At 43.1% G+C, this 144,179-nt stretch overlaps 1 protein-coding gene and 1 pseudogene across 1 annotated transcript; one reads left to right on the forward strand and one right to left on the reverse strand.

The window, feature by feature from the left end:
• Positions 1-14,705: 14,705 nt before the first annotated feature.
• LOC139839202 (uncharacterized) lies at positions 14,706-66,427 on the forward strand. Its single transcript, XM_071829251.1, has 4 exons — positions 14,706-14,748; positions 16,617-16,762; positions 65,348-65,609; positions 65,687-66,427. Exons 1-4 carry the CDS (start codon positions 14,706-14,708, stop codon positions 66,130-66,132), a joined length of 897 nt encoding a protein of 298 aa, XP_071685352.1. The 3' UTR covers positions 66,133-66,427.
• Positions 66,428-84,911: 18,484 nt separating this feature from the next.
• LOC139838779 (uncharacterized) lies at positions 84,912-89,988 on the reverse strand (annotated as a pseudogene).
• Positions 89,989-144,179: the final 54,191 nt, after the last annotated feature.

Consider the following 144,179-nt stretch of genomic DNA (forward strand, 5'->3'; position numbering starts at 1 on the left):
CAATGCTACAAGCACTAATTATGCAGATCTCTCATTCATATAGATAGCAGTTGAATCTATGTTGAGATACATATGGTGTATGAAATGTGCAATTAAATACAAATGAGTTTTGCTAATGTATTTGCATGCATTGTTGAGTCATGGGCTACTGTGTACATCTAGGTATTGCTTGTTGCACATACAAAACGTTTGCGATATGCTTGCTGAAATCATACGGCCGGCCGAAGCAAACGTGTGTCATCTAGGTACAACACATACGCCTAGAAAAACAGTTCTCGTTTGTGGTCTTGTAATCCGCTAACGGACAGAAATGTACAGAAAATCATTTTGTGAGGATCATTTCTATGGAAAACTATTTCTTGACAAGAAGTGTGCGGATGGAGACCCATCGCACAAGGTTAAATAAAACATGTGCGTTCTCGAGGCGCATCACCCGCCTTTGCATAGTGACGGCAAGGTTTATCGTGTGTGACGGACCATTTCAGCCGTGTGTGAAGACATGTTCTTGAATAGTAGATATTAGGTGTATATTTCTTGCCATGTTAGTTCCCTTAGGACAGTACAATTATACAAGCATATATATATCCGAGTTGAACAACTAGATCGATGAAAGTTTGAATTTGTATATCGATCGAGTGTGGAAGTCTCTTTGACAAGGGTTTTTGACACGGATCCATCAACACGAATACAGTCAAAAATATTTATATTTTTTTACGTGTTTGTGATCTCTTTTACTCATATCCTTGAATTTTAGATTCAACCGTCAGTGCATGGATTAACCTGGTGCCTTGAAACCATAAATTTTATTATCTCTGTTTGAAAATAAAGCCTTTCTAGAAAGCTAAATGATTTTTCTTCAAAAAAATTGCATTTTAGAATGGAGGTAGTAAATCGAAACCATTATTTTGCCCTACCATAAACAATAAGGCTTTAGCTTTCTTAAAAAAATTGCATTTCAGAACAGAGATAGTAAATCAAAACAATTATTGGTGCCCTACCATAAGAGCATCTCCAGCCACACCCCCGAGAAGACCCCCAGGACCGAATTTTTACATCCGGATGGCGTAAAACGATCCAGTCGTGCACCCAGAGTCTCAATTTCGTCCGGATTTAGACTTATTTCCGTCCGGACTCCCCACGCCAACCCCGATCCCTCAGGGAGCCATCGGGGGCTCCGGATGAAAGATTTTCGTCCGTGTGGCCCACTGTCACGGACTAGTCTCCTCTCTCTTCTGATTTTTCTCCCCACCTACCGCCCTTCTCTCTCCTCGATCTTTTCCCCACCTTGCCGAGCTAGAGCACGATGGGCAGGACGAAGCTCGTGGGCGGCCATGCCGAGACCTCGCCGAGCTAGAAAACGACGGGCGGGGCTGAGCTTGCGGACGGCCAGGTCGGTCCAAGGCCAGGCGGAATTAGCGGAGGGCGCGCGACCGTGGAGGAACTGGCGGGCGGCCGCAGGATGGACGCGTCGGGGCGCGGGCTGGCGGGCACGTGGGGGAGAGCGGGCCGGAGCGCATGAGGCCGGAGCGGCACGGCGCGGCACGGCATAGCCGGAGCGGCGTGATACGCGTACAGCACGCGTCCGTTGGGAACCCCAAGAGGAAGGTGTGATGCGTACAGCGGCAAGTTTTCCCTCAGTATGAAACCAAGGTTTAATCGAACCAGTAGGAGCCAAGAAGCACGTTGAAGGTTGATGGCGGCGAGATGTAGTGCGGCGCAACACCAGGGATTCCGGCGCCAACGTGGAACCTGCACAACACAAACCAAGTACTTTGCCCCAACGAAACAGCGAGGTTGTCAATCTCACCGGCTTGCTGTAACAAAGGATTAGATGTATAGTGTGGATGATGATTGTTTGCAGAAAATAGTAGAATAGTATTGCAGTAGATTGTATTTCAGTTTAGAGAATTGGACCGGGGTCCACAGTTCACTAGAGGTGTCTCTCCCATAAGATAAACAGCATGTTGGGTGAACAAATTACAGTTGGGCAATTGACAAATAAAGAGGGCATGACCATGCACATACATATTATGATGAGTACTGTGAGATTTAATTGGGCATTACGACAAAGTACATAGACCGCTATCCAGCATGCATCTATGCCTAAAAAGTCCACCTTCAGGTTATCATCCGAACCCCCTCCAGTATTAAGTTGCTAACAACAGACAATTGCATTAAGTATTGCGCGTAATGTAATCAGTAACTACATCCTCGAACATAGCACCAATGTTTTATCCCTAGTGGCAACAAAGACATCCATAATCTTAGAGATTTCTGTCACTTCCCTGCATTCACGGAGACATGAACCCACTATCGAGCATAAATACTCCCTCTTGGAGTTACAAGCATCTACTTGGCCAGAGCATCTACTAGTAACGGAGAGCATGCAAGATCATAAACAACACATAGACATAAATTGATAATCAACATAACATAGTATTCTCTATTCATCGGATCCCAACAAACGCAACATATAGAATTACAGATAGATGATCTTGATCATGTTAGGCAGCTCACAAGATCCGACAATTAAGCACAATGGGGAGAAGACAACCATCTAGCTACTGCTATGGACCCATAGTCCAGGGGTAGACTACTCACACATCACTCCGGAGGCGACCATGGCGGCGTAGAGTCCTCCGAGAGATGATTCCCCTCTCCGGCAGGGTGCCGGAGGCGATCTCCTGAATCCCCCGAGATGGGATTGGCGGCGGCGACGTCTCTGGAAGGTTTTCCGTATCGTGGCTCTCGGTACTGGGGGTTTCGCGACGAAGGCTATTTGTAGGCGGAAGGGCAGGTCAGGGGGCCACACGAGGGCCCCACACTACAGGTCGGCGCGGCCAGGGCTTGGGCCGCGCCGCCCTATGGTGTGGCCACCTCGTGGCCCCACTTCGTCTCCTCTTCGGTCTTCTGGAAGCTTCGTGGCAAAATAGGACCCTGGGCGTTGATTTCGTCCAATTCCGAGAATATTTCTTTACTAGGATTTTTGAAACCAAAAATAGCAGAAAACAAAGAATCGGCACTTCGGCATCTTGTTAATAGGTTAGTTCCAGAAAATGCACGAATATGACATAAAGTGTGCATAAAACATGTAGATAACATCAATAATGTGGCATGGAACATAAGAAATTATCGATACGTCGGAGACGTATCAGCATCCCCAAGCTTAGTTCCTGCTTGTCCCGAGCAGGTAAACGATAAACAAAGATAATTTCTGGAGTGACATGCCATCATAACCTTGATCATACTATTTGTAAAGCATATGAGCTGAGATCAAATCATTCAAAGCAAGTATCTATATTGACATAAGAGATGATAATGCAAGAGTTAGACAAGCTAGAAGTTTTCATGAACTATTGCTTTAAAGACATGCAACCGTACAAAGTTCATTAAAGATGTATTAAGCATTCAGCATAGAAGTTCTATCCTTCATTCCAAGCATCAAGTAAATTTTCACAACATAAGAAGGATTCAGTCAAGTAAACATAAACATGAACGTCATGAATCAAGTGTTTCGAAGTCTACTCAACCGGTGAGCGCAAGCATTTGGTATTAGCACCAGGATGTTATGGCATAAAAAACGTTAATGGGGGTTTGGAAGGCCAAATAGAAGAAAGGCTTGCAAAGCTGTAAATGACCATTAGACAAGAGGAAGCCTTATGATCGAAGCTATGCAAGGAGTAGTGATTGCCATGCAACGGATGCACATAGAGCTATATGTGTATGAAAGCTCTCCAATGGAACTAGTGGGGGTGCATCCAACTTGGTTGCTCACGAAGACCTAGAGCACTTTTGAGGAGGCTCATCATTGGAATATACAACCGAAGTTCTATAGTGTAAATTCCCCACATAGTTATACTAGTAAAACATGAAAACTCTCTCATATGAATGTAGGTGCTGAACATGAGCACAAATGATGACTATGAATAATGCTGGTGCTAAAACATGAGCACAAGTGTGGATAAAAGATAGTAATGCTGCCCCCTTTTTTCTTTATTCTCTTTTTTCTTTTTCTTTTTTTTCTTTCTTCTCTTTTTATTTTCTTTTTGGTGGCCTCCACGGCTCTTTTCATTTTTAGGGGCAACATCCTAATATGACAACACACTTTTTGGTACAAATAACTCATAATGAATGAAACATGATGTATGAAACTGTATGCCTCTGCCAGTGTAGCAGGATGTGCAATGATCTAGCGTAACATGGGTAAACCACACATCAGCTGTATATGATCATGCAAAGCAATATATAAATGACAACATGGCATGTAATGTAAAATGGATGTTGCATGGCAATATATCTCGGAACAGCTATGAAAATGCTGTGGTAGGTAGGTATGGTGGCTGTTTTGAGGAGATGTATGGGCTTATGTGTAGGAGAACAAGAGAAAGTTCTCCCACGGGTTTGGATGTACCGGCGAAGTATGCATAATTCTCAATGTGAGCAAAAGGCAATGCACAGTACCGAAGAGGCTAGCAAATTTGGATGGTGGAAGTGCCAAAAACCGTAGCTTAACATTAGTCAAAAAGAACTCACAAGCTTATTGCAAACAACTAGCAGGTTCATCATTAAGAGCATGATTAAAATTTACTCCAAGGAGGGCCGTTCACGGTGGCACAAGTACCCCGCTAGCTCCCTCGACCTTCAGCACAACTTAGTTATTACGATGAACTCTCAGACATGGAAAGCTATCAAGTCCAACTACGCCTTCAACTATTTAAATAGAGTTTGTAGTACGGCACAAGCTTAAAGACAACAATCCACTACTAATTTTAACTCATTTATCCAGCAAGCCTTACCATCTAAATATCTCAAAACATTTGCAAAGAATCAAGTTATCAAAGCTCAATGTTCTACAAGTATTTTATTATTCACTACCACATACAACATTTCCCGTTTCCAACCATACAACAATTTAACGAAGAAGAAACTTCGCCATGAATATTATGAGTAAAGCCTAAGGACATACTTGTCCATATGCTACAGCGGAGCGTGTCTCTCTCCCATAAAGTGAATGCTAGGATCCATTTTATTCAAACAAAACAAAAACAAAAACAAACCGACGCTCCAAGAAAAGCACATAAGATGTGATGGAATAAAAATATAGTTTCAGGGGAGGAACCTGATAATGTTGTCGATGAAGAAGGGGATGCCTTGGGCATCCCCAAGCTTAGACGCTTGAGTCTTCTTGATATATGAAGGGGTGAACCACCGGGGCATCCCCAAGCTTAGAGCTTTCACTCTCCTTGATTATGTTGTATCATCTCCCTCTCTTGATCCTTGAAAACTTCCTCCACACCAAACTTAGAACAACTCATTAGAGGGTTAGTGCACAATCAAAATATACATGTTCAGAGGTGACATAATCATTCTTAACACTTCTGGTCATTGCACAAAACTACTGAAAGTCAATGGAATCGAAATATCCATCGAACATAACAAAACAGGCAATGCGAAATAAAACGCAGAATCTGTCAAAACAGAACAGTTCGTATTGACAAATTTTATCGAGGCACCATACTTGCTCAAATGAAAATGCTCAAATTGAATGAAAGTTGCGTACATATCTGAGGATCACTCACGTAAATTGGCATAATTTTCTGAGTTACTTACAGAGAATTTTTCCCAGATTCGTGACAGCAAAGAAATCTGTTTCTGTGCAGTAATCCAAATCTAGTATGAACTTTACTATCAACGACTTTACTTGGCACAATAAAACACTAAACTAAGATAAGGAGAGGTTGCTACAGTAGTAAACAACTTCCAAGACACAAAATAAAAACAAAGTACTGTAGCAAAATAACATGGGTTGTCTCCCATAAGCGCTTTTCTTTAACGCCTTTCAGCTAGGCGCAGAAAGTGTGTATCAAGTATTATCAAGAGACGAAGTGTCAACATCATCATTTGTTCTAATAATAGAATCAAAAGGTAACTTCATTCTCTTTCTAGGGAAGTGTTCCATACCTTTCTTGAGAGGAAATTGATATTTTATATTACCTTCCTTCATATCAATGATAGCACCAACAGTTCGAAGAAAAGATCTTCCCAATATAATGGGACAAGATGCATTGCATTCAATATCCAAGACAACAAAATCAACGGGGACAAGGTTATTGTTAACGGTAATGCGAACATTATCAACTTTCCCCAAAGGTTTCTTTGTAGAATGATCAGCAAGATTAACATCCAAATAACAATTTTTCAGCGGTGGCAAGTCAAGCATATTATAAATTTTCTTAGGCATAACGGAAATACTTGCACCAAGATCACATAAAGCATTACAATCAAAATCTTTAATCTTCATCTTAATGATGGGCTTCCAACCATCCTCTAGCTTTCTAGGAATAGAGGCTTCGCGCTCTAGTTTCTCTTCTCTAGCTTTTATGAGAGCATTTGTAATATGTTTTGTGAAAGCCAAATTTATAGCAGTAGCATTAGGACTTTTAGCAAGTTTTTGCAAGAACTTTATAACTTCAGAGATGTGGCAATCATCAAAATTCAAACCATTATAATCTAAAGAAATGGGATCATCATCCCCAATGTTGAAAAAAATTTCAGCAGTTTTATCACAGGCAGTTTAATAGCTTTAGCAGCTTTAGCGGTTTCCGCGCTTCGCATTAGAAGTGGAAACATTGCTAACACCAATTCTTTTATTATTAGTAGTAGGAGGTGCAGCAACTTGTGTAGCATTAGCATTACTAGTGGTGGTAATAGTCCAAACTTTAGCTATATTATCTTTTTTTTCATTTTCTTCTCTTTCCCACCTAGCACGCAATTCGGCCATCAATCTTATATTCTCATTAATTCTAACTTGGATGGCATTTGCTGTAGTAACAATTTTATTATTAAGATTTTCATTAGGCATAACTTTCGATTTCAAAAGATCAACATCAGCAGCAAGACTATCGACTTTAGAAGCAAGTATATCAATTTTCCCAAGCTTTTCTTCAACAGATTTGTTAAAAGCAGTTTGTGTACTAATAAATTCTTTAAGCATGGCTTCAAGTTCAGGGGGTGAATTCCTATTATTATTGTAAGAATTTCCATAAGAATTACCATAGCCGTTGCCATTATTATAAGGATATGGCCTATAGTTGTTACTAGAATTGTTCCGGTAAGCATTGTTGTTGAAATTATTATTTTTAATGAAGTTTACATCAACATGTTCTTCTTGTGCAACCAGTGAAGCTAACGGAACATTATTAGGATCAACATTTGTCCTATCATTCACAAGCATAGACATAATAGCATCAATCTTATCACTCAAGGAAGAGGTTTCTTCGACAGAATTTACCTTCTTACCTTGTGGAGCTCTTTCCGTGTGCCATTCAGAGTAATTGATCATCATATTATCAAGAAACTTTGTTGCTTCACCAAGAGTGATGGACATAAAGGTACCTCCAGCAGCTGAATCCAATAGGTTCCGCGAAGAAAAATTCAGTCCTGCATAAAAGGTTTGGATGATCATCCAAGTAGTCAGTCCATGGGTTGGGCAATTTTTAACCAAAGATTTCATTCTTTCCCATGCTTGTGCAACATGCTCAGTATCCAATTGTTTAATGTTCATTATGCTACTCCTCAAAGATATAATTTTAGCAGGGGGATAATATCTACCAATAAAAGCATCCTTGCATTTAGTCCATGAATCAATACTATTCTTAGGCAGAGATAGCAACCAATCTTTAGCTCTTCCTCTTAATGAGAAAGGGAACAATTTTAATTTTATAATGTCACCATCTACATCTTTATATTTTTTCATTTCACATAGTTCAACAAAATTATTAAGATGGGCAGCAGCATCATCAGAACTAACACCAGAAAATTGCTCTCGCATAACAAGATTTAGTAAAGCAGGTTTAATTTCAAAGAATTCTGCTGTAGTAGCAGGTGGAGCAATATGTGTGCATAAGAAATCATTATTATTTGTGGTTGTGAAGTCACACAACTTAGTATTTTCAGGAGTACCCATTTTAGCAACAGTAAATAAAGCAAACTAGATAAAGTAAATGCAAGTAACTAATTTTTTTGTGTTTTTGATATAGCAAACAAGATAGCAAGTAAAGTAAAACTAGCAACTAATTTTTTTGTATTTTGATTTAGTGCAGCAAACAAAGTAGTAAATAAAACTAAGCAAGACAAAAACAAAGTAAAAGAGATTGCGATGTGGAGACTCCCCTTGCAGCGTGTCTTGATCTCCCCGGCAACGGCGCCAGAAAAAGTGCTTGATACGCGTACAGCACGCGTCCGTTGGGAACCCCAAGAGGAAGGTGTGATGCGTACAGCGGCAAGTTTTCCCTCAGTATGAAACCAAGGTTTAATCGAACCAGTAGGAGCCAAGAAGCACGTTGAAGGTTGATGGCGGCGAGATGTAGTGCGGCGCAACACCAGGGATTCCGGCGCCAACGTGGAACCTGCACAACACAAACCAAGTACTTTGCCCCAACAAAACAGCGAGGTTGTCAATCTCACCGGCTTGCTGTAACAAAGGATTAGATGTATAGTGTGGATGATGATTGTTTGCAGAAAATAGTAGAACAGTATTGCAGTAGATTGTATTTCAATTTAGAGAATTGGACCGGGGTCCACAGTTCACTAGAGGTGTCTCTCCCATAAGATAAACAGCATGTTGGGTGAACAAATTACAGTTGAGCAATTGACAAATAAAGAGGGCATGACCATGCACATACATATTATGATGAGTATTGTGAGATTTAATTGGGCATTACGACAAAGTACATAGACCGCTATCCAGCATGCATCTATGGCTAAAAAGTCCACCTTCAGGTTATCATCCGAACCCCCTCCAGTATTAAGTTGCTAACAACAGACAATTGCATTAAGTATTGCGCGTAATGTAATCAGTAACTACATCCTCGAACATAGCACCAATGTTTTATCCCTAGTGGCAACAGCACATCCATAATCTTAGAGATTTCATCACTTCCCTGCATTCACGGAGACATGAACCCACTATCGAGCATAAATACTCCCTCTTGGAGTTACAAGCATCTACTTGGCCAGAGCATCTACTAGTAACGGAGAGCATGCAAGATCATAAACAACACATAGACATAAATTGATAATCAACATAACATAGTATTCTCTATTCATCGGATCCCAACAAACGCAACATATAGAATTACAGATAGATGATCTTGATCATGTTAGGCAGCTCACAAGATCCGACAATTAAGCACAATGGGGAGAAGACAACCATCTAGCTACTGCTATGGACCCATAGTCCAGGGGTAGACTACTCACACATCACTCCGGAGGCGACCATGGCGGCGTAGAGTCCTCCGAGAGATGATTCCCCTCTCCGGCAGGGTGCCGGAGGCGATCTCCTGAATCCCCCGAGATGGGATTGGCGGCGACGGCGTCTCTGGAAGGTTTTCCGTATCGTGGCTCTCGGTACTGGGGGTTTCGCGACGAAGGCTATTTGTAGGCGGAAGGGCAGGTCAGGGGGCCACACGAGGGCCCCACACTACAGGTCGGCGCGGCCAGGGCTTGGGCCGCGCCGCCCTATGGTGTGGCCACCTCGTGGCCCCACTTCGTCTCCTCTTCGGTCTTTTGGAAGCTTCGTGGCAAAATAGGACCCTGGACGTTGATTTCGTCCAATTCCGAGAATATTTCTTTACTAGGATTTCTGAAACCAAAAACAGCAGAAAACAGCAACTGGCACTTCGGCATCTTGTTAATAGGTTAGTTCCAGAAAATGCACGAATATGACATAAAATGTGCATAAAACATGTAGATAACATCAATAATGTGGCATGGAACATAAGAAATTATCGATACGTCGGAGACGTATCACGGCGTGGCACGGCCGGAGCACACGAAGCTAGAGCGGCGCTGCATGGCATGGACGGAGCGGCGCGAGCGTGGCCGGGGCGTCGAGGCGCGAGCATGGCCAGGGCGTCGCGGTGGAAGCATGGCGCCTCCATGCCGGCACACATCATGGGCTTCTTCGCCACCACCTTTTGCACCGCCCGCCGACGCTGCACCACCGTCGGGTGCGTGGCCGGCATGGTCGATGTCGGTCGAACACCTCCCGGGCATCCTCACGAGCGCCGTGTGTGGGGAGACGGCTGGAAAAATGTAGCTCCCCATGCCAAAAATAGGTCCAGTCCGGAGCAATTTTCACCCGGATTGTGCCTCGGGGGCCTCCAACGGCTGGAGGTGCTCTAAAGAATAGGGCTCCGTGAGATGTCCCATGGTTAGTACAGTGTTTGGCGAATTGCACCAAGCTGAACTTGCCATCGCGAGGACATTCTCGAGTTCAACGCAGTCTTGGAACCACAAGATGACCATGGGTACAGCCTGTCACTTTTGAGAATGTAACTCACGTGGTTGATGATCGAGTAAGAGGACCCTATAGTGTTTTGTTCCATGCATTGCATATCACTAGCCTGATCGGACAGCAGAGATGGCCAGGAAGGGTCTAATCAAGCGATCGTATTGGCAGGGTAGTTCAGTATTTGTCTTGAGCAGCTTTGTACTGTAGTGTAAAAAAAATAGTGCGGTGCACAATCGAGATAAAGAGGGAGACACACAGTAAATCTGAAGAACAGTAGCATTTAGTAGCGTCTCATACAAAACTGTTCCTATCTCCATCATACGTCTGAATGGTGAACATAAGTTGCTGAAACGACATCAATATCCCAAGTAGTATCAGATATGAGTTATGACTTGAGGAAACCCGCGACAATATTTTGTAGGCTTCCCTTGAGTAAGTTGTTCGATAGTGAGACGAGAAAGAATATACGCACAAAGTGGACGATGGAAGACAATATCATCAGTTTGAACTAGGAATTGAGATTATTCGACAGTAGCAGCAAGATCGTTACGAATACAGTAATGTCGCAACAGTACAGAAATAAAGTTCGCTAATTGCTACTCCTACAACTTTGCCGCGGGAAGAGCCGGCGGCGCGACTCCTCGGTGGTGGTCATAGAACATCCCGGCTCCCCAAATCGTCCGCACTCCGCTGCAGTCTCGTCGTGCTGTGGGCTTCCCTTGAGTAAGCTGTTCGACTGAGGGGTGCTGATAACCCAAATCCGTCACTTGTGCTCAGCCATGATGAACTCAAAGTCGCCCGCGTCGCACGAGGTGGCATCGACGGAAGTGTGGCTGGACGAAGACGCAGAGGTGACATCTCCGTAAGCATACCTCCTCGAGGCTGAAGAAGAAGCTGTGGCGGCCGAGCGCAGGCCATGGCGGCTGCTGTGGGAGTCCCTCTGCCCGTGAGTCAGTTTAGGCTCTTTGTCGAATGTGTCTCCTTCGATGCGTACTGTGTGGAAGTCGCGGACTTCCTTGAACCAGACCCGGCCGAACCCATTCTCCGAGAAGCCTTCGCCCGAACTGTTGAGGAAGACCAAATATGGTCTGCGATGGCGCATTCCATATCCAATGAAAATCACCATGTGCGCGATAGTAGTGTGCCACTTTGATGGCCTAAACGTGTATATCTGGCCCCTTGGCAGACTGAACAGCTCTTCATTGCAGGTAAATCCTCCTATAACAGGTTTTCCCTGCTTGATGAACTTCATGATCTTGCGGAACTTGAGAAATCCATGGGCCTGAACATTGTCTAATCGAACAGAGCGATCCTGCTGGCCTTCATGGGCCATAACTCCATGGTGAAGAATCAGATGAGCAGCGCTCCAGACCCTCCCAGGTGCATAGTCGAAGGCCCCGCCTTCACCTAGTCTTCTCCCTGCAGTTTTGACGCACAAAATTCAGTCATGCCTAGTCCAGATCGTGAGCTCTAAGAAAGACAAACCATCCATCCATCAAGAGTTGTGGACATACCGATGAGCCGCTCGTAGTCGCCGATGTAGGTAGGCGTATCAACCGACAGATTACTCAAGGCAGGGACCTTGAGTAGCGCTTGTACTCGTCTTGTTTCCATGTCGGTAGCGGCGGAGAATGACTGGAAGACGCAGCTGGGCCTGCGCCCTTGGTTGCGCACAGGCGGTGTGATGATAAAGCCATTGAGAGGCCTGAGAATCCAGGACCACTCGTGATCACTACGCAGATAGTCAGACATCCCTGCAAGAAAGTATACATAGACAAAGTGAGACGAGGGAAACCAATATCATGAGCAGATCGAAGTAAGAGTTGAGATTACTCAACGGTGATAGCAATATCGTTACAAATACAGTGAGATTGCAACAACTCCAGACATAAAGTTCACAAATTTCTGTTCCTACAGCTCGGTGACGGCGACACGTCGGTGGTCGCAGAACATCGTACTGCATGCACAGCACGGTACGGCTTACAATCTCGAAGCGGTTCCCCAAATCGTTGACGAACGACGCCGTCGTTCCGGATCTCATGGCGCTCATGGCGAACGACGCCGTCGTTCCGGATTCGCACCCCTTGCGGCTAGCGCTGGACGCTCTACGACCCCAATAAGCTTGAACGCGGGTCGCCGTCAACGTTAGCGCGCAGCCTAAAACTAGGGCCGTCGTGAGGCAGGGACGGGCCTGGGTCGCTCATGGCGAACGACGCCGTCGTTCCTGATTCACAAACCAGAAACCCCTACAGCCGATCGTTCCACACCGTCTCTCACCCGTACGTGCGCGGAAGAAATTGAGGCCAGCCACCGATGGATTAGGCACCCACAACATCCCCAAGACCAAGACGCACTCGATGTTCCAACTTGCCCGAATCTGCAAGGCCTCTCCAACCATCTTACTTTGCAAAACCAACCAACCCGTTTGAAATCAAAAAAGCTGCTCCTTTTCTTTCCCAAACCCAGTAAGAATTCGACGAGGGGAAGAAGATAGGGAAGGCACGCTATACCTGGCCGGGGCTGGGGGAGGCCGGACACGTTCTCTGGCTTGTACAGGAGAGAAGAACCAGGGGCGGCGGCGGTGGCCTGTGGGGGAAGGGGAGGAAGGGGAGCGACGCTAGCTAGGGCTCTCTAGCTTTTGCAGTACAGGAACGCCTTGCTGGGACTTGAGAGAGCTAATGAATAAATATAGCCTCCGTCCATGTCCATGGGTGGTGTGGTGATCCCGCAGCTTAACGGCGTGACCAAACCAGTGGTGGAGGCCAGCCAGCCATCAGATGCGCTACATATTTAATCTGGACCGTTCAAGGGTCACCCACAAAAGTTACAACGCAACGGAAAGAATGCTCACCAAGTGACGCCCGCTGTGCACGCCAGGCCCGTAAGCTGGGCTTGATTGGGCCGACGAGAAACCACCAGCGGAGCAACTCCGCCCTCACATATACTCTCTCTATTCACAAATATAACACGTTTTGGACATTTTAAAGTCATAAGTAAATCTACACACTAAAAGAAGTACATATCAAAAAAGATGAATCTACAAATAGCAAAAACATCTTTACATTACTTAAAAGAGAAACTATATGTGAGAAACCCAGAAAAAGGATGTCGATTTTCATGTCTCGTCCACACATGGACATTCACATGCATGGCTCTAACCTAGTCGTATGTATCTTAGAGGCGCCGTTGGTAGCTCGCATGGTAGCCAACCAGACCCTGGGGAGCAGAAAATGGCTTGATTGGATAACTGGGTTGCGGCTACACGCACATCAAAGCACCTCCGGGCTAGGCCCAAGAGGAACGACTGAATCGGCCGTCTCCCCCAGAGCCAACCTCGTCGCTGGCTCCCGAGAGACAGCCAAAAGGCGTCAACGTCCGCACACGCTGGTGCGACCATGGAGATGGCGCGGGAGCTCGCGCGCAAGCGAAAAAGGGGGTGGTAGTATTTCTTCACCTCCTGCCAAGACCGCCCCTTTATTTCTATCCCCTCCTCTCACCGTCGCGATTTCGAAACCACCATTTCCCCCCCTACCAGCTCTCTTCTTCGATCGGCAAGCAAGGTAAGTATGCGGTGTCGACCGTGACGATGACGGTGGCAATGGCGATAGGGCGACTCCGACCACTTCATCAGGCTCTCCACTCCTTCGTCCTCCTCGAGGGTTGACTGTGAGTGACATCACCATGACTTATCCTCCACCTCCATGTGGTTAGGGTTAGATCTTTGACACAAAAGTGATGTTGTCATCCCGTGAGGCTCTCATGGCGGCTCTAAGCCACCTTGTCGACCACAAGGCCCAGGGCACCAAATTTGTTGGCATGGGGCACATCCACAGGTCCATGTGACTCAGGACCTACATGTCCAAGCACTACTATAATCTGTAGCGGTGCCCTAGGGCACTGGGCGAGAGGATGCATGTTTGCTTACTTGTGATGGATTATGATGATGAGGAGATCTTGTGATGTATATTTTGGTGGTAGCTAGATCTTAAAGACTTCATATGGCCTGTAAGTATGATGAGGTGGTACATACTAACCCCTGATGTGATGAAGACTTTGTGGTGGTAGGACAACACCCACTTTTGTTATGGGGTTGGGTTAACACCTTAGTGCTAGGATGAACTTGTGATCCACTTTTGGTAATGATCATGCATGCTACACTTAACTTCTAGAATTGTTGACTTGCTTGGATGATCTTATTGAGCTTGTCATTTACTTATGATCATGTACTTAGCTATGTTGTTTATGTTCAATGTTAGTGGTATGTGGTGTTTAGAGGGAGGCAGCTAGGAGTGTACAGTTCCTTGGAGGATCTGCCAAGCTCAGGTCAATGGTTTCTCCCACAGCAACTACAAAGGGTATGAGACTAGAGAGGAGGCAAAGGAGGAGTTCAACCATCTTGGATGATGAGGCAATGCCTTTTCAAGGTGTGGTTGTTGAAGCACTCCCTTCTCAAGGTATGATTTTTAAGCTATGCATGTTCAAGGTATGCCTGTGAAAGCTATGCTTGATCAAGCTATGGATGTTGAAGCCATGCCTCATCAGGGCGGGCACACTAGGTTTAGAGATTTCATCATAGGTGTATTATTGGTGGTGATCGCCAAGCTGGTGTTCTTCTAATAGCTACATCAGTGTATAATAACATGTCTTGGTAACCTCACCAAAGTTCGAAAAGGATAACCATAAGCACACTCAACTAGTTAACCAATCGCATTGTCTTTGCATCTCCCGTGCACTAAAACGAGTTTGTAGGAAACTAAACAAATGGGGCAAAGTTGCCTTAGAAATGCAGCCTTGATGGCAACCAAACGAAATGAAGAAGTTGTCTTTTAGCCCGTCTCCACCCATCATGCCCCCCCCCCCCCCCCCAAGTGTTTGCCCCCGGGAGCCCCCAAAAGGGTTGCGACCTACCAATTGCGCCTTAGAATTTGCCATATTTATAATGTATAATGAACTTTGTGGGTGGTTTTGGTATATAATTATTTTCCTTATATTTTTTGGTTATAGATTATTTTGAGGGATTTATGTACTTTACAAGTTTTATGGTGGTTGGCATTTTTAGCAGTCATCCATCCATCTCGATCCGGCGGTGGTAAAATAGGTGATTAAAGCTACGGGGCCACTACCAAAATCATATGAAACAGGTACCATGAGAAAATTGCACTTCTTATTTTGAGGGACACAATAGGACTTTGTTGTGGGATTTTATTAATTTCAAACAATAGTTACATCGTGTATATATATATGTTTGCTAACAATAAAACTAGGGGTTCATCGACTCAATTACAATAAACTTTGTGAAAAATAAGTCCTCACTAGTTTATGAGCCACTTCATTTGCTTCCCTTCGACAATGCTTGAAACTAGTAGTACAAATAAGTGTCACCAAGTTGATACAATCAACAAAAAGCGTCGATGGCTGTCCTCACCAATATTCTTCTCCTTCCTCATAATCCGCCCAGACATTGTTGCACCACAAACAATCAGCCTGGGCTAGCTAGTCCTTCTCTCATAGCTATAGCTTCTGTTGTAGTAGCCAAAGATATGTTGGGGAAGAAGAGGGTTGATGCCGCAATGAATCGTCCCTCACAATTTCTAAGAACCGCTCCAACCTGAACCGGCATGGGAATCAGAATGGAAGGAACCATCAACATTAACCTTTACCTTTCTATGATTAGGTTTACTCCATTTGGGTCGTGTCATGCACAACTCGATCATCAATTTTGCATGATTAGCTGTTATGGTCAGGACTAAGAACTTGCATCGAAACATCGGGGAGCTTGCTCATTATGTGTGTGGCGCCTTCAGATCCACCACAAAGTACGAGCTCGCGACGGCTATAGTTTCCTTTATCCCAAACTCTAAACCTGGGAGCGTATTACCTTGTCTGCTGAATAAATACTCCAGGACCGCAGAACCTGAACTGCCCACTCCTCTCGCTTCTTCCATTAGCTTAGTGATACCCAGCACTTCCAACATGGATTGGGTCATCGGACACTCAAACAATAAGTGGAGAATATCTTCCGCTACCTACATATTGAGCATTCACCGCTCGTCCCAACGTGACAATTTTCCATAATCGATTTGAGCAGTAGAATGCTATGCAAAGCACACCAAGTGAAAATACATTGCTTGGGCACGCGAAGCGGAGGAGCGCGGTCGCAGAAGGGAGCGCGGCACCAGTGTTCCACCATGGAACCATTCCTAGAACTTGGTTTCGAGCATCAGATTGTTGTTGAAGGGGGCTATGGATAGGCCTCTGACAGGCCGGGGTGTGTCTTGAGGATATTAGATACCGCATGAAGCTGATTGCTGAACCTGGTCAGAGGTTGTTTTCAACGACCAGGCCGAGGGGGAGGTAGAACTAGAGATGGATCCACTGCTTGGAGAGGATGGATGTCCTAAAGGTGGACTTGATGGGGAGGAGGGAGATGATGACGTGCAACATCTTGTCAGGGAGATAGCTGATAAGGTCCAGGCTCAATAGAGGCTCTTCTGAATATGGCTCGACTCATCTTTGGTAGTGGGTCGCCTCGGCCTCCATCTCATAGGAGGTGACTAATTGTCAACACCCGGATTTTTAAGTCCAGATGCCTATTATGCCGTACGTCGCAATCCCAGGAATAATGTTTTTGCGAGACATAATAGTAAGTAGCATAGAGTCATCATTTATTACAACACATATTGTCTTACAACCATAGATCACATGATCCAATATTACACGAATATATTGTTCAACATCACAAATAGTAGCGGAAGCGAAGTAGTAGTGGACGATCTATTCCACAGGCAACGCTTGACGTTAGAAGACGATCCTAGTTATCGTAGACGTCCTGTTGTCCGTCATCCTGATACTGGTGCTCTCCTTCATAGTCTGGCATTTGAATAGCCAGGGCAAAGCCATGAGTACTTTTAAAGTACTCGCAAACTAACTCTAAGATAAATACTCATTAAGTAAAAAGGGGGTGCTAAGCTCTAGGTTCATTTGCATAAAGCCAAGTTTTAGTTTCATAAATCTTTGGTAAAAGCCTACATCATGTGCTAGACTAACTCAAGTGGGAACATTAGTGTCATTCCCACAACTCATTATGGTTCACCATAATGTCACCTTTCAATCCACCATTCATTTCTAGAATCAAAACATTTTAATGATAACGGAGATAGTATGGCCTTTCCAATCGTCCGTAACCGTGGACACGGCTATTCGAATAGGTTTAACACTCTGCAGAGGTTGTACTCTTGTGCCACAACTTTTGATTTCATCCGTCGAGGATAACCCCGAATCATTGTAACACAGTACGCGGATCATCAATCGAAACCTTTCACTTATACATGTTAGTATGAGCACCTCTCCCCATGAGCTTGGCCTCCCGGTGGAAACCGCGGTTAACCCGGGAACTGCACAGGGCTTGGGCCGTACATTCACCTCATTTCAACATCAATCCACACTTAACGGAGGCAGCCGCAGCGTAACCCCTATGATGTTTGTTCAGAGGGAACCCATACTAAAATACACAAGTTTCTAGTTAAGCCCTACCCATAATCAGGTATTGTGGGGGTACTTGTATAATTGGAAGGGTATCGCATTCAAACCCAATCATCTATTTTTTTAAAAAATCACCATCTTCTCTTGTTCACATCCACCTTTACTTTCTTTCAAAGTCATTTCACTTCACCATGTTCCCATCTAGAGTAGTCAATTTTAATTGATTAGCACTAGCAACTATATGAGGGGTGCTAACTAGCTTTGAGTGGTGCTAATCTATTCCAAGTATTTCTCTACTCTAGACCAAGTAAATCATAAATCCAAAGGGTACTTTGAAATAAATAAGCAAAAGTAAATGTAAGTAAAAACATGGGATAGGTAATACATAAAAGTAAAGTGTGATGGTGCCTTTGCTCTTGTAGAGCTAAGCACTTGTGTTTAGCAAGGGTTAGCTTGCCTTGAGCTGGGTAGTTATCGAAGTTCTCTTCTTCATCCTGAGAGTAGCCCTCCTCCTCTTGGTATTCCTCGTTACTAGCGTCTATATACGAATACGAGGTATAAATACTAAACCAAGCTCACATACTATACTAGAAACACTCAAAGAGTTCACACACTAGTCCTATTATCAATCCAACATGGCATGGTGGATTATTTGATTTGTCTTTATTTGAAAGAAAATAATTTCCTCTCATTATTCCTATTTCTTAAATTTGGTATGTAGGTCTTTAAAAGAATTCTTTTCTTTTCATTACCTCTTATTAAGATTTAATCTCTTCATATAATAATAAGGTATGAAATATAGGTTGACCCAAAGTCAACATTTCATATCTATTATATGTGAGTTCAATTTAATTGAAGTGCTACACTTCACATAGTTTTAATACTTAACATTTAAATGAATTAAAATCTCTAATTAATAATTCTCAAGGGTTCATTAGCCTAAGTCATTCCCCCTGGTTATTAGTACTTAGGATCAAAATTTAAATGAGAGGTAACTCTCATATTAGGGTTGAGTTTGAATTCCAAAATAAAATGCTCTAGAAATGACTACATAGCCATTTTATTTGATCTAGTCCATGATCATACACACAACAGGGCTATGTTATTGCATAATCAATTAGAGGACATCATTTGTGATTTATTAGAATTGGAATTACTTCAAAATCTATTCTGGTTGAATTTTAAATAAAGTTTGAATGTTCAAAAGTCCCTGTCTTGTCTTTTTTGTCAAATTAAATCTACAATGAAAATGGAGATGGGGCCAGTGGCATTGGATAGATAAATTCATGGGCTTTCCAACGGTATAAAGTTTGCTAAATTTGGTTTAGCAGAATTCAAATTATTCAAACTTTGCTAAACACTCAGCAGAGCAAATTTGAATAAAGGTTAAACTGGATTTGAATTCCTGGGCTTAGGCGGGAAGCGTTACTGGGCCGAAACGAATTAAAAACCCACTTCGCAGCCCAACACGCATCTGGTGCGCTCGGGCCGCGCTGACAAGGTGGGGGCCACCTATCGGCGCCTCTTTAAACAGCGAAACGGTACGCGGGATCTAAACCGTAGGATTAGACTAGGATCCGACGGCGTGTGAACGTCGTCTTCTCCGACGAGCAGCGGGCTCCCTGGCGGCGAGCCTAGGGGGTCGGAGGGCGTACCAGGCCGGTGCAGGGGTCGGGCAGTAGGCGCGGAGAAGGTGTAGTAGATGGGGAAGCCCTGGGAGCAGCGGCGGCGCTCGGGGAAGCGCCAATCGAAGCAGAGCTTCCGCGGGCTCCGGTGGACTCGAGCTTGCGATTCGCGCAGCTCCAGCGAGGTGGTGCTAAATTGAGGTGGGGAGCTTGTTCAGAGGAGGGAGGGGAGCAAAGTGTGTGAAGAAATGGTGGGCTGAGGAGCTCTATTTATAGCAGGCGATGGAGGCCGTGAGGTGCTGCGGAGGAGCGTCGTCGGCGTGGCTTCTCCGTCGGTCGAAAGGGCAAGGCGAGGACGGCATCTTGTAGGCGTCGTCCTGGTGATGCTCAACGGCTAGCTGGCGCAGAGAAAAGGCGACGGGATGGCTCGGGAGCGTGCAGGGTTTGCGGCAGGGCGTGCGGCATTATTCGGTCGAGGACGACGGCGACGGTGCAGGGCAGGCACGGGCGCTCGTCTAGCGTGTAGAGGGCGGGGAGTAGCTGCTCAACGTCGCGGTAGGGATGCAGGGCGAGGAGTAGGCTGCTCGAGCGCGCGACGGACCGGCGTGTCCAGGGTGCGCTCACCGCGTCGACTGGCACGCCCTGGCACGGTTTGGACACGCGTGTTCTGGCCAATGCCGAGCCGTGGCGTTGCAGGGGCTTGTACCATTCGTGTCCTTGTGTTGTGTAGATGCTCCAGGACAAGGGCAAGAGTTGAAACGAGGGCTAGAGGTGGAGATGCCAAAGGTGGTCGGCATGGCCACGGTATGCATTAGACTAGGTTTTCTTTCCCTCTCCTCTCACTTTAATCGATCAAACAAGGTACTGGGGTGAAGCAGGGGTTGTAAGAGGGTGCAATGATCAAGAATTAAAGGGGTTTAGGGAAGAAACCAGTGTGTAATAGTGTGTGTCTCAATTTGGAAATGATGCCTGCCACCTGTTCGACACAATGGCCGCATGAACTTTTCTTTTGAATTTTGGAAATCTTTTTGGTGAATCTCATTTATATAATTAAGGTGATGTATTGGTGGTGGTGGCACTCAATTTGGAGTTGTTTTGCAAAATGTCAAAAGTGACATAATCTTCTCTTTATTTCAGCATCCCTTCTTGTCACTATTATTCTGGTCAACCTAGTCAACTCTAGCCATGATGGTCAACATCAAAGTTGCTCACCTTGACATGGTCTTGGATGACATGGCTTTGGTTGACCAAGTTTAGTTCAAGAATTGAGAAAAACAGGGGGGTAAAGAGGTGAAGAAAATATTTTGGGGAGAAGTGACCATTATCATATGTATGTAGGATTTTTGATTTCTTGCTATTTGATTCTTGATCCAGGGATGCAATTGTGTTAGTTTATCACATTGAAGTATTTTAGAAGCAAGGGAGCAAGCAATCTTGGCCTTGGTTGAGGATTTGCTATTTTGCATAAAGTGTATGTGAGTGAGAAATGGGTTTTTCCCATTTTCTCTAATTCCCCTCAAATTAGGGTTTAGTGATCTTGGTTAGGGTTCACATAGCAATGTTTAAACATACTAACACTCAGCATGGCAATTGCACAAAAGAAAATCACTCAAATGCATATATCTATATGTGGCACTATATGCATAGAAAAAGTTTTTGTTAATTGCAAATTTTGGGGTTTGGGGAAATTATCTTTCTTGTTTATTATTGTTGAAACTTGGGATGTTACAAACCCTTCCCCCTTACAAAAGATCTCGTCCCGAGATCTGAGAAAACTAGGTACTAAAGAGATCTGGGTACTCAGTCCTCATAAAGTCTTCTCTCTCCCAAGTGGCTTCTTCTTCGGTGTGGTTACTCCATTGGATCTTCAGAAACTTGATACTTCGAGTACGGGTGGTTCTGAAAGCTTCTTCCAGGATGCGAATAGGTACTTCGCGGTATGTCAGATCTGAGTTGATATCCACAGCGCGATGGTCGATGTTCTTGAAAACCTCGGTCTTCTCAGGTACCTCTAAGCACTTCCGGAGTAGCGAGATGTGAAACACATTGTGCACCGCTGACATTTCTTCCGGTAACTCCAGCTGATAGGATACTTCTCCTCGGCGACTCAGGACCTTGAAAGGTCCGACATATCGGGGTGCGAGCTTTCCTCTAAGCTGAAATCTCTGCATTCCTTTAAGGGGGGACACTTTGAGATATACGAAATCTCCGATCTCGAAGGTCATCTCTCGGCGTCTTTTGTCGGCGTAGCTCTTCTGTCTTGATTGGGCTGTCCTGAGATACTCGCGGATCTTGTGAACCTTCTCTTTGGCTTCTCGGAGAATATCTGGTCCAAAGATTTGACTCTCTCCTACTTCCGACCAATTCAGAGGGGTACGGCACTTCCTTCCGTACAGTGCTTCGAAAGGGGCCATCTGCAAGCTGGCTTGGTAGCTGTTGTTGTATGAGAATTCTGCGTATGGCAAGCAGTCTTCCCACTTAGATCCATACTCTAGCACACATGCTCTCAACATATCTTCAAGTATCTGGTTGACTCTTTCAGTCTGTCCATCTGTCTGCGGGTGATAGGCGGTGCTGAAATTCAGACGAGTTCCGAGTCCTTCATGTACTTTCTCGCCGTAACTGGAGGTGAATTGGGATCCTCTGTCGGATACTATCGACTTCGGGGTTCCGTGCAGGCTAACTATCCTTGAGATATATAACTCTGCGAGTCTCGGTCCTTGATAGGTGGTCTTGACGGGGATGAAGTGGGCGACTTTGGTTAGTCTGTCGACCACTACCCAGATGGAATCATTTCCTTTACTAGATTTGGGCAGTCCGGTGATGAAGTCCATTCCTACGGAATCCCACTTCCATTCGGGAATCTGTAGGGGTTGCAACAGTCCTGCGGGGCGTTGGTGTTCTGCTTTGACTCTTTGACAGATGTCACACTTGGCGATGTAGCTTCCAATTTCTCTCTTCATTCCATGCCACCAGAATTGTTCTTTCAAATCCTGGTACATCTTGGTTCCTCCGGGGTGAATGGAGTACAGGGTGTCGTGGGCTTCTTTCAGGATAACTTGCTTCAACTCGGAGTCTGATGGCACGCAAAGGCGCTTGTTATACCATAGCACTCCTTCTTCATCTACGGTGAATCCCGGTGCTTTTTCGGCGGCTATTTGGTTCTTGATTCCGTCAATGCTAGCATTTCCTTTCTGAGCTTCCTTGATCTGACTAATCAGGGTGGGTTGGAGTTCAATGCTGGCGAGGTATCCTTCGCTAACCAGTTCAAGCCTAAACTGTTCAAACTCTTCAAACAGGCTAGGTTGCTCAATTGCTAACATGGAGTTCAACTGACACGGCAGTCTACTCAGAGCATCTGCTACCACATTGGCCTTGCCGGGGTGATAGTGGATTTCCATGTCGTAATCCTTGATTAACTCTATCCATCTGCGCTGTCTCATATTCAGCTCCTTCTGCGTGAAGATATACTTCAGGCTCTTGTGATCCGAGTAAACCTCGCATCGATTACCCATGAGGTAATGACGCCATACTTTCAGTGCTAACACCACCGCTGCTAGCTCTAAGTCATGGGTTGGATAGTTCTGTTCATGCTGCTTCAGCTGTCTTGATAGGTAAGATATCACTTTGCCTTCTTGCATCAGCACACATCCAAGACCAATCTTGGAGGCGTCGCAGTACACATCGAAGGGCTTGGTAATGTCCAGCATAACTAGTATTGGGGCTGTGGTCAGTCTTAACTTGAGCTGTTGAAAGCTCTCTTCACACTTGTCGGTCCATTCGAACTTCCGGTCCTTCTTCAACAATTGGGTCATTGGTCTTGCTATGCTCGAGAATCCTTCAACGAATCGGCGGTAATATCCCGCCAATCCGAGAAATGCACGGACTTCGGTCTGGGTGGTTGGAGCTTTCCATTCTTCAACTGTCTTGATCTTTGCGGGGTCAACGGCAATTCCACCGGCTGACAAGATATGACCCAAGAATCCTACTTCTTTCAACCAGAATTCACACTTGCTGAACTTGGCATACAACTGATGTTCCCGAAGGGTATCTAAGACCACTTCCAAATGTTGCTCATGTTCTTCTTCGGACTTGGAGTATATGAGGATGTCGTCGATGAAGACAACCACAAACTTGTCCAGGAAGTTCATGAAGATCTTATTCATGAGATTCATGAAGTAAGCGGGGGCATTGGTCAATCCAAATGACATGACATTGTACTCATACAATCCATATCTGGTGGTAAAGGCCGTTTTGGGGATGTCGGTGGCACGAATCTTCAACTGATGGTATCCTGTCCGTAGATCAATCTTCGAGAATACTTGGGCTCCGGTCAGCTGGTCAAACAGATCTTCGATCTTGGGCAACGGGTACTTGTTCTTAATGGTGACATCGTTAAGCTTACGATAGTCCGTAACCAAACGAGTGGCACCGTCCTTTTTATCCACAAACAAAACTGGCGATCTCCAAGGTGACGCACTTGGTTGAATCAGACCTTTGAATAGCATATCATCCAGCTTGCTTCTTCGGCCCACTAACTCTGCCGGGTTCATGCCGTAGGCTCTCACGGGCTATAGGTCCGGTTCCGGGGATTAACTCGATGATAAACTCGATATCCCGATCTGGGGGCATACCGGGTAGATCATCCGGGAACACATCAGGATATCGACAAACGACCCTGATCTGATCCAAGGTGGGTTTGGCTAGGCTTTGGTTACAAGTGAACTTTCGGGGCATCTTTTCAGATATGTGTTCGACTATTATTCCGGTGCTACTAGTCATGGTGATGGCCTTCTTGGCACAATCAATCAGTCCATGATGTTTCGCCATCCAGTCCATTCCCAGGACTACTTCCAAACCTTTGGCTCCCAGAACAATCAAATTGGCATAGAATTCTATTTCATGTATTCTGATTGGCACATCTTTGCAAATTTTTCTAGCTTTAGTTGTTGATCCAGGTATTTGAACTATCATGACATGCTTCAAACTGATGGGTTGAATCTTACTAGTGCATGCAAAATCTTCGGTAATGAATGAATGCGATGCTCCAGAATCAAACAGCACTCTTGCGGGTATTGAGTTAACAGAGAACATACCCAGCACAACGTCTGGGGCTTCCTGAGCTTCTTCTGCATTCATGTGGTAGAGGCGGCCGTTGCGGTTGTTCGGGTTGTTGGGGGCGAACTTCTTGTTGGTGGTGACACGACGCTGCTGCTGCGCAGGGCCTGAGGTGTTGGCGGCAGTCTTGGCGAGCTTCTTGGGGTACTCATAGGAGAAGTGCCCAGCCACTCCGCACTCGTAGCAGTTGTAGGTGGACTTGTCCTTGGGGGTGATGGGAACGGCGTTGCTCCCAGTCCTTGGAGCAGTGTTGGAGTTATTATTGGGGGCGCGAGGTGGAGCGCGGTTGAAGTTGTTGTTATTGTTGTAGTTGTTGTGTCCTCCTGACCTGGGGTTTCCTCCACTCCGGTTCTGATAACTCGGACGTGGATTCTGCATCGGGGGCTTGTTGTTTCTTGGGGCGAACCCTCCACCTGAGTTGGGGCGATACTTGTGGTTGTTGCTGGGCCCACTCTGGTTCATCATACGGCGCTTGCGGTTCTCATTGGCTTGGTGTATCTTCCCCTCCATCTGAATGGCGGAGTCAACGAGGGCTTCTAAGTCAGCAAAGGGGATATTGATCAAGATGGCCGCATCTCATCATGCAGTCCATTCAGAAACCTCTCCTTCCTTTTCTCGACGGTGTCCGTCTCATCCGGGGCGTACCTTGACAAAGTGAGGAACTTGTCGCGGTATTCTACCACGGTCATTCTGCCTTGCTTCAGTTCCCTGAACTCATCCCTCATCTTCTTAATCAAACCCGGGGGCACATGATACTTGCTAAACTTGAGTTTGAAGTCTTCCCAGGTCATCAGGTTCCCCGCATGTAAGGCGCGGGTACTTGTCCACCAGGCACGTGCAGGTCCAGCCAGATAGTGGGTGGCGAACAACACCTTCTCGTTGTCCTCCACTCCGGCAACCTCTAGATTGTTCTCCATAGTTTGGAGCCAATCATCAGCATCGAGGGGTTCCTCTGTCTTGCTGAACACCGGTGGGTTGGTGTTTTGGAAGTTTTTCAGCTTTGACCCTGGGTGGTCGTGGTTTCCGTGGCCTTGGTTGCCCTGAGCAAGTTGTTGAAGTGCAGCTAGGTTGGCTTGACGGTCAACTCTCTCAGCTTCTCTTTCTGCCATCATCTGTTGCAGCATTTGCATCATTGTGGCTTCGTTGCGAGTTGGGGGTGCCATCTGAACAGTGATAGGGATCATGAGATGAGAGGGAAATTTCTATGGCTCATTTTGGGGTAAAATTTCACACAACTTAAAACTTGATTCATAATAATAATAATATTACACACACAAACATAGTCATGGAGGTAGCACATATTACAAGCCAAATGTTCAGGAGGGTTTTAAGAACCCTTTCAACAAACTACGATACATGGGGCGGGTACAAAGGACCGATACATAACACGGGACGCAAGTGCTCAGATGGGACTACTCGCCATCGACGTTGATAGGGTAGACATTGTCTACCCCGGCATCGAGGTGCTCGTGGCCATCCTCGTAAGGGTGGAACTCCAGGTCGTCGTCTTCCTCCTCCTCGTAGTCGTCGTCGTTGCTGACGTAGGAGTAGCCGTCCCCCTGGATGTTCTCCCCTTCACCTTCGCCTTCCAGCTCCTGGATCTGCTCAGCTTGGGCAGCGATGGTCGCTTTCAGAGTGGCGATCCTGGCCTTCAGGTGGTTGATGGCGTGATCCTTCTTCTGGTTGGCACGGCGGAGTGCCCTGCGTTCTCCGGCGATCACCCTGATGGTGTCCGCCTGCTGCGCCAACTGGATGTGAGTGTGGTTGGCGTATTCGCGGGAGTTGTCGAGGTCGATGCGGGTCTCGCTCAGCATGAAGTCAAGATGATCAACATGGTGGCGAAGTTGCGGGTGCGACGGCAGGTTCATTGGCACTCCGAGGGAGTTGTGCCTTGCATAGTGCACAAAGCGACTGTCCGTGAAGTCCATGAAGTTTTGCCCGCACAGACGTGCGAGTCCTTCCTGAAGTCCCCTTGCGAGACCATCCGCCCAGTTGTTCTCCCTGAAGGAGAACTGGATCCTTGCGCTCATTGGGAGCGTGAACCTTCCACGAAGGTCCACCATGATTGTCAACACCCGGATTTTTAAGTCCAGATGCCTATTATGCCATTCCTCGCAATCCCAGGAATATTGTTTTTGCGAGACATAATAGATTGATATCACAACACATCATTCATTACATACCATAATCGTCTTACAAATAAAGGATCACATGATCCAGTCTCATTACAATAATAGAAGTTCTATTTATTCATTACATAACACATAGCGGAAGCAAAAGTAGCGTAGTAGTAGTCCATCTATTCCACAGGCAACTGTTGACGTCAAGAGTGGTCCTAGTTGTCGTAGACGTCCTGCTGTTCTTCTTCCGGGTTCTGGTACTCCTCTTCATAGTCTGGCCATTTGAATAGCCAGGGACACAGCCATGAGTACTTTAAAGTACTCGCAAACTAATACTAAGGTAAATACTATCAACTATAGTAAGGGGGTTCTAAGCTCTAGTTTCATTTGCATAAAGCCAGTTTTATTTCGTAAACACTTTAATAATCAAAAACCTTCATTTGCTCAACTAACTCCAGTGGGAACATTAGTGTCATTCCCACAACTCAGTTGTGATTCAAAGTCAAAGTCACCTTTCAATTCAAATCACAAGTCACCATTCATATTTTTAGAAAAGTTCTGATGACGGAACAGTATGGCCTTTCCAACTGTCCATGACCGAGGACGCGGCTATTCGAATAGGTTTAACTCTGCAGAGGTTGTACACTTGTGCCACAACGATTGCAATAGTTCGTCAGGGGTAACTGGCCCTGATTTATCGTACGCAGTACGCGAACTACCAATCCTAACCTTTCATTTACATATTCTAGTATAGGCACCTCTCCCCATGAGCTTGGCCTCCCGGTGAAAACCGCAGTCAACCCGGGAACTGCACAGGGCTTGGGCCGGACATTCACCTCATTTCACGTCATTTCACATCACTTCACCAGTACGGAGGCAGCCTCAAGCATAACCCCTATGACGCTTGTTCAGAGGGAACCCATACTAAAATACATAAGTTTCCAGCTAAGCCTTACCCAGATTCAGGTATTGTGGGGGTACTTGTGAAATTGGAATGGTATCGCATCCGAACCCAACCATCAGTGTTTTTGATAAAATTCACCAAGTCATTCACCAGTCATATTCACCTTCAAAATCTCTCAATAGAATGACTCATCATTCCAAGGTTTTCAAAGTCATTTCAAAACACAAGTTCCCAACTGGAGTAGTCACTTTTAATATTGAGCACTAGCATCTAGTTATAAGGGGTACTAAGTATCTTGGAGCTTGCTAGGCTAAGTGTGATTCTCTTGTACTACTCTATAATTCAACCAAGTGAATCATAAATCAAAAAGTAACTTTGATAAATAAAACAAGTAAAGCTTGTAAAGTAAAAACTTAGGATAGGTTCATAAAGTAAAATGTAATGGTGCCTTGCTCTTGTAGAGCTTTGCACAAGGGAACCTTGCAAGGGTGTTAGCTTGCCTTGATTGGTGATGTGATCAAAGTTTTCTTGCTCTTCCTCTTGGTAGAAGACCTCTTCCTCTTGATAGTCTCCGGTACTAGCGTCTATAAACGAATACGAGGATACAATCACCAAACAACACTTAAGTATTCTTAATTAGCCTTAAGGGCTCACACAATTGATCTAGCATCATTACTTAACATTTATTCTCAAATTATGCTAGGGTTTCTTTATTTAACATTAGGAAAATAAATTCCTCTCATTGAAAATTGGAAGTAGGGTTTATCTTTGGTTTGGAGAAATAATTTCCTCTCATTGAATTCTTCTTAAGATTTAATTTCTCTCATGAATAATATATGACCTAGGTTGACCAAAGTCAACCTCTCCATACTTATCATTTGAGAAAATGATTTAAATGAGGTTTCATACCTCATGCAATTTAATACTAACAAGGTAGTGATTAAATGCCACCCCATAATTCAACATGAGATTATTAGACCATGGTCACTACCTCATGTTGAATTAATTGAGAACAAGATTTAAATGAGAGGAATACCTCTCATATGATTTAACACATGGTTGTAACTAATTTAGTAAAAACTACTATTGAGGTGATTCAATATTCTCAAATAACCAGGGATGATCCCATGTTGACCATGGTCAACACTTCACACTTAGTATTTGAGAATAGGGATTTAATTGAGATTCATCATCTCATGTGATTTAAATAACTAGTGCCATTTAAAAACTATGTTGGTTTAAATTCTACAAGTGAGCAAGTATGAGCCTAAGCATTTAAAAGTCAACACATTACTTCACCACTTGTGAGAATGATTTAAATGAGGTGCTACACCTCATTGGTTTAAATTCTAAAATTTGGATATATTTTAAATGGGCTAGTATTGACTACATAGCCAATATTTTGATTCTAGCCCATGATCATGTACAGAACACCTATCATCTTTTTACATAGTAAATTAGGGTTTGTTAAAAGTGAATTATTGCAATTGGATTCACTTCAAAATTCAAAGTGGTTGATTTTTAAGATTTATTTGAATACTCAAAAGTCTCTGTTTTGTTATTTTTACTATTCAAAAACTACACCACAAAAGAGGTTGAATCCAGTGGGGTTGGTTAGGGCAAAACATAAGCTTTCTAGAACATTTTGATTTACTAAATTTGAGTTTGTAGAATTTGAACTATTCAAATTTGAAGTGTGCAGCAGTATTGGATTTGAACTAAATGGATTAAACCAAATTTGAAACTACTGGGCCACGCGGGAAAACGAAACGGGCTACACAGGAAATAACGGACTGGGCCGGCCCAGCAGTGTGACTTGCACACGCGGGCCGCCTGACGGCGTGGGCTCCACCAGTCAGGGACCCTTTAAACGCCGAAACGGTACCTGGCACGGGCGCCGTTAGATTAGAGTTGAATCGGGCGGTGGAGGTTCGTCTTCTTCTCCGGCGAGAGGAGGGCGTGCTGGCGACGGAGGTTGGGGGTCGGGGAGCGCTGTAGGTCGCCGGCGGTCGAGGGAGGGTGTCGAGGCGTCGTTGGCGAGGGTGAATAGGCGCCTGGCACAGTGGCGGAGCTCGGGGTGGCGTGGATCAGCGGCTTCGATCTGCGGCGGATTCCGGCGATTGACGTCTCAATTGGAGAGTTCTACTGCGCAATGTGGATGAGAGAGGGGTTGAGGAGGCTCAGAAGGAAGAGTGGAGCGAGTTTGGTGTGGAGGGAGAAGGCTGAGGGGGTCTCTATTTATAGTTGCGCGAGAGCTGTGAGAGGCCGTGGAGGGTCACCGGCGTCCATGGCGCTCCAGGGCGCGAAGGGGCACGGTAGGGGGCGCAGGGTGTAGGCGACGTCTAGGAGAGGCTACCGCGCGTGAAGGGCAGCAGAGGGGAGGACGATAGCAGGCTGGCGACGTTCGAGTGCTGGCAGTACCGTGGCGGCAGAGCAGTGATCATGGCGACGTCGATGGGTCCTCCGCCAGCTAGTGAGCTTGTCTGGGGTGTAGCTGGAGGGGTGAGGGTGCGTGATGCAGAAATAGAGAGGTAGGGGAGGGCTGAGGCGGCCGTGCGATGGCGTGCTCTGGCGCGTCCAGAACTGGGTCGGGGCGCGGTCACCGCGTGCCTGGCACGTCCTGGGCGTGTCTGGGCACGCGCGTTCCGGCCAAGTGCTGGTGTCTCTTTGCGTAGGGGAGGTACTAGCATGCTCGGTGGAGTGCAGAGAGGCTAGTTGGCAAGGTGAGATGGGTAGGGGATGACCAGAGAGAAAGTGAGGAGAGTGGCCGGCATGGTACTTGACATGGATAGTTTAAGGTTTTCTTCTCCCTCTCTCTCACTTTAATCGACCAGGGTAGGTACTGTGGTGATGCAGGGGTCCTAGAAATAGCTAATGATCACAAGATTAAAGTGGTTTAGGGAAGAAACCAGTGGGCAATTGAGTGTAACTAAATTTGGAAATGGTGCCTGCCAAGTGTTTGTTGAAATGGCCGCATGAAAATTTTGGTGGAATTTTGGATTTCTTTTTGGTGGAGCTCAAAGATATAATTAAAGAGAAGGAATGGTGGTGGTGGTGGTCAATTTGGTGAAGATTTGCAAAGTTTCAAAAAAATGGGGTTATCTACACTTTGTTTCAAAGTCCTATTTTGTCAAATCTATACTGGTCAACATGGTCAACATTAGCACTAATGGTCAACATGAAAGTTGTTCACCATCACTTGGTCTTGGATGACATGGCTTTGGTTTACCAAAGTTGGTTGAGGAAACAGAAGATAAATGGGTGCAAAGTGGTGAAGAAAATAAAATGGGGACATATGACCATTATCACATGTATGCAAATTTTGAGATTTCCCTTGATTTGAATCTGGTTTCTTTTATGCATTTGTGTTGGTTTTTGTTATATAAGAGTTTTAGAAACCATAGGTCAAGCAATGGTGGCCTCAAATGAGGATTTGCAATTTTGGCCTAAGTGTATGTGAGTGAAAGTTGGGGATTTTCTCACTATGTGATTTCTCTTTATTTGAATTGACTTTGGTTGACTCAAATGTGATTCTTATTGGTTTAGAAACATTTTCAAACCATTGAATCCATTTCAAAAGGTCTTGGTCAAAGATTTGCAAAAATGGCCATAACACATAAGAGGTGATGTGTCACTTTTTACTATTTTTGTAAAAGGGTTGATCTTGCTTCACTTGGACATGGGTTAGGGTCAATTTAGGGTTATATGAAGTTTAGAAATGGTTGCACACCATTTGGTCAAGGTTTAAAGTCATAGGGCAAGAATTTGGGTATTGGCTATGTGTCACATATGCCTCTATGCATATGTTGCATTTCATTTTAAATTTGACTTGACTTGACACCTTTGGTGTTGTTGAGTGTTGAAATGGTATATGGAAGTGATCCAACCACTCAAAACAAGTCCTAGGGTCAAAGATCTCAAATTCACAAATTTGCTATTTTACTCATATATGCCTCTATGGCATTTTTAGTTCTTTTTATTTTCTTTGGAAACCACTTGGATTTGGTTTGATAAGTACTAGGTAAAGGGTATGAAGGTTTTCCAAATCTCTAAGCAAAGTAGAAAAGCTTAGGGTAAAGTTTTATGAAAATAGCCATAAGCACATATGCCTCTTTTCTTATTTAATTTCCTTTTATTCTATTTTAACTAGGGTGGTGAAAAGAGGGATGAGATTTAGGGTTTAGTGTGGTTCACAATGGTTCACCACCATTTAGCATAATTAAAAAGGTAGGGTTCAAGATTTACCTATTAGGGCTATATGCCCCCATATGTCTTTTATTTTATTTTGGGTTTCTCTAAATAGATCCAAATGATTTTTGGAGAAGATTTGGGTTTAAGGTTTTTCTTATTTGATTTCTTTCTCTTTTATTTAATGGGGTTGGTGATCTTCACTTGATCACTTTAGGGTTTTAGGATTTAGTACATAAGCATAATAACACTCATCATGGCAAAGCACAAGATTTAAAACAAGATCTATATGTATCAATCTTATTTTAATAAAAGTTTTTGTTGGTTCCAAAATTTGGAACTAGGGAAATTCATTTGTTTTGTTTTGAAATTCTTGGGACGTTACAAACCCTTCCCCCTTAAACAAATCTCGTCCCGAGATTTTAAGAAAAGTTAGGTTCCTAAGAGAGATTGAGCATTTTATTAACAGGAAGGCATACTTGTCATGGTCTGGGGTGCTTCCTGAGCTTCAGTGGCAGTCATGTGGTAGAGACGGCCGTTGTTGTTGTTCTGGTTCCTTCTACCTGCGAAGCGACGCTGTTGCTGAGCAGGTGCTGCGGTATTGGCGGCAATCCTGGCAAGCTTCTTGGGGCACTCATTGGAGAAGTGACCCACAACTCCACATTCATAGCAGTTGACGGTGGACTTGTCTTTGGGAATGGCGGGGGTAACATTGTTTCCAGTCCTTGGGGCAGTATTGGTGTTGTTGTTGTTTCCATTGTTGTTGCTGTTGTTGGGGTGGTTGTGGTTGTTGTGGTTGTTGTTGTTGTTGTTGTTGTTGTTGTTGTTGCCTCCGGGCTTCGGGGGTCCTCCGTTGTTGTTAGTGTAGTTGGAGCGATAACTCTGAGCAGGGGGCTTGTTGTATCTTGGGTTGAATCCTCCAGAGGAGTTATTGCGGTACTTCTGGGTATGGTGGGGTCCATTCTGGTTCATCATTCTGCGCTTGCGGTTTTCGCTGGCCTGATGCAGTTTTCCTTCCATCTGTATGGCTGAGTCTACGAGGGCTTCCAAGTCAGCGAACGGAATGTTCACTAACACAGTCTGCATCTCGTCGTGTAGTCCGTTCAGGAATCTTTCCTTTCTCTTCTCATTGGTGTCGGTCTCATCCGGGGCGTACCTTGACAAAGTGAGAAACCTGTCGCGGTATTCCACCACGGACATTCTTCCTTGCTTGAGTTCACGGAACTCGTCTCTCATCTTCTTGATCAGTCCTTGGGGCACATGGTATTTGCTAAACTTCAGCTTGAAGTCTTCCCATGTCATCATCTGTCCCGCATTCATTGCACGGGCACTTGTCCACCAGGCTCTGGCAGGTCCTGACAGGTAGTGGGTGGCAAACAGTACTTTTTCTGCGGCTTCTACTCCCGCAACTTCGAGGTTGTTTTCCATGGTCTGGAGCCAGTCATCAGCATCAAGGGGCTCTTCAGTCTTGTTGAACATCGGAGGGTTGGTGTGTTGAAAGTTCTTCAGCTTCGATCCAGGGTGATCGTTGTTTCCGTGGCCTTGATTGTTCTGAGCTATCTGTTGCAGTGCGGTAATGTTGGCTTGGCGTTCAGCTCTCTCGACTTCTCGGTCTGCCATCATTGTCTGCAGCAGTTGCATCATGGCATCCTGGGTGGCGTTGCGGGTTGGTGGGGCCATCTGAACATTGATGTAGATGATAAGGTAAGAGGGAAATTTCTATGGTTTGTTTTGTTAAGTTTAAAAAGTTCATAATATTGAAAAACTTGAGTAGTGTTGCGGGGGTAAAAACCAACAACACTTTTTCATTCATACCAAGCATCACACATTACAAAGCTAACACACCGTTGGTTTGAAGAACCATTCATCGCTCTACGATACAAGGGGATCCTGATACAACTCACACCTACTTAAGTGCTGGGGTGATACTACTCTTTAGGGTGGATTCTTCGTCTTCACGGGTGATGTGCTTGGCGAGAGGCGAGGGCGTTGTCCAAATCTCTGCGGGTTTTGTACTGCCTGAAGTCCTGAGGTGCTTCATAGGGGTTCATCTTGGGTTGTGGTGGGGGCATGGTCATCGGTCTTCCCATGGAGTCATGTCTTGGGTAGTAGATGAAACGAGTGCTCTTGATCTTGTCCTCATTTTGTCCACACAGACGGAACATTGCTTCTTGCATAGCTTTGTCTAGTCCTTCCTTCCAAGTGTTTCCCGTTACAGAAAACCAGATGGTTTCCCATACCGGGGCATCAAGCTTCCTTCGTAGATCAGTAGAAACGTCCCACCGAGGTGGTTCTCCTAACTGAGCCTTGAGGGGTATTCCGAAGAACTCGGGATACGGTTGTCCCAGATAGTCCACTAGTTGCTTCAACTCTTTTTCGAACCTTAGTTCTCCTCCGTGACCAAGCTGATAGCACTCCCATTGGTACTTCATCTGTGAAGAATTAGGATAAGTAAGTTAGAGGAGTGTGTCAAAATTTTATGTAGTAGTATAAGAGAAAATAGAGCATAACTTTCTTATTTTGAAGCAGATCTCAAGGATAAGAGTGAGAATAAGTTTTTCACAAATATTCAGTTCTTTGGTTTTGAAAATAAGTTTTGCAGACGTCCATTCTAACTAAGGTCTCTTAAGGTCAACAATGGCTCTGATACCAACTTGTCAACACCCGGATTTTTAAGTCCAGATGCCTATTATGCCATTCCTCGCAATCCCAGGAATATTGTTTTTGCGAGACATAATAGATTGATATCACAACACATCATTCATTACATACCATAATCGTCTTACAAATAAAGGATCACATGATCCAGTCTCATTACAATAATAGAAGTTCTATTTATTCATTACATAACACATAGCGGAAGCAAAAGTAGCGTAGTAGTAGTCCATCTATTCCACAGGCAACTGTTGACGTCAGGAGTGGTCCTAGTTGTCGTAGACGTCCTGCTGTTCTTCTTCCGGGTTCTGGTACTCCTCTTCATAGTCTGGCCATTTGAATAGCCAGGGACACAGCCATGAGTACTTTAAAGTACTCGCAAACTAATACTAAGGTAAATACTATCAACTATAGTAAGGGGGTTCTAAGCTCTAGTTTCATTTGCATAAAGCCAGTTTTATTTCGTAAACACTTTAATAATCAAAAACCTTCATTTGCTCAACTAACTCCAGTGGGAACATTAGTGTCATTCCCACAACTCAGTTGTGATTCAAAGTCAAAGTCACCTTTCAATTCAAATCACAAGTCACCATTCATATTTTTAGAAAAGTTCTGATGACGGAACAGTATGGCCTTTCCAACTGTCCATGACCGAGGACGCGGCTATTCGAATAGGTTTAACTCTGCAGAGGTTGTACACTTGTGCCACAACGATTGCAATAGTTCGTCAGGGGTAACTGGCCCTGATTTATCGTACGCAGTACGCGAACTACCAATCCTAACCTTTCATTTACATATTCTAGTATAGGCACCTCTCCCCATGAGCTTGGCCTCCCGGTGAAAACCGCAGTCAACCCGGGAACTGCACAGGGCTTGGGCCGGACATTCACCTCATTTCACGTCATTTCACATCACTTCACCAGTACGGAGGCAGCCTCAAGCATAACCCCTATGACGCTTGTTCAGAGGGAACCCATACTAAAATACATAAGTTTCCAGCTAAGCCTTACCCAGATTCAGGTATTGTGGGGGTACTTGTGAAATTGGAATGGTATCGCATCCGAACCCAACCATCAGTGTTTTTGATAAAATTCACCAAGTCATTCACCAGTCATATTCACCTTCAAAATCTCTCAATAGAATGACTCATCATTCCAAGGTTTTCAAAGTCATTTCAAAACACAAGTTCCCAACTGGAGTAGTCACTTTTAATATTGAGCACTAGCATCTAGTTATAAGGGGTACTAAGTATCTTGGAGCTTGCTAGGCTAAGTGTGATTCTCTTGTACTACTCTATAATTCAACCAAGTGAATCATAAATCAAAAAGTAACTTTGATAAATAAAACAAGTAAAGCTTGTAAAGTAAAAACTTAGGATAGGTTCATAAAGTAAAATGTAATGGTGCCTTGCTCTTGTAGAGCTTTGCACAAGGGAACCTTGCAAGGGTGTTAGCTTGCCTTGATTGGTGATGTGATCAAAGTTTTCTTGCTCTTCCTCTTGGTAGAAGACCTCTTCCTCTTGATAGTCTCCGGTACTAGCGTCTATAAACAAATACGAGGATACAATCACCAAACAACACTTAAGTATTCTTAATTAGCCTTAAGGGCTCACACAATTGATCTAGCATCATTACTTAACATTTATTCTCAAATTATGCTAGGGTTTCTTTATTTAACATTAGGAAAATAAATTCCTCTCATTGAAAATTGGAAGTAGGGTTTATCTTTGGTTTGGAGAAATAATTTCCTCTCATTGAATTCTTCTTAAGATTTAATTTCTCTCATGAATAATATATGACCTAGGTTGACCAAAGTCAACCTCTCCATACTTATCATTTGAGAAAATGATTTAAATGAGGTTTCATACCTCATGCAATTTAATACTAACAAGGTAGTGATTAAATGCCACCCCATAATTCAACATGAGATTATTAGACCATGGTCACTACCTCATGTTGAATTAATTGAGAACAAGATTTAAATGAGAGGAATACCTCTCATATGATTTAACACATGGTTGTAACTAATTTAGTAAAAACTACTATTGAGGTGATTCAATATTCTCAAATAACCAGGGATGATCCCATGTTGACCATGGTCAACACTTCACACTTAGTATTTGAGAATAGGGATTTAATTGAGATTCATCATCTCATGTGATTTAAATAACTAGTGCCATTTAAAAACTATGTTGGTTTAAATTCTACAAGTGAGCAAGTATGAGCCTAAGCATTTAAAAGTCAACACATTACTTCACCACTTGTGAGAATGATTTAAATGAGGTGCTACACCTCATTAGTTTAAATTCTAAAATTTGGATATATTTTAAATGGGCTAGTATTGACTACATAGCCAATATTTTGATTCTAGCCCATGATCATGTACAGAACACCTATCATCTTTTTACATAGTAAATTAGGGTTTGTTAAAAGTGAATTATTGCAATTGGATTCACTTCAAAATTCAAAGTGGTTGATTTTTAAGATTTATTTGAATACTCAAAAGTCTCTGTTTTGTTATTTTTACTATTCAAAAACTACACCACAAAAGAGGTTGAATCCAGTGGGGTTGGTTAGGGCAAAACATAAGCTTTCTAGAACATTTTGATTTACTAAATTTGAGTTTGTAGAATTTGAACTATTCAAATTTGAAGTGTGCAGCAGTATTGGATTTGAACTAAATGGATTAAACCAAATTTGAAACTACTGGGCCACGCGGGAAAACGAAACGGGCTACACAGGAAATAACGGACTGGGCCGGCCCAGCAGTGTGACTTGCACACGCGGGCCGCCTGACGGCGTGGGCTCCACCAGTCAGGGACCCTTTAAACGCCGAAACGGTACCTGGCACGGGCGCCGTTAGATTAGAGTTGAATCGGGCGGTGGAGGTTCGTCTTCTTCTCCGGCGAGAGGAGGGCGTGCTGGCGACGGAGGTTGGGGGTCGGGGAGCGCTGTAGGTCGCCGGCGGTCGAGGGAGGGTGTCGAGGCGTCGTTGGCGAGGGTGAATAGGCGCCTGGCACAGTGGCGGAGCTCGGGGTGGCGTGGATCAGCGGCTTCGATCTGCGGCGGATTCCGGCGATTGACGTCTCAATTGGAGAGTTCTACTGCGCAATGTGGATGAGAGAGGGGTTGAGGAGGCTCGAAGGAAGAGTGGAGCGAGTTTGGTGTGGAGGGAGAAGGCTGAGGGGGTCTCTATTTATAGTTGCGCGAGAGCTGTGAGAGGCCGTGGAGGGTCACCGGCGTCCATGGCGCTCCAGGGCGCGAAGGGGCACGGTAGGGGGCGCAGGGTGTAGGCGACGTCTAGGAGAGGCTACCGCGCGTGAAGGGCAGCAGAGGGGAGGACGATAGCAGGCTGGCGACGTTCGAGTGCTGGCAGTACCGTGGCGGCAGAGCGGTGATCATGGCGACGTCGATGGGTCCTCCGCCAGCTAGTGAGCTTGTCTGGGGTGTAGCTGGAGGGGTGAGGGTGCGTGATGCAGAAATAGAGAGGTAGGGGAGGGCTGAGGCGGCCGTGCGATGGCGTGCTCTGGCGCGTCCAGAACTGGGTCGGGGCGCGGTCACCGCGTGCCTGGCACGTCCTGGGCGTGTCTGGGCACGCGCGTTCCGGCCAAGTGCTGGTGTCTCTTTGCGTAGGGGAGGTACTAGCATGCTCGGTGGAGTGCAGAGAGGCTAGTTGGCAAGGTGAGATGGGTAGGGGATGACCAGAGAGAAAGTGAGGAGAGTGGCCGGCATGGTACTTGACATGGATAGTTTAAGGTTTTCTTCTCCCTCTCTCTCACTTTAATCGACCAGGGTAGGTACTGTGGTGATGCAGGGGTCCTAGAAATAGCTAATGATCACAAGATTAAAGTGGTTTAGGGAAGAAACCAGTGGGCAATTGAGTGTAACTAAATTTGGAAATGGTGCCTGCCAAGTGTTTGTTGAAATGGCCGCATGAAAATTTTGGTGGAATTTTGGATTTCTTTTTGGTGGAGCTCAAAGATATAATTAAAGAGAAGGAATGGTGGTGGTGGTGGTCAATTTGGTGAAGATTTGCAAAGTTTCAAAAAAATGGGGTTATCTACACTTTGTTTCAAAGTCCTATTTTGTCAAATCTATACTGGTCAACATGGTCAACATTAGCACTAATGGTCAACATGAAAGTTGTTCACCATCACTTGGTCTTGGATGACATGGCTTTGGTTTACCAAAGTTGGTTGAGGAAACAGAAGATAAATGGGTGCAAAGTGGTGAAGAAAATAAAATGGGGACATATGACCATTATCACATGTATGCAAATTTTGAGATTTCCCTTGATTTGAATCTGGTTTCTTTTATGCATTTGTGTTGGTTTTTGTTATATAAGAGTTTTAGAAACCATAGGTCAAGCAATGGTGGCCTCAAATGAGGATTTGCAATTTTGGCCTAAGTGTATGTGAGTGAAAGTTGGGGATTTTCTCACTATGTGATTTCTCTTTATTTGAATTGACTTTGGTTGACTCAAATGTGATTCTTATTGGTTTAGAAACATTTTCAAACCATTGAATCCATTTCAAAAGGTCTTGGTCAAAGATTTGCAAAAATGGCCATAACACATAAGAGGTGATGTGTCACTTTTTACTATTTTTGTAAAAGGGTTGATCTTGCTTCACTTGGACATGGGTTAGGGTCAATTTAGGGTTATATGAAGTTTAGAAATGGTTGCACACCATTTGGTCAAGGTTTAAAGTCATAGGGCAAGAATTTGGGTATTGGCTATGTGTCACATATGCCTCTATGCATATGTTGCATTTCATTTTAAATTTGACTTGACTTGACACCTTTGGTGTTGTTGAGTGTTGAAATGGTATATGGAAGTGATCCAACCACTCAAAACAAGTCCTAGGGTCAAAGATCTCAAATTCACAAATTTGCTATTTTACTCATATATGCCTCTATGGCATTTTTAGTTCTTTTTATTTTCTTTGGAAACCACTTGGATTTGGTTTGATAAGTACTAGGTAAAGGGTATGAAGGTTTTCCAAATCTCTAAGCAAAGTAGAAAAGCTTAGGGTAAAGTTTTATGAAAATAGCCATAAGCACATATGCCTCTTTTCTTATTTAATTTCCTTTTATTCTATTTTAACTAGGGTGGTGAAAAGAGGGATGAGATTTAGGGTTTAGTGTGGTTCACAATGGTTCACCACCATTTAGCATAATTAAAAAGGTAGGGTTCAAGATTTACCTATTAGGGCTATATGCCCCCATATGTCTTTTATTTTATTTTGGGTTTCTCTAAATAGATCCAAATGATTTTTGGAGAAGATTTGGGTTTAAGGTTTTTCTTATTTGATTTCTTTCTCTTTTATTTAATGGGGTTGGTGATCTTCACTTGATCACTTTAGGGTTTTAGGATTTAGTACATAAGCATAATAACACTCATCATGGCAAAGCACAAGATTTAAAACAAGATCTATATGTATCAATCTTATTTTAATAAAAGTTTTTGTTGGTTCCAAAATTTGGAACTAGGGAAATTCATTTGTTTTGTTTTGAAATTCTTGGGACGTTACAATGATCACCCACTGAAGTTGACCACCGGGTTGGTCATTCAGCATTCTGCCAAAGACTTCCGGTGGTGGGCGCCCGAGAAACTCTGAGAGGGAGAAGAGGTCCCTCTCGAAGATGATCTCTCCACCGTTCCCCAACTGATAGAACTCAGTCTGGAGAAAGGGCTGCACGTCCACGACGTGATCCATCTGTAGAGAGATGAGATGATTAAGTTAGATAAGTGCAAGTGTTCCAAATTTTAATTCACTTAGAAGGAGGGCATGAATTTAAAGTTTGTAATAGACTCTTCAAGGTAAGAAGGTGAATAAGGTTTTCATAACTAGTCAAATCATGGAATTTGAAACTAAGTTTTTTTTTTGAGCGTCCATTCTAACTAGGGTCTCCTAAGGTCAAACAATGGCTCTGATACCAACTTGTCAACACCCGGATTTTTAAGTCCAGATGCCTATTATGCCGTACGTCGCAATCCCAGGAATAATGTTTTTGCGAGACATAATAGTAAGTAGCATAGAGTCATCATTTATTACAACACATATTGTCTTACAACCATAGATCACATGATCCAATATTACACGAATATATTGTTCAACATCACAAATAGTAGCGGAAGCGAAGTAGTAGTGGACGATCTATTCCACAGGCAACGCTTGACGTTAGAAGACGATCCTAGTTATCGTAGACGTCCTGTTGTCCGTCATCCTGATACTGGTGCTCTCCTTCATAGTCTGGCATTTGAATAGCCAGGGCAAAGCCATGAGTACTTTTAAAGTACTCGCAAACTAACTCTAAGATAAATACTCATTAAGTAAAAAGGGGGTGCTAAGCTCTAGGTTCATTTGCATAAAGCCAAGTTTTAGTTTCATAAATCTTTGGTAAAAGCCTACATCATGTGCTAGACTAACTCAAGTGGGAACATTAGTGTCATTCCCACAACTCATTATGGTTCACCATAATGTCACCTTTCAATCCACCATTCATTTCTAGAATCAAAACATTTTAATGATAACGGAGATAGTATGGCCTTTCCAATCGTCCGTAACCGTGGACACGGCTATTCGAATAGGTTTAACACTCTGCAGAGGTTGTACTCTTGTGCCACAACTTTTGATTTCATCCGTCGAGGATAACCCCGAATCATCGTAACACAGTACGCGGATCATCAATCGAAACCTTTCACTTATACATGTTAGTATGAGCACCTCTCCCCATGAGCTTGGCCTCCCGGTGGAAACCGCAGTTAACCCGGGAACTGCACAGGGCTTGGGCCGTACATTCACCTCATTTCAACATCAATCCACACTTAACGGAGGCAGCCGCAGCGTAACCCCTATGATGTTTGTTCAGAGGGAACCCATACTAAAATACACAAGTTTCTAGTTAAGCCCTACCCATAATCAGGTATTGTGGGGGTACTTGTATAATTGGAAGGGTATCGCATTCAAACCCAATCATCTATTTTTTTAAAAAATCACCATCTTCTCTTGTTCACATCCACCTTTACTTTCTTTCAAAGTCATTTCACTTCACCATGTTCCCATCTAGAGTAGTCAATTTTAATTGATTAGCACTAGCAACTATATGAGGGGTGCTAACTAGCTTTGAGTGGTGCTAATCTATTCCAAGTATTTCTCTACTCTAGACCAAGTAAATCATAAATCCAAAGGGTACTTTGAAATAAATAAGCAAAAGTAAATGTAAGTAAAAACATGGGATAGGTAATACATAAAAGTAAAGTGTGATGGTGCCTTTGCTCTTGTAGAGCTAAGCACTTGTGTTTAGCAAGGGTTAGCTTGCCTTGAGCTGGGTAGTTATCGAAGTTCTCTTCTTCTTCCTGAGAGTAGCCCTCCTCCTCTTGGTATTCCTCGTTACTAGCGTCTATATACGAATACGAGGTATAAATACTAAACCAAGCTCACATACTATACTAGAAACACTCAAAGAGTTCACACACTAGTCCTATTATCAATCCAACATGGCATGGTGGATTATTTGATTTGTCTTTATTTGAAAGAAAATAATTTCCTCTCATTATTCCTATTTCTTAAATTTGGTATGTAGGTCTTTAAAAGAATCCTTTTCTTTTCATTACCTCTTATTAAGATTTAATCTCTTCATATAATAATAAGGTATGAAATATAGGTTGACCCAAAGTCAACATTTCATATCTATTATATGTGAGTTCAATTTAATTGAAGTGCTACACTTCACATAGTTTTAATACTTAACATTTAAATGAATTAAAATCTCTAAGTAATAATTCTCAAGGGTTCATTAGCCTAAGTCATTCCCCCTGGTTAATAGTACTTAGGATCAAAATTTAAATGAGAGGTAACTCTCATATTAGGGTTGAGTTTGAATTCCAAAATAAAATGCTCTAGAAATGACTACATAGCCATTTTATTTGATCTAGTCCATGATCATACACACAACAGGGCTATGTTATTGCATAATCAATTAGAGGACATCATTTGTGATTTATTAGAATTGGAATTACTTCAAAATCTATTCTGGTTGAATTTTAAATAAAGTTTGAATGTTCAAAAGTCCCTGTCTTGTCTTTTTTGTCAAATTAAATCTACAATGAAAATGGAGATGGGGCCAGTGGCATTGGATAGATAAATTCATGGGCTTTCCAACGGTATAAAGTTTGCTAAATTTGGTTTGGCAGAATTCAAATTATTCAAACTTTGCTAAACACTCAGCAGAGCAAATTTGAATAAAGGTTAAACTGGATTTGAATTCCTGGGCTTAGGCGGGAAGCGTTACTGGGCCGAAACGAATTAAAAACCCACTTCGCAGCCCAACATGCATCTGGTGCGCTCGGGCCGCGCTGACAAGGTGGGGGCCACCTGTCGGCGCCTCTTTAAACAGCGAAACGGTACGCGGGATCTAAACCGTAGGATTAGACTAGGCGTGTGAACGTCGTCTTCTCCGACGAGCAGCGGGCTCCCTGGCGGCAAGCCTAGGGGGTCGGAGGGCGTACCAGGCCGGTGCAGGGGTCGGGCAGTAGGCGCGGAGAAGGTGTAGTAGATGGGGAAGCCCTGGGAGCAGCGGCGGCGCTCGGGGAAGCGCCAATCGAAGCAGAGCTTCCGCGGGCTCCGGCGGACTCGAGCTTGCGATTCGCGCAGCTCCGGCGAGGTGGTGCTAAATTGAGGTGGGGAGCTTGTTCAGAGGAGGGAGGGGAGCAAAGTGTGTGAAGAAATGGTGGGCTGAGGAGCTCTATTTATAGCAGGCGATGGAGGCCGTGAGGTGCTGCGGAGGAGCGTCGTCGGCGTGGCTTCTCCGTCGGTCGAAAGGGCAAGGCGAGGACGGCATCTTGTAGGCGTCGTCCTGGCGATGCTCAACGGCTAGCTGGCGCAGAGAAAAGGCGATGGGATGGCTCGGGAGCGTGCAGGGTTTGCGGCAGGGCGTGCGGCATTATTCGGTCGAGGACGACGGCGACGGTGCAGGGCAGGCACGGGCGCTCGTCTAGCGTGTAGAGGGCGGGGAGTAGCTGCTCAACATCGCGGTAGGGATGCAGGGCGAGGAGTAGGCTGCTCGAGCGCGCGACGGACCGGCGTGTCCAGGGCGCGCTCACCGCGTCGACTGGCACGCCCTGGCACGATTTGGACACGCGTGTTCTGGCCAATGCCGAGCCGTGGCGTTGCAGGGGCTTGTACCATTCGTGTCCTTGTGCTGTGTAGATGCTCCAGGACAAGGGCAAGAGTTGAAACGAGGGCTGGAGGTGGAGATGCCAAAGGTGGCCGGCATGGCCACGGTATGCATTAGACTAGGTTTTCTTTCCCTCTCCTCTCACTTTAATCGATCAAACAAGGTACTGGGGTGAAGCAGGGCTTGTAAGAGGGTGCAATGATCAAGAATTAAAGGGGTTTAGGGAAGAAACCAGTGTGTAATAGTGTGTGTCTCAATTTGGAAATGATGCCTGCCACCTGTTCGACACAATGGCCGCATGAACTTTTCTTTTGAATTTTGGAAATCTTTTTGGTGAATCTCATTTATATAATTAAGGTGATGTATTGGTGGTGGTGGTACTCAATTTGGAGTTGTTTTGCAAAATGTCAAAAGTGACATAATCTTCTCTTTATTTCAGCATCCCTTCTTGTCACTATTATTCTGGTCAACCTAGTCAACTCTAGCCATGATGGTCAACATCAAAGTTGCTCACCTTGACATGGTCTTGGATGACATAGCTTTGGTTGACCAAGTTTAGTTCAATAATTGAGAAAAACAGGGGGGTAAAGAGGTGAAGAAAATATTTTGGGGAGAAGTGACCATTATCATATGTATGTAGGATTTTTGATTTCTTGCTATTTGATTCTTGATCCAGGGATGCAATTGTGTTAGTTTATCACATTGAAGTATTTTAGAAGCAAGGGAGCAAGCAATCTTGGCCTTGGTTGAGGATTTGCTATTTTGCATAAAGTGTATGTGAGTGAGAAATGGGTTTTTCCTATTTTCTCTAATTCCCCTCAAATTAGGGTTTAGTGATCTTGGTTAGGGTTCACATAGCAATGTTTAAACATACTAACACTCATCATGGCAATTGCACAAAAGAAAATCACTCAAATGCATATATCTATATGTGGTACTATATGCATAGAAAAAGTTTTTGTTAATTGCAAATTTTGGGGTTTGGGGAAATTATCTTTCTTGTTTATTATTGTTGAAACTTGGGATGTTACACTAATGCAACCCCAGTGCATCCTCGGAGAAACGTGAGCGACAGCAGTGGCTAGGCGCAACAAGTACTGGAGAGAATTTGTTTGGAGGGGGAATAATAATAGGGCAGTGAAGCTCGCTAGCTTGGGGGTATGGAGTGAGTGGGGGAGAAGGTGGATGTCTCCGCGGTGCATACCGCTAACGCAAAACATCGTCCATGTTAACTAACTTAATAAATAAGTGGTTGGTCGGATCCTGGCTCTAAGTAGTGAGGTGCTACGTACGCTCACGTCACTGGGACTCTCGTTGGAGTTGAAACTACGACGGCCGGTTAACAGTAATTTTTCCCTTTTGTTTTGGATGTGGCTCAATATAATATGATAGATGGTACTCCCTCAGTACCAGTTTACTTGAGAAAACAATTCACTACTATTTTAGTCAATAAAATATAATATATATTTGATAAAAATATATAACATCAAATTAAGTATATCTCCTAATGTAGATGCAACGAGAAAGTTAGGAAATTATACATAACTTGTAAAACATTACCTTGGCTACCATTATAGGGAAACACTTCCTAGAACTTGGTAGGGGGTAAGGAAAAGTTTATTCCTTCTCTAGCTTATCACCCCCAGTAATGGGTTCATCCTTCCTAGAGTTATCATACCATTCTTGTCCCTGCATATTAGTTTGGCAAGGTTCACTTTCTAGTTCATCAATATTAACACCCCCAAAGTTAGTATCTAGGCACAAGGCCTCATCAGAACAATTATCATTTATTTAGGCAAAATAAAAATTATTAATAGATAGAGATGCATTATTAATAAACATATTATTCGTAGCATACCCCTCTTTGTCAACCTTATCTTTGTGATCCTCTTTTTCATCTTGTCACTCCTGCAAATGGTTATTTACGGGAACTACAAATACGCATTGTTCCTTACTCTTTATCACAAATGCATTGTCACTAAGATGTTCTTGACAATACTCAATAATATATTGCACGGTTTCGTATGCCATTTGCACGAACTCATTATTTCTGCTCATCATAAGTATTATAATTTTTCGGAGTAGCTCATAGGCATCTTCATAAAGAACATACTCTATAACTTCCCTATTAGAATCATTACTATATAATGACGCCAAAGATTTATCATAAGTATCAGCACATTGAAAGCAAAAAGATGTCTGGTGCACATACATTCAAGACATATTATTGGATACGAAAGACATAGTGTGTGAGCACAACATACTAATTACTTGATCATACATATCGTATATACATGTGCATGATTAGTAGTTATGAGTTCTTCTTCGTTGTATGCACCTTCTTCTTCTTTTAGAACCATGTGTAGAATAGGCGTCTTGGAAGACATGATTAGTAGATTTTTTTATAGATTTTTGTTTTATAATTATATTTTTATTTAAATATAAATTAATAAAGTAAGACAAATAGCAATAAATGGAAATAAATAATATGTGTGACTGGGAAGATAATGACCAAGCGATATACTCCCCGGCAATGGCGCCAAGTTGATGACTGGGTTTCCTACACCAGAATAGAGTTATTGTAGTACTTAACAACATCAAATATTTATTATAATATCGATCTCACGGGAGTTTTCCATAATGAAACTAAACAACCCCGCGGTTGCGTTCTCAATGCAACCACGATCACATCCAAACCATGGTTTGGAAATAGCCTATTTTATAGGTTGCTATGGATCTACTATAATCAACCAGAGAGTTTAAAGTAGTTGTATATAAGAACAAAAATTAAACAAGGTAAAGTAAATGCTAAAACTAAACTAAGGGGATGGTAATTGTAGGATTGAATGGAACCAAAGGTGGTTTCTAGGATTTCGGTCTCACTAGTATTAGAGAGACAAATATATGTGATCCAATATTATACAAGATATTCCTTAGGAAAATAAACTTTACCCATTTGATTACGGGGTTGTCACACATTTGTGCACTATGCGTACTTCTCACATGTCACTCGCATGTCAATAGTACACTTCCATATCAAATGATCTTGCGAACTCATCTTCGTGATCTATCTACATGAATACTAGATCACAACATATTTTAAGTTGGCACATTGGATCCTACCTCAACCTAGGACCGGGTCAATCACTCACACATGAATGAATAATAAGACATATATGAATATATCATCAAGATCACAACCATGGTCGATCTTTACAAATATACAAACTATAGAGGTAGAAAGGGGCGTTGATGGAGAACGCTGTGATGGATGGCGCGCACGGCCATGGGCCGTGGTGGTGATGGTGGCGCTCCCCTTATCCTCCTCTTCCTCTGATGTCTTGATGGTGGTGGTGTTGATGAACTATGGATGGAGGTGGCACGACGGCAGGGCTCCGTCGTATGAAGATGTGATGGAATTGGTGATGGTCGCTAGGGTTTCTCTCCTCCTTATATAGCCCCACACAGATCATGCTTTGCGTCTGGGATAACCCCAGTACTAGATATGGCTTTCAAGCCTTCAAAAATATTGTTAGGTTTGACAAAACGATCTGTATGGTCATATGGTGACCGTACCAGTGGCCGTTAAAGTTTTTTGACTCCTCCTGTAATTTTGGTGCCATTTCTTCATATGAACACTAATTGATGTGTTATCCAGCTCGTTGGATTTATATGAACAAGGGATGCAACAACATGGTCTTGGATATTTATTTTCTTATTATGGCAAATGACCCCTTCCACCCTTGAAACGGGTAAGTCCTGGTGCATGTAACTCCGCCATATAGCGACCATTTTTGCTCCTTTCCTCGTGCTTTGTCCATAAACCTTCAAAACGCCTGCACACATCAAAGACAAGGACATGTGGTAAAATCATACTAAAACTAATAGTTGTGGAAATCTCTCATGAAAACGAAAATGAAGCAATACTTGTAATCATGCATTTAGGACATAGATAGAGCTAGATAGAGCCTGCAATGAGATAAAAAAAAAGGTATATATTTATGTAACGAAATATATGCTGCTTTTTGAAATCATCAGGCATCTACCCTGACTTCTGAAGACCATATGTGATACTGCAACAAAGAAGAAGTGGTTTGCTAAAAATAATAATCTTATAGGAACACTAGTGGAAAATAGGGCTTCCGTGGGAGCCATTTGTCGCGGGCGCGCCTGCACCCGCGACAAATGGGGTGGCCACGTCGCTCTGAAGCCGGCAGAGACTTTGTCGCGGCCTTTTGTCGCGGGCCGTATTACGACCCGCGACAAAAGGCACCCCTTTTGTCGCGGGTCGTAATACGGCCCGCGACAAAATGGCCATGCCTATATAGACACGCAGCCAGCCCCCCCACCTCATTTTTTCCTTGGTGGTGAAGGTGGAGGTGTATGCTAGCTCATTTTTTCTACAAGTGCACAAGAGGTGTTTGATGGAATGCTTGTGAGAGGGATGCCACTTGATTTTATTTGATAAGATTTCTCCTCTTTTTGATCCTAAAAGGTTAGCAACTATTTTCTCGACTATATATCCATAGTCCGTACAATACTAATTTTAGCAAGGTGATTGCATCTGATACATATATAATTGTACTTATGATGCAGATGAGTCATCCATGGATGTACGGTAACCGATGTGCTCCCGCTTTCAGAGAGGGCGTGAATTCTTTCCTGCTTGTGGCCGAGGCCAACAAGTCGAAGAAAGGTTTTATGTGTTGTCCATGTCTAAAATGTAAGAACGAGAAGGATTACTCTTGCTCAAGAGACATTAAGAGCCACCTGCTTCGGTTTGGATTCATGTCCAGCTATAATGTTTGGACCAAGCACGGAGAAGAAGGGGTTATGATGGAAGACGGCGATGAAGAAGAAGATAATGATGACCAATACCGATCTATGTTCTCTGAATGCGATGATACCGCAATGGACGACAATGAAGAAGAAGGAGGTGAAGAACAGACATCAGATGATCCTGTTGATGATGATCTTCGTCGGGCCATTTCTGATGCAAGAAGAGACTGTGGCACGGATAAGGAGAGGTTGCAGTTCGACAAGATGTTAGAGGACCACCACAAATTGTTGTACCCAGGTTGTGAAGATGGGCAGAGAAAGCTGGGTAGCATATTGGAATTGCTGAAATGGAAGGCAGAGGTCGGTGTGAGTGACTCGGGATTTGAGAAATTGATGATAATATTAAAGAAGCTTTTTCCAAGAAATAATGAATTGCCCGTCAGTACATATGAAGCAAAGAAGCTTGTCTGCCCTCTAGGATTAGATGTGCAGAAGATACATGCATGCATTAATGACTGTATCCTCTACCGTGGTGAGAAGTACGAGAATTTGAATAAATGTCCGATATGTGGTGCATTGCGGTATAAGATCAGAAAAGATGACCCTGGTGATGTTGAAGGCGAGCCACCCAGGAAGAGGGTTCCTGCGAAGGTGATGTGATATGCTCCAATAATACCACGGTTGAAACGTTTGTTCAGAAACAAAGAGCATGCCAAGTTGTTGCGATGACACATGGAAGAACGTAAGAAAGACGCGATGTTGAGGCACCCCGCTGATGGTCGGCAGTGGAGGAACATCGGGAGAGAGTTCCCGGATTTTGCAGGTGAGGCAAGGAACTTATACTTTGGTCTAAATACAGATGGCATGAATCCTTTTGGGGAGCAGAGCTGCAGTCACAGCACCTGGCCCGTGACTTTATGTATCTACAACCTTCCTCCTTGGTTGTGCATGAAGCGGAAGTTCATTATGGTGCTAGTGCTTATCCAAGGCCCAAAGCAACCCGGCAACGACATTGATGTGTACCTAAGGCCATTAGTTGATGAACTTTTGGAGTTGTGGGCCAAACCAGGTGTACGTGTGTGGGATGAGCACACCGAGCAAGAATTTGACCTACGAGCATTGCTATTCGTAACCATCAATGATTGGCCTGCTCTTAGTAACATTTCAGGACAGACGAACAAAGGATACAACGCATGCACACACTGTTTAGATGAGACTGAAGGTAAATATTTGGGAAAAAGCAAAAAAGTTGTTTACCCGTACAATCATCGTTTCCTTCCGCGCAAGCATCCCTAAAGGAAAAAAACGCAAGCATTTCGATGGCGAGGCAGACAACCGTCTGAAACCTGTCCCCCGTAGTGGTGGTGATATATTTGACATGGTCAAGGATTTAAATGTTATCTTTGGAAAGGGTCCAGGCAGTCGGCCTGTTCCGAAAGACGCTGACGGACACGCGCCCATGTGGAAGAAGAAATCTATTTTTTGGGAGCTAGAATATTGGAAAGTCCTGGAAGTCCGCTCTGCAATCGACGTGATGCACCTGACCAAGAATCTTTGTGTGAATGTTCTAGGTTTTCTGGGCGTGTATGGGAAGACAAAAGATACATCAGAAGCACGGGAGGATCAGAAACAACATAAAGGACGAAACGGCAATCATCCAGGGAAGTTTGAAGGGTCTGGCAGCTACGCTCTTACCAAACAAGAGAAGGAGATCTTTTTTGAAGCCCTATTCAGTATCAAGGTTCCGTCTGGTTTCTCGTCGAATATAAAGGGAATAGTAAATATGAAGGAGAAAAAATTCCAGAACCTAAAGTCCCATGACTGCCACGTGCTTATGACACAGTTGCTTCCGGTTGCATTGAGGGGACTTCTACCAGAAAATGTTCGACTAGCCATTGTGAAGATATGTGCATTCCTCAACGCAATTTCTCAGAAGGTAATGGAACCAGAAACTTTGTCAGGATTACAGGAAGATGTGGTCGAATGTCTTGTCAGCTTCGAGTTGTTTTTCCCACCATCCTTCTTCAATATTATGACGCACCTACTCATTCACCTAGTTGAAGAGATTAGAATTCTCGGTCCTGTATTTCTACACAATATGTTCCCCTTCGAGAGGTTCATAGGAGTTTTAAAGAAATATGTTCATAACCGAGCTAGGCCGGAAGGAAGTATCTCAAAGGGCTACGGAACTGAGGAGGTCATTGAGTTTTGTGTTGACTTTATTCCTGACCTTAAGCCGATTGGTGTTCCTGAATCTCGGTATGAGGGGAGGCTGACTGGACAAGGCACACTAGGAAGGAAAGCAACGGTGTGCAGGGACAAGATTTCTTTCAATCAAGCACACTACACAGTTCTATACAATTCCAGCTTGGTGGCTCCGTACATCAAGAAACATAAGAATGTTTTACGAGAAATAAACCCGGGCAAGCCCCATTTATGGATTACACGTGAACACATGAATACCTTCGGCAGTTGGTTGCAAAGACATCTCATCTTTTCCATCGAAGCGGACACCACTGTCGTAGAGCAGCTGTACTTGTTGGCCAGGTTACCATCTTCAAACATATGTACATTCCTATAGGGATTCGTTGCATAGAAAACAAAAATTTCCTACCGCGAGAACGCAATCCAAGCCAAGATGCAATCTAGAAGATGGGAGCAATGAGGGGATGAACGAGACTAACCCTTGAACATTTCCAAAGCCTATAAGAGTAGGCTCTTATTGCTGCGGTAGACGATCACTTGCCGCTTGCAAAAGCGTGTAGAAGATCTTGATCACGGTGCCACAATCGGGCAGCACCTCCGTACTCAGTCACACGTTCGTTGTTGATGAAGACGACGTCCTTCTCCCCGTTCTAGCGGGCAGCAGAAGTAGTAGCTCCTCCTTGAATCCGGAAGCACGACGGCGTGGTGGCGGTGGCGGTGGAGATCTCCGGCGGAGCTTCACTAAGCGTGCGGGAGAAGAGGAGGAGAGAGGGGGCGGCTAGGGTTTGGGAGAGGGGGTGGCCGGCCTCCTTGGGTGCGGCCAAGGTGGGGTGGTTGTGATGGCCGCCCCCCTCCCCTATGCCCCTCATTATATAGGTGGATCCCCAAGTGTTGGACTACAAGTCTTCGAATAAGACCCCAACACTAGAACCTTCCATGTAGTAGGGAAACCTACCCAAGGTGGGAATCCCACTTGAGGTGGGATTCCCCCCTTCCATGTGGAGGGGTGGCCGGCCCCCTTTGGTTGAGTCCACCTTGGACTCCACCCTCTAGGGTTGGCCGTCCATGGGGAGGTGGAGTCCCTCCGGGACTCCTCCTTCCTTAGTGATTCCTTCCGGACTTTTCTAGAACCTTCTAGAACCTTCCGCAAAATCACCGGATCATTTTAAATCTTATAAAAATGACTTCCTATATATGAATCTTATTCTCCGGACCATTCCGGAACTCCTCGTGATGTCCGGGATCCCATCCGGGACTTCGAACAAAACTTCGAACTCCATTCCTTATTTCAAGTTCTACCATTTCAACATCAAACCTTAAGTGTGTCACCCTACGGTTCGTGAACTATGCGGACATGGTTGAGTACTCTCTCCGACCAATAACCAATAGCGGGATCTGGAGATCCATAATGGCTCCCACATATTCAACGATGACTTAGTGATCAAATGAACCATTCACATACGATACCAATTCCCTTTGTCACGCGATATTTTACTTGTCCGAGGTTTGATCATCGGTATCACTCTATACCTTGTTCAACCTCGTCTCCTGACAAGTACTCTTTACTCGTACCGTGGTATGTGGTCTCTTATGAACTTATTCATATGCTTGCAAGACATTAGACGACATTCCACCGAGAGGGCCCAGAGTATATCTATCTGTCATCGGGATGGACAAATCCCACTGTTGATCCATATGCCTCAACTCATACTTTCCGGATACTTAATCCCACCTTTATAAACACCCATTTACGCAGTGGCGTTTGATGTAATCAAAGTATCTTTCCGGTATAAGTGATTTACATGATCTCATGGTCATAAGGAATAGGTAACTATGTATCGAAAGCTTATAGCAAATAACTTAATGACGTGATCTTATGCTATGCTTAATTGGGTGTGTCCATTACATCATTCATACAATGACATAACCTTGTTATTAATAACATCCAATGTTCATGATCATGAAACCATGATCATCTATTAATCAACAAGCTAGTTATACAAGAGGCTTACTAGGGACTCTTTGTTGTTCACATAACACACATGTATCAATGTTTCGGTTAATACAATTATAGCATGGTATGTAAACATTATCATAAACACAAAGATATATTATAATAACCATTTTATTATTGCCTCTTGGGCATATCTCCAACAGTCTCCCACTTGCACTAGAGTCAATAATCTAGTTTACATTTGTAAAGATATAACACCTTGGCCTTCTGGTGCTTTATCATGTTTTGCTCACGAGAGAGGTTTTAGTCAACGGATCTGACACGCTCAGAAACGTATGTATTTTGTAATTCATTTGCGTCTCAACGCATCACTCATTTCCAAATGAGTTGGCATTAAATATGTTTGATCTTCTGGTGGAACCTTAATTCCGCGGTCCGAAATAAGTCACTAATATTGTCACATACAATATAGCTTCAAAGTTCTGACACTATCGGAACTACACCAAGTTCTCAAAGAACTTTTTGACTCAACATCCTCAGTCATTTGTCAAAACAATGACATACTCTGCCTTCGTTTGTAGAATCCATCACAATATTTAGAACTCTTCTAAATCTAACATAGACAACTTCTAGCTCATTGTGCTACCTTTAAAACAACACTTAGTCTTTTTTTTTTGAGATTGAAATTCTATTTTTATATGTGACAAAACAAATATCGGTGTAATCACCTTACAGCGATTTGTTTGTCATTTCTCCATACAAAACTATATATATATCCTTGGTTCTTCTAAAGTACTCAAGGATACTCTTACTATTTTTCAATGATCATCACATGAATCATTCTGGTACATGCTCATAACACTTCTTAGAGTACGGGACATCTGATTGTGTACATATTATTCGTGATCTATAATCACTCATGTGTTTTTACTCATTGAGTGTCAGATACACGTAAGTCTTGTTAAAACTTCACATGACAAGAACATTTTCTTAATATTTCTATATTGAACTATTTCAATATCCATTCTATGTACTTTGACTTAAACATATTATGTGTTTCAATCTATCTTCATAGATCTTGACACAAAATTTGTTTCAGTCCATATCCTTTCATTGAAGTTAATTTCTCAATGAAACCTTTTAATCAAGTATATAATTACATCATTTATAACCAACTATATGTCATCTACATAAGTATTATAAATATGTCTTAGCGCTCCCACTTAATTTCTTGCAAATGCAAGCCTCTTCATCGTCTCTGATGAAATCAAAAACTCTTTGACTATTTCATCTGGTGAAGATTCCAACTCCGTGATACTCACTTCATCCAATTGAAGTTTGTATACCTATCTAGTATTCAACGGACCAGCAAAACTCTTGGTCGTATCTTGTATACACCTTTAATACATACTTCTGTTAAGTAATGTATCTTGCCATCCTACTAGCATATCTCATAAAAGAAATATGTAGTGATTACTAGAATAATCCACATAGACTATAAGCATTGCTACGGAAGATCTAATCTTATCGTAGTCAACTCTTTGAACTTTGTCGTAAACAACTTTTCGACAAGTTAAACTTCTTCAAGGATATTTCATCCAAGTCCATCAATTTTATAGATCCATTTACTTTCAAAAAGTATTCATCTATTTTGGATTTCATGGCGTATAGCCATTTTAAACGGAGTCAGGGCCCATCATAACTTCTTTGTTTGTAGTTGGTTTATCATTGTTCAAAATCAATGCTTTGTCCACAAATCATTTATTTTATCACAAAGTAAACCATACCTACAAGGTTCAATATGTACTTCGATCTCCATGGCTAAAACACTTTGTAGTCATGGGAGCCATGATCGTTGTGGTCGCTTCCGGAACCAATTCTGATGCTGCGCTACTCTGATCATTATGCTCAGGTTCATAAACCTTATCAAGTTCTATTGTCCTCTCACTCAAATACTTCGCTAGAAACAATTTCTTGGGAATAAGAAACATTGACAAACACTTTTGTCTTTGTCTCCATAGTGGGAAGAATTCCCAATCAATTCTCTGGGATAACCAACAAAGACATTCATCCGATTTTGGTTGTAAACTTATTTACTTATGCTATGCATACCAAAATTTAAGAAAGGACCATTAGGATTCATACCCATGCCATAACTCGTATGGTGTCATTCCTACGGATCATGATGATGCTCTATTCAGTGTAAAAGCGGTAGTCTCTAAAGCATAATCCACAAAAATATAATGGCTTTATTTTATTTTATCTCATCATTAATCCAACAAAGTTTGGATACATCTCTTGGATACTTCATCATCACTATGATACTCCAAGAAACGTGAGTTGTAGAATAATTTCATAACTCTCTTAGATGTTCGCTAAAACTCGTAATTCAAATATTTCCACCATGATCCAATCATAGATATTTGACTTTTCTATTACGATGATTTCCAATTCATGCTGAAAATTATTTGAATCCATTCAAATGTTTCAAACTTCTTCCTTATCGAATATATCCACATATATATACTCAATTCATTGTTGGAAGTTTTCATGAAGTAGAAGAATCTCCCGCACACAACTATGCCCAGTGAGCCACATACATCATCATGTATGTTTTCACTAAGTTAGTTGCCCGTTCAACTCTTGGCCTATGAACGGTATTTTAGTCATTCTCTTTAGAAAAGATTTGCAAGTGCCAAACGATTCAAAAAATCAAATGACTCCAAAAATCCATTTGCATGGAGTTCCTTCATGCGTTCCTTTCTAACATGACCTAAATAGCGGTTCCACAAATAAGTGGAATTCAAATCATTTGCCTTATGGAATTTTAGCGTCAGTGTTATGTATGTGTGTTTCACCATTAAAATTTATAATAACTTATCCATCGTACATGGAGTAACGTCATAATTTGAACAACTCATTGTTTTTATTTGACAAGAGCAAAATAACAATTATTAAGTTCTTTATTATAAATTCTAAGGGCTAGATAGAATGCCAACGATGAACATAATAACACTTTATTTTTGTTCCAGACGTGCATTTCTATCATATTCCTTGTCAGTCACTTCGGCCATTGAATTCTTGTATTGCGTTGTTTTGTATGACACTTCATACCAACCAATATGGTACAAATACCCAAGAATTTCATTGTGTGACTAAACGAGGAATACATCCATAACATGTATATCATTTATATACACCTGAGCTAGACTTTCTAGTCTTTTCTTTCTTTCTGCCAATAATCTTTTGTAGTTTCTCTTTTAGCTTTCCTCATTATTCAGAAAAACACTTCAACATCAATAACTTCTAGGTTTGTTGGTCAAATACCAATAACCTTGAGGTTCTTACTTTGAAGTTGATCATCATATGACAAGTGTTTCAGATTTCACTATTAGTAACTTTGTAATATGATGAACAATTTCACTCATAATTTTATCCATCATATCATGACGACTTTTCGAGACCATGTCTGTACATGCTAGGCTCGTAAAGTATAACCTTAGTATTCGCATGTGCAAATCTGGCTTGCACCCGTTGTATGCACACGTAGAATCTATAACACCCGATCATCACGTGATGCTTCGATACGACGAGTCTTAGCAACGGTGCATACTAAGGATGATAACTTCATGGATATGCGAATATTATTATTGCCCCAATAGTTGGAGGATTGTGACGCCTGGCGTCTTCAACCTTCATACATTCCCATAAAACTTATGAGTTTATGTAGTCTCACCAAATTATATTCTATCATCTTGCAATAAGGTCTTAGATATCACACATATCTCATACCTTGATTATTTCTGAAAACTAAATTTTCAGCTCCTTACTTTTCAAACAAATTTGAACTTCGATTTTCTCGGAGACAAGATAACTTTATGTACTAATTGAAACCATAGCTCTTTGAATCAACAATGTGAGGTTTACTAAAAGTTTTCTATAGGACTTAATCACTTCTTGATTCTTTAACAATACGGTACCAGTCTGTAAAGTTTCTTGTCAGATTTTAACAGTATTTCTATCTCAATAACAAGACTAGCGCATGGTAGAAAAACGGATGCCAATACTACAAAATTAATTCAAAATACTACTCAGACTATGTTTATGATAATTAGTTCATGTTTTAATCTAATTACTAATGAACTCCCACTTAATACAACATCCCTCATAGTTGTTAAGTGGTACACGATCCAAATCCACTACACCAAAACCGATCATCACGTGAGATGATGTAGCTTCAATGGTGAACATCAACATGTTGATCATATCATCCATATGACTCGTGTTCAACCTTTCGGTTTCTATTGTCCCGAGGCCATGTCTGTACATGCTAGGCTCGTTAAGCAAACCCAAGTATTCCGCGTGTGCAACATGGCTTACACCCGTTGTATGTGAACATTGAGTCTATCACATCCGATCATCACGAGATGCTTCGAAACGACAAACTGTACGACGGTGCATACGAGGTGAGAACACTTTATTATCTTGATATTAATGTGAGGGATCATCTTATAATGCTACCGTCGTGATCTAAGCAAAATAAGATGCATAAAAGGATTAACATCACATGCAGTTCATATGTGATATGATATGGCCCTTTAGTCTTTGCGCCTTCGATCTTCATCACCAAAGCACGAACATGATCTCCATCATCAACGGGCATGATCTCCATAATCGTCGGCGTAGCGTCAAGGTTCATGGCGCCGTCTTCATGGTTGTTCACCTCATGTAGTAACTATTACAACTACTTTGAAATACTACTCAACATGAAATATAAAGACAACCATAAGGCTCCTGCCGGTTGCCACAATGCAATAATGATCATCTCATACATATTCATTATCACATTATGGCCATATCACATCACCAAACCCTGCAAAAACAAGTTAGACGTCTCTAATTTGGTTTGCATATTTTACGTGGTTTAGGGTTTTCGAGAGAGATCTAATCTACCTACGAACATGAACCACAACGGTGATACTAATGTTGTCAATAGAAGAGTAAATTGAATCTTCACTATAGTAGGAGAGACAGACACCCGCAAAGCCTCTTATGCAATACAAGTTGCATGTCGAACGAGGAACAAGTCTCATGAACGCGGTCATGTAAAGTTAGTCCGGGCCGCTTCATCCCACTATGCCACAAAGATGCAAAGTACTCAAACTAAAGACAACAAGAGCATCAATGCCCACAAAACCATTGTGTTCTACTCGTGCAACCATCTATGCATAGACACGGCTCTGATACCACTATAGGGATTCGTTGCATAGAAAACAAAAATTTCCTACCGCGAGAACGCAATCCAAGCCAAGATGCAATCTAGAAGATGGGAGCAACGAGGGGATGAACGAGACTAACCCTTGAAGATTTCCAAAGCCTATAAGAGTAGGCTCTTATTGCTGCGGTAGACGATCACTTGCTGCTTGCAAAAGCGCGTAGAAGATCTTGATCACGGTGCCACAATCGGGCAGCACCTCCGTACTCGGTCACACGTTCGGTGTTGATGAAGACGACGTCCTTCTCCCCGTTCCAGCGGGCAGCGGAAGTAGTAGCTCCTCCTTGAATCCGGCAGCACGACGGCGTGGTGGCGGTGGCGGTGGAGATCTCCGGCGGAGCTTCGCTAAGCGTGCGGGAGAAGAGGAGGAGAGAGGGGGAGGCTAGGGTTTGGGAGAGGGGGTGGCCGGCCTCCTTGGGTGCGGCCAAGGTGGGGTGGTTGTGGTGGCCGGCCCCCTCCCCTATGCCCCTCATTATATAGGTGGATCCCCAAGTGTTGGACTACAAGTCTTCGAATAAGACCCCAACACTAGAACCTTCCATGTAGTAGGGAAACCTACCCAAGGTGGGAATCCCACTTGAGGTGGGATTCCCCCCTTCCATGTGGAGGGGTGGCCGGCCCCCTTTGGTGGAGTCCACCTTGGACTCCACCCTCTAGGGTTGGCCAGCCATGGGGAGGTGGAGTCCCTCCGGGACTCCTCCTTCCTTAGTGATTCCTTCCGGACTTTTCTAGAACCTTCTAGAACCTTCCGCAAAATCACCGGATCATTTTAAATCTTATAAAAATGACTTCCTATATATGAATCTTATTCTCCGGACCATTCCGGAACTCCTCGTGATGTCCGGGATCCCATCCGGGACTTCGAACAAAACTTCGAACTCCATTCCATATTTCAAGTTCTACCATTTCAACATCAAACCTTAAGTGTGTCACCCTACGGTTCGTGAACTATGCGGACATGGTTGAGTACTCTCTCCGACCAATAACCAATAGCGGGATCTGGAGATCCATAATGGCTCCCACATATTCAACGATGACTTAGTGATCGAATGAACCATTCACATACGATACCAATTCCCTTTGTCACGCGATATTTTACTTGTCCGAGGTTTGATCATCGGTATCACTCTATACCTTGTTCAACCTCGTCTCCTGACAAGTACTCTTTACTCGTACCGTGGTATGTGGTCTCTTATGAACTTATTCATATGCTTGCAAGACATTAGACGACATTCCACCGAGAGGGCCCAGAGTATCTATCCGTCATCGGGATGGACAAATCCCACTGTTGATCCATATGCCTCAACTCATACTTTCCGGATACTTAATCCCACCTTTATAAACACCCATTTACGCAGTGGCGTTTGATGTAATCAAAGTATCTTTCCGGTATAAGTGATTTACATGATCTCATGGTCATAAGGAATAGGTAACTATGTATCGAAAGCTTATAGCAAATAACTTAATGACGTGATCTTATGCTATGCTTAATTGGGTGTGTCCATTACATCATTCATACAATGACATAACCTTGTTATTAATAACATCCAATGTTCATGATCACAAAACCATGATCATCTATTAATCAACAAGCTAGTTATACAAGAGGCTTACAAGGGACTCTTTGTTGTTCACATAACACACATGTATCAATGTTTCGGTTAATACAATTATAGCATGGTATGTAAACATTATCATAAACACAAAGATATATTATAATAACCATTTTATTATTGCCTCTTGGGCATATCTCCAACAATTCCAAGGGTACGAGATAAATGGGAATACATTTTACACGATCGACCAAGATAAAAAGAGCACCAACCAAAACAGTGGTGTCCGCTTCGATGCAAAAGACGAGAATGGGCAAAGCACCACATATTATGGATACATAGAGGAGATATGTGAACTTGACTATGGACCCACTTTTAAGGTCTCTTTGTTTCGGTGCAAATGGGTAAAGCTCAGCGGTGTACATATAGACAATAAGTACGGTATGACAACAGTGGATCCCAACAATCTTGCGTACATGGACGAGCCATTTGTCCTAGCCAAAGAGGTGGCTCAAGTTTTCTACGTGAAGGACATGTCTAGCAAATCGAGAAAAAGAAATCAACAAAATAATACATCAACGGAGGAGCCAAAGCGCCACATAGTTCTTTCTGGGAAAAGAAACATAGTGGGAGTGGATGACAAGACAGACATGTCAGAAGATTATAATAAATTTAAAGAAATTCCGCCCTTCACGGTGAAAATTGACCCAAGCATTTTGCTAAATGATGAAGATTCTCCATGGCTACGGCGTAGAAGATCACAATAGTAGATGGCGATGTAAGAATGTATTCCCAAGACAATCTCTACATTTATGTAATAATAAGAACCCTTTCCCCAACACTGTTAGAGGAGACGGAGTCTTTCACGGGCTTGCAGGGAAATTTTTCCGAGGAGCAGCTTCCGAAGATGCCGTAGGGCGTGTGCACCAACGACATCTTCGAGAAGCTGCGCCACGGGAGATTTGCCATGTGAATGAAACTGTGTTTGGCTTGTTGATCTGCTTGGCAAGGCGAATCGATGCTCCTTTTATAGGCACGGCACCGCTTCGACTTTGTATTGTTCCTTCGACAGGGCGTCGTGCGCTACATGCTTTATCTCATCGAGCAGTGCGTCCACCCACGCGTCCTTATCCTACCGACAGCTTTAGTCTCGGTTGCAGCCACCAACCGTGACAAAAGGTTACCGACACATCCTTATCCTGCCGACAGCTTTAGTCCCGGTTGGAGCCACCAACCGTGACAAAAGGTTACCGACACATCCTTATCCTGCCGACAGCTTTAGTCCCGGTTGGAGCCTCCACCCGGGATGAAAGTTTCGCGCGCCACTTCGTTCCCGCCTATTTTCTTCCCGCATTCCCGCCATTTTTCCACTATATATATGTAGGCTTGGACTCATATCTGCAAACCTCATCACTCTCTCCCATGGCTTCCATCGTATGTCTAAAACCCCGGGAGGCGGAGGCGCTTTGCGCCTCGAACTACCCCTGCCCGCCCGGCTACCGCGTACCGACCGGCTGGTTGCTAAGCGTCGGAGGCGTACCGGTCCCTCCTATCCCTCTAGGTGTGCCACGCGAGATGGCCATCATGAACCACTACTATTTAGAGCTCACGCCTGAGCAGCGGAGGAATCCCCAGTGGCATCCCGACTACAACCCGACTTGGGACTAGGGCTGGAATTCGAGTCGAGCCGAGCCAGCTCGGCTTGACTCGCTAAAGCTCGGTCAACAATCGAGTTAGCTTGACTCGACTCGTTTAACAATCGAGTCCAGATTTGAAACTCGGCTCGACTCGCAAATCTCGCGAGTAACTCACGAGTAGCTCGTTTAAAATTGTCAAATAGAACATGTAATATGTAAAATGCATTTTCCCCGAATATTTGGGCATAAATAACGAACAACAAGCATTAGGACTATGGTACCACAAAAATATAAACCACAATGATCAATATATCATCAGCATAAGATTGCCAAGTTGAGAAACGACAAATATATTTGCGCATTTTGGTGAGCTTGGGCCAAATTCATTTTTATCGAGCTAAACGAGCTACTCGCGAGTTCGATGAACTCGGCTCGTTTAGCTTGAACTCGTTTAACAACAAAATATGAAACTCGGCTTGGCTCGTTATAAACCGAGTTCGAGTCGAGGCGAGTCGAGTCACGAGTTACTCGTTTAGCTCGCGAGTTTCGAATTTTAATTCCAGGCCTACTTGGGACAGCTTCTTCATCAATCGGCGTGAGAGGGCGGTTGCCAGGTACAAGGAGGACGGCCCGCCTCCTTCGAACTTCAACGAGGCCGGCCGTCGGATGTGGTGGCGCGGCCGGACTCTCCAGAGCATCATGGCCTATCGTGGCCCCCGCCTGCGCTACCTGACAAGGTATTAACTTGTCAATGCCTATGGATTGTAGGCTATGGTTTAGTTGGAAGTAGAGGGCAAGTAGATCTCGAAGGTTTCAGCCGAAAAGTACTCGACGATTATGAAAACTAGGGTTTGTAAACAATGATTCGATGATCTCTGCGTCCCTCGACTCCACCTTATATAGGAGGCGGAGCCGAGGGATTCGTGCTGTACAAGTTACAAAGTCCGGGAAGGTTTCTAACTCATCCCGCAAGATTACAAATAAGACTTTCTATTACAACTCTAGCTTTCCTTAATACTATCTTGGGCTTCCGAATCTTCTTATTCTTCGGGTAGTGGGCCTTCAGTAAACCCCGGGTACTATCTTCGGCAGGCCCATTTGGGATGCCTATGTCAGTAGCCCCCGAGATTTTGCTTGAATCGTAGGGTCAAGGAAAATCTCCACTGTTTATTTTTATTCAACAGCTTCGACTTTTCTATATTTCTTCTCATAAACATCTATATTGTACAGGGATAATGGTAGTTGGGGCTAGTTCATCTGACGGATCAGGTACTAGTTAACTGCTCTAGTGGCAATCCGCAAAAACCTACTTCAAGATCACGTCCCTGGACATGACCTCGGGATACCGGTGTAAACTTCGACAGGTGCCGCTTAAGGTCTTACCATTCTGTCGAGTCCCAGTAAAATTTATCGGGTACCTAACGCGTCCGTTAGGATTTTTCTTCGTATCTGTTGATACGGATAAAAGTAGCAGAGCGCAGTCTTCGGCGATGCCACGCCCAGCAGAACGGATCTGGGGTCTTATCTTCGCAAATTTGCGGCATTCAGAAATTGATCGCAACTTTGGCGTTCTGAGAATATATTGTCGAGTGCTTTTTCGGCTGTTGGAATGGCACATTTTATCGAGTCAAAGATGACTTATATTGCTCTCCCGATGGGAGTATATGCAGAGTTATTTATAACTCGAAATATACTCTTTTGTTCTTCTATCTTTCTTTTTCTCTTTCTTTCTTTATTTTTTATAATTTCATCGGGCACGCGAGCAGCGTTCCCGATGGGAGTAGCCCCCGAGGCTACAGCCAAGGACTTGTACTTGGGTGTAGGCTCCACGCCTTATGCCGCTATATTTTCTTTTATCTCCCAAAGTTTTATAATTTCTCGGGTGCGCGAACAAATATTTATATTTGGTCATAGGCTCACGCCATTTCCATCTTGTCCTTCTGGATCTTTTCCTTTTTTCCAAAGTAGCCCCCGAGCATTTGATCAAAAACTTGTATTTGATCAAAGGCTCAACATTATTTTCCCGTGTCGCCTTTTATGAAGCTGTTGAGTCGATTTTTTTTCTTCTGCCAAGATGACGTTGTTGCTGACGATAGCCTTGATTACTTGTCAAAAATTTGCGACAAGTCTTTTCTCGCTGCCATGCGGGCCCAATTAATCCACTATCTTGACACGTCGTGCAAGTGGGGGACACACGTCCTCCGCTTTTTCTGGCGCACGCACCGTAACTTCCCCAACGTTGAATTACTTTTTACCCTTGTTGCCACGTGGCTATCATCTGTCACACATTTTCCTTATCCAACGGTTCGTCGTTTCACCGCACCCCTATATAAGTTCGTCTTCTTCCTCCTTGAGCACTTCCGCTCGCGCCGTCCTTCTTCTCTCATCTGCAAATTCCTCCTGCGATCCACAGCCTCCTAAACTCCTCGCCTCCAAGCTGCGAATCCTGCGCCATTATTGATGCCACCTCGTCGATTGACAAGGCACAGCACGCCGGAGTCCTCCATGGCCGCCGTGGATCTTGGGTCGGCGGAGTGGGAAAGATCGAAGATTTCCACTCAAGACATCAACATGCTCAAGAAGCTGGGGATCAGCAAGAAACCCAAGGCACTGTGCTTCCCCCGTGAGGAAAGCTACCCAACCCCTCCAATGGGGTACCGGGTAAGTTTTGTCGACCACCTCATCCGCGGTCTTTCCGCCCCCATTCATCCTTTTCTCCGTGGACTTCTTTTTATCTACGGTCTGCAACTCCACCACCTCACGCCAAATTCAATCCTCCATATCTCTATTTTCATCACTCTGTGCGAGGCCTTCCTTGGTGTCCAGCCTAACTGGGCGCTATGGAAGCGCATTTTCTTCTGCCGCCGGAATGGCTCGCCCAATGTCGCCTATAATATAGGCGGCGTTGTGATTTCTGTTCGGCCCACTGTCGACTACTTCGACGTCAAGCTTCCTGACTCAGTTCAAGGATGGCGCAAGAAGTGGTTGTACATTCAGGAGGAGAACCATGGATGTGCGGAGGACAACATACCTCCTTTTGATGGCGCCGAGAAAATCTTTCGCCGCCGCTCCGGGGACGCGGAGGCCACCGATGAAGAAAAAACGTCGACAGAAACCTTGATGGCTCGCATCCACGAGTTGCAAAATACTCGCGGCAAAGAATTATCGGGTATCCAAATCACTGCATACTTTCTTAGGACTAGAGTGCAGCCACTTCAAGCTTGCAAGTATCCTCTCTGGAAATATGCTGGCGAGAAGGATGAAGATCGGCTATCGGTGGATTTGGAGGTCAAAGACTTGGAAAAGCTTGTCCGAAAAATCTCATCTCTCAGCAAAAATGATCCTGTCCCTGCTTCTTGTCGTGTAAAACCATTCAGCGCCGCCAATCCACTCCCCCAGGTAATCTTTGTCTATTGTCTTGTTGTTGCTTTGCTAACTTTTTTGTAACTTCTTTTCTGACGTCTCTCCCTATTTTATTTTGCACAGAATCATCCAGACCTTGTCTCGCTTCCTCCTCTTCCTGAAGGTGGAGAAGTCGAAGAAAGGGCTATTGTCACTGATGACAATCAAGAAGCTCCGTCTTTTGTGAATGAACCCGTGGATTCTCGAAAATCTGCGGGATCTTCCGAAGGCACTGCGTCGGCACTATCTCCTCCTCCCGCTGTTTCTCCAAAAGGCAAAAGGAAGAGGAATGATGTCGAAGATTCCGGCACTTCCAAAGCCGAAGAAGTTGATCCTTCACGTCAGAAGGCAGCTTATGATCCTTATCTTGAATCCCCCGTCAGCTCGTAAGTCATTTTTATTTCTCCTTATTTCTGTACTCGAAATTTTTGTCTTGTCTTGCTTTTTATGCTGTCGATTTTTAATCACAGCGATGATGAGGAAGAAGTACCAACTTTTGACGTGGCTCCTCGGACGAGCACGTCACATACTTTACTTGCCTCGGATACGCTAGTTGAAGGAGAAGAATCCTCGCCTCCTCAACAAAACGTCGTCACCACTACTCCGCCATCAAGCCCCCTTGCTCCTTCACCAAAAAGGACAAGGATTGAAACGATCATTGAGCCTGCCCCTCAATTGGGTAGCTCTTCTACTCCGCTCTTGGATGATGTAAGTTTTTTAATTTTCTTGCCAATATCTATATTTCCTCTATTTCCTTTTTTACGCCTTCATTCTTTTTCCATACCGATGTTTCTCTTTCTTTGTTCTTCTTTGACAGCCTATGATCAAAGAGCTTATCCGCATCAGATCCCAATTCATTGGGTATCGTGAGTATGCCAGCAGAACTGAAGGTAATAACTTTTTTGCTATCGTTGTTTCTGTCTTCTTGCTCCTGTTTTTTGTCGCAATTTTTACCTTTCTTTTCTATTTCGAAAGAGAAACTTGCAGAGGCCAACAAGTTTGCCGACACTCTTGCTCAAAAACTGGAGCAAAGTGAAGCGGCCCGCAAGAAAGCCGAACTTGTTGCTAGCGAAGCTAAAGCAGAGGCTGATGAAGCCAAGGCAAAAGCTGCTAGTGTCGAGGAGCTGCAGAAGAGACTTGAGGATGCTGAAGCTGCATTAAATGAGCACAAAGCCGCACAGGCTGCTCGTGAAAAGGGAATCCTCAAGCGCCTGAATTCGCAAAGTCGGCGCTTCAAAGGTAATTTTATCGATCCCTTCTATTTTTATAGGACCTTCTTTTTCTTGCTTTTGACCAACGTTTATTTCCTGTGGTAGGCCAAACAAACCAAGAGTTTGATCTGGAGAATCCCGACAATGATCCTCTCCTTGACGCACTTTCTTATCTGGAGTTTCATGGATCCGAAATTCGTGAAGGTGTGGTGAATGCTGACGCGGGATTGTCAAAGCTATTCCCCTACTTCTTCCCGAAGAAAGAGGAGCCCAAGACTTTCCTTGCCCTTGCCCAGAGCTTCAATCCATCAGAGGACCTTGGACTGAAAATGCGCCAGGAGAATATGAAGATTGCTGTCGAGAGCACTGTTGCATTGGTCGCTGACAGCCAACAAACTGTTGACTGGATGAAGGTTGGCGACACCGAGCAGATAGAGCAAACAAAATGGCGGTCTTTGATCAAGGCAGCCAAGCCCAATACGAAGAAAATTCTGGCCTATCTCGGGATCAAGCCATCTTCAACTCCTAGCTCATCGAGGCCGGAGGTCTAGTTGCATGCCTCTTTGTTTTTTGCTTTCTCTGTCTCTTTTGCCCTTGTCGCCAATTTAGCTGTGGCGACAATTATCCTGGTAGTCCTTTTGGAGAAACTTCTTTTGTAATGTCTATGTAAATTTTTCTAGAAATTAATGAAATTCCTTCTGGCACTATCATTGATTCTGGCGCTTTCTTTTCCAGTTAATATTTGATAACTATTCGACCAATCCTTGCTCTGCCGATGCTTCACCTGCTTCTTCCTTCTCGAAGAAAATGATAGTTGATAACGACCCCCTTGAAGGTTCTTCGAGCAAACATTTCTCGGAGGATTTGCAAGAACTTCGACAACAACTTCAGTCCATGAAGAAACAAACTCTGGCAATGATGGAACAGTCTCGAAAAGCATCCGAACAAGAAAAACTTGCTCTCCAACAAGCCAAAGAGGCTATGGCTGCCAAGGATACTGCTGTATTGGAAGCAAAGGAAGCCACTACCCGAGAAAATAGCATGCTCGAGCTAATGTTGGAGGCTAGCACAGATATGTTAGGTATGTTTTTCCAACCTCACAATGCCTCCTCTTTATTTTGCTGTGCCCCCCTTCAAATTTCTTGCCTTGTCGCTTAATAGGCTTGGTTCTTGATGCTGCCGCCGAAGATCGAAGAGTAAACGAGAGAACAAATCTTCTTGTCAATCTTTCCCTTAACCATGGCTGTTTATTCTGGGCCTCCCCTGAACGAACCCAGCAAATTGTCAGGTTCCAAGATCATGCTTGCCAAGTGCGCGAATTTCTCAATTTTTGCACGACAACATTAACCCTTGTTTATAAGACTTTGTTTCCTCGAAATGAAGTTCCCAAAACTCTTCCTGAATTGCTGGAGGTATTCAGGGATGCTCCCCGCATTCATAATTTTGTGCGAGCTCAATTGACTGCTGGAGCAAGGTTCGCCATGATTATGATAAATATTTGCCATCCAAAATTAGACCTGACGAAGATTGTTGCTGATTGCCTGGCCAAGAAATCGCGGCGAAAAAATGATATTGACACAATTAATGAGATGGTAACTCCTGTAGCCGAGTCGATGATAGATGAGCTTCTTCGGATGGACTCAGAATTCTTCGTCAAGGGGTCCTATGCTGAACATAAAACAACCAGAGGCTTGTCCATAGATAGTATTTTAGGCTTTGACTGATTTGTACCATATTGGAAAACATTATGTCTGTATCTTTTTTGATTTCTTTTTTTATTTCCGAAGAAATTTGTTGTATATTTTAAAGTGCTCTATATTGTTGGAGCCCCCGAGCCTTCTGGCTAGAGTTTGTACTGTTTTTTCCATTTCGAAGATTTTTCCTCTTGTCGTAAGAAGATATCTTTATTTTTTCACCAAATAGGTTGCAAGCCTCCGAGTATCTTAATGTCGAAGTTCTATTTTGTTGCGAGGTTCTTGGACCAAAGCAATAAGATTTTTGACGTGTACACTATATTTATAATTGTTAGCTTCCGATATTTGGCGAGGTATTTAGTGTACCAAGGCGAAATATTTTGGTAAGTCTAGTTTGTCTATATTGTACGTATTTTGAGACTTGAAGGCGTTGAGCCCCCGAGCGTGTCGAAGAATAAGAAATATATCTCCACTATCTTTATTATATTGCAGCACCGCGAGCCTGCCTCATTAAAAACCTTTCCGGCCCCACTCGGTGCCCCGAAAAGGAAAAGAGTGCGTCTGAAAATTCGCGGGCGTTTCAGTACATTGTATTTTTACATAGAAGGACTATATTTCGACTCTAGGCGTAGAACCGCCTGAGCTGTGCTACGTTCCAGGGGTTTTTCTCGGGAGCCCCCGTCTTCTTGTCCTTGATCCTGTATGCTCCTCCGTCGATGACTTCCGTGATGACGTAAGGACCTAGCCATGGTGATTCGAGCTTCTCAGTGCTTTTTTGATTTAACCGCAAGACCAAATCCCCGACCTGAAAGGACCTTGGCCTTAACCATCGACTGTGGTAGTTTTTGAGGTCTTGCTGGTATTTGGTGACTCGTGAGAGTACTTCATCTCGAGCTTCGTCGAGTGCATCCATATCATCCTCCCGAGCTTTTTGTGATGTTTCTTCGTCATACTCTGTTACTCTTGGAGAATCATGCTCTATTTCAATTGGTAATACTGCTTTGGCTCCGTGGACGAGAAAAAACGGAGTTTGTTGTGTCACCGTATTTGGTGTTGTTCGGATGCTCCACAAAACACTTGGCAATTCCTCTGGCCAAGTATGTCGAGCTTTTTCAAGTGGCCCTAGCAGGCGCTTCTTGAGGCCATTGCAGATGATACCATTGGCTTTCTCGACTTGTCCGTTAGTTTGCGGGTGCCCAACTGACACAAAGTGCAATTTAATGCCTACTTCTGCACAGTATTCCTTGAATTCCTTGGATGTGAAGTTTGAACCATTATCTGTAACAATGCTATGAGGCACGCCAAACCGAAAAACGAGGCCTTTCACAAACTTTATTGCCGACGCTGCATCTGGTGAATTTATTGGCTTCACTTCTACCCACTTGGTGAATTTGTCGACAGCGACCAGCAAGTACTCATACCCTCCAGGCGAAGCTTTGTGCAACTTGCCCACCATATCGAGTCCCCATTGGGCAAAGGGCCACGACAATGGTATTGGTGTTAATTCCGCCGCTGGAGAGTGAGGTTTTGCGGCAAATCTTTGACACGCGTCGCAAGTTCTTACTATTTCCTTGGCATCCTCGATTGCTGTCAACCAATAGAATCCTGCCCGAAAAACTTTGGCTGCAATAGCTCGACTACTTGCGTGGTGGCCACATATTCCTTCGTGTACATCCTTCAGAATTATTCTTCCTTCCTCGGGTGTGACACACCTTTGCAGAATGCCTGAAATACTTCGCTTGTATAATTCCCCTTTGATCACTGTGAAAGCTTTGGATCGTCGAATAACTCGCCTTGCCTCAACTGGATCGTCGGGTATTTCTTTCCTGAGGATATATGGTATATATGCTTGCATCCAAGGAATTTCTACCATCATCACAAGCTCTTGGTCCTCTTCGTCCTCCGAGGTTTCTTTGAGGGGCGCCGAAGTTTTCTCTTCTTTTGCTTTTTTCTGTACCTTTTTCGGCTTCATGGATCTCTCCGCTATTTCTTCCCAAAATACTCCTGGCGGGATTGGGAGGCACTGCGACCCAATGTTTGCGAGAACGTCGGCTTCATCATTGCTCAATCTACTGATGTGGTTTACCTCGCATCCATCAAACAGCTTCTCGAGCTCATTGTACACCTCCTTGTATGCCATCATGCTATCATTGACTGCGTCACATTGGTTCATAACTTCCTGAGCCACCAATTGTGAGTCGCCAAAGATTTTTAGTCGAGTTGCACCGCAAGCTTTCGCCATCTTCATCCCGTGTATGAGGGCTTCATATTCTGCTTCATTGTTGGATGCGTTAGGGAACGTCATCCGAAGGACGTATTTCAACTTGTCGCCTTCAGGTGATATAAGTACTACTCCTGCGCCAGCTCCTTCTACTCTCTTGGACCCATCGAAGTTCATAGTCCAAGTTCTCGACAAATCTGGGGGTCCCGTGTTTTGTAGCTCCATCCACTCTGCAATGAAATCTGGCAGAACTTGCGACTTGATTGCCTTTCTTTTTTCATACGTGATGTCCCGAGGGGAAAGTTCTATTCCCCAAAGGGAGACACGCCCTGTAGCTTCTGGATTGTTCAGTATATTTGAAAGAGGTGCTTCGTTGACTACTATTATCGGGTGTGCCGAAAAATAGTGGCGCAACTTCCTTGTCGTTGCAATTACTCCATATGCTAATTTCTGGTACTGCGGGTACCGCTGTTTGGAAGGCGATAAAACTTCACTGATGAAATATACTGGCCTTTGCACTCCATGGAGTTTCCCTTCTTCTTCTCTTTCAACAACTAGCACCGTGCTAACCACTTGGGGCGTGGCTGCAATATACAGCAGGAGAGGTTCCTTTTCCTTCGGCGCCACCAAGATTGGTGGTGTCGAGATTGTGCGCTTCAAATCCTCGAAAGCTCTATCGGCCTCTTCGTTCCACTGGAATTTCTCTCCTTGCTTTATCAGAGCGTAAAATGGTAACGCTTTTTCTCCCAGCCTGGCGACGAATCTGCTCAAAGCTGTGACTCGCCCAGTTAGCTGCTGTATTTCTTTCAACTTTGTTGGCTTCCTCATTGTTACGATAGCTTGTATTTTGTCGGGATTTGCTTCAATTCCTCTTGCTGAAACTAGAAACCCCAGAAGTTCTCCTGCTGGAACGCCAAAAGAACACTTCGTCGGGTTCAGCTTGAGGCAGAATTTGTCAAGGTTGTCAAAGGTTTCCTTGAGATCCTCGATCAGCGTTGCCCCCTTTTTTGACGTTATGACGACATCGTCGATGTATACTTGCACGTTTTCTCAATCTGTGTCGCCAAACACTTCTGCATCATCCTCTGATATGTTGCTCCCGCGTTTTTTAGACCAAAGGGCATTGTTCTGTAGCAAAACACACCGTAAGGTGTTATGAACGCTGTTTTGGCCTCATCATCTTCTTTCAGTCTGATCTGGTTATAACCAGAGTATGCATCCAAGAAGAAAAGACGTTCACATCCTGCCGTGGAGTCGATGATTTGATCGATCCTTGGGAGGGGAAAGTGATCCTTAGGACAATGTTTATTGAGACACGTAAAGTCGATGCACATGCGAAGGACTTTCGTGTGTTTCTTCGGCACCATCACTGGGTTAGCTACCCATGTGGCTTCTGTAGATATCTCTTTGATAAAACCAGCTTCTCGTAGTCGATCGATTTCTGACAGCATGGCCTTGCGGTTTGGTTCTGAAAAACGCCGCAAGGGTTGTTTGATTGGTCTCGCTAGTGGATCCAAGTTTAGGTGGTGCTCGGCAAGTTCCCTGGGTACTCCTGGCATGTCAGCTGGACACCATGCAAAGATTTTCCAGTTCTCACGGAGGAACTCGACGAGCGCGCTTTCCTATGCGAGGTCCATGTCGTTTGCGATGGACGTCGTCTTTTTCGGGTCTGTCGGGTGAATCTGCACCTCCTTAGAATTTTTCTCGGTGTTGAAAGTTGATTCTTTATTTGGCCTTCCAACGTCTGGCAGCACGTCGTAGTCAGTCATACTCCTTGACGCCAGATACTCAGCTTGCATCCCGAAAGTTTCTGATATCCGATGAAAATCCTTATCGCACTTATCGGCTAAGGCGAAGCTTCCTTTGACTGTGATTGGTCCCTTAGGTCCAGGCATCCTCCACAACAGGTATGTATAATGTGGTACCGCCATAAATCTAGCATATGCTGGTCGTCCCAACAGAGCGTGGTACTGCGACGGAAAATCCACAGCTTCAAATTCCAGCTTTTCGATTCTATAATTCTCTCGGGTTCCAAACTGAACGTCGAGATTAATCTTCCCCAATGGATAACTTGGTTTCTCCGGTGTGATACCATGGAACCTCGTGTCTGTTGGTTTCAAGTTTGCTAGGGATATGTTCATCTTCCTCAATGTATCTGCATACATAAGGTTTAAGCTGCTGCCGCCATCTATGAAAACTCGAGAGACATCAAATCCTGCAATAACTGCTGGTAAGATAAGTGCTGACTGCCCTGGTCGAGGAACTTGCTGCGGATGATCTGCTATGGTGAAGCCAATATCTTGTCCTGACCAATTAAGATACTCGACTGTTGGTGGAGGCATTTTTTCTGCCATGAACACCTGTCGTGAGATTACTTTCTGAGCTCTATTGGATGGCCTTCCCTTCTGAATCATCGACACCGCTCCGTTGGAGTTAGGATCAACGTAAGGTGGTGGTGGAGGTGCTGCCGCTATTCTGAGCTGGTGTCGATTGTCTTCTGTAATCGCGGGAGGAGGTGGCAAGTGAATCTCGCTCCTGGGTTCTCGAGGATTTCTCTGTGCTGCTCGAGCGTTAGCGTGCTCTGCCCACCTTAACATTGCCTGGAAATTGTGACAATCTTTCTGCAGATGTCCTGACTCTCTTTTTCCGTTGCTGTCGAGGAAAAAGTGCATCTGACACGGCCCATTCATCATCTCTTCAGGAGACACGAAAGGCCTCGGGAACCTAGGCCCGCTATTTTGCCTGTTGTTTCGAGAATCGTCTCTATTATCGCCTCGCTTCTCATTGCTTCTCTGATAATCATCTCTGTTGTTTCCTCCTGTGTTTGCCTGAAAACCTGCCGAAATTTGTCCTGGAGCATCATAGTTCGGGTACTGCCGAGGAAATCGTCGCCTCGGTTGATAATTTCAACCACGGTCCTCCTCTGGCGACCTGTGCCGTTTGTTGTGGACAGCATCTTCTCCATCTGCCCATCTGCTTGCTATTTCCATTAACGCGGATACTGTCTTTGGGTTGGTCCTTCCCAAGTCCTCGACAAAATCTCCACGCCTGATTCCTGCGACAAACGCATCTATCGCTCTCTCGTCAGATATATTTTCTGCCGAGTTTTTGATGATGTTCCACCTTTGGATATATTTTCTCATTGGCTCGTCCGGCTTTTGTCGACATGCTCTCAACTCCTCCAACGACGCAGGTTTTTTGCATGTGGACCGGAAGTTCTTGACGAACATGTCCTCGAAGCTTTCCCAGCTGTCGATAGATCCTGGAGGAAGTTTCTTTATCCAAGATCGTGCGGCTCCACTCAAATGCACCTGGATGCTTTGCATAGCTGTTGCCCTGGTTCCTCCTGTGAGCTTCACCGTCTCGAGATAATCAACTAGCCAGTCCTCTGGATCTTGAAGGCCGTCGAATTTCTTGAAGTTGTCAGGTAACTTGAATCCTGAAGGGACTCGAGTTTTTCGGACTCTCCTCGTGAAGCACGGCAAGCCACACATATCCTCGTCGTTAAGCTCTGGGGATTGCCGATGTTCTCTTCTGCTTTGCCGCGCTCTGTCGACCCTTGCTTGTGTTGCCGTGTCTCTTGCTCCACTTGGTCCTTCAGGGGCTGCCGCTGCTGCTGCTGCAGGTCGTGGACTATTTTGCCTTGCCGCTCCTTCGGGAGGCGTTGATACAAACGCTGTCCCCATAGCTCCAACTCCTGCTATCGCCATATTGTATAGTGTTTCCCTTGGATCTCCTGGAGGTGGTTTAGATGCGAGGATAAAAGCATGTGTCACCATATACCCAGCCTCTGGTGTCTTAGGGATGATGTTTCCTCTTGTATCTATCGACATAAAGGACATGTCGAGGTTTTGGACCAAATGCTCTCTTTCTGCTTCGGGTATGTGTTGTAACCTTGATCTTGCTCTGTTCCGAGCCTCCCTGTGGCTATCACCCGAAGTTCTAGATTGTCGACTCAGCTCTGCCCTTCTTCTGCTGGATGCAGAAGCTGCCTCCTTTCTTCTGTTTAACTCAGCTGTCTGTTTTTCTAATTCTCTTGCAGCTCGTGCGAGCCTATATTGATATGCTTGCAATTCCTCTGGCGTGGCTGTGGTGGCCATTGGTTCTGAGCCGTCCATAGCTCTCGCGGCTCTATCCCACGCTGCTTGCGGGAGTTGAACTCTGTGTCGCGGCTGTGGCCCGACGTACTTATTGCCTGTGCCTCGTCGCAGATCGGAGGGATCGACGTATGGATTTCCCAGATCGTCGAAAGCCTCAGATGTTTCCTCTTGGTCATTGCTTGGCTCTCCAATGACATAAATCTGATGATATTTTGTGTTCAGATCTATGTTGGGTTTGGTGACACCATCATTCAGATTGGTGAAGACCTTGCCCACTGTAGTAGATTTGTCGATGAAGTCGTAACTGTCGACACTGCTTGAGCCATTGCTTATATATGAGTCCGCAGATGACTCAAACGACATGTCGCTGAAGATCTTGGCGAGTTTCTCTCTTGCCCTGGTGCTGACGTAGCGTGTCGACGAAGTTTCTTCTTCTCCTGATTCGGTTGACGATGTATAGCTTGAAAAATCGGAATCGACCGCCGACGATCCCGACGAAATCGGAATTTCGACACGATACGATCCTTCCTTCTCGACGCGAAAGCGAAACCTTCCGAACGTCATCTCCATAGGCTCCGCCAGATACGCATATGCATCCAAACGGGAGGGTGGGTGAGGAACAAAATCGACAGGACCAGCAGCGATCTGTTTACCTCGATCCATTGCGTTGCTTGCGGTTGATGATGTCGAAGATCTTGAACGTGCCATCGAGATCAGATCCTTACGCCTCTAGTTTCCACAGACGGCGCCAATTGGCAAGGTATTAACTTGTCAATGCCTATGGATTGTAGGCTAGGGTTTAGTTGGAAGTAGAGGGCAAGTAGATCTCGAAGGTTTCAGCCGAAAAGTACTCGACGATTATAAAAACTAGGGTTTGTAAACAATGATTCGATGATCTCTGCATCCCTCGACTCCACCTTATATAGGAGGCGGAGCCGAGGGATTCGTGCTGTACAAGTTACAAAGTCCGGGAAGGTTTCTAACTCATCCCGCAAGATTACAAATAAGACTTTCTATTACAACTCTAGCTTTCCTTAATACTATCTTGGGCTTCCGAATCTTCTTATTCTTCGGGTAGTGGGCCTTCAGTAAACCCCGGGTACTATCTTCGGCAGGCCCATTTGGGATGCCTATGTCACTACCCTCAATCCCAGCCCACGCGTGCTCACCCGCCGAGGTTCGACAACCGCGACCCCGATGCTAGCGACGATGACGTCGGCGACTATGATGACTACAGTGGCGACTATTATAGGGCTAGGTAGGACTATGATTGAATGGCTCCAACATTCGAATCTGGCCATGTATCTTAATTTTCAGTTGAGCTCTGTACTTTAATTTCAGTTCAATCGTAATAAATTTCGTGTCAACCACTTTATTGAATAAAAACAACCATCAACGACTTTATAAACTAAATTTAAACTAATAGAACCGAAAACGACTTTATTGAAATTACAATAAAATAGATAAATTACTAGTCTAATCTCTACTCGTCGTCGGAGGTTGTCTCCGTCCAAATGTCATCCCACCGAGGGTCATTTTCGGTCCAAGTTGTATTCGGGTTCTCGAGCTCGAAGGTGGCGATGGCCCGACGGTGGCGCCTGTTGGACCTACGTTGTGCCCTAAGGTTAGCGAAGAACGCGTCGGTGTTGTCGACGTCGTTGGGGAACTGCGCCCTCCACTGGCGCATCAACTGCTCGTCGTGCTCGGCGATGGCGATCCTGCGCTACACCTGGCGGTGCCGGCGACGGTCCTCGTCGTCGACGAGGCACGGCGGTGGCGTGAGGAACTCTGCCTCCTCTAGCGATTCAACATCCGAGAAGTTCATGTCACGCCGTGGCCGCCGAAAACGCCACGCCACCGCGTCGTAAGCACGCGCCGCCAGCTCCGGCGTGTTGTACGTGCCGAGGGTGAGGCGGAAGCCACCGGCGCGTATCTCGGCGTAGAACCTACCGCTCGGACGCACTCGAACGCCACGGAAATCGGACGCCCCTCGACGACGTGGAGGCATCCCGGAGATGAATGAGCGGAGGCGGTGGAGACGTGTGGTTGCGCCCGCACTCTTCGCTCTATATAGCGCACGCATGGCATGGCACGTGTAAGCCACGGCTACACACATCGCACGCCGGCAGCGACGGGGCGAGGCACGTGGAAGCAGCGGCGACACATGGCGAGGCACGTGTAAGCCACGGCTACACACGTCGCACGCCGGCAGCGACGGGGCGAGGCACGTGGAAGCGGCGGCGACACGTGGCGAGGTGAAATCTTACTCGGTGTCACTCCGCATATCATTAGGGGTGAAACATACCGATCTATGTTCATTGTGAGATGCAAATAGTTATATGGATGTCATATTCATGTTCATTGTATTTTTCTGACAAATTTTCATATATAACACTTTTCTATTTGATTTACCATTTAAAAGTTATTGAAATAAGAAAAAGAAAAAAAAAAGAAAAAAAACATAGGCTGATCCGTGTCCAACGGCTCCAGGCCGTTGGATTCAAACGGCCGGAGCCGTTGGATGCGGTGCCACGGATCAGCCAAACCGGCCTTTTGTCGCGGGTGGTGGCTCAACCCGCGACAAAAGACCCCCCGCCCCCTTTTGTCGCGGGTCGTGCCACGGCCCGCGATTAAAGGGGCCTTTGTCGCGGGTTGAGCCACGGCCCGCGACAAAAGGGGGTACGTATATAAACACGCGCGTCGCGGGCGGGCCGCCCACCCGCAACACCCGGAGGCCAAACCCTATCGCATCGCGCCGCGCGCCGCCGCCGTCTTCCTCGCCTCCGACCGCCGCCGCCGTCTTCCTCGCCTCCGGCCGCCGCCCTTCGCGCCGCTTCGCCTCTGCCTCTTGGGCCACCGCCGTGCTCCTGTGCCTCTCGGGCCGCCACTGTCGCCCTTCTACGCGCCGCCGCGCCTCGGGCCGCCGCCTCGCCCGCTGCAGGAGAGGTAGCGCCCTGGCCGTACCGCCGCTGGCCGATCGAGCCTTTTTTTTAATTACTGTAATTGTTTTAGTTTTTTAATTACTGTAATTGTTTTAGTTTTTAAATTTCTGTAATTGTTTTAGTTAGTTAATTAGTTAATGTTTTAGTTAGTTTAGTTTTTATGTAATTAGTAGTTAGTTTTTAGGTTTAGTTAGTTAATTAGTTAATGTTTTAGTTGTTTTAGTTTTTATGTAATTAGTAGTTAGTTTAATAGTTAATTTGTTAGTTACTTTTTTAGTTTTTTAGTATATGTATCTTCTATCTCTAAATAACTGGTCCCATTTTCCTGGCTTCCTGTGAAGCCACGTCACCCCCAAATTCCTCACCTCTGTCGCTGCACGATTTCCCTCTCGATTCATGTCACCGCATGCTTACCTCTCTCTTAGGACCGACCTGGGCTAGAAGAGATGGTTCGCGGGCTGGAAGAAAGGGTTTGGCCCGACGTGCGCTGGGCTACCTTAGTTGTTCATCTGCTCGCATACTAGGCTCGCTAGATGTGTCCTTCTCCACCTTCGTCCTTAAAGAAAAAAAGAAACAGAACTCCTCGGTTCCTCTTCCTCTGCCATCGCAAGGGCCATTGATCTTCCCCACTACTATGAGGCAGATAAATCCAAGCATTTAATCTAATAAATCTGATCATTAAAAGAGTGGAAACTGCTCTGGGAAGTTCATCCGCCGCCGCCTTTTTCTCGAGCTTAAAAAGCACAGTATGGTGCCGAACACCTCCACACCCATCACTGCAACCTGCTGCGGCACCACCACGCCCAGCGGCCTCCCCGGTGATAAGTGCCAACTCCACATCTTTCTCCTTCATTTTTTTACAATCCCTAGATCCCTCAATATACCTTACCAATCTAACAGATTGATCTCTGGCTCCGGATTTGTATGCTCCGACCTCGCGCCCTCCAGAGATCTGCTCCAAGTTGTACAACTGCACGGATTGATCTGCTGCTACCTCCGGCCCTAGGGAGCCCCTCTGCTCGCGTCCATCTCTGGCGCCACTATCCACTTTGGTACCTCTCAGCTCCAGATTCTCCTCCCCATTTCTTTTGTATCCCCTCGCTCATGGTTGTCAATCTGTAAGATTGCTCTTCCGCTCAAAACCGCTCCACGTTTTGCCTGCCATAATTTGATTCGATTTTCCTTTGATTTTGCGTGCTGCTCAATCAATTCCCCACCGATTTTATTGGATTGCGATTGGATTCTGAGTCAAGGATGAACTGATAAAGAAGCCACACTCGTGAACATGCTTACATTGGTACACAAGATCTCCTCTCTTACACTTAATTTTTAGATTACATTGAAACAGCGGATGCATCTTCTATTTTCTTCCTCTTGCAGGTTGTATATGTTTGTTCCCCTCGAATGCACCCTAGAATTTGATTTTGTATATTGAAATTTGCTACCCTGGAATCTTCCATCAAATTTTTTTCGATAAAGGATGCTTTATTACTTTAATAAGCAATTACATCCAGCCTCTGCATAACCAGGATGCACACAGCCGTTTTGTTGTCTAAAGTCCAAAAGGATAAATACATAATAATTTGTTAAAACAGATTGGCCAGTGACTAGAAACAGTTTGGGTCAATTTCCGTATAGCCGGTTTGCAAAGATGGATAATCGTGAGAGTTCTGACAAATCCCGCAAGCCGTCATGGTAGGCATTTGGTCTCTTGCTATTTTTTTATCAAAGTCTCATGCTATTATACTTACTGATATACATATCGACTTATTTAATGGTTATGTGCTTCATACCGACCTACAACATGTATAACAGAATTACAGATGCTCAGGGTTATAACGTGGGAGGAGTAACCTGAAATTTGGATAGGTACAAAGCACAGAAACTTAGGGTGCAGCATGGATAAATAGCTTTTCATATGTCTGAAGTTGTTGATTGGTCTGTGTGCTACAAGTGGTGTGATGCAGTCTCCAACTCATCTCATTTGTAGTTTTGATCAGCCGCAATGTATCAATGACTCTATTTCCGGAGTTGTATTTCTATCCGTTTTGAACTTGGGATTTCTCTTTCATCTCTGCTTTTAGCAGAGCTTCAACTTTCAAGGAATGGCATCTATATAATGGAATGAGGGCTGTATGGATTGTCAAGCTACTGCAATATATTGAAGAGTTTTCCTGTGAAGCTATCAGTTCGACGAAACACTCAAATGTTCTTCCATCCTTTTCTACATGATTCTGTGTTTTCAGTTTTATTTTTTCCTACTTCTATGTGGGAAGTAATTGTTCATATTACATGTACTTACCTATGACATTAAACTTATTGTCTTTGGGTTGAAGCTCAAAACCAGCACCTAACAAGTTTACAGTTTTTTCTGCAGTTGGATTCTATCGGTAGCCAATTGAGAAGACAAGTTTACAAACCGTTTGGTGATGCCCTATTCTCTAGTAGGGTGATCTGTGCAGATTATGAAATTGTTCCTACATGAAGTATCTTCACGTACTAGACATTAGTGTAGTCAAAAGAAATGTTTCATGGCCAAATATCACCGGTGAAGCTTTTCTTAGTATTGTACAAAGTAATTCAGAATTATATAATTCTGAATAGTATTTTATCTATTCATGTGTGTTTCTCATATATACTAATTTTATTCACAAAATATTTGCAATAAAGTTCTACAGCAACGTCATTTCAAATTAAAAGATAAATTAATAATCAATACTGATATAATGCTCAAAGCTTTCAGTTAATTAGGTGTTTTTGACAACCGTTCAGTTTAAAGCTGCAGTAATAACCCCTTACCCAATTTAAGTCACCAGAACATTCCTACCCAATTTAAGTCACCAGAACATTTCTCTGTACAACAAGAACAGTACGAGTTCATTTGTCCATATCAAAATACAGATACAACTTTCACAGCACTAGATTCTCCCATCAGTGATCTATGGAGCCACAGGGAGGCCAAAGCATGTACCAAGTCAACCATACATTTATGTTTATCTTTCACATTGTTATACATCCATCTACAATTCTGTCTAGCATGCCAATGAGGCCCACCGCGTGTGTGCTTCCATCTTTACCTAATCGTTAGAAGCTAGCAAGATGTATACCGAGGCAATACAAAAACTCAGAGACATGAAACAACCATTGCATCTAAGTTTCAAGAGAGGGGCCAAGGGTTCATTCACGTGCTAAAATCAAAAGCATACTTGCAACTGAATATATCAAACATGGAAAGCTACATGCCACAGATCCTTCCCGATGACAAAAAGATTTACAAAGTCACATAAGTACTCAAATCACAATAAGCTTTTGTCCATTTCCAAATAATGAAATGCGTTGCTTTACAAAGCTCTCCTAAAGTTATATGTATGAATTCTTATTCTATACAGCACAAGAAAATACCCGCCGCAACGCGCGTGGTATCATCTAGTTTAGTTAGTTATGGACTCCTCCACCGACACCCTCTCTCTCTCGCAAACTAGCGTCTGACACCCTCTCTCTCGCAAACACGCGTCCACCGACACCCTCTCTCTTGCAAACTAGCGTCGCCGACACCCTCTCTCTCTCTCGCAAACACGCGTCGCCGACACCCTCCCCCTCTCGCAAACAAGCATCGCCGACACCCTCTCCCTCTCACAAACACGTGTCGCCGACACCCTCTCCCTCTCGCAAACATGTATCGCCTCCACCCTCTCCCTCTCGCAAACACGCGTTGCCGACACCCTCTCCCTCTCGCAAACACGCGTCGCCGACACCCTCTCCCTCTCGCAAACACGCGTCGCCATTAGGGTTAGGGTTTGGTTAGGGTTAGACAATGTACTTATCGATTTAATTTTTTGCAGAAACAATGGATCCATTCGAAATCCGTCGAGACTTGGAACAGGAAGACTTTTTCGAGGACATAATCCGCGAAGGTCCAGAAGCCGACGGCTCCGGAGCTGGAGAAGACCGCGGCTCCGGAGCTAGAGAAGACCGCGGCTCCTGTGATGGAGAAGACCGCGGCTCCAGTGATGGAGAAGCCGAGGACTTCGGCGATGGAGAAGCCGACGGCTCCGGTGATGACGAGGTATACGATCAGTTGAGGCATTAATGGAATTCTATATGTACATATGTATATAAATTAACTGATTTTTATTCTCTTAGGCCTCCGAAGATAAGTTGGAGAAACGAGGCCCGTCAAAGAAATTGGGCAAAAAAGACCACTTCAACATTGAAGCTATATCACCGAAAGGCCAACCGGTGGCACCCGCCAGTGTCAGAGTGACATTTAAGAATCAGTGCGGAGTTCTGGTTAGAGATCATCTCCCGATCACTATTAGAGAATGGAACAAGACCAAGAATGTGTCCGAAGATCAGGTTGCCGATAGGTACAAGAACACACTTTTTGACGACCTCATGTCACATTTCAGTTTGCAAAATTTGGGATCGGACTCTGAGAATGCCAAGCAGAGGGCGCTACTGAAGAAATGGGCTCTTAAGAAGATGGTGGAACTTTTCCGAGCATATAAGAACCGGTTATGGAAAGCTTATAAGGCCTCGAAGAAGCCTCCAGTATTCGAAAACTACCTAGCGAAGCAGGAGCATAACTGGGAAGAATTTGTGAGGTACAAAGAATCAGAGGAGGCTGTGAACCTGTCAACGAAAAACAAGAAGAATGCAAGCGAAAAGAAATATCACCATCATACGGGCCGAGGGGGCTATGAAGTAGCCATGCCTAAGTGGGATGCACAAGAGGCTGAGATGAAGCTGAATGGGATCACTCCAGAACCAGAGCGAGAAGGATGGGACACTAGGGCTCGAAATTGGTTACTTGGGCATGGCTGTGAGTATGACATGAAGACAGGGAACCTTGTTGAAAGTGACAGCAAGGTTAGGGTACCCAGGAAAAAATGGATTGAAGTGACGGCTGATATTAAAGCGGGAAAACTGAAGTTTGTTCCCGATAGAGAGAAAGACTTGCTGACGCTTGTCCTCGGTAATCCTGAAAAGGGAGGACGAACAAGAGGCTACGGCCCTAGTGTTCCGTGGGCGCTTGGGTTTCCGAATGACGCGGAGACTTATAGAAGCCGAGCGAGAGCAAAACAACGCGAGCTGGAGGTGCAGAATGACCGGATGGCTGAGTTCCAACGGCAACTAGACCAGCAGAAGCGGGAGATTCAGCAGCAGCAGCGGGAGATTAATGAACTTAAAGGACATCGCCAGCCAGATAATACCGCCGGCATATCTCAGCGATGAGACAGCAGCGTGGCCGACTCGGAGGCCCCGCCTACACCAAAGTATGATAGATGTCGGTCCTGGCGACCCCTTGGATGGAATCAAGGAGCAAACACCTTGTGATCCCCATGAGGTGTTCAGGAAGGTGTCTGCTAAGGTGGCGGTCGGCTATGTCTTACCGACATTTGGACCTGAAGGTGAGCCGGCAACATGGCATGGCAATCCGATTCCAGCTGGCTATGCTCGTGTTGGGGTGGATTCAGTTGTCCCGTCGTGGGAGACATTGGAGCTCGAAATCCCTGGAGGTGATGGCGGGCTTACACTCAGAGAGGTGCTGGGAGAAATCATTCTCTGGAAAAAGAAGAACATCAGGCTGCCAGGCTGGGTAGCCCCTAGTACCAGTCGTCCCAGTAGGTCACCATCACCTCCTCCAGGTGATCGCAGGCCACCATCACCTCCTCCTACTGATCACATGTCGCCACCATCACCCCATGGGTACGACGTCGACCACGACATCTGTAGTCCATCTCCATCTCCAGCGCCGCCGCCTCCGCCCACTAAGACTCGGAATGCACCCAGCCAGAAGCGTTTCAAGAGTCCTGTCTGCAAGATGTCGCCCCTCCCAAAAGTACCAAAGGTTCCTCCCCCCGTCCTTACGATCGTACTGAGGAGGAAAATGATGCCATTGTTAAGAAATACAATTATGATTTTTTTCATAAGCCAAAACCTCCAGCGCCAGAGCCATACACAGAGAAGCAAATAGAATATGCTACTAGTTTTGTGAACACACCATCGCAGTATGACTTACACGAGAAGAAGGATGACTATACACGCACTCTTGCGAAGGTAATTGACAAGAAGAAGGATGAAAAGGCTAAGGAGAAGGACATTGCTGGCACGAGCAAATCATCAGCTAGAAGTGCAGCCGAGAAAAAGTCAAGTTCAACAAGTGCACCCCTAAAGGCCAAGCAAATGAAAAAAGGCAAAAAGAGAAAGGAAGTTCCCCTCCTCGGAGATCAGCCCAAACAATCGATCCCAGCACTCAAAGTGTTTAATGTTTCCAAGGTGTACCAGGAACATGGTGGTTTCGATATGGAAGAAGCTGCAAGCCTAGCGGCAGCCTGTAAAGTTTCCGTGGAGGAATTGCTGCTTGCAACAGATGCTGCACTACCCATTGCTGATATAGCTCCTAAATTTGTCTACGGGGCCGACTTGGTCAGCAAAGAGCAGCTGCATAAACTGCCAACACATATGCGGAATTTGCATCAGTGGTACCTTGATGCATGCAAGGAAAACATAAGGTACATCGTGACGAGTATACCATTTGAATATTACTACCGAAAGGAGGAGATCCATATTGAGATGAATGAACTCTGGTAGTTATTCAATCTAGATGCCCTCGACAAATCTCTCATGAGTTGCTATTGCTTGTAAGTTGTTAACTACATATAAGTTCATTTTCATTCAGTTCATGTTCGTTTTCATTGCATATACTCATTATATCTTATGTGTTCTCTTATGCAGACTGAAGATCAGTGAATGCAAAAGTAATAATATTATCAATGTTGGGTTTATTGACCCAGATAAAATACATGTTGAAACGGTAAAGCATAAACGCGAAGAAACGGGGGGAAACCTACTAAGGTTTTTGGGGGAGCAATATTTCTGTGATTCAATATTGTTTCCTTACAACTACGAGTGAGAGTCTTAATGATCTTTTATGCACATTTAATTTTTCTTACTCGATGTTAAGTGTAATTCCTGACGTATATGCATAACATGTGCAGCTTCCACTGGATTCTACTAGACATTCAACCTGATAAGGGAATAGTTGAAGTAAGAGACCCACTGAGTAGAGGCGTGGACGGGTTCCACGACTTGCAGAAGTTGCTCCAAGTGTAATTTCCTTCATCGCCGCGCTTTATCTTTCGTGAGATATCAGTTAATTATCCACTCATTCAATCATTCTTTTGCCTGGCAGGGCTTGGAGAGCTTTGAAGAATCATCATAAGGAGATTACCTGGGCAGAGAAGCTAACATTTACTCCTGTACCGTGCCCCCAGCAGCCACAAGGGACGAATCTATGTGGATACTACGTTTACGAGTCCATTCGCATGTTAACCACGGACAAGCAGAACTAAAATAAATTCAACGTAAGCAATAACATTCACAACTTCATTTATTATCGTCAATATTTCGTTATCAAGATTGATATAGTCATACTCATCTCATTTTCGTATATAGGTCGACTACATGCGGGACATACTCCAACCAAAGGAACACCTACTAGGAATCGCCGAGGAACTGGCGGGACTTTTGGTTAGAGAAGTATTAAACAACAAAGGTTTGTTTAGTCCAAGTAGATGCTCTACCTCCAAATAGACGGTCGTTAGTACCGCTTGTCTGTCGATCGTGAGCTCCATGTATATATATATGTAAGGGAAGAATATGTAAGGGGAATCTACTTTTGCTTCCAATATTTGTTTGATCGATCTATATATATATATATATATATATAATGAATGAACGTGTACAACTTATAGTAGCGTACAAATTTATATATGCAACTTTTATTTTCGAATGAAAAAAATGAAATAAAAGGGGGTCGGTGGCGGGCGGGGGGGGGGGGGGGGTGCTGCACCCCTCAAACCCTAAAGCAGCAGGGTTGTGCGCGCGCCACGTAGAGGGCCTTTTGTCGCAGGTGGTAATACCGCCCGCGACAAAAGGGCCTGTCCCCTGCGTGCCCCGCGCCTGCCACGTGGTGGGCTGTATGTCGCGGGTGGTAAGCGACCCGCGACAAAAGGTCGACCTTTTATCGCACCCCTTTTGTCGCGGATGGCCACCCGCGACAAAAGGCTCTTACAACCCGGAACAAAAGCCCTGTTTTCCACTAGTGTATAGGAAAGATGTAGAGCGGGCATTTGGTGTGCTGCAATCTCGGTGGGCTATTTTTCATCGCCCTGCTAGAATATGGACCGTTTAGACCATGCGGGAAGTGATGACGCTTGTGTGATCATGCACAGTGGCGGACGCGGGAAAGAATTGGAGGGGGGGCATACCTCAAAAAAAAATTGCGCACCCCCCAAAATGTGAAAAACCTTTACATAATGAAGTAATGAACAATATACAAGACAAATTCATTGCATTGGAGTTCAACACATATATCAAATGTGCACGATTACAATACAAATAGTTCAAAACATTACAAGGGTCTTACATGTAGAATATAGCATAATTAGAAACTTACATCATTTCTTCAATCTACGGTTTCGCATTGCCATGAAAGTTTCAACAATGGTATCATCACTTACATGAATGAACACCCCTCGCTCGATAAATGTCACTAAGAAATGGTTTAAGAGGTTATCACCCATACTATTGCTCAACTTGTTTTTGAAAGATCGAGATGTCGCCTAGAGGGGGGGGTGAATAGGCAATTACAAACTCTTGCGGATTTGTCTTGTATGAATGCGGAATTAAACTATCGTTTAGTTTACAAGCACAAACCCTAAATATGCTAAGCTCAACTAAGTGTAACAATAGCAACTAGAGCTAAGCAAGATAGGCACAAGATATATGTAGCACAAGTGATAGCAAGATATATGTACTTCAAGCACGATGGCTATCACAAGGAAAGAGAGCTCGGGTATAGAAATAACCGAGGCACGCGGAGACGAGGATGTATTCCCGTGTTCCCTTGCTTTGCAACAAGGTACGTCACGTTTGGAGGAGTGGAGGTCCCACGAAGGATTCCCCGCGCCACGAAGGCTCACCCTATTCTCCGAACCACACCCACGAAGGATAATGGCCCTTTCCTTATGGTTAGCTTTTCCTCCGCTCCGGAGATGGCAAGCTCCACAACCACTTCACAAGCTCCACGAAGGAGAAGCCCGGGCCTCTTCACAATCTTCTTGAAGAGATCACCAGAGCACCAATCACCAAGCCAACTAGGAGGTCACCCTCCAAGAGTAACAAGCTCACGGTCTCTCACTCGAACAAATCGTGGTGGAGAGCTCAACACTATGCAATGATGCAAAGCAAGAACACCGGAGGTGTTCAAGTTCTTCACACTCAAATCCCACCAAAGCAACGAATGCTAGGATGAGATTGGAGAGGAAGAACAAGGGGGAAAGTCAACCAAAGACTCCAAGATCTAGATCCCAAGAGATTCCCTCACTTAGAGAAGAAACGGTTTGGTGGAAGTGTAGATCTAGATCCCCTCTCTCAAATCCTCAAATATGAGCAAGAATGGTTGGAGGAATCAAGGGGGAGAGCAAGTTCTTCAAATAGCAACAATGGAGGTGAGAGAATGGGAAGAACTAGTTTGGCTCAAGGTGGAAGAAGCCTATTTATAGCTAAAGGGGAAAAATAGCTGTTGGGGGAAAAAGACAGAAAATCGGGCAGAAAAAACGTCCCAAAAAGTGGCCCAGCCGGTCACCAGGCCGGCCGACCGGGGCAGCAGCCGGCCAGGCCGGTCAGCAGCCCGGTCGGGCCAGCCCAGCAACCGGGCGGGGCAGAAACCCCCACGAGCGGCGGATAGGCGCGCGCAGGCCAAGCAGGAAGCCCAGCAGTGCGCGGGCGGCGGGAGCAAGGCGAAGCGGGGCGCGCAGGCAGCGCACTGATGGGCCGTCGGGGCGGTGAGGCCCAGCCCCGGCCAGGGCGCGCGGGGGCGGCGCGTGGGCGGCGCGGAGTGGAGCGGGCCGCGCGGGGAGGCGGCCGATCCGGCGGGAGGCCGGTTCGGCCGGGGGCAGCGCCGGCGGGCAGTCGGTGACCGGGCCTGCGACCGGACGGGGCGGCCAGGCCCACGGGAATCCGCCCGGATGGCACCGGTTCCCAGGCCGGTTTTCGACCGGGTGGGCCGGCGCCTGGCCCGGTCTGGCCGGCTGGCACTTTCCCTTTTTTCTTTTCTTTTTCTTCTTTTCTCTTTTTCTTTAATAACAATTGCTCCCGAACTCCGAATCGCATGAAACCAATTTTGCTTGCAAGATAACAACAAATGCTATCTAATAGAAAGTGAAAACCCAAGAATCTGTAGGAGGGGATTTTATCATGAATATAAAAGGTAGAACCTTATATCATGAATAACCGGTAAAATCACCCAACATCGAAAACGCAATAGAAGATGCATGTGAACTCCGTTTTCGATGAACTTGGGCTTGTTGTAAAGCTAACAACAAGCTCAAGAACCTCACACCGAGAAATACCAAGAAGCAATAAGAATATGCAACGCATGCAAGGATTGAGCTCCCTAAGACGATGTGATCAAGTTAACCAACCGAAAGCCCCTCTTAATAGTGCGGCTATCTATCCTATAATCCGGTCTCCCATCAACCACCTCGAGACCGGCAAAAGGAAAACCTATCAAGGTCATACCTTTGCCTTGCGCATCCCATCACTTGATCATTGTCGCTTCGTGAATACTCACAAATGCTCCCCCATACACTATGATGGGAAAGGTTCATTGATGCACATCTTCACTATCACCAAGTGGACGGCAAGCTTCAAGCATGTGATCCACACAAGATGCTCATCTTGAACTTGCCCAACTCAACCTTGTATCTTCTCATACTCACTTAAGATAGAGCATGGATAATATTGAGTTCCACATAAGAACTCCATCTTCATTTCTTCTTCTTGATCATATCACATATATATCTTCATACTGATGATCTTGATGCCAATACACAAGGTATATCTTTATCTTCATGGCATCCATACTTGAATCCAACACATGGAGAGCAAGTAGTACCTATGGAATATTCCTTCATATAAACTCAATGAAAACATTAGTCCATAGGGGTTGTCATTAATTACCGAAACCACACATAGGGGCAATGTACCCTTACAGTTTTTCACTAGACTCATTGCGGAAAATACTCTTTCAACATTCGCCGTCGCCACCGGTAGAAGCAATATCAATTTGAGAAGCATGTAAACTAAATCATAAACAACATGCTTTTTTGTTTCAACAAGCTTAATAGAGAGCTCACCAAGATGATTGACACATTTGAATCTATCATCTTTTCTCATGTCATCAATAAAGATCTCAAGTTGGGGTTCAAGTCTTAACAAATCCATGCTTGATATGTCATTGGGGTAGAATTGAGCAAGTCTCGTTACCTTTTGTGTATCATAAGAAGCAAATGAATTCACGGGATTCAAAGCCGCCATACAAATAAGAAACTCCATGTTAACCTCATCAAACCGATTATCAAGCTCTTGAATAACTTGATCAACAACACCAAGATACACTTCTCTTCTATAACGATCATCATTTGTTTGCTTTTCATAATACCATTGTGATCTTCCATGAGCCACATAATTAGATTCCGGGGAAGGAACTTCAATGCCATGAGTGTTGCAAAAGAATGTCACCTTTGCAAGAAATCTTTCCCATCCAAGTGATGACCTCATATCCTTCATTTTCTCCTTTGCCAATCCAACAAGCGCCATTGCATTGAGAATATCTTGATCCTTCTTTTGCAAAGATATAGAAAAGTCATTTGTGTAGCCAAGAACAACAAGCATCAAGTTGAGATTGAAAACAAAGTCAAATGATTCAAAGGCCGCGGCAACTCCTCTTATTCTTGTCCACTCACTCTTTTGTGAAGGATCTTTTCCAATCCTTACAAGCACCTCAAGTATCACCGGGTACATATCAACAATGTGTAGAATGGTCTTGTAATGAGAGCCCCATCGAGTATCACCGGGTCTAGATAAACCCATCTCTTGATTGAGTCCACTTCCACTTTCAATTTCACCCATCTCAAGTGCTTGTAAAACTTGTTGAGCTCTAACATCCCGAAGCATGTCATGACGCTTGCAAGAAACTCCAATGATATTGAACAAATAAGAAACATGATCAAAGAACCACACACATGCTTCATTATCCTTTGCCACGGCAATAAGAACCAATTGAAGTTGATGTGCAAAGCAATGTATGTAATAAGAAGATGGTGACTCTTTCATGATCAATGTTTTTCAACCCCTTAATCTCACCCTTCATGTTGCTAGCCCCATCATATCCTTGTCCACGAATTTGAGTGGGAGACAAATGATGATCTTTTAGCAAAGATATAATTGCAACCTTGAGAGACAATGAAGTAGTATCGGAAACATGAACTACTCCAAGGAACCTCTCACATATTCTTCCGAATTTATCCACATAACGCAAACAAAGAGCAAGTTGTTCTTTGTGAGACATATCACTAGACTCGTCGGCTAGAATTGCATAGTGGTCACCATCAAGATCTTCAATGATTAGTCTAGTAGTTTCTATCGCACAACATTCAATAATGTCATGTTGTATCCTTGGACTATTCAAGATGCAATTTCCGGGAGCATTCTTCAAAACAACCTTATTGACTTCCTCATTACCTTCTGCAAGCCACTTTAGAAGTTCAAGAAAATTTCCCCGGTTGGTTGATTCTTCACTCTCATCATGTCCACGGAATGCCAATCCTTGTTTCAAAAGAAATCTCAAGCATCTAAGAGAGTAAGTTAGCCTAGTCTTGTAAAGAAGTACATCCTTCTTAGACACCTTCATAAGAACATTATCAGTTTTGGTGTTGGGTGCAACAAATAAGTTGTACTTCTCTTGAGCTTGGTTGTGAATGCTAGTAACACCGCCCACATGCTTCTTAAATGATTCGGGTTTTTTCCAATTTCTAAAACCATCTTTAACAAAGGCATCTCCTCCGGGACCTCCATTGGCTCTTTCTTTGAACAAGAAACACACAAAGCAAAATGCCGCATCCTTTTCGATACTATATTCTAGCCAATTGTAGTGATGAAACCAACACAACTAAAGTGTCGATTTTTGCCCTTCTTTTTTGTTGTTGTGAAATCATGCTCATATGGTTGGCACGGACCTTTTAGGATATATCCTCTCCGAACATCATCTTCAATATTAACATCATAACTTGATATAGGAATCCTTTCCCCCGGATCATGTGGAAGAAAGTGAGCATCATGTGACCTTGCATTTGGTTGTTGGGGTGAAGGTGGGTGTGGTGTTGTATCTTCAATGTCAATGTCACTCTCAATATCGGAGTCGACTTCTTCATCGTGTACAATATCGGATTGGACCGGAGATGCAATCTTCTTTGATGCTTTTTTCTGAAAAAGTAGCGCAATTTGGCTATTCCTCTTCATTTCTACACAATTGAAACATTTAAACATTACTAATTTATTAATTTTATGTGTTCTTCTTAACATACAAACTTACAAAGTAACAGAGAATAGACATACACAGGGACATACGTTCATAGTTTCATACAGAAAGTCAATGCATACAGAGAAATAGCCAAATAGCCAAATAGCTGCAAATCAAAAAATATTCACAGCTCAGTGGCTCACCGGCCTCACTCTCGGCAGTTGGGAACTTGGGACTTGGGAAGAGGCGAAGAGAAGGGGCGGGCGGCCGGCGACCGACGGTCGGCGCCCGGCGGTCTCTGTGGACAGCGGCGCGCTGGGCGGGCGAGCGCCGGGATGGGCAGCGCCGCAGCGGCGGCGCCGGCGGGCAGCGGCGGCGTCGGGGCCTGAGCGGCGGGCGGCGGCGGTCTGGGCGTGGGGATTGCCGGATTGGGGAATCGCGAATTCGCGATGCGTGGACCGGTGGACGTCTGGTCGTCTCCTCGCCCTGGTTGCATCGACGACCAGTGCGCTCGAGGCTCGACCCAGGATGGTATCTCCACGAGACTGAATCGTCAAATCGGCCTTTTTTCCATCAGGTATTAATTGGGCCGGAAAAATTCTGGGTGGGCCACGGCCCCCCCGGCCCCCCCGCTGCGTCCGCCAATGATCATGCACAACATGATCGTTAAGCAAGAGCGTATTATGCACGCTTCCATGACAAAGGATAGTGATTTTAGGGTGAATTGGTTGAGCCACAGCCCGGTGCATCTACGTTTGATGAGTAGATGTGTGACCATGATATTTAAGATCGTCTTCAGGCGGATTTGATTGAGAATCGGTGAGCATTGGCAGGAAACGAGTATTAGTTATCCCATCTCATTTTTCTATTTAATTATAAACTATGTTTTTTTTTCTTTTTGCTCCACTACATTGCCTGTGAATTATGTTATTCATTTGGATGTACGCTACTTAAATATATTTGGTTGCAACATTATCTTTTCCAATACCATTTGAGCTGACCAAATGGAGCAGAGGGACCCAACGATCAATTTTGTATCTGCGCCTCCGCCGAAAGCTCAAAACAAAGCAAAACGATCACATCTATTATATATTAAAAGTAAAATAGGGTGAACTAGGAGAGAGATAAATATCTAGAAAATCCCACGTTAATTAGAAAATACTGGCCCTTGATTCGATAGATCTTCTAAAATTAACCGTTCAATTTATGTAACATACATAATATGGTGGGCCTTCACGTGTTTTTTTAATTTCCACGTGACATATGTACACGTGCATATGTTCAGGAAGAAAACATGCATGTCGAAGAGCCAAACTCATCGGTCTTAATCCAACATCTAAAGGAAAACATCCTGATGTCTACCCTAACGTGTCCTCACAAGTATACAGCCGCCGCCGCCGTATTTGCATCGGTGCCTTCTGTCGGCCGCCCAACCTCCAGCATGTATATGCACATCAACGCCTCATGAACATGAATCAATCTAGCTTGCTTCATGAGATCTCAAGCGAATACGGTCTTCGTATTTCCTTGGTGCCGTCGCTGGCCGGCCAACCTCCACCAAATGCATGCATATCAGCGGTCATAAATCGCTCATGGATAAAATAGACCAGCAGCAAAACGGATCAGTGCAAGATGGACAGGAGATGTGCCGCCTAGAGACACACGAGTTAGATACAATTAAAGATGGGCTTCATAAGGATAATCTGGAGCTAGGTACATATACGTATTGTGATGATGTGATATGTATCTTTTCTCTGATAGATCTGTTCTAACTGCTAACCGTATTTCCATCATTATCTCCTCTCTGTATTCGTCACCGAGAATTCTGAACTAGCCGGCCGGGCCGGTCAGTTGATCAAGCTACCATGTGCAGCGATGAAGAGAGCTAGGATCAGCTGTATGTGTCTGTGTCTACTTGTGTCAAACATATATTCTATAGAGATATATTCTATTCTGATAAGTAAATATGCAGGTGCATTGCTAGCGTCATGCTGGATCCACCGACCTGCCAAAGGAGCATCTGCAACGGCAGTGGACGCGGCAATGATCAAGCCAGTCAATCGATCAAGCTACCGTATATGTGCGACTAGGGAGGGAGTATATGTACTCCTTACGTACCTACTTATCTCAGGCATGCAATCTACAAAACATCCACACATTGCATACATCATGCAGCCAGAGTAGTGAGAACCATTTATCAATCATAGAAGCAAGTCAGTTGTATTAGTTCATCTTTTTTGTTTTCTTTCAGGATTAGCTATTAGAATCGTAAATATTTTTCTTACCGCTGCCAAAAATTTAGTTGAAACTTATATCTCATACAGACAGTTTCTGAAAATTTATTTGGATGTTGAAACTTACTTCTACTAAATTTCTCCGAAGGCACAACTATTACTTACAAGCTTAATACAAGGAGGACCTAGAGGACCAAAGGGCATGATATGCTCACATGGGATATAAATCCCTCAGCATAACCGCACAAATTGTACTTTTTTATTCTTCAACGGTACAACGTATTTTAATTTTCATTACCAACGCCATGTAGTACTATTCATAATTTTATTTGTGCACCATTATATAGTTTGCTTTGAGTCCAGTAGATAAGTAAAATAAGAAAGAGGACAAGGTGTTCTTAAAGAAAATATATACTTGACCAGCAGAAATTTGTCAATCAACTCATACAAACTCAACACCCTGGTATCATCCTTGCACTGCTCCTATGGATCTCAACCTCACCCTTAACCCTGTTACAGAACACTGGTATAATGGTACATAGGCTTAGAAAGTCAGAATGCAAGGATTGTATCCACGGATATATGAGCATGATTCTGATGTGACAAGGCTCATTAATTTGCAAAGGCAAATCCCATACATGTACATGCATACCTGATCGAAACTGTTGGTACCATGCACCTAGATATGGCCAACGGAAACAAAGGCGGATAGATCTTCCTGAAACTTTGTATGTTTATTCTGCAATGGATATGTACAATTATTTGGTTCCAGGTTTCAGGACAAGGTGTGCATAGGAGGACTACCAGAAGGTATGTATGGTCACTTTACTCTTAATGATTGCTCTCTTCTCATATGCTAATTTTCATATGTCTTCCAGGTTTACCTGTTGAGAGCAAAAGAATAAGGCAGTAGAACTTTGTCTTCGGCGGGTTGACCCTGAGATGTTGTGTACGGAGCCAGATGATGGCGCATGAGTGGACGAATATGATGCTAGATTGATTTGAGACAAGAAAAAATGACAGTACGTATATTTATGTTTTACTGAAATTATAGTGGATACATCGAGGATACACACACTAGCGCACACAACAATAACACCTTAGAGCATCTCTGGGAATGTAGAAAGATATTGGAGGCTTGCAAGTCGCTCAGACTGAGCTCACTGAACATGTGTCACTCCTTTTCTCAGGCTGAGCTCAGGTGGCACTTCTGTGAGACATCTGAAATTCATTCAGTCCACAAGGAATTGAACTCGATCTGGCCACATTACCGGTCACTCTCTAAGCACCTGGCCACTCTCTAACCACCGAGTTGCATCTGAGTTCTTTCCCTTACATCAGAAAAGACGCTGCAGCTTAATTCATAAACAAGGTTTATAAGAGAGAAGGTATAAATTATGCAATACTTCTCCAATAGGTGGTTTTTGTTTTATATGGTAGGTACTTTCATTGGCCGCTTTAACCATCCTGAACTAATACATATTCGTTTTGAGAACTGACATATTGAGCATTGTTCATGTTCAGAGTTTATGCAAGTAATAAATTCTACAAGCACCATTGTTTCTTTGTTTATTTTCTTTCACACTGAATTATAGGGATGAAAATATGCTCTTATTGGTCCGCATTTACCAAATATCACTGTAGAGAGGATGATGAATATTTATCTTGAGCTTGGAAAAGTAGTAAGGAAATTTCTTATTTGATATAAAATGACAAAAAAGTTAATACCTTTCAGCCAAGATCATGTTTTAATGTGGATTGAAATACAACTGAATAGTGATACTCATATGTTTACATGATTTTTTTTGCATGCAGTTTTGTTTTTTTATGCAATTTAATCATTTGATCCAATAACAAAGAAATTTTGCAGGCAAAGGTTGTACAAAATAACGTGCCAGACTTTTCAGAAGTGGTTCATGAATGCCGATGGTGACATAGTGAGGTTGAAAACAAAGTCCTGAATTCTATCAAGATTAGCGCATTTGTTTCAATGATCGAGTACTTTATGTTTACCAATTTTTACACATAGTATTGAATATAGTATAGTTGTGCTTGACAATATATATGTATTAATGAAATCAAAAATTCATTTCCAAAACATCACTAGAGATGCCCTCGCATTTGCGAGGGCCACTATGCTAGTTTGTTTGGAATAGTTCGTTGGAGATGCCCTTAGCCGTTGGAGCTCGATCTTGGTCGCGGCCTGAAGAAACGAATCCTAGGCCTGGAGTAGATCCGGGATGCTGCCTACGCGTCTTTTGCTCCACTGCTGCAGGTCCCGCGCAAGTTTCCTCAACTAGAGCTCAAGCCTCAGTCCTTTGAGCGGAATCCTGTGGAAGCGCAGCCGCCAAAGAAGATTTTGCAGATGCTGCTGATCCCCTTGCTGCCTCGTTTGCCCCCCTCTGAACTGACAGGAAAGGCGCTGCCTTCTCAGGAAGGACGCATCCCACTTGGCAGTATCGCAAGATTCCTCCAAGACCGGTCGTTGGCTAGCCCTGCAACCACACTGAACCGAGCCCACGCTTCTCTGTCCACCATTGTCGCCTGGCGAGGCGTGCATGCATGGACCAGCCATGGTACACTCGCGTCTCAGAGGCGGTGATGCCGCATCGACCCCAGAACGGCCGACCACAGAGCAAGGGCTGAGATCAGGAGATGCCATTGGCACCTTTTGCCCTAGCCCACTGCCGGCCACATCGTCCGTGCCGTCGCCGGCATCCTCCACCCACCGCTCCAAAGCACCAACGCCGGCAAGCGCGCTCGGCGAGGAGGAAGCCTCGGCGGCGACGTCGGTCATCTCCTCGTAGGCGGCGGTGACCTCCGCCAGCTTCCCGAGTCCCGACCAGGCCGCACAAGTAGGAGCCCAGTGAGTTCGGGTCCGAGCTCCACCTTGACACCAGGTACTGCGTCTGCAACATGCAACATTATGCAAGGTTTGTTCAGCTGATCAAGCATCATACGAGAAATGCAGACAAGTTATGTGGCGACCCGCGCGCCCAAGTTGAGGCAATGAGATGCGCAAGCTACATTAGCAAACCCATGTGCAATAGTGAAGAAAAAACTGCAGATAGATGCTGGTTTTGTAGCAGAGCTTTCTGTGGTTGTACAAGTAAACGGTTCAGAATATGTACTATACGTCTGGAACTGAGAAACGAAACACTTCGGAGTTGTATGGTAAAACTCAATAATGGTGAAAAGGTACAATTTTTGAAGTCCAACAAAACTTTGTTCAGGCAGCACTGGTGGACATTTACTGACCATTTTCTACATGAACACCACAAATAGCATGAATCAAACCTATCTTAAATTATCACAACACTTGCAATGATAGGCTGGCACAATCGTGTTCCTTATGCTAGTAAGTAAATCCATTCCACGGGAAAATTGCGTCACACCACAGTGTGATAGCACCAAGTTATCTTTTTTTCGAAAAGGGGGAAAAATCGCCCCAGCTGCATCCAAAGGATGCACACGGCTTTTTATTAGATTATTCGCAAACCTTACAAGAAGCAATACAAAAAATCAACCTCGAAGCCACCTCACTAGACCTACAGTGGGATGAAGGGTGACAATACACCAACTGACATCATCCAAAAACCAAATGCCTTCCCAAACCGCCCAATAGCAGGTGAGAAGCACATCCAGTCAAGCAGACTCTCCGCGCACGCCAACGCACACGCCACGGAGGTTGCTACCGCCGTCTTCCTCGACTCCATCTTCAAGAGAGATCATCGCATTAACCTTGCAAGACCTGCCGTCGATGCCACCATGACGCCAGACGGCTCCACCATCATGCACGCATACATCATCTCGCATCTGTCGTCGATACCCTGCAGCACCATGCCACCGAGCCTCAACGCCAACAATGTGGAAGATGAATACCACTCCACGGACACCCGCCAACATCCAGCAGCTGCTCCAAAAACGATGCCCCAGGAGGTAGAACGACGCAGGGCGCGCCGCCATCGTCCGATCCGGGAGACCCAGATCTTCCCCCGGAGCAGCGCGAGAGTGTAGATGCAGGCTGCGACAACGATGCCTTCAAGAAGGTTACGACGTGTAGCGCAGCCATCGTCCGCCAAGACCGGAGTCGGAGCACAGTTTTCACCGGCAGCTGTGCATCCCCACCTCGCTGAGCGTAGTGCCGAGGCAAGCAAGATGGCGCTGAGCCACCACCGCCGTTCCTCAGATGCTCCGCAGAGGACCAGCCCGCAGCGATCCGCCGCCGGCCCCCCACGCAGCCGCCGTCGAGCCACCTTCCTCGCAGAAGTTGGCCGAGCAGCCACCACCGCCCTTGCCGCCACCTGCCCGCGCCGTCCGGAGACACGCCGCCACCACCGTCGTCCGTCGCATCGCCGCAGCAGGCCATGCCCGTGTCGTGGCCCCCGACGAAACGCCACGCCCTGTCCCGGAGAAGACTGCCCGCGCCCCTCCATCCGAGCCAGAGGACTCTTATACAGCCAAGTGACATTTTTTTAAACAAGGGCAAAATTATTCTTCCGACATAATTTCACCTAAACTCTTTGCACCTGCGACCACTCACAGACGGGCTTCTTTCTTTGTTTTTCTAAGATAACCATATGCAGAGCATCTTTGTTGTAGAAAACCCGAGCATTGCGCTAGCTCTATATATTTTCCAAGTAACGAGCAAGATGAGAGAGGCAATGCCCTTGAGGTTAGGAATGACCCCACTCGTCATCATATTCCACCAATGCTTGATCATGAGGCCCGCACATTGGTTAGGATGCATGATGGCGATGCCCATCACTCTTTAATTCCTTGACAAATGCGAAAAGTGGAGCGGCAATTGACGAAAAGGTAATGCACCGACTCTGTAATTTATTTACAAAGGGGACAAAGACCGCAATTAAGCTAACCACTAACACTCATACAATATTAAGAATCGATCTGCTGGGACGGCTTAAACGACTGAAATATTAGCCGTCCAGAATCTTCCCAATTGCCTGTTATCATCACCCCTTTCCTTCCGTAAGGATTTGCGGCGTTGATACCATGCACCTCTATTTGAGTTAAAATACTTTGAAAGTGCGCGGAGTGGATAACATAAAATACAAAATGCCAGCAACACAGTAGAGAAATATTCTCCCACACTAATATCCATTATTGTAATGTCCAACGAACACATCGCATAGAGATAACAATGAGCACTGCACATGACCAAAATAATGTCCTTATAGTCGACGGTTAAACTGAGAAGTGTAGTGGATAATGAAATATAATATGCGCTAGATTGTTCGATGAGATGGGTCAATATAGCTTACAATATCTAAAATCTCAAGGCACATCTTTGATGGCAACTTAACAGTTTTGGGAGACAAAGTTTGATAATACTAGTTTAGAAAGAGTTAGATAAGCTTATAAGGGTTGTTGTTACAACTCCACTAAGGTGTGAAGAAACAAGAAGCCCTTCGTGCACTACTCCTCCTTCGCAGCCGCCACGCATCGTACACGTGTCGCGTCACTCGAGTTCAAAACCGGGTTTATCGAAGATTAAGTTTATTGCTTGGTTCACCAACTGAGTTAGGTATGTGCCGGCGTGTGTGCATGCTCGCCGTGTGTCCCTGCCTTCCACGTATGGTAGTTCAGTCAGCGGTTCCCCTCCCATTCTATAACAGGATGAGAGACCGAAAGCATCCAGAGTTCTCCACTTCTCTCTCTCTCTCTCTCTCTCTCTCTCTCTCTCTCTCCCTCGATCTTAATCTCGATCTCGACCAAGTCCCTTTTATTGTGCTGCTCTCTAGTCTTCTCCATCATAGAGACTGTGTGCATGGCTCTCCAGGAGACAGAAACCCCATACATTGAGATCCTGCACTGGAAGATGGACGATAAGGTTTTTGGGCGGTCTCGGTGCAACTGCTCCCCTCTGTCTGCCTACTTCCTTGGCGGCTTACTTCCTCAACAGATTTTACGACTTCAACATCACCATGGGCGACCTCAATAACAATCATGGTGATGGTGTTGCTGGAATGACTGCCATGGTCTCCGCGTGCACCGGAACGGAAGCCCGAGCTTCGCCCACCTCAGGCAAAGGCTAACCTACACGCGACAAGTGTAACAGTATCTCCACCGGAGCACCCCAAACTTGCGTCGGCAGGTGCATCGGTAGTACTGTATGGGTTGTGCTGATAGGAGCTCCTTAGTTTAGGGAAAGTTATTCCAAACCGGCGCATCAATACGACCGGCCCCCAATAACCAATTTATGCTTTTTGTGGGACCAAATTTACAACATTTTGCATTGTTTTAACAATTCAACCAATATTTTTACAGTATTAAAAAACACAAATTATTTCACACAAGTAGTTTACACAATAAATTAAAATAACCATACAAAAATTAAAAAAATTGCAATGAACATGCGGTGTTCCTCCCCGCACCCACAAATGCTCAACTAGATCATTTTGTAGTTGAGTATGAACACCTCCATCTCGGATTTCTTCATGCATCCGGAGGAAAGGAGCAAAGTGGGCCGGTACCTGCTAAACCTCAGCAAAAGGTCCCTGAAAATCAAATGGATGGTCATCATCTGCTGGTGGGCGTCACGCTCACTCTTAAGGATCATGTTGTGCGTGATCAAAGGGTACCTAACAATGCCAAAACGCTGCTGGAGCACACCAAATTCCCGCTCTACATCCTTGCGACATGCTTCCTGGCATATCGCAAAATAAGATTCCTTCTCCGAAGCAGGATCTGGGATTGTCTTCAAAAATGTAGCATACTCTGGGTAGATATAACCAGCTAGATAGTACCTCTTGTTGTATGTGTGGCCGTTATCTCGAAGTTGACTGGGAGAGCATGTCCCTCAGCTAACCTTGCAAACACCAGAGAGCGTTGTAGCATGTTCATGTCGTTGTGAGTTCTTTCCATGCCGAAAAAAGTGTGCCAAATCCACATGTTCATAGTCAGAACTGCCTCAAGTATGACACCGCACTCTCCAGTATTCCCTTTGCACAGCCCTTGCCAAGCAAATGGTAAATTCTTCTGATGAGGACATCCCTACTGAATTATTACCTCCGTCATTACATGATGATGAAGATGTTATTGTGAAGATCAAGTCCAACTATGTCGCGATTGGACCCATTACAAAGGCTCGTGCAAAGCTACTGAAACAACAGGTGAATTCGCTCCTAAATGACACCGGATGATATACATGTTGAGAGATTTATACTACCTAAGTCATTGCATTTATGTATGATCAGGTATGAGGGAGAATCAAGCATTGCACGGGGAAGAAGAGGAGCTACACAAGGTGTTGGACGTGAAGATATTCCACGGATGTGCGAGGGAGGAGAGTGAGGCAAGCGCGTCGGAGGAGAAGGACACCAGCGACACTGCTGCCCAAACGACAGCAGCCCTGCCGCCCAGCATGGCAGCACTGGCGGCCACCAACAGCGGCACTACCGCCCAGCATGAAGGCACTGCGATCCAGGAGCAGCAGCACTGCCACCAATAGCAGCGTCAATACCGCCCGGGTCTGAACCAGTTTTGGATGAATCCTGTTTTGGGTTGGTTTGTATCAACTATTTTTGTACTCTGGTCGTCCTGGACGCCTATATAAGCCCACAGGACGGCCCCGAATTATGTTTAGACCATGTTTAAGATAAACCCTAGTTGTTTGCTACGTAAAACTATTGAATCCTACACACCAATTCACATTGATCTGGTGTTTTTCTACTGAAAGTTTGTGTGATCTATCATTCCAGTGGGAATTGGGAGATTGCAATTTAACTGCTTCATGGTCGGCAGCTACATGAGCAAGTGATGCATGTAAAATGCATACATGAACTTTGTCCTTTATCATATTGAATTCCCACATATTTGCAACATATACGATGATAATATCATGTTTTACATTGATTTATGGGTATTTACCAATGATCCCCTTTGTTTGGTTTATAAGCCTGCAGAACAGGAAAACCCTGTTTCGCGTATTTTTTACTTTTAGAGACCTATACGGAGTCAAATTGACCTTGAATTTTTGGAGCATCATTTTTTCACCAGGATGAACATAATGGACTTTTGGAGTACACCTGGAGAGGCCCGAGGAGCGAACGAGACAAGGTGGCGCGGCCCACCTCTGTTCGCACCTCGATCGTCCGATTGCCCTGATTCTTTCATCCACCGATGTATTTTGCCCTAAAAATAACTATATATATATGGCCCCGAGGAGTTCTCAGTAAGAGAGAGCCATAGAAAGAAAGAAACACCAAAACAGAGGCTGATGCAGAGAAGATTGGAGGGGGAAACTCCGTCGGGATCACTGCCGGAGGGGTCTCCAACGTCTTCATTATCATCACCATGACCAAGAGGGAGTATTCCACCTCTGGACTACGGGTTTGTGGCAGTAGCTTGATCTATTTCTCCCATGTTCTTCATAGTACTTAGTGCCATATGAGATGCCCATCATTATTATGGTCATATTTGTAATACCTATGTGGTAGATCCTTGTTCCATGATAGTGTTGATAGATGCATATTATGTACCTTGTTCTTAAGTTCATGTTCTGCTCCAATATGTATGCAAGAGTGTGTGTGGGGTGATGTGTGTGTTAGATGGAGTAGCAAGGTTTTAGTGATTGGATAGTGACAATATGTTCATAATCTATTATGGCTTTGCCTTTCTTTTGCTACCTCACTAGGGATAAATTGAATGCATGTGCTATGTTCATCATGTGATAGCACTGATGATCTTGTTTGTATAAGGTAGCATATTTGATATTCAAACTTCATGTCAAAGTACTTATTGCTATGTTGTGTTAATTCTTAATACAAAATTGATGAAGTTTCATTCTTGTGGAGCATAAGAGAGGTGTGTTGTATCATCTCTATGTTAGGACATAATGCCAATATTAATATATGATCTTACATATAATATGATTTGTATCTTCATATCTCATTGATGAATTGCTTTTTGTCCACCATAACTTCACGAGAGAATAGTCAAGTGAACCCATGAATCACGATCCAGTTTTTATCATAAGAAACACCTTTATCTTGCATTTATATTGTTTTCTATTAGCTGCACTATTTTATTCCCAAAATACAAAAACATTTATTTTTCTTGGTTGCATCAACAACACCAAAAACAATCAACCTCTTTAAAGTTTTTTACTTGGTTATTTCGTCTAGTTTAGTATACTACTTGTTTTATTACTACTTGTGTTATTTACTTACGCAAATCCTTGTGCTTGACAACCACAGGGTGGAGTTGGGGACACAAGGCATTTACTTACTTGCAGGATTGCTTGAAGAAGAGAGAAGAGAAATACTTTTCCATCCAGTTCCCCGAGAGTTCGATATAAACCCTCGAGTCACCCTTGTGGGGAAGATGCTCCCTTGATACAACACTCTGCACTTGGAGTCCCAACGTATCAAGATATTTTTTAGCGTAGTTCTTGTGGAATCATCAAGACCATCAACCGCTATAAAGACTATTTTTTGGCGTCGTTGCCGGGGAACTGAAAGAGTTATCTCACAATGGTTGCTGCGTGGTGAAGCACAAGTCAACTCCCATGGTAACTGCCAGTAATTTTTGGCTCCGTTGGCGGGGAGCTGAGAAGAGTTACACCACAGAGTATTTTCTGGCGCCTGAAGACATTTTTGGCACCGGGTCTCACCAAAGCTTGGGGAGATAATATCACTATGAGCTCTCCTATCTCTTTTAGATTTTGCATCGTATTTTATTTCTCTTGTTTTTAGTCTTTGTTTGCTTGTTTTTATTTTTTGCTTGTTAGTTTTCTTCCTTAAAAATTGAAAACCCCATAAAAATGAAAAATGGAAAATGTCAAAAATACTCATGGTATGGCTATAAGTCAAGATAAAAATGTCGCATTACAATAGGAGTTTAAAAATGCTATGACATTTATGAAATATAGAGAATCATGTGAAGGGAAATGACTAAATTTTTTTTCAGACTTCTAAATAAAGCTTCTACTGAGTTGCTTACACTTTATGAAAGGTCTTGTAACTTTTTTTTTATGGTGAACACTTTATTTTCAATGCAAATCCCATTAACAACATGCAATTGCCTCCTGTAATACTTATAGTTATGTTCATGGGATGGAAGAAATAGAACAATTTGTGAGCTTTATGGCAGCCTTTGAATTAAGGACTTTCCTTGATGATATCAGATACGTTGCAAACGTATCTATAATATTTGATGCTTCATGCTTGTTTTACACCAATTTATATATGTTTTGCTTACACTTCGTTGCACGTTTATACATTTTCCGGCCCTAACATATTAACAAGATGCCACAGTGCCAGTTCCATGTTTTCTATTATTTTGTATTTCAGAAAAGTTGTACAGGAAATATTCTAAGAATTGGAGAAACAAAAACCGAAGTCAATATTTTACCGTAACGAAGACATAGTCCAGAGGAGGGACGAAGAGGAGGCACAGGGCGGCCAGACCATACCTTGGCGTGGCCAAGCCTAGGCCCGCGCCAAGGGGTGGTGTGGGCCCCCTGGCCTCCACCGACCTCGCCCTTCCGCCTATTCATTCGCAATGTCAGGAAAAACCTAAACACCTAATCCTCCATCCACGAAAAGTCCTGTCACGACCGCCATCGCAGACCCTAACTCGAGAGGGTTTTGAAGCTCTTCCTGGCACCCTGCTGGAGGGGGAGATCATCACCGGAGGCCTCTACATCGCCATGCCCGCGTCCGAAGTGATATGTGAGTAGTTCATCCCTGGACTATGGGTCCACAGCAGTAGCTAGATGGTTGTCTTCTCCAATTTGTGCCTCATGTTTAGATCTTGTGAGCTGCCTATCAGGATCAAGATCATCCTTATGTATGGCTACATGTTATGTTTGTTGGGATCCGATGAATATGGAATACTATGTTTAGATTTAATATATATACTTGTCATATGTTATTTGTGATCTTGCATGCTCTCCGTTGCTAGTAGATACTCTGGCCAAGTAAATGCTTGTGACTCCAAGAGGAAGTATTTATGCTCGATAGTAGGTTCATGCCTCTAGTTTTCTGGAAGAGTGACAATAACTTCTAAGATTGTAGATGTGCTATTGCTACTAGGGAGAAAACAACAATATTTTATCCAAGGTAATTCTATTGTTTACTTTACACACATTGCTTAAAGCGATAATCTGTTGCTTGCCAACTTAATACTGAAAGAGGTTTGGATGTTAACCGGAAGGTGGGTTATTAGTCATAGACGCAGTTTGATTACGTTCTATGTATTATGTTGTAATGCCCAAACGAATCTCATAGTAATCATCTTGTTATGTATGGTCCTTATTCTGTCAATTTCCCAGCTGTAATTTGTTCACCCATCATGTTATTTATCTTTATGGAGAGACACCTCTAGTTAACTGTGGACCCCGGTCCTTTCTTTTACACTGATAAATTCATCTACTGCAGTCATGTTCTGTTTACTTTCTGCAAGCACTGTTCTCTTTAAATTCCACTGCAAACATCTCTTTCCACTCGATTCGTTTAATCTTTTGTGTACAATAAAACAAGTGAGATTGACAACCTTACTGTAAGTTGGGGCAAAGTATTTTGTTTGTGTTGTGTGCAGGTTCCACATTGTTGCTAACGCCGGTAGTGCGCCCTGCCACAAGTCAGCTAGCAACACCTTTAGAAGTCACGCCTTTCTCCTATTGGTCAATTAAACCTTGGTTTCTTACAGAGGAAAAACTTGTTGTTGTGCTCATCATACCTTCCTCTTGGGGTTCCCCTACGGTGTGAAGTCTATGCTACGATAAGCACCATCAAGACATTTTCTGGCGCCGTTGCCGGGGAGAAAGAGGATTTCTGCAAGGGGAGTCTCTCATATCCAATCTCTTTACTTTGTTATTGTTTTGCTTAGTTTATTCCATGCTCACCTCCCATGTTCATGTTTCTTATTTTTCACTAGTTAGGCTTAATGGAAAACAACAATAAAATTAGAAAGCTTTATAGTATTTATCTTGAGCTTGGACATGAAGTGTTTGAAGACAAAATTAAAAAACATATGGAACTTTATTTGCATGCTAATAGCAATGTTATTAGTATGAATTCTTTGACCACCATTATTTCTAATGCTATGAAAAAGTCTAAGCTTGGGGAAGCTAGTTTTTATGAAAATGATATTTTCATTCCACCTACTATTGATGAGAAAATTAATTATGATTACAATATGTCCCCTATATCTGATGACTATGGTGATGAGAAGAATAATGATAGCTATTTTGTTGAATTTTCTCCCACTACAATTAATAAGAATGACTATGCTTATGTGGAGACTAATAATTATTTTATTCATGTGGCTCGTGATAAGAATGTTTTATGTGGTATTTATATTGTTGAGTTTGTTCATGATGCTACTGAAAATTATTATGAGAGAGGAAAATATGGTTTATGGAATTTTCATGTTACTAAAACACCTCTCTTTATATTAAAAGTTCCAAGTTGCTCTTGTTTTACCTACCCATGCTTGTTACTATGTGCTTCTTTGATTTATTTTCTTAGAAGATTACTATGCATAGGAAGTGGGTTAGACTTAAATGTGTCTCATATTTTCTCCTTGATGCTCTCTTTTGCTTCAGTTCATATTTCTTATGTGAGCATCTTCTCAAATTTCTGCGCCTAGCTGAAAGACATTAAAGAAAAGCACTCTTGGGAGATAACCCATGTTTTATTTCTGTAATTTTTCTTTTTGTTGAGTCTTGGAAGTTATTACCTCTGTAATAACCTCTCCTTATCATTTTTATTTCGTTTTTGTGCCAAGAATAGCCTTTAATAGGAAGAAAGTAAGATTTGGGGAAGTTGATGTCCTGAAAACATGTTGTCACTATAAAAATTCGTATTCACAGTCAGAGCAGAATTTTGAGCTGTCAATTTTTGTGCATATTACCCATGTTATTATACAACTTTCTTTAGTTTCACACTTTCCGATCTGAGCAACATAAGATTTCTAAAAAAATCGATCCTTACCTGCTGTTCTGTTTTGACAGATTTCTGCCACTATTTGCATTTGCCTCTTAATCTCTTTTATTTATTTATTTTGAGCAAAGGGCTATTTGAAGAGGTTGCTACAGTAGTTAATGCTTTAATAGATGTTTAATATATTTTATAACTGAACCCAAGTGGATTTATTATTTTGATTGTACTAATGCTGCTAATAAAAATTGTGTGAAGTTTTGTATGATGAAGGAAGTTTTCAAGTGTAGGGAGAGAAGAATGATGTAATGAGATGAAGAATGGACAAAAGCTCAAACTTTGGGATACCCATGTAACCCCAAGAAATATCCAAGAGGTACAAGCTTCAAAGCTCGAGGATTCCCAAGGCATCCCCTCTTCATCAACAAAGCATCATGTCATCTTCTATGCGCTATATTTTTATTGCTTCATATACTATGTGTTGTTCTTGGGGCGTTTTTTTTATAGTTTTGTTTTGTTTTGTTTGCTGTAGAATATGGTTGGATCCCATAATATTTGTTTTGGAGAAGACACACTCTGTTTTATTTGCATAGAAGACTCTAGTTTTCGCTTTTATTGTTCTGTGGGTGTTCTAGTTTGCTAGTATTGCGTTTAGCTCTTGTTCTTTCACTCGAATTTTGTTCAGAGCTCGTTAGTATTCTTTATTTATGTATGATTAGCTCTCTGTTCCATATTGTTTTTCATCTATCAGAGTTGTTTCAAATAAGTTGATTGGTGTTGGAGACGAGTAAAATGTTTCATGTTTATAATGATGCAAAAGGAAGCTTGTCTAGACTGTGGCATGTCATGTTGGATGTTATTCTTGTTATATGCTTAGTATTTATTGTTGTAGCATGAATTGTCTCAAATATCTGAGAGTGCATAATGTGTTATTGAAAGAATCATGTATTGTTTTCATCATACAAAGCATAATATTGTGGTATTCTCCTTTAATACTTTATTGGGTTGAATTGGCACATGCTTATACCATGTTATGACTACAAACCAGTCAACTAAAGCCTCTATGATCATTTATTCTTTGATTTGTAATATCACTTTATGCTTTGATTAATAATGTTTTGTCGCTATGCATGATTATGGTCATTATTGCTCTCTTAGTTGGTCGCTCCCAGTCTTTTGCTAGCATTCGCATGTACTGAGTATGAACTCTACTCGTGCATCCAACCACCAAAAAACCAAAGTTTGCCAATTGTGTACACCATATCTACCTACTAGCATTATTGCTATTCCAAGTATATTCATCATGTTTTTATTTATCTTCCGAATGAACTTGATGGCACATTTACTTTTCTTGCACTTAATAAACTTGAGCCATTGTGATTATCTTATGAAGTCTATATGCTTGCAAATTACGGGTTGGGAGTTAGCATAACCATGCTTTCATGGGGAACGCTTTCAAAATTGCACTTATTCCTATTTATTTGATGTCATGTTCTTTTGTTTATGGATGCCTAGCGGTGCGAAATAAAATGGAAACTTGTAAGTCCATGGAGTTTATATATATGTTAGAGAAACGCCTGGGTGGACAATTTAAGCCATGCATCATTCATGGTGGAAATTTACAGCGAACCATAGTGAGCATTCTATGAAGCATCTTTAATAAAAAGCTATTCCCATAGTAAATAAAAGGATTGTTGAGATGCTCATTGTCTGTTTGTCTTGTCATTTTGGCATGGGATTGCTCCTATGCAGGAGTACTTCCATATCATGGGGCAGGAAGTACCCGTTGGCATTCTCGATGATACATGTACATTTACAATGACAAGAACTTATTTGGGACCTAAATTGAGTAGCATGAGGTTTAGGTACTCGTATTCAAGCGGCACGTGATTTTCAACTTGTGATTTGTCAAGCATATAACTCATATTTGCCCTCACATTAACTTTAACCATTCAAGATGCTTATGATAGGGGTAATGAGAGCTCAAAGCTAATGAGTACCATACTTTCTGGAAGGTTTATAAAACTTGTTAATCTTCCTTCCTCTGCAAAGAGTCTTTCTTTTACTTTTGTGTTCAGTCTTCATCTTCTACTTATGCACCAATTAAGAGAGCATAGTTGTCATTATTAGTATAATGTGCATAGTCCCAAAATTATTATTGATTGATTCATGATTATGCTATTGCTTGTTCTTAAATTACTTGTCTCTAGTCACCCTTTGAACTTTAAAGGTGTCCTAGCATTTATGTTTTGCTACTTCATAAAGGACATGCTGAGTACCACTTTGATATGTTTTCTCTATGCTCATAAACAAACAGTTCCTTTCAATGCACAATTATTCATGATCCTTTGTTTGAGTTACTTCTCATGTTATAACATAGTTGCTAAGTTCTATTGTTATAATTATATCTACCATGCCTATGTTTAGAGTACTTCGATCGCAGCTTACAATGCTTTACACTAACTTGATCAAGATATTGTTGGCTTCATGTCACCTCAAAAATAATTTTGTTATCACTTACCTACTCGAGGACGAGCAGGGGTTAAGCTTGGGGATGTTGATACCTTGCAAACGTATCTATAATTTTGATGCTCCATGTTTGTTTTACACCAATTTGTATATGTTTTGCTTGCACTTCGTTGCACTTTTATACATTTCCGGCACTAACCTATTAGCAAGATGCCGCAGTATCAGTTCCCTGTTTTCTGCTATTTTGTATTTCAGAAAAGTTGTACAGGAAAAATTCTCGGAATTGGATGAAACAAAATCCGAAGTCAATATTTTACAGTAACGAAGATAGAGTCCAGAGGGGGGACGAAGAGGAGGCACAAGGCGGCCAGACCATGCCTTGGCGTGGCCAGGCCTGGGCCCGCGCCAAGGGGTGGTGTGGGAACCCTGGCCTCCACCGACCTCGCCCTTCCGCCTAATTATTCACAATCTCGGGAAAAACCTAAACACCCGAGCTTCCATCCATGAAAAGTTCCGTCTCGGCCGCCATTGCAGACCCTAGCTCCGGAGGGTTTTGAAGCTCTTCCTGGCACCCTTCCGGAGGTGGAGATCATTACCAGAGGCCTGTACATTGCCATGCCCGCCTCCGAAGTGATGTGTGAGTAGTTCATCCCTGGACTATGGGTCCATAGCAGTAGCTAGATGGTTGTCTTCTCCAATTTGTGCCTCATGTTTAGATCTTGTGAGCTGCGTATCATGATCAAGATCATCCATATGTAATGCTACATGTTGTGTTTGCTGGGATCCGATGAATATGGAATACTATGTTTAGATCGATTATATATACTTGTCATATGTTATTTTTGATCTTGCATGCTCTCCGTTGCTAGTATATACTCTGGCCAAGTAAATGCTTGTGATTCCAAGAGGGAGTATTTGTGCTCGATAGTAGGTTCATGCCTCTAGTTTTTTGGAAGAGTGAAAATAACTTCTAAGATTGTAGATGTGATGTTGTTACTAGGGATAAAACAATAATGTTTATTCAAGGGTAATTCTATTGTTTACTTTACACACATTGCTTAAAGCGATAATTTGTTGCTTGCAACTTAATACTGGAAGGGGTTCAGACAATAACCGGAAGGTAGATTATTAGTCATAGACGTAGTTGGATTACGGTCTATGTATTATGTTGTAATGCCCAAACGAATCTCATAGTAATCATCTTGTCATGTATGGTCTTTATTCTGTCAATTTCCCAGCTGTAATTTGTTCACCCAGCATGTTATTTATCTTTATGGAGAGACACCTCTAGTGAACTGTGGACCCCGATCCTTTCTTTTACACTGATAAATTCATCTACTGCAATCCTGTTTTGTTTACTTTCTGCAAACATTGTTCTCTTTAAATTCCACTGCAAACATCTCTTTCCACTCGATACGTTTAATCCTTTGTGTTCAGCAAAAAACCAGTGAGATTGAAAACCTCACTGTAAGTTGGGGCAAAGTATTTTGGTTATGTTGTGTGCAGGTTCCACGTTGTTGCTGACGCCGGTAGTGCGTCCTGCCACAAGTCAGCTAGCAACACCTTCATAAGTCACGCCTTTCTCCTACTGGTCGATTAAACCGTGGTTTCTTACTGAACGAAAACTTGCTACTATGCTCATCATACCTTACTCTTGGGGTTCCCCAACGGTGTGAAGTCTACGCTAAGATAAGCACCATCAATATCTATGAAATTAGTATGTGACTCATGATTGCGACTTTGTGGTCTCTACTATCCTAAATCATTGCATAGATGATTTTTCTGATAATATGTATGTTCTTGACAATAATGAAAAGAACCGCCTAGCCCGAGAAAACACTATCTTACTACATGAAGAAGAAAATGAAGAAGCCATGGTTCCATCTAAGCTTGGGGAAGAGGGGGATCTTCCACCTTCATTACCCACATGTGATAATAATTCTAAAACTGATTATGCTCTAGATAATGGCTTATTTTTACTTGATAATCCTCCATGCTTAGAAAGTATTATGTTATGTGAGGATGAAAATGATAAACTTGCTGTCTATGATAATGCTCTCATACAAATAATAATCCCATGTTGTTATTGATACGTCTCCAACGTATCTATAATTTCTGATGTTCCATGCTAGTTTTATGACAATACCTACATGTTTTGTTCACACTTTATATCATTTTTATGCATTTTCTGGAACTAACCTATTAACAAGATGCCGAAGCACTAGTTCTTGTTTTCTGCTGTTTTTGGTTTCAGAAATCTTACACAGGAAATATTCTCGGAATTGGACGAAACAAAAGGCCACGTTCTTATTTTTCCAGGGGCTTCACGGAGTCCGAAGGAGAGACGAAGGGGGGCCACGAGGAGCCCACAACATATGGGGCGCGGGCCACCCCTTGGCTGCGCCACCAGGTGGGGACCCCACCTCGGGACTCCACGACATCACCCCTTCGCCTATATATGCTCCCAGATGTGAAAACCCTAAAACAATCGACGATATTCCACGAAGAGTTCCGTAGCCGCCGCCATCGCGAAGACAAGTTTCAGGGGACAGAAGTCTCTTTTCTGGCACGCCGCCGGGACGGGGAATTGCCCCCGGGGTCATCTCCATCGACACCACCGCCATCTTCATCGCCATTGCTGTCTCCCATGATGAGGAGGGAGTAGTTCTCCCCCGAGGCTGAGGCTCTACCGATAGCTATGTGGTTCATCTCTCTCTCTCCCATGTACTTCAATACAATGATCTCATGAGTTGCCTTACATGATTGAGATCCATATGATGAGCTTTATAATCTAGATGTTGTTATGCTATTCAAGTAGATTTTACTTATATGATCTCCGGAGACTCCTTGTCCCACGTGTGTAAAGGTGACAGTGTGTGCACCGTGTGGGTAGGCTATATTTCACCGAATACTTGTTCACTGAATTATGATTTGAGTTGGATGTCTCTATGAAATTGTGGTGTGTTAGTACCTCCTATGAATGCTCAAAGTGACATCGTGGGTGTTTATTAGTACTTGGGAATACATCTTTAAGGTTTGCTTTTGCAGCCCTACACGGTGAATTAGTGTTCGTTATCCGGCCAGAGAGTAATTCAGAATAGCATAGTGAAGTACTTATATTTATATTCCTTTATGATATCATTGTTGAGAGTAACCACTAGTGAAAGTATGATCCCTAGGCCTTATTTCTAAGCATTGAAACACCGTTTCCAACAAGTTCTGCTACATGTTTGCTTGCTGCCATCTTTATTTTAGATTGCAATTACTACTTATAATCATTCATATTTCTTGTATTTCACTATCTCTTCGCTGAACTAGTGCACCTATACATCTGGCAAGTGTATTAGGTGTGTTGGGGACATGATGACCCACAAGTATAGGGGGTGTATCGTAGTATTTTCGATAAGTAAGAATGTCGATCCCAACGAGGAGCAGAAGGTGTTGACAAGCAGTTTCGATGAAGGATTCACTGTAAATGCTCACAGACAAGTATTCAGGGGGTTTTGATATAACAAGCGAATAAAGTACGAGTAAGTAAATTGCGAGAGTAACAATTGCAGCGAGTGGCCCAATCCTTTTTAGCACAAAGGACAAGCCGGGTTGTTTACTTATAATTACCAAACGTTCTCGAGGACACACGGGATTTTAGTCTAGTGCTTTCGCTACATACGGCTAAATAATCTTCATTGTTATGATAAGTGTTGTGTGGGTGAACCTATGCTAATATACCGCCCTTCCTAGGACTAATACATACTTGTGATTATACCCCTTGCAAGCATCCGCAACTACAAGAAAGTAATTAAGAATAAATCTAACCACAGCCTTAAACTCTGAGATCCTGCTATCCCTCCTGCATCGATATACCAACGGGGGTTTAGGTTTCTGTCACTCCGGCAACCCCGCAATTGGCAAACGAGTACAAGATGCATTCTCCTAGGCCCATAAAGGTGAAGTGTCATGTAGTCGACGTTCACATGACACCACTAGAAGAATAACACCACAACTTAAATATCATACCATTGAATATTACTCAACCATAGTTCACTACTAACAGTTAGACTTCACCCATGTCCTCAAGAACTAAACGAACTACTCACGAGACATCATATGGAACATGATCAGAGGTGATATGATGATGAATAACAATCTGAACATAAACCTTGGTTCAATGGTTTCACTCAATAGCATCAACAACAAGTAGAAATCGATACCGGGAGAGTTTCCCCTATCAAACAATCAAGATCAAACCCAAATTGCTATGGCGGTGACGGTGTCCAGCGGTGGAGACGGCGGTGATGATGGTGGAGATGATGATGATGGCGATGGAGATGATGTCCAGCTCGAGGACAGTGACGATGGCGTCGATTTCCCCCTCCGGGAGGGAATTTCCCCGGCGGATCTCAGCCCGCCGGAGAGCTCTTTTCTCTCTGGTGTTCTCCGCCCCGCAGAGGCGGCTGTAACTCTTCGCGAGGTACCCTCTGTGGCTTAGGTCTTCGGGACGAAGGGTTTCGCAAAGAAAAGGAGGCGAAAGGGGCTGTGGGGCCCCCACACCACAAGGTGGCGCGGCCAGGCCATGGGCCGCGCCGGCCTGTGGTCTGGCCCCACCTTGGGCCTTCTCAGCTCCTCCTTCTGGCTTCCTTCGTCATCTTGAAAAATAGGATTCTTGGTATAATTTCCTTCCACAGTTGATCTTCCGAAATATTGCGTTCTGACGGTGCTTTTTCCAGCAGAATCCTGGCTCCGGTGCTTGATCCTCCAATAATGATGAAACATGCAAAATAGATGAAATAACATAAGTATTGTGTCCCAATATGAAATATATCAATGAATAACAGCAAATTATGATATAAAATAGTGATGCAAATTGGATATATCAACTCCCCCCAAGCTTAGACTTCGCTTGTCCCCAAGCGAAACTGAACTCAGTAAACAGGACCACATGTTTATGGAGTGAAGAGTCGATAAATAAAATACGGACAAGAAGCATCATATTCACTCACACAAGACATTCTAGTAAACAACTTCCTCATATAATTCAACTTGAAACAAGTATAAGGTAATCACAAATAAAGGTGCATAAGAAATCATAGTTGGTGATGGCAAACTTCGTTCTTGGTCAGAGAACAATTAACAGGTTATATTTATCTATTGAGCAGCGCTCTCATGTTAAAGTTTATAATGCACAACTTGCATACTTAATCATAATAGTCTCCTCATGATCATTGATAACTTGCAAAGCTATATTCATTCAGATAAAACTTGTACTAATCAAGGAAGAATAAAAGACATGATGAAGCAAATCACAATATAATGGTTTGATCACAACTACTCAAATGCTTGCTTGAGGTGGAGGGAAATAGGTTTACTGACTCAACATAAAGTAAAAGACAGGCCCTTCGCAGAGGGAAGCAGGGATTAAATCATGTGCTAGAGCTTTTTCAGTTTTGAAATCATATAAAGAGAATAAAAGTAACATTTTGAGAGGTGTTTGTTGTTGTCAACGACTGGTAGTGGGTACTTGATGACCCACAAGTATAGGGGATCGCAACAGTCTTCGAGGGAAGTAAAACCCAATTTATTGATTCGACACAAGGGGAGACAAAGAACACTTGGAAGCCTTAACAGCGGAGTTGTCAATTCAGCTGCACCTGGAAACAGACTTGCTCGCAAGAGTTTATCGAGGTAATGTTTTATAGCAGTAGCAGTAGTGAAATAACAGCAGCAGAGTAACAGAGACAGCAGTAGTGATTTTAGTAAACAGCAGGATTAAAATACTGTAGGCACGGGGACGGATGACGGGCGTTGCATGGATGAGAGAAACTCATGTAACAATCATAGCAGGGCATTTGCAGATAATAATAAAACGGTGTCCAAGTACAAAGCAATCAATAGGCATGTGTTCCATATATAGTCGTGCGTGCTCGCAATGAGAAACTTGCACAACATCTTTTGTCCTACCAGCCGGTGGCAGCCGGGCCTCAAGGGAAACTACTGGATATTAAGGTACTCCTTTTAATAGAGTACCGGAGCAAAGCATTAACATTCCGTGAACACATGTGATCCTCACATCACTACCATTCCCTCCGGTTGTCCCAATTTCTGTCACTTCGGGGCCATCGGTTCCGGACAGCGACATGTGTATACAACTTATAGGTAAGACCATAAACAATGAATATCATGATGAAACAATAACATGTTCAGATCTGAGATCATGGCACTCGGGCCCTAGTGACAAGCATTAAGCATAACAAGTTGCAACAATATCATCAAAGTACCAATTACGGACACTAGGCACTATGCCCTAACAATCTTATGCTATTACATGACCAATCTCATCCAATCCCTACCATCCCCTTCGGCCTACAGCGGGGGAATTACTCACACATGGATGGGGGAAACATGGCTGGTTGATGTAGAGGCGTTGGCGGTGATGGCGGCGATGATCTCCTCCAATTCCCCGTCCCGGCGGAGTGCCAGAACGGAGACTTCTGGCTCCCACGACGGAGTTTCGCGATGTGGCGGCGTTCTGGAGGGTTTCTGGCGACTTCGACTTCTCCCCGTGCGTTTTTAGGTCAAGGCCGATAAATAGTCCGAAGGAGGGCGTCGGAGGCCGGCCGAGGGGGCCACACCACAGGGCCGCGCGGGCCCCCCTTGGGCCGCGCCGCCCTATGGTGTGGGGCCCTCGGGCCTCCACCTTTTCTGTCCTTCTGGCTCCGTCATTATTCTGGGAAAATAGGGCCTTCTGCATAAATTCCGAGGATTTTCCCGAAAGTTGGATTTCTGCACAAAAACGAGACACCAGAACAGTTCTGCTGAAAACAGCGTTAGTCCGTGTTAGTTGCATCCAAAATACACAAATTAGAGGCAAAACAATAGCAAAAGTGTTCGGGAAAGTAGATACGTTTTGGACGTATCAACTCCCCCCAAGCTTAGCTTATTGCTTGTCCTCAAGCAATTCAGTTAACAACTGAGCGATAAAAGAACTTTCACGAACACATTTGCTCATATGATGTATATATTCTCATGCAATGGCTAATACTTAAGCAGTTCATAATGAGATACATGCAAATAAGATCATCTAACAGCTATGTCAATCATGGAGAGGTACCAACAATTAATAATAAGCATCATGAATCATGTATATAAGCAGAATTGCAATGTTCATAAGAGAGTATGATAAAGTGGTATCTCGCTTGCCTGTATTTGATTGGCAAAACATAAATGCCCGGGCACCTTTGGAGTTCATAGAAAGACTAGAAGTAGTAATTGTCAAAGGTAAATGCATCAAAGTTATACCACAATCAATCATATTTTGAGACAAGCATATTATACTAAGAATGACAGTTGTGCTCTCAAGATAGTGCTCAAAGAAATAATGGAGACACAACATAGAAGTAAAAGATTGACCCTTCGCAGAGGGAAGCAGGGATTAACATGCGCTAGAGCTTTTCATTTTTATAAAGACATGAGTAAAATTATTTTGAGAGGTGTTTGTTGTTGTCAACGAATGGTAATGGGTACACTAACTACCTCGCCAACCGGACTTTCAAGAGCGGCTCCCATGAATTATTGCATATTTATTTGGCACTCCTTCCAACCTTTCTTTCACAAACCATGGCTAACCGAATTCTCGGGTGCCTGCCAACAATCTCATACCATGAAGGAGTGCCTTTTTTTTTTAGTTTTATTATGATGATGACACTCCCCCCAACCTTTGCTTACACAAGCCATGGCTAACCGAATCCTTCGGGTGCCGTCCAACAATCACAAACCATGGAGGAGTGTCTATTTAAGTTTAATTAATTTGGGACTGGGAATCCCATTGCCAGCTCTTTTTGCAAAATTATTGGATAAGCGGATATGCCACTAGTCCATATGAGAGTCCGTCAAAAGTAAATGACAAGGTTGAAAGCTAAACACCACATACTTCCTCATGAGCTATGAAACATAAACACAAATTGAGAAGCATTTTGAAGGTTTTAAAGGTAGCGCACGAGAATTTACTTGGAATGGTTTGAAATGCCATGCATAGGTATTTATGGTGGACACTTTGGAACAACTTGGTTTTCATGTGTTTGGAAGCATGAGCAGCGTTCCCGCTCAGTACAAGTGAAGGCTAGCAATAGACTAGGGAGCGACAAATCAAGAGAGCAGTAACTGTCATAATCATGCTTGCGGCAAAATAAATTAACGGAGGCATAAAAGTGATACAAGAACTCTGAAGCAATATAGATCATCGAGGCTTAATTGACTTTTTGTTCAGTCATATGCATGCGTGAGCATGTGCCAAGTCGATATAAATGAATTATTCAGAGGAGGATACCACAATGCCATACTTACTTATGAATAAAACAATGCAAGCAAACATCCATGACATGCTACTCATATTAATGGATTGGAGCTAAACATGAGAGATCATAAACTACTAGACTTTCTCAAATAACATATACCTCACATGAACCAACTAAGCATGCTCACATGGATGAGTATATGTACAAAAATGAAAACAAATAGAGTTCATACCAGCCTCTCACCACAATCAGATTGTCGTAGATCATCATTATTGCCTTTTCACTTGTGCAGCTTGGATAATATGAAATGAAAACCACGCTCCAGCCACCAAAGACCATTGAACTCATAAAGAACTTTACAAACCAGAGAAGAACAGCAAATATTTTTGGTATTTTCGAATTAGAAACAAGAACAAGAGGAAACAAACAAACAAAGCAAAATCTTTTTGGGTTTTCTTATAGCAAACTAGCAATAGCAAATAAAGCGAGACAAATGCAAGAAACCAAAGCAAACAAATGGTGAAGAGAAACAACAGAAATATTTTTGGTCTTTTTGTGTTTTGGGAAGGAAACAAAGCAAAAACAAGAAATAGCAAACTAAAAGAAACACAGAAAAGCGAGATGGCAGAAATCTGCCAAAACCTGACAGCAGTACAGAAATCGATTTTTACAAAAATCTTACGTTGCTCAGATCGAACAGTGTTCAACTAATGAAAGTTAGATAACAACCTGGGGAACCTGCACAAAAATTGGCAGCTCAAAATGAAGCTCTGGCTATTTTTGAGAATTTTTACGGTAACATTCCAGAATCTGTTTTCAGGCAGTACTTCCCCAAATATCATCTTCCTCTCATTAGAAAACCACTCAAACGAACAAAACAAGTATGTACAAGTATCCAGCAACCATAATATGCAAAGAATGAGTGATGCCGGTATACCTCCCCCCAAGCTTAGGCTTTTGGCCTAAGTGGAGTTCAACCCCAACGAGGGTCGTTGTTCCTCGCCGGTGGGTAGTCCATGGAGTAGTCATAGTAAAGCTCCTGTGCAGAAGAAAAGCGTGGAGGCTCCGCATATCCACCATGTTGATGCGAGGAACTTGCTGCATCAGATGATGAGTCGAGGTGCTCCTCGACCTCCGTGTCGTCTCTTGCATGTTGACCTCCTCTCTCTATATGTGCATCCAGTGCACCTTCTGTGACCGACCAATCTCCCCTGGAATAAAGGTTAGACAAAACAGGCGCAGGCAATCTTACTAGTTTCTCAGTTTTCTTAGTTATTCTCCAGACTTTCTTATAAAATACCATCTTGTAATACAGGTTACCCAAGTTGGAGGAATCAGAAACAAATTCATGTTTAATCATAGAGGCTATGTCAAGTCTTTCTATGGAGAATGGAATATCAAAATGATGAGGTTCTACATTATGAAAAGATAGTAAACGAGAGGCGATGAGACCTCCACAAATTCCACCTTTCTCACGGTTAGTAGCAAGTCTATAGGCTATCAATGCCCCCAAATTATAAGTTCTACTATTTTGCAGTGCCGCAGCTAGAAAAGCCAAATCCGGGATAGAAAGTTTACCACCAATCCTTTTAGCAAGAACGCATTTGATAATAAAATAGGCAAAGTAGCGGATGGCCGGGAGCTGAATACTAGTGATTTTACCACTATCACCTGAGAAACTCCTTCCATCGCAAATCATCTTGTAGAGATCCGAGAGTTCTTGCGGCGATCCCCTTATCTTCTCGCATGACCCCCATTGCGGTACTCTAATTGCTGCACAAAAAGCACTAAATGGCAAGTTGACAGCTTTATTGTAAATTTTATACTGGACCGTGGGGTTAGATCGCGACCAATTGAACTTGAAGTCCTGCACAAAAGACATAGTTAATTTTACATATTGTCTTGGCTCTCCTTCAACAAAGTCACTCAGCCCTGCACGAGAAATTAGAGTTTGAACATCTTCAAATATCCCCGCGCTTCTCATGAAATCCGCGCACGGGTAGTAAGAGGGGTATACTCCCTCTTCACGATTGACTATCATAACTTGTTGGACTTCCAATTCTTGCTGGTTCAAGTGATATCTATTCCACTCCATTTTCTGAAATTTCAACAAACAATATAAAAATTTGATTTGGTGACATATAATTGAGGGGAAACTACCATAGGAACTTGCTAGAGTACTAATCATGCATCAAAGCTAATTTCTACCACTTAGAACAAGCATGCAAGCTCACTAAACATGTTACCTACAGCAGCAAAATATTCAAGATATACTCAACCAAACAAAATTCTACTTGGATGGGTGGAGGAGTCACATACCGAAGAGCAAATGTGCCAAATTTCAGACAGAAATCTGGGCTGAGCAAAGAGATCGAGAAATCTGGAGCTCTGGAGCAAAAACGCGAGTGAGAGGAACTTGGTACGGGTTTTTCGGGAGAGAGAAGGTGCTGGGAGAAAGAGATGACAAAGTGGGGCAAAGGGGGGCCCACACCACATGGTGGCGCGGCCACCTCCTTGGCCGCACCGGCCTGTGGTTTGGCACCCTCTGGTGCCCCACAGGTCATCCTCTGGTGCTCCCAGGTGCCTTGTCGAAAAATAGGACCAACGGTATAATTTTTGTGAATTTGTGAAAACTTTGAAAAACGCACATTTCTGGGTATTTAGTTTATTATTACTGGCCAGGAAAAATTTTGAAATCTTCAAACAACTAAGGAACTTTGCAAATTAAAAGTGCTACAGCAACTAGAGCAAGTGGAGGAAGAAAGATATGTTGTTTACCTCCTCTATGCATATAAAAAGTATCCGTTAACAAGGTTGATCAAGTCTTGTCACCAAATAACTTTTTCATAGCATAAGAAGAAATAAACCTCAAATCAATCATGTTACCTTGAATTGTATTGATATGGATCCAATCACGAGAGTTTGATATTCTTCTTTAGGCTCATATATAGGACAATCAATAGTTCCCACTTTGATAGTTCTCACATTAGAAATAGTATTAACTCCACACGCTTTCTCCATCCTCTTGGGAAAATAAACGGTATGCCCCCTATCATCAATATTGAAAGTAACCTTTCCTTTATTGCAATCAATAGCAGCCCCTGCGGTGTTAAGAAAAGGTCTCCCAAGAATAATGGACATATTATCATCTTCAGGCATTTCCAACACAACAAAATCAGTTAATATCAAGCAGTTAGTAGTAACTTGAACAGGAACATTCTCACATATACCAACAGGAATAGCAGTAGATTTATCAGCCATTTGCAAAGATATATCAGTAGGTATCAACTTATCTAGATAAAGTCTCTTATAAAGAGAAAAAGGCATAACACTAACACCGGCTCCCAAGTCACATAGAGCAGTCTTAACATAATTATTCTTGATAGAACAAGGAATAGTAGGTATACTTGGGTCGCCCAACTTCTTTGGAATTTTGCCATTGAAAGAGTAATTAGCAAGCATAGTGGAAATTTCCTCATTGGGGATTTTCCTTTTGTTAGTAACAATATCTTTCATATACTTTGAATAAGGAGGCAATTTAATAGCATCAGTCAAAGGGATTTGCAAGAATAAAGGTTTCATCCAATCGCAAAATTTATTATAGTGTTCTTCTTCCTTTGATTTTAGTTTCTTAGCAGGAAAAGGCATTTGCTTTTGCACCCAAGGTTCTCTTTCATTACCATGTTTCTCAGCAATAAAGTCTTCTTTAGTGTACTTTTTATTTTTAGCATGCTTTTCAGGTTCTTCTTCAACCTCTTCTTTATCAGGAGTATCATTCTTATCATTATCTTTATCATGTTCATTACCACTTTCAGTTTCAGCATCAGAAATAGAAATACTATTAGGATCATTAACAGGTTCAGAGGATTCTACAACATTTTTATGTTTCTTCTTCTTTTTCTTCCTAGAATGAGCACTAGGTTCAATGCGTTGAGAATCTTGTTCAATTCTTTTGGGATGCCCTTCAGGATATAGAGGATCCTGGGTAGAGACACCACCTCTAGTTGTTACTTCATAAGCATGTTTCTCTTTAGAATTATTCCCTAACAAGTCATTTTGCACTTTAGTGAGTTGATCAATTTGAGTTTGAATCATATGGAAATGTTTAACAAGCATCTTAACATCATTGGAGGTTCTCTCCACAATATCATGCAATTCACTAATAGCTCGAGAATTTTCCATTAAATGATTCTCTACTCTCGTATTAAAATTTTCTTGTTTAACAATATAATTATCAAACTCATCTAAGCATTGTGCAGGAGGTTTTGAATACGGAATATCTTCCCTAGTAAAGCGTTGAAGGGAGTTTACCTCAATCATGGATGAAGGGGGAATTATCTCACATATATCTTCTATAGGAGGTAGATTCTTCACATCTTCAGATTTAATACCTTTCTCCTTGAGAGACTTCTTGGCTTCCCTCATATCTTCATCATTCAATTTAATTAAACCCCTCTTCTTCAATATTGGAGTTGGAGTTGGTTCAGGCGTAGTCCAATCATCATGATTCCGGCTTATTTTAGCCAATAATTCTTCAAATTGCCCTCCTGGAGTTCTTTCCCGAAACACAACCAGCACAACTATCCAGGTATGCCCTAGACTCAATGGTTAGTCCACTATAAAATATATCAAGTAAATCATGCTTTTCCAGATCATGCTCAGGCCGAGCTCTAATAAGAGAGCAAAATCTCGCCCAAGCCTCAGGCAATTTCTCTTCATCTCCCTGGTCAAAATTATAAATTCTCTGCAAAGCAATATGTTGAGCACTAGCAGGAAAGTATTTGCGGAAGAAAACATCAAGCAGTTCTTTCGGACTTTTAATAGAATTAGGTGGCAAATTATTATACCAAGTTTTAGCGTCATCCTTTAATGAGAATGGAAAGATTTTAGCAACAAAGTAAGTACGCATCTTGACATCATCAGAAAACAAGCTACTTAGAGTAGATAACTCAGTCATGTGTTCAACAGCACTTTCTTTTTCAGTACCACAAAAGGGTGTTTTCTCAACGATAGCTATATGAGATAGATCAAGAGAAAAATCATAATCTTTATCCCTAATGTTTATAGGAGATGTGGCAAACTTAGGATCAGGAGACAGTTTATATCTAACAGCATGTTCTGCAAGCAACTTTTTAATTTTTCTTGCATCAGTAGTAGCATTGCATTTTTCAATAAAATCATCATTAAGCTCCACATAATCTTCATCAGGATCATCACTAAAATAATCAAGTTCAGGTGAACTAACAGGTGTAGTAGCATTAGGAGTTTCAGTATTTTCAATTTGTCTAGACCTAGCAATTGTAGCATCTAGAAAAGATCCCAATGAACCACTATCATCAAGCACAGCAGAAACATTATCAATATTATGAGAGTTTTCAGATTCAGCAGAAGTACCCGCATGCGAAGCATGTGGCGGTGAAACAAGTTTATCAATCACAGATGGTGAATCAAGAGCAGCAGAGGTATTCAGAATTGTACCTTTTCTTGTAGTGGATGGTAATATGGCGATCTTAGTATCACGAGGTTTACCCATGATGGAGAATTTGCAGCGAACAATATTAATCCAAGTGAACTTCCAAATAAAGCTATGCTCCCCGGCAACGGCGCCAGAAAATAGTCTTGATGACCCACAAGTATAGGGGATCGCAACAGTCTTCGAGGGAAGTAAAACCCAATTTATTGATTCGACACAAGGGGAGACAAAGAACACTTGGAAGCCTTAACAGCGGAGTTGTCAATTCAGCTGCACTGAAACAGACTTGCTCGCAAGAGTTTATCAAGAGTGATTTTATAGCGATGCAGTAGTGAAATAACAGCGAGAGTAACAGAGACAGCAGTAGTGATTTTAGTAAACAGCAGGATTAAAATACTGTAGGCACGGGGACGGATGACGGGCGTTGCATGGATGAGAGAAACTCATGTAACAATCATAGCAGGGCATTTGCAGATAATAATAAAACGGTGTCCAAGTACAAAGCAATCAATAGGCATGTGTTCCATATATAGTCGTGCGTGCTCGCAATGAGAAACTTGCACAACATCTTTTGTCCTACCAGCCGGTGGCAGCCGGGCCTCAAGGGAAACTACTGGATATTAAGGTACTCCATTTAATAGAGTACCGGAGCAAAGCATTAACATTCCGTGAACACATGTGATCCTCACATCACTACCATTCCCTCCGGTTGTCCCAATTTCTGTCACTTCGGGGCCATCGGTTCCGGACAGCGACATGTGTATACAACTTATAGGTAAGACCATAAACAATGAATATCATGATGAAACAATAACATGTTCAGATCTGAGATCATGGCACTCGGGCCCTAGTGACAAGCATTAAGCATAACAAGTTGCAACAATATCATCAAAGTACCAATTACAGACACTAGGCACTATGCCCTAACAATCTTATGCTATTACATGACCAATCTCATCCAATCCCTACCATCCCCTTCGGCCTACAGCGGGGGAATTACTCACACATGGATGGGGGAAACATGGCTGGTTGATGTAGAGGCGTTGGCGGTGATGGCGGCGATGATCTCCTCCAATTCCCCGTCCCGGCGGAGTGCCAGAACGGAGACTTCTGGCACCCGCGACGGAGTTTCGCGATGTGGCGGCGTTCTGGAGGGTTTCTGGCGACTTCGACTTCTCCCCGTGCGTTTTTAGGTCGAGGCCGATAAATAGTCCGAAGGAGGGCGTCGGAGGCCGGCCGAGGGGGCCACACCACAGGGCCGCGCGGGCCCCCCCTGGGCCGCGCCGCCCTATGGTGTGGGGCCCTCGGGCCTCCACCTTTTCTGTCCTTCTGGCTCCGTCATTATTCTGGGAAAATAGGGCCTTCTGCATAAATTCCGAGGATTTTCCCGAAAGTTGGATTTCTGCACAAAAACGAGACACCAGAACAGTTCTGCTGAAAACAGCGTTAGTCTGTGTTAGTTGCATCCAAAATACACAAATTAGAGGCAAAACAATAGCAAAAGTGTTCGGGAAAGTAGATACGTTTTGGACGTATCAGTACTCTAACCCCCTTGCCAGACAACCTCCAAAGAGCGGCTCCCATATTATTTTCATTTTATGTGGCACTCCTTCCAACCTTTCTTTCACAAACCATGGCTAACCGAATCCTCGGGTGCCTGCCAACAATCTCATACCATGAAGGAGTGCCTTTTTATTTTAGTTTTATTATGATGATGACACTCCCCCCAACCTTTGCTTACACAAGCCATGGCTAACCGAATCTTCGGGTGCCATCCATCAATCACATACCATGGAGGAGTGTCTAATTAGGTTAATTAGTGTGGGACTGGGAATCCCATTGCCAGCTCTTTTTGCAAAATTATTGGATAAGCGGATGAAGCCACTAGTCCATTGGTGAAAGTTGCCCAACAAGATTGAAAGATAAAACACCACATACTTCCTCATGAGCTATAAAACATTGACACAAATAAGAGATAATAAGTTTTGAATTGTTTAAAGGTAGCACACGAAGTATTTACTTGGAATGGCAGAAAATACCATGTAGTAGGTAGGTATGGTGGACACAAATGACATAGGTTTGGACTAAGGTTTGGATGCACGAGAAGTATTCCCTCTCAGTACAGGTTTTTGGCTAGCAAGGTTAATTAGCAAGCATAAGAGTTGAGGGAAACAAACAAATATACATGTGATAGAAACAACCATGCATCTTCCTTGTAAGCACAAACAATTTTAACTTCAGAATAATAAGCTATGAGCTAACAAGAAAGAAAGACAATGAAACAACTACATGTATTTCTCTTTTCTACTTAAACCTCAAAGTGTTGTTGCTATTGACCAATGCTAAGTTTGCCAAAACCAAATAGATTTATTCAATGCTCCCAAAGTGATACCAATACTAACAACAAGGTAAATCATATAATAGAGATTGCAAACTAAAATAAGATGTGCAATATGTAAATGATAAGACTTCTCATTAATATTCCATAACGATAACTCACACCAAGGGATACATAGATAACTAACTAAAGGAGAGATACTTCCAAACTACAACCCATCTTATATGATAACTTCCCTACTCATGATATGACACTACTTGACAGTAAAAAGTAAAAGATAGTGATGATGTGATACCGCGGCACTCCCCCAAGCTTGGAACAAACCAAGGGGATGCCAATACCGATGATGAATTACTCCTTCGGCGATGGTGGTGATGAATTCCTGACAAGCTTCTCAATAAGCTCCTGAAGCTCATCAATCTTGTATGTGAGATTGCGAATCATCTCCGAATTGTGCTCGACGCGGTTAAGAAGTCTGTCCGACGGCGAGTCCCAACTCTTGGAGTTATTTCCCCACTCTTCACCCTCAGGCTTCCTCCCTCCTGCAGTGTTAGAGCGATCTATATCCCAATTGCTAGGCAATGCTGCCTTGGGAGTCCCTTCAATTTGATTATTGAAAATTAGATTGTGGAAGGGATGGTGAATGCCTGATAAAGATGTTTTCGGAGCTAGGTAATGATGTGGAACCGCTCCTCCAGTGCGAATTCTTGCGCTCTTGTTTGCACTAAAAGGGTTGTCCACCACCTTGATGCTTGCGATGGTAGCACGCAGATGTGCGCGCGAATCTTCCTCCACCTCTTCTTCATCCTCTTCCTTGACGTCCTTGTCCTCCTCTTTCCAGCCAAGATCTCGATTATCTTCATCCGGAAACTCCTTGCCCTTGTTCTTGGAGACCATGGTGCTTCTAAACTGAAAACAGATCCTGGCAGAAACAGCTCGAAACAAAACACGTCGAGAAAATGATATACGGACCTCCAGGGGTCCGGGGGATTATATAGCAAAAAATTTCACGACAAAAGGAAAGTACCAGATCGAACCAGAGTCGGAAAGGGGCGACGAGGCGGCCAGACCATAGGGCGGCGCGGGCCCAGGTCAGGCCGCGCAGGCCTATGGTGGCACGCCCTCGTGCGTCTTTTCCACTCCGTTTCGATCTCGTAATTTTTCATATTTTCCAAAAATAGCAAAAATATTGTTCGGAAAGTAAATTGCGTACTTTTCATTACCAGTACTGTTACCTATTCAAAGTCGAGTTCTGGCGGACTGTCAATTTGTTCTTTGATGAAAGCCTTCGGTGTTTCCACTCGAATAATATCAACATCAACATTATAGGAATCACCTGAGATATAATGCTTGAGTCTTTGTCCATTCACCACTTGCGTGGCATTGCCTTGGAGAGAGCTAATTTTGATTGCTCCTGAACGATACACCTCCTCGACAACATACGGTCCTTCCCATTTCGAGAGTAATTTCCCTGCAAAGAATCTGAGACGAGACCGATACAATAGGACTTTATCCCCAATATTAAATTCTCTTTTGATAATCCTTCTATCATGCCATTTTTTAACTTTCTCTTTAAAGAGTTTAGCATTTTCATAAGCTTCACTTCTCCATTCATCTAGAGAACTTAATTGCAACAACCTCTTATCACCGGCAAGTTTAGGATCTTTATTTAATTCTCTAACAGCCCAATAAGCTTTGTGTTCTAGTTCTAAAGGTAAATGACAAGCTTTTCCGTAAACCATTTTATAAGGTGACATTCCCATGGGATTTTTATAAGCAGTTCTATAAGCCCATAGTGCATCCTTCAATTTACTAGCCCAATTCTTTCTAGTTTTATTAACAGTCTTTTGCAAGATAGATTTAATCTCTCTATTTGATAATTCTACTTGCCCACTTGTTTGAGGATGATAAGCGGAAGCAATTCTATGATTAATACCATATCTAGCAAGAGTTTTTCTAAAACCTCCATGAATAAAATGAGAACCTCCATCAGTCATAATATATCTAGGCACTCCAAATCTAGGAAAAATAATGTCTAAAAGCATTCTTAAAGAGGTCTCACCATCAGCACTTTTTGTAGGTATGGCTTCCACCCATTTAGTAACATAATCAACAGCAACAAGTATATGAGTGTTACCTTCTGAAGACGGAAAAGGTCCCATGAAGTCAAATCCCCAACAATCAAACGGTTCAATAACAAGAGTATAATTCATAGGCATTTCATTACGTCTGGAGATATTACCAGCCCTTTGGCATTCATCACAAGATAAAATAAACTTTCTCGCATCCTTGAAGAGAGTTGGCCAATAAAAACCTGATTGTAGAACCTTTTGCGCGGTTCTTTCTCCGGCGTGATGTCCTCCATAAGCACTACCATGACATTTACTCAATATCTCTTGTTGTTCATATTCGGGAACACACTTTCGCAGAATACCATCCACTCCTTCTTTATATAAGTGTGGGTCATCCCAGAAATAATGCCTCAAGTCATAAAAGAATTTCCTCCTTTGCTGAGCTGAAAAGGTTGGAGGCAAGTACTTGGAAACAATAAAGTTAGCATAATCAGCATACCAAGGACTGTCTCGCGAGCTCACCTTTATTACAGCCAATTGTTCATTTGGAAAACTATCATTAACAGGAACAGGATCATAAGCAATATTTTCCAATCTAGACAAATTATCAGCAACAGGATTATCAGCACCTTTCCTATCTACAATATGTAAATCAAATTCTTGCAAAAGAAGTACCCATCTAATAAGCCTCGGCTTAGCATCTTTCTTTGTCATAAGGTATCTAATTGCAGCATGATCAGTATGAATCGTAACTTTTGAATCAACAATATAAGATCTAAATTTATCACAAGCAAAGACTACAGCTAATAATTCTTTTTCAGTTGTAGCATAATTTCTTTGAGCAGCATCAAGAGTTTTACTAGCATAATGAATAACATTCAGTTTTTTATTTACTCGCTGTCCAAGAACAGCGCCTACAGCAAAATCGCTAGCATCACACATAATTTCAAAAGGCAAATTCCAATCAGGAGGTTCAACTACAGGAGCAGTTGTTAAGGCTTTCTTTAGAGTTTCAAAAGCTTCCTTACAATCATCATCAAAAACAAAAGGTACGTCTTTTTGAAGAAGATTAGTAAGAGGCTTTGAAATCTTGGAGAAATGTTTAATAAATCTCCTATAAAACCCAGCATGACCAAGAACACTACGAATACCTTTAACATCCCTCGGATAGGGCATCTTCTCAATTGCTTCAACCTTAGCTCTATCAACTTCAATACCTCTCTCAGAAATTTTATGTCCCAATACAATTCCTTCATTGACCATAAAGTGGCATTTCTCCCAATTAAGAACAAGGTTAGTTTCTTCACATCTCTGCAAAACTTTATCAAGGTTTCGCAAGCAACTATCAAAAGAATTCCCATAGACGGAAAAATCATCCATGAATACCTCTACAATACTCTCGCAAAAACCATGAAAAATAGCAGACATGCATCTTTGAAAAGTAGCAGGAGCATTACATAAACCAAAAGGCATACGCCTATAAGCATAAGTTCCATAGGGACAAGTAAAAGTGGTTTTCTCTTGATCTTTAGTTTTAACAGCAATTTGTGAAAACCCAGAATAACCATCAAGAAAGCAAAAAATGAGTATTTTTAGACAATCTTTCTAGCATTTGATCAATAAATGGTAAAGGGTAATGATCTTTCTTAGTAACTTTATTAACTTTTCGAAAATCAATGCACATTCTATACCCTACAACTACTCTTTGAGGGATGAGCTCATCATTATCATTAGGCACAACAGTCATTCCTCCTTTCTTGGGAACGCAATGCACAGGACTAACCCATCTACTATCAACAATAGGATATATAATACCAGCTTCAAGAAGTTTTAATACCTCATTCCTTACCACCTCCTTCATCTTCGGAATTAGACGACGCTGATGTTCAACAACAGGCTTTGCATCATCTTCCATATTAATAGCATGTTGGCAAATAGAAGGAGAAATCCCCTTCAAATCATCAAGAGTGTAGCCAATAGCTCCTCGGTGTTTCTTCAATATTTCCAATAACCTTTCTTCTTCAAACTCTGTAAGCTTAGAACTAATAATAGGATATATTTTCTTATCATCAATATGAGCATATTTAAGATTATCAGGCAATGGTTTTAAATCAAAAACAGGATCTTCCTTTGGTGGCGGTGTTGTACCCAAATCTTCCACCGGTAAATCATGCTTGAGAATAGGTTGGCGAAGAAAAATTTCCTCAAGCTCATCTCTTTCTTTCCTAAAAACTTCACTCTCGCTATTCTCCAAATGTTGCTGCAAAGGATTATTAGGAACAAGAACAATAGATGCACACTGATGGCGTGTAACTCACACGTTCATTGGGAACCCCAAGAGGAAGGTATGATGCGCACAACAGTAAGTTTTCCCTCAGAAAGAAACCAAGGTTTATCGAACCAGGAGGAGCCAAGAAGCACGTTGAAGGTTGATGGCGGCGGGATGTAGTGCGGCGCAACACCAGGGATTCCGGCGCCAACGTGGAACCTGCACAACACAACCAAAGTACTTTGCCCCAACGAAACAGTGAGGTTGTCAATCTCACCGGCTTGCTGTAACAAAGGATTAACCGTATTGTGTGGAAGATGATTGTTTGCAGAAAACAGTAGAACAAGTATTGCAGTAGATTGTATTTCAGTAAAGAGAATTGGACCGGGGTCCACAGTTCACTAGAGGTGTCTCTCCCATAAGACAAACAGCATGTTGGGTGAACAAATTACAGTTGGGCAATTGACAAATAAAGAGAGCATGACCATGCACATACATATCATGATGAGTATAGTGAGATTTAATTGGGCATTACGACAAAGTACATAGACCACCATCCAACTGCATCTATGCCTAAAAAGTCCACCTTCAGGTTATCATCCGAACCCCCTCCAGTATTAAGTTGCAAAGCAACAGACAATTGCATTAAGTATGGTGCGTAATGTAATCAACAACTACATCCTTAGACATAGCATCAATGTTTTATCCCTAGTGGCAACAAAGACAACACAACCTTAGAACTTTCTGTCATTGTCCTGTGTCAATGCAGGCATGAACCCACTATCGAGCATAAGTACTCCCTCTTGGAGTTACAAGCATCTACTTGGCCAGAGCATCTACTAGTAACGGAAAGCATGCAAGATCATAAATAACACGTAGATATAACTTTGATAATCAACATAACAAGTATTCTCTATTCATCGGATCCCAACAAACGCAACATATAGAATTACAGATAGATGATTTTGATCATGTTAGGCAGCTCACAAGATCCGACAATGATAGCACAATGGGGAGAAGACAACCATCTAGCTACTGCTATGGACCCATAGTCCAGGGGTAGACTACTCACACATCACACCGGAGGCGACCATGGCGGCGTAGAGTCCTCCGGGAGATGATTCCCCTCTCCGGCAGGGTGCCGGAGGCGATCTCCTGGATCCCCCGAGATGGGATCGGCGTTGGCGGCGTCTATGGAAGGTTTTCCGTATCGTGGTTCTCGATGCGGGGGTTTCGTCACGGAGGCTTTAAGTAGGCGGAAGGGTAGGTCAAGAGGCGGCACGGGGGGCCTGGACTACAGGCCGGCGCGGCCAGGGCAGGGGCCGCGCCGCCCTATGCTCTGGCTGCCTCGTGGCCCCTCTTCGTTTCGTCTTCGGACTTCTGGAAGCTTCGTGGAAAAATAGGCCCCTGGGCTTTGATTTCGTCCAATTCCGAGAATATTTCCTTACTAGAATTTCTGAAACCAAAAACAGCAGAAACAAAGAATCGGCACTTCGGCATCTTGTTAATAGGTTAGTTCCAGAAAATGCACGAATATGACATAAAGTGTGCATAAAACATGTAGATAACATCAATAATGTGACATGGAACATAAGAAATTATAGATACGTCGGAGACGTATCAGCATCCCCAAGCTTAGTTCTGCTCGTCCCGAGCAGGTAAAACGATAACACAGATAATTTCTGGAGTGACATGCCATCATAATCTTGATCATACTATTTGTAAAGCATATGTAGTGAATGCAGCGATCAAAACAATGTATATGACATGAGTAAACAAGTGAATCATAAAGCAAAGACTTTTCATGAATAGCACTTCAAGACAAGCATCAATAAGTCTTGCATAAGAGTTAACTCATAAAGCAATAATTTAAAGTAAAGGTATTGAAGCAACACAAAAGAAGATTAAGTTTCAGCGGTTGCTTTCAACTTGTAACATGTATATCTCATGGATATTGTCAACATAGAGTAATATAATAAGTGCAATAAGCAAGTATGTAGGAATCAATGCACAGTTCACACAAGTGTTTGCTTCTTGAGGTGGAGAGAAATAGGTGAACTGACTCAACATTGAAAGTAAAATAATGGTCCTCCATAGAGGAAAAGCATCGATTGCTATATTTGTGCTAGAGCTTTGATTTTGAAAACATGAAACAATTTTGTCAACGGTAGTAATAAAGCATATGCATCATGTAAATTATATCTTATAAGTTGCAAGCCTCATGCATAGTGTACTAATAGTGCCCGCACCTTGTCCTAATTAGCTTGGACTACCGGATCATCACAATGCACTATTTTAACCAAGTGTCACAAAGGGGTACCTCTATGCCACTTTGTACAAAGGTCTAAGGAGAAAGCTCGCATTGGATTTCTCGCTATTGATTATTCTTCAACTTAGACATCCATACCGGGACAACATAGACAACAGATAATGGACTCCTCTTTTATGCATAAGCATGTAACAACAATTAATAATTTTCTCATTTGAGATTGAGGATATATGTCCAAAACTGAAACTTCCACCATGGATCATGGCTTTAGTTAGCGGCCCAATGTTCTTCTCTAACATATGCATGCTTAACCATATGGTGGTAGATCTCTCTTACTTCAGACAAGACGGACATGCATAGCAACTCACATGAAATTCAACAATGAATAGTTGATGGCGTCCCCAGTGAACATGGTTATCGCACAACAAGCAACTTAATAAGAGATAAAGTGCATAATTACATATTCAATACCACAATAGTTTTTAAGCTATTTGTCCCATGAGCTATATATTGCAAAGGTGAATGATGGAGTTTTAAAGGTAGCACTCAAGCAATTTACTTTGGAATGGCGGAAAATACCATGTAGTAGGTAGGTATGGTGGACACAAATGGCATAGTGGTTGGCTCAAGTATTTTGGATGCATGAGAAGTATTCCCTCTCGATACAAGGTTTAGGCTAGCAAGGCTTATTTGAAACAAACACAAGGATGAACCGGTGCAGCAAAACTCACATAAAAGACATATTGAAAACATTATAAGACTCTACACCGTCTTCCTTGTTGTTCAAACTCAATACTAGAAATTATCTAGACCTTAGAGAAACCAAATATGCAAACCAAATTTTAGCATGCTCTATGTATTTCTTCATTAATGGGTGCAAAGCATATGATGCAAGAGCTTAATCATGAGCACAACAATTGCCAAGTATCACATTACCCAAGACATTTATAGCAATTACTACATGTATCATTTTCCAATTCCAACCATATAACAATTTAACGAAGGAGAAACTTCGCCATGAATACTATGAGTAGAAACCAAGGACATACTTGTCCATATGCTACAGCGGAGCGTGTCTCTCTCCCATAAAGTGAATGCTAGGATCCATTTTATTCAAACAAAACAAAAAACAAAAACAAACCGACGCTCCAAGAAAAAGCACATAAGATGTGATGGAATAAAAATATAGTTTCAGGGGAGGAACCTGATAATGTTGTCGATGAAGAAGGGGATGCCTTGGGCATCCCCAAGCTTAGACGCTTGAGTATTCTTAATATATGCAGGGGTGAACCACCGGGGCATCCCCAAGCTTAGAGCTTTCACTCTCCTTGATCATGTTGCATCATACTCCTCTCTTGATCCTTGAAAACTTCCTCCACACCAAACTCGAAACAACTCATTAGAGGGTTAGTGCACAATATAAATTGACATATTCAGAGGTGACACAATCATTCTTAACACTTCTGGACATTGCATAATGCTACTGGACATTAGTGGATCAAAGAAATTCATCCAACATAGCAAAAGAGGCAATGCGAAATAAAAGACAGAATCTGTCAAAACAGAACAGTTCGTATTGACGAATTTTAAAATGGCACCATACTTGCTCAAATGAAAATGCTCAAATTGAATGAAAGTTGCGTACATATCTGGGGATCATGCACGTAAATTGGCTTAATTTTCTGAGCTACCTACAGGGAGGTAGACCCAGATTCGTGACAGCAAAGAAATCTGAAACTGTGCAGTAATCCAAATCTAGTACTTACTTTTCTATCAACGGCTTAACTTGGCACAACAAAACACAAAACTAAGATAAGGAGAGGTTGCTACAGTAGTAAACAACTTCCAAGACACAAAATAAAAACAAAGTACTGTAGGTAAAAACATGGGTTGTCTCCCATAAGCGCTTTTCTTTAACGCCTTTCAGCTAGGCGCAGAAAGTGTGTATCAAGTATTATCAAGAGACGAAGTGTCAACATCATAATTTGTTCTCATAATAGAATCAAAAGGTACCTTCATTCTCTTTCTAGGGAAGTGTTCCATACCTTTCTTGAGAGGAAATTGATATTTTATATTACCTTCCCTCATATCAATAATTGCACCAACAGTTCGAAGAAAAGGTCTTCCCAATATAATGGGACAAGATGCATTGCATTCAATATCCAAGACAACAAAATCAACGGGAACAAGGTTATTGTTAACGGTAATGCGAACATTATCAACTTTACCCAAAGGTTTCTTTGTAGAATGATCAGCAAGATTAACATCCAAATAACAATTTTTCAGCGGTGGCAAGTCAAGCATATTATAAATTTTCTTAGGCATAACAGAAATACTTGCACCAAGATCACATAAAGCATTACAATCAAAATCTTTAACCTTCATCTTAATGATGGGCTCCCAACCATCCTCTAGCTTTTTAGGAATAGAGGCTTCGCGCTCTAGTTTCTCTTCTCTAGCTTTTATGAGAGCATTTGTAATATGATGCGTGAAAGCCAAATTTATAGCACTAGCATTAGGACTTTTAGCCAGTTTTTGCAAGAACTTTATAACTTCAGAGATGTGGCAATCATCAAAATTCAAACCATTATAATCTAAAGCAATGGGATCATCATCCCCAATGTTGGAAAAAATTTCAGCAGCTTTATCACAGGCAGTTTCAAAGTAGCTTTAGCAGTTTGAGCAGTTTCTCGCTTTGTATTAGAAGTGGAAACATTGCTAACACCAATTCTTTTATTAGTATTAGTAGGAGGTGCAGCAACATGTGTAGCATTAGCATTACTAGTGGTGGTAATAGTCCAAACTTTAGCTACATTCTTCTCTTTAGCTAGTTTTTCATTTTCTTCTCTATCCCACCTAGCACGCAGTTCAGCCATTAATCTTATATTCTCATTAATTCTAACTTGAATGGCATTTGCTGTAGTAACAATTTTATTATGATGATTCTCATTAGGCATAACTTTCGATTTCAAAAGATCAACATCAGCAGCAAGACTATCGACTTTAGAAGCAAGTATATCAATTTTCCCAAGCTTTTCTTCAACAGATTTGTTAAAAGCAGTTTGTGTACTAATAAATTCTTTAAGCATGGCTTCAAGTCCAGGGGGTGAATTCCTATTATTGTTGTAAGAATTCCCATAAGAATTACCATAGCCGTTGCCATTATTATAAGGATATGGCCTATAGTTGTTACTAGAATTGTTCCGGTAAGCATTGTTGTTGAAATTATTATTTTTAATAAAGTTTACATCAACATGTTCTTCTTGTGCAACCAATGAAGCTAACGGAACATTATTAGGATCAATATTAGTCCTATCATTCACAAGCATAGACATAATAGCATCAATCTTATCACTCAAGGAAGAGGTTTCTTCGACAGAATTTACCTTCTTACCTTGTGGAGCTCTTTCCGTGTGCCATTCAGAGTAGTTGATCATCATATTATCAAGAAGCTTTGTTGCTTCACCAAGAGTGATGGACATAAAGGTACCTCCAGCAGCTGAATCCAATAAATTCCGCGAAGAAAAATTTAGTCCTGCATAGAAGGTTTGGATGATCATCCAAGTAGTCAGTCCATGTGTTGGGCAATTTTTAACCAGAGATTTCATTCTTTCCCAAGCTTGAGCAACATGTTCAGTATCTAATTGTTTAAAATTCATTATGCTACTCCTCAAAGATATAATTTTAGCAGGGGGATAATATCTACCAATAAAAGCATCCTTGCATTTAGTCCATGAATCAATACTATTCTTAGGTAGAGATAGCAACCAATCTTTAGCTCTTCCTCTTAATGAGAAAGGGAACAATTTTAGTTTAATAATATCACCATCTACATCTTTATATTTTTGCATTTCACATAGTTCAACAAAATTATTAAGATGGGCAGCAGCATCATCAGAACTAACACTGTAGAAAATTGCTCTCGCATAACAAGATTCAGTAAAGCAGGTTTAATTTCAAAGAATTCTGCTGTAGTAGCAGGTGGAGCAATAGGTGTGCATAAGAAATTATTATTATTTGTGGTTGTGAAGTCACACAACTTAGTATTTTCGGCGTTGGCCATTTTAGCAACAGTAAATAAAGCAAACTAGATAAAGTAAATGCAAGTAACTAATTTTTTTGTGTTTTTGATATAGCAAACAAGATAGCAAATAAAGTAAAACTAGCAACTAATTTTTTTGTATTTTGATTTAGTGCAGCAAACAAAATAGTAAATAAAACTAAGCAAGACAAAAACAAAGTAAAGAGATTGAGAAGTGGAGACTCCCCTTGCAGCGTGTCTTGATCTCCCCGGCAACGGCGCCAGAAAATATGCTTGATGGCGTGTAACTCACACGTTCGTTGGGAACCCCAAGAGGAAGGTATGATGCGCACAGCAGCAAGTTTTCCCTCAGAAAGAAACCACGGTTTATCGAACCAGGAGGAGCCAAGAAGCACGTTGAAGGTTGATGGCGGCGGGATGTAGTGCGGCGCAACACCAGGGATTCCGGTGCCAACGTGGAACCTGCACAACACAACCAAAGTACTTTGCCCCAACGAAACAGTGAGGTTGTCAATCTCACCGGCTTGCTGTAACAAAGGATTAACCGTATTGTGTGGAAGATGATTGTTTGCAGAAAACAGTAGAACAAGTATTGCAAAGTAGATTGTATTTCAAGAAAGAGAATTGGACCGGGGTCCACAGGTTCACTAGAGGTGTCTCTCCCATAAGACAAACAGCATGTTGGGTGAACAAATTACAGTTGGGCAATTGACAAATAAAGAGAGCATGACCATGCACATACATATCATGATGAGTATAGTGAGATTTAATTGGGCATTACGACAAAGTACATAGACCGCCATCCAACCGCATCTATGCCTAAAAAGTCCACCTTCAAAGTTATCATCCGAACCCCCTCCAGTATTAAGTTGCAAAGCAACAGACAATTGCATTAAGTATGGTGCGTAATGTAATCAACAACTACATCCTTAGACATAGCATCAATGTTTTATCCCTAGTGGCAACAGCACAACACAACCTTAGAACTTTCTCACACATCGTCCTGTGTCAATGCAGCATGAACCCACTATCGAGCATAAGTACTCCCTCTTGGAGTTACAAGCATCTACTTGGCCAGAGCATCTACTAGTAACGGAAAGCATGCAAGATCATAAATAACACGTAGATATAACTTTGATAATCAACATAACAAGTATTCTCTATTCATCGGATCCCAACAAACGCAACATATAGAATTACAGATAGATGATCTTGATCATGTTAGGCAGCTCACAAGATCCGACAATGATAGCACAATGGGGAGAAGACAACCATCTAGCTACTGCTATGGACCCATAGTCCAGGGGTAGACTACTCACACATCATACCGGAGGCGACCATGGCGGCGTAGAGTCCTCCGGGAGATGATTCCCCTCTCCGGCAGGGTGCCGGAGGCGATCTCCTGGATCCCCCGAGATGGGATCGGCGTTGGCGGCGTCTCTGGAAGGTTTTCCGTATCGTGGTTCTCGGTACTGGGGGTTTCGTCACGGAGGCTTTAAGTAGGCGGAAGGGTAGGTCAAGAGGCGGCACGGGGGGCCCAGACCATAGGCCGGCGCGGCCAGGGCAGGGGCCGCGCCGCCCTATGCTCTGGCTGCCTCGTGGCCCCTCTTCGTTTCGTCTTCGGACTTCTGGAAGCTTCGTGGAAAAATAGGCCCCTGGCTTTGATTTCGTCCAATTCCGAGAATATTTCCTTACTAGGATTTCTGAAACCAAAAACAGTAAAACAAAGAATCGGCACTTCGGCATCTTGTTAATAGGTTAGTTCCAGAAAATGCACGAATATGACATAAAGTGTGCATAAAACATGTAGATAACATCAATAATGTGACATGGAACATAAGAAATTATAGATACGTCGGAGACGTATCACACACTGTTCCATTTTAAAATCATCACTAGGCAAATCAGCTTTATAAGGAGTTTTGGTAAATTTAGAGAAGTTAAACTCATAAGATTCACCAGCAAATTTAGTCAAAATTTTCTCTTTCTTGCAATCTATAATAGCTCCACAAGTATTTAGAAAAGGTCTACCAAAAATGATAGGACAATAATCACTAGCAGCAGAACCAAGTACCAAAAAGTCAGCAGGATATTTAATCTTACCACATAGAACTTCTACATCTCGAACAATACCAATTGGAGAAATAGTTTCTCTATTAGCCAGCTGAATAACCACATCAATATCTTCAAGTTCCCAAGAATCAATTTCGTGCATAATCTCCGTGTAAAGCTCATAAGGAATAGCACTAACACTTGCACCAATATCACATAATCCATAATAGCAATGATCACCAATTCTAACAGATAGCATAGGAACACTAACTTTTTTGGGTTTATTAGGATGTGAAACAATATTAGAAGCATCTTCACAGAAAATAATATGACCATCCTCCACATTTTCAGTCACAAGATCTTTAACTATTGCAACAGCAGGTTCAACTTTTATTTGTTCTTCAGGTTCTACAGGTTTCTTTTCACTTTTATGAACCGCACTATTTATAACAGAGTACTCCTTCATTTTAGTAGGGAAAGGAGTTTTTTCAATATAAGCTTCAGGGATAACATGATCAGCAGTTTCAACTACAACGCATTTATTAATAGATGAATCAATTTTATCTTTATACGGTTCATGATACTTATCAAAATTCTTCTTAGGCAATTCATAATGAGAGGCAAAAGCTTTATAAAGATTTGCAGCAACTTGAGAATCAAGACCATATGTAGCACTCATATTACGAAATTTATCAGTATCCATAAAAGCTTCAATGCATTTATAATCATAAATTATACCTGATTCTCTATCCTTGTCGTTCTCCCAACCTTCAGTATTTTCTTGGATCCGATCAAGAAGGTCCCTTTTAAACTCTTCTTTGTTGCGTGTAAATGATCCAGAACAAGAAGTATCCAGCAAGGTCTTGTCTTGAAAAGAAAGTCTTGCATAGAAATTATCAATAATAACATTACCAGGAAGCTCATGAATGGGGCATTTGAGCATTAAAGGCTTCAATCTCCCCCAAGCTTGGGCAATACTCTCTCCATCATGAGGCCAAAAATTATATATGCGATTCCGATCCTTGTGAATTTCACTTGGAGGATAGAACTTAGAATAAAACCGGGGCACAATATCATTCCATTCAAGAGAATCCCCACTATCCAGTAATTTATACCAATGCGCCGCCTTACCAGACAGCGATATAGAGAATAGTTTCTTCCTCACTTCATCCATAGCAATACCTGCACACTTGAATAAACCGCATAATTCATGCAAAAACAATAAATGGTCTCCAGGGTGGACAGTTCCATCCCCTTCATAGCGGTTATCCATAACACGTTCAATAATTTTCATAGGTATTTTATATGGTATCACTTCCTCACCTGGCGCCTCATCCACTACCGTTGCAGTAGTAGTAGATTTCCCAAATAGAAATTGAAGAGAAGATCTCTCCATAATGACTTATAGCAGCAGGCAGAAATAAAATCAGCACAAACAGTAAAGGTTTCCCTTACTAATTCCACTTACCAATAGCGCTTCACTCCCCGGCAACGGCGCCAGAAAATAGTCTTGATGACCCACAAGTATAGGGGGTGTATCGTAGTATTTTTGATAAGTAAGAATATCGATCCCAACGAGGAGCAGAAGGTGTTGACAAGCAGTTTCGATGAAGGATTCACTGTAAATGCTCACATATAAGTATTCAGGGGGTTTTGATATAACAAGCGAATAAAGTACGAGTAAGTAAATTGCGAGAGTAACAATTGCAGCGAGTGGCCCAATCCTTTTTAGCACAAAGGACAAGCCGGGTTGTTTACTTATAATTACCAAACGTTCTCGAGGACACACGGGATTTTAGTCTAGTGCTTTCGCTACATACGGCTAAATAATCTTCATTGTTATGATAAGTGTTGTGTGGGTGAACCTATGCTAATATACCGCCCTTCCTAGGACTAATACATACTTGTGATTATACCCCTTGCAAGCATCCGCAACTACAAGAAAGTAATTAAGAATAAATCTAACCACAGCCTTAAACTCTGAGATCCTGCTATCCCTCCTGCATCGATATACCAACGGGGGTTTAGGTTTCTGTCACTCCGGCAACCCCGCAATTGGCAAACGAGTACAAGATGCATTCCCCTAGGCCCATAAAGGTGAAGTGTCATGTAGTCGACGTTCACATGACACCACTAGAAGAATAACACCACACCTTAAATATCATACCATTGAATATTACTCAACCATAGTTCACTACTAACAGTTAGACTTCACCCATGTCCTCAAGAACTAAACGAACTACTCACGAGACATCATATGGAACATGATCAGAGGTGATATGATGATGAATAACAATCTGAACATAAACCTTGGTTCAATGGTTTCACTCAATAGCATCAACAACAACTAGAAATCGATACCGGGAGAGTTTCCCCTATCAAACAATCAAGATCAAACCCAAATTGCTACGGCGGTGACGGTGTCCAGCGGTGGAGACGGCGGTGATGATGGTGGAGATGATGATGATGGCGATGGAGATGATGTCCAGCTCGATGACGGTGACGATGGCGTCGATTTCCCCCTCCGGGAGGGAATTTCCCCGGCGGATCTCAGCCCGCCGGAGAGCTCTTTTCTCTCTGGTGTTCTCCGCCCCGCAGAGGCGGCTGTAACTCTTCGCGAGGTACCCTCTGTGGCTTAGGTCTTCGGGACGAAGGGTTTCACGAAGAAAAGGAGGCGAAAGGGGCTGTGGGGCCCCCACACCACAAGGTGGCGCGGCCAGGCCATGGGCCGCGCTGGCCTGTGGTCTGGCCCCACCTTGGGCCTTCTCAGCTCCTCCTTCTGGCTTCCTTCGTCATCTTGAAAAATAGGATTCTTGGTATAATTTCCTTCCACAGTTGATCTTCCGAAATATTGCGTTCTGACGGTGCTTTTTCCAGCAGAATCCTGGCTCCGTTGCTTGATCCTCCAATAATGATGAAACATGCAAAATAGATGAAATAACATAAGTATTGTGTCCCAATATGAAATATATCAATGAATAACAGCAAATTATGATATAAAATAGTGATGCAAATTGGACGTATCAGGACACAAGAGACTTCTTGTATCTTAATTGCAGGGTTGCTCGAGAGGGATATCTTTGACCTCTACCTCCCTGAGTTCGATAAACCTTGGGTGATTCACTTAAGGGAAACTTGCTGCTGTTCTACAAACCTCTGCTCTTGGAGGCCCAACACTGTCTACAGGAATAGAAGCGTGCGTAGACATCAATCTATTTTCTTTAGATCCTCCGAATACTAAGCTATTTCCTAGCACTGTTGCCGGTCTGTGAGTGCTCGAAGCTATTTCCTTTAGATCCTGCAATTATATCTTTTTGTTTCTTGTTTTTATTTCACAAGTTAGGCTTAATGGAAAACAACAACAAAATTAGAGATCTTTATGAAATTTATCTTGAATTAGGACATTATGTGTTTGAAGGGAGAATTAAAAAAACCCATGGAACTTTGTTTGCAAAATAGTTGTAGCAATGTTATTAGCATGAACTCTTTGAACACTATTATTGCTAATGCTATGAAAGAATTTAAGCTTGGGGAAGCTGGTTGTGATATTTTTAGTCCCCCAAGTTATGAGGAGAAAATTTTCTTTGATGATACTTTGCCTCCCATTTATGATGATTATAATGATAGTGGTATTTTGGTGCCACCTACTATGGAGGATAAATTTTATTATGATTATACCATGCCTACAATTTATGATGATTACAATGATGGTTGTGATAGTTTTACTCCCACTATTACTAATAAAATTGATTATGCTTATGTGGAGAGTAATGATACTTTTATGCATGTGAATAAGAATGCTTTATGTGATAGTTATATTGTTGAGTTTGTTCATGATGCTACTGAAAGTTATTATGAGAGAGGGAAACATGGTTATATGCATCTTCATAATATTAAGTTTCCCCTCTTTATGTTGAGAATCTTGAAGTTGCGCTTGTGTTGCCTTTCTATGCTTGTTGCTTTGTGCTTTCAGTACTTGTTCCCTTACAAGATTACTTTTCATAGGAAGTGGGTTAGACTTAAAAGTGTTTCTTATTTGCTTTTGATGGTCGCTTTTGCTTCAACTCTTATTCTTGAGAGAGCATCATTAAAATTACCGAGCCCATCTTAATGGCTATAAAGAAAACACTTCTTGGGAGATAACACATGTTTTTATTTTGCTACTATTTTGTTGTGTCTTGGAAGTTGTTACTACTGTAGCAACCTCTCTTTATCTTTATTTTATTGCATTGTTGTGCCAAGTAAAGTCTTTGATAGAAGGTTGATACTAGATTTGGATTTCTGCGCAGAAACAGATTTTTAGCTGTCACGAATTTGAGTTGATCTCTCTGTAGGAGAGTCTAAAAAATCTGCGAAAATTGATGAGTGATCCTCAGATATGTACGCAACTTTCATTCAATTTGAGCTTCTTCATCTGAGCATGTTAAGTGCCTCTAAAAAATTCGTCTTTACAGACTGTTCTGTTTTGACAGATTCTGCCTTTTATTTCACATTGCCTCTTTTACTGTGTTTGAGTGGATTTCTTTGCTCCATTAAATTTCAGTAGCTCTGGGTAATGTCCAGAAGTGTTGGGAATGATTGTGTCCTCTCTGAACATGTGAATTTTTGATTATGCACTAACCCTCTAATGAGATTGTTTTGAGTTTGGTGTGGAGGAAGTTTTCAAGGGTCAAGAGAGGAGGATGATACAATATGATCAAGAAGAGTGAAAAGTCTAAGCTTGGGGATGCCCCCGTGGATCATCCCTGCATATTTCAAGAAGACTCAAGCATCTAAGCTTGGGGAAACTCAAGGCATCCCCTTCTTCATCGACAACTTATCAGGTCACCTCTAGTGAAACTATATTTTTATTCCGTCACATCTTATGTACTTTACTTGGAGCGTCTGTGTTCTTTTATTTTTGTTTTGTTCTCTTAGTTCTCTGAATAAAATCGGATCCTAGCATTGCTTGTGTGGGAGAGAGACACGCTCCGCTTTTTCATATGAACACTGGTGTTCTTCGTTTTACTTTTAATGTTCATGGTGAAAGTTGAAAGCTACTGCATTTATTGCTATTTGGTTGGAAACAGAAAATGCTTCATGTGGTAATTGGTATATGGTCTCGAATAATTTGATACTTGGTGATAACCCACAAGTATAGGGGATCGCAGCAGTCTTCGCGGGTAGTAAAACCCAATTTATTGATTCGACACAAGGGGAGACAAAGAATACTCGAAAGCCTTAACAGCGGAGTTGTCAATTCAGCTGCACCTGGAAACAGACTTGCTCGCAAGAGTTTATCAGTAGTAACAGTTTTATAGCAGTAGAAGTAGTGAAATAACAGCAGCAGAGTAACAGAAACAGCAGTAGTGATTATAGTAAACAGCAGGATTAAAATACTGTAGGCACGGGGACGGATAACGGGCGTTGCATGGATGAGAGAAACTCATGTAACAATCAAAGCAGGGCATTTGCAGATAATAATAAAATGGTGTCCAAGTACAAAGCAATCAATAGGCATGTGTTCCATATATAGTCGTACGTGCTCGCAATGAGAAACTTGCACAACATCTTTTGTCCTACCAGCCGGTGGCAGCCGGGCCTCAAGGGAATCTACTGGATATTAAGGTACTCCTTTTAATAGAGCATCGGAGCAAAGCATTAACACTCCGTGAACACATGTGATCCTCACATCACTACCATCCCCTCCGGTTGTCCCGATTTCTGTCACTTCGGGGCCTTTGGTTCCGGACAGCGACATGTGTATACAACTTGCAGGTAAGATCATAAACAATGAATATCATGATGAAACAGTAACATGTTCAGATCTGAGATCATGGCACTCGGGCCCTAGTGACAAGCATTAAGCATAACAAGTTGCAACAATATCATCAAAGTACCAATTACGGACACTAGGCACTATGCCCTAACAATCTTATGCTATTACATGACCAATCTCATCCAATCCCTACCATCCCCTTCGGCCTACAGCGGGGGAATTACTCACACATGGATGGGGGAAACATGGCTGGTCGATGGAGAGGCGTCGGTGGTGATGACGGCGATGATCTCCTCCAATTCCCCGTCCCGGCGGAGTGCCAGAATGGAGACTTCTGGCTCCCGAGACGGAGTTTCGCGATGTGGCGGCGTTCTGGAGGGTTTCTGGCGACTTCGACTTCTTGGTCACGATTTTTAGATCGAACCCCTTAAGTAGTCCAGAGGAGGGCGTCGGAGGCCGGCCGAGGGGGCCACACGCTAGGGCCGCGCGCCCCCCTCCTGGGCCGCGCCGCCCTAGGGTGTGGGGCCCTCGGGCCTCCACCTGGCTTGCCCTTCTGGCTCCGTGAGTCTTCTGGAAAAATAGGACCTTTCGCATAAATTCCGAGGATTTTCCTGAAAGTTGGATTTCTGCACAAAAACGAGACACCAGAACAGTTCTGCTGAAAACAGCGTTAGTCCGTGTTAGTTGTATCCAAAATACACAAATTAGAGGCAAAACAATAGCAAAAGTGTTCGGGAAAGTAGATACGTTTTGGACGTATCAACTCCCCCCAAGCTTAGCTCATTGCTTGTCCTCAAGCAATTCAGTTAACAACTGATGCGATAAAAGAACTTTCACGAACACATTTGTTCATATGATGTATATATTCTCATGATATGGCTAACACTTAGGCAGTTCATAATAAGATACATGCAAATAAGATTATCTAACAACTATGTCAATCATGGAAAGGTACCAACAATTAATAATAAGCATCATGAATCATGTCTATAAGCAGGATTGCAATGTTCATAAAAGAGTATGATAGAGTGGTATCTCGCTTGCCCATATTTGATCAGCAAAACATAAATGCCCAGGCACCTCTGAAGTTCATAGAAAGACTAGAAATAGTGATTGTCAAAGATAAAAGCATCAAAGTTATACCACAGTCAATCATATTTTGGGACAAGCATATTATACTAAGACTGACAGTTGTGCTCTCAAGATAGTGCTCAAAGAAAGGATGGAGAGACAACATAAAAGTAAAAGATTGACCCTTCGCAGAGGGAAGCAGGGATTAACATGCGCTAGAGCTTTTCATTTTTAAAACAGGAGTGAAATTATTTTGAGAGATGTTTGTTGTTGTCACGAATGGTAGTGGGTACACCAACTACCTCGCCAACCGGACTTTCAAGAGCGGCTCCCATGAAGGACGTTATCTCTACCAGCAAGGTAGATCATCCCTCTTCTCTTTTGTTTACACACGTATTTTAGTTTTTATTATGAGTGACACTCCCCCCAACCTTTGCTTACACAAGCCATGGCTAACCGAATCCTCGGGTGCCTTCCATCAATCTCATACCATGGAGGAGTGTCTATTTGCAAAATTAAGTTGCTTACTGATGAATCAGAGCAAAACGTGTGAAGAGAATTATTAATGAAGTTATTAATTGGGGCTGGGCACCCCGTTGCCAGCTCTTATTATGAAAGTCCGTCAAAAGTAAATGACAAGGTTGAAAGATAAACACCACATACTTCCTCATGAGCTATAAAACATTACACAAATTGAGAAGTATTTTGAAGGTTTTAAAGGTAGCGCATGAGAATTTACTTGGAATGGTTTGAAATGCCATGCATAGGTATTTATGGTGGACACTTTGGAACAACTTGGTTTTCAGGAGTTTGGAAGCACGAGCAGCATTCCCGCTCAGTACAAATGAAGGCTAGCAATAGACTGGGGATCGACAAATCAAGAGAGCAGTCACTGTCATAATCATGCTTGCGGCAAAATAAATTAACGGAGGCATAAAAGTGATACAAGAACTCTGAAGCAATGTAAATCATCGAGGCTCAATTGACTTTTGTTCAGTCATATGCATGCGTGAGCATGTACCAAGTCGA

This window comes from Lolium perenne, chromosome 4, assembly GCF_019359855.2.
Source record: "Lolium perenne isolate Kyuss_39 chromosome 4, Kyuss_2.0, whole genome shotgun sequence".
Lineage (NCBI taxonomy): Eukaryota > Viridiplantae > Streptophyta > Magnoliopsida > Poales > Poaceae > Lolium > Lolium perenne.

What these genes read in the sequence shown, in the direction of transcription:
- LOC139839202 (XM_071829251.1), top strand. Translation starts at nt 14,706, where the DNA reads ATGCCTTTTCAAGGTGTGGTTGTTGAAGCACTCCCTTCTCAAG. An exon ending in TGAAGCACTCCCTTCTCAAG is followed by an intron (nt 14,749 to 16,616) that starts GTATGATTTTTA and finishes GAACCTGGTCAG; the next exon opens with AGGTTGTTTTCAACGACCAG. An exon ending in TCAGGGAGATAGCTGATAAG is followed by an intron (nt 16,763 to 65,347) that starts GTCCAGGCTCAA and finishes ATTTCGAAAGAG; the next exon opens with AAACTTGCAGAGGCCAACAA.